Genomic DNA, 144179 nt, shown 5'->3' on the forward strand with positions numbered 1-144179 from the left:
CAGTTTTTGTTCTTTTGAATCATTCTAACATAATTGGGATGTCACACTGTTATTTTAATTTGCTTTTCTTTGATGACTACTGTTGCTGAATATTTTTCCATGGACTCTTTGGCCATTTGTATCTCTTCTTTTATGAAACGTCTCCACTTTTCTGCATTCCTTAATTCAATTTATCATTTTTTTTATATTTTGGTATCATTAATCTACAATTACATGGAGGACATTATGTTTACTAGGCTCCCCCCTTCACCAAGATCTCCCCACATACCCCTTCACAGTCACTGTCCATCAGCATAGTAAGATGCTGTAAGATCACTACTTGTCTTCTCTGTGATGTACAGGCCTCTCTGGGACCCCCCTCCCACATTATACGTGCTAATCGCAATGCACGCTTTCTTTCCCTCTCCCCTTATCCGTCCAGTCCCAGCTATCCACACCGGTCTCTTTCCCTTTGGTACATGTTAGTCCATTCTTGGCTTCTATGAATCTGGTGCTGCTTTGCTCACTCAGTTTCTCTTGCTTCTCCTTCTGAGAGGTTAGTGATATCATTTGATACCTGTCTTTCTGCGCCTGGGTTATTTCTCTGTGCATATTACCCTCTAGCTCCATCCATGTTGTTGTAAATGGTAGGATTTCTTGTTTTGTTTTGGCTGAATAAAATTGCACTTTTCATCTTCTGTTGGACACTTAGCTTGGTTATTATAAATAGTGGTGTGTTAAACATAGGGGTGCACATGTCTGTTTTAAACTGGACTGCTGCATTTTATTATTTATTTTTTTATGTATGTATGTATGTATTCATTTATATTCTTGCTTATTTATTATTTACTCATTTGTCATTAGTCAACAACTACATGAGTAACATTATGTTTAGTAGACACCATCCATCACCAATTTACCAAAGCTTCAGGGACTAGAAAGACTGGTTGTGAAGGGAGGGAGAAGGGTGAACAGGGGGCATTATGATTAGCTCACATAGTGTGTGGGTACCTCCCGTGCGGAAGTCTGTCTAGTACAGAGAGTTCAAATAGTAATTCTATAGCATCTTACTATGCTGACGGACAGTGACTGTAATGTGGTATGTTTGGTGGACTTTATCTGGGGCATGTAGTAACCTTAATGTAGCTCCTGTTATTGTGGATTGGCTGTTGTTAATAGTGCTGTGGTAAACACAGGGGTTTGTGTGTCTTTTTTCAGCTGGGCTTCTGCTTTCTTTCTTTATGTATGTGTTCATGTACATATATATTTATTTATTCATGCATTAATTCATTTCTTCTCTATCTATATCTATTAATCTATCTTCCTGTCTATCTTTCTGTCATTAATACACAATTACATGAGTAACATTATGTTTATTAGACTCCCCCCATCATGAAGATTTCCCCCACATGCCCCTTTGCAGTCACTGTCCATGAGCATAGTAAGACACTGTAGAAACACTACTTGTCTTCTCTGTGTTGTACAGCCCTCCCTGTGACCCCCCCTCCCACATTATACATGCTAATCGTAAAGCACACTTTCTTTCCCTCTCCCTTTATCCCTTCTTTCCCAACTATCCACCCCGGTCTCTTTCCCTTTGGTAACTTGTAGTCCATTCCTGGTTTCTGTGAGACTGCTCATGTTTTCTCCTTCAGTTTTTTCTTTGTTCTGATACTCCCATCACGAGTGAAATCATTATTTATATGGTGAATAATATTCCCTGTTCAAATTGTGATGCAGCTCCCCACGGCTGGGCAGTGCCCGCCATGGGGGTGGAGTTTGCAAGAGCAGCACTGTTGTCTGGAAATTCCATGATGTCACAGTGGTGCCTCTTTCCTAGAGACAGAATGTGTATGCTTAGAGGAGCAGCTGTGATTCTGGTGAGGTGGACACTGACCAACTTGACAGCATCAGGTAAAATTGGAATCCAGACCCAAGGTACTGTGTGTTTCCTTTTATTTTGGTGTCAGTACTAAACAGTTCCATGAGCAGCATTATGGTTGTTAGACTACCCCCATTACCAAGTCCCCCCCACACATAGCCCTTAAGAGTCAATGTCCATCAGCCCAGGAATATGCTGTAGAAGTGCTACTGATCTTTGCTGTGTTATACTCCCTTGACCATACCTGCCGCCTGCCCACATTATGTGTGCTACTCGTAATGCCCCATTTTCCCTCTCTTCTCTCCTTTCCAAACCATCCTCCTCAGTCACATTCCCGTTCGTAACCGTGAGTCCCTTCCTGGGTTCGGTGAGGCTACTACTGTCTTGTTCTTTCACTCTCTTTCTTGTTTTTATACTCCATAGGTGAGTGAAATCATTTGACATTTTTTGTTTTCTGCGTGGCTTATTTCACTGAGCATAATACCCTCTAGCTCCATCCATGTTGTTGTAAATGGTAGGATTGGTTTCCTTCCTCTGGCTGAATAATATTCCACTGTTCATCTACTGATGGACACTTACCTTGGCTATTGTGTATAGTGCTGTGATAAACATAGGGGTGCAAATGTCTCTTCTAAACTGGTCTGCTGTATTCTATTATTTATTTTATATGTATGTATTCATGTATGTACTTCCTTACTTATTGTTTATTTATCATTAGTCTACAACTACATGAGTAACATTATGTTTACTTGACCCTCCCCATCACTAATTTATGAAAGTAAGGGACTAGGAAGGCTGGTTGGGAAGGGAGGCAGAAGGGTGTACAGGGGGCATTACGACCAGCTCACGTTATGTGTGGGGAGGTCCCACGGGAAAGTCAGTATAGTACAGAGAGTTTAAGTAGTGATTCTGTAGCATCTTGCTAAGCTGATGGACACTGACTGTAATGGAGTATGTTGCGTGGACTTGATCTGGGGAGTGTAGTAACCATCATGTAGCTCATATAATTGTAGATTTTTAAAACTGGGCTGGTGCTTTACTCCTTCCTTCCTTCCTTCCTTCCTTCCTTCCTCCCTCCATCCCTCCTTCCTTCCTTCCTTCCTTCCTTCCCTCTCATGTATGTATTTATTTAGTCATGTATTCATTCATCTGTCTTTCTATCTATGTATCTATCTATTTATCCATCTATCTATCTATCCATCTACTTTTTAGTCTCTCTATCATTCTATCTAACTTTCTTTCTGTCTTCCTTTATATGTATTTATTTATTTATTTATGCATTCATTCATTTATCTGTCTTTCCATCTATCTAACTACCTATCTATCTGTCATTATTATACAATTGCATGAGTAACATTATATTTACTTGACTCCCCCGATCACGAAGATTCCCGGAAGATACCCCATTGCAGTCACTGTCCATGAGCATAAAAAGATACTGTGGAATCACTAGTTGTCTTCTCTGTGTTGTACAGCCCTCCCTGTGACCCCGCTCCCACATTATACGTGCTAATCGTAATGCACGCTTTCTTTCCCTCTCCCATTATCCCTCCATTCTCAACTATCCACCACATTCCCTTGCCCTTTGGTAACTGTCAGTGTCTTCTTGGGTTCTGTGAATCTAGTGCCGTTTTGTTCATGCAGTTTCTCTTGGATTTCCTTTTCCAAAGGTTGTTGAAATCATTTCATACTTGTCTTTCTCCACTGGGTTTATTTCACTGTGCATAATACCCTCTAGCTCCATCCATGTTGTTGCAAGTGATGGGATTTCTGTTCTTCATAGGGCCTAATAATATTCCACTGCTCATCTTCTGATGGACAGTTAGCTTGGCTATTGTGAATAGTGCTGTGATAGACATAGGGGCGCACATGTCTTTTGAAAACTGGGCTGCTGCATTCTATCATTTATTTATTTATTTACTTGTCATTAATCTCCAATTACATGGGTAACATTATGTTTACTAGACTCCCCCCATCACCAATTTTCCAAAGGTAAGCGTCTAGGAAGGCTGGTTGGGAAGGGAAGCAGAAGGGTGGAAAGGGGGACTTAAGATTAGCTGCCATAATGTGGGAGGGGTTCCACGTGGAAGTCAGTGTAATACAGAGAAGTCAAGTAGTGATTCTATAGAATCGTACTATGCTGACGGATAGTGACTCTAATAGGGTATGCGGTAGGGAGGGAACTTGATGATCTGGGGAGTCTACTAACTCTAATATTGCTCATATAATTGTTGATTAATGAGAGTGAAAAGAAACCCGCGGATTCCTGACTAGATAACGATGAAAGCCAGGAAAAATAAAAAAGGGAGGCGAGGGTTGCAGCAGGGTGAGCTCCCAGCGGGCGTCCCGCCTGTCCCTGCAAGCTGCTGAGCTCTCTCGGTTGGTCCGCAGGGGCTCCCCGGCCTCCCCCATCAGGCACCGCGCCGCGGTGACCCCGGGGTCATTTTGCCAAGGCACCTGCGCGGCGGCCCCGGCGGCGCCCGGTACCCTGAGGCCGCTTGTCTGCTGAGCCGCTTCCGCCAGGGCCCGCCTCCGAGGCGACCTCGAGGAACCTCCGGGCTGGGGACCAGCGGGTGCGGGTGTGGGCGCGGGCACGGGCTCGGGAGGCGCTCGAGTGTAGGCCTCCTGCCTGGCCTCGCTCACACGAACGCTCCTCCCTCCCCAGGAAGCAGCGAACCGCCGCCGCCGCCCAAGTTCCCTGAAGGCCTCCTCCTGGCGGAAGGGTGCAGCCAGCGAGGCGGCCCTGTGAGAGCGGCCGCTGACAGCTCCCCGCGCCCGGCGCGCCCGCCCCTCGCCACCTCCTGGCTCCGCCCCGCGGCGCCTTCGGCCCCGCCCATGCCCAACGCCCCTGCCCACCGCCCGACCGGCGCGCCTGCAATTGTCGGTTTGTTTTTGCATAAGGTTTTTTACACAACATGTCTGTGAGATTCTATCATCTTGTATTGGTGATTCAGTCCTTTCTATTGATGAGTAGTACTTCTTCCTATGAATAAACCACAGATGTTTTAAGAAGCCTGTTTTTAGTTTGGCCTACTATGAATATAGTCTCTGAGAAGGTTTGTGTATAGGTCTTTTTGTAAGCATAAGCACCCATTTTCATTTGAGTAAAAGCCTACAAGTGGAATTGCAGGGCCATAAGGTCAGTATGTTTTTAAGTTTATCCAAACTGCCAGATCTTTTCCCCAAAATGGTATACCATTTTACATGCCCACCAGATTGATCAACAGTTGAGGTCTGGCAGTGTCAGTTTTTGTTCTTTTGAATCATTCTAACATAATTGGGATGTCACACTGTTATTTTAATTTGCTTTTCTTTGATGACTACTGTTGCTGAATATTTTTCCATGGACTCTTTGGCCATTTGTATCTCTTCTTTTATGAAACGTCTCCACTTTTCTGCATTCCTTAATTCAATTTATCATTTTTTTTATATTTTGGTATCATTAATCTACAATTACATGGAGGACATTATGTTTACTAGGCTCCCCCCTTCACCAAGATCTCCCCACATACCCCTTCACAGTCACTGTCCATCAGCATAGTAAGATGCTGTAAGATCACTACTTGTCTTCTCTGTGATGTACAGGCCTCTCTGGGACCCCCCTCCCACATTATACGTGCTAATCGCAATGCACGCTTTCTTTCCCTCTCCCCTTATCCGTCCAGTCCCAGCTATCCACACCGGTCTCTTTCCGTTTGGTAAATGTTAGTCCATTCTTGGCTTCTATGAATCTGGTGCTGCTTTGCTCACTCAGTTTCTCTTGCTTCTCCTTCTGAGAGGTTAGTGATATCATTTGATACCTGTCTTTCTGCGCCTGGGTTATTTCACTGTGCATATTACCCTCTAGCTCCATCCATGTTGTTGTAAATGGTAGGATTTCTTGTTTTGTTTTGGCCGAATAAAATTGCACTTTTCATCTTCTGTTGGACACTTAGCTTGGTTATTATAAATAGTGGTGTGTTAAACATACGGGTGCACATGTCTGTTTTAAACTGGACTGGTGCATTTTATTATTTATTTTTTTATGTATGTATGTATGTATTCATTTATGTTCTTGCTTATTTATTATTTACTCATTTGTCATTAGTCAACAACTACATGAGTAACATTATGTTTAGTAGACACCATCCATCACCAATTTACCAAAGCTTAAGGGACTAGAAAGACTGGTTGTGAAGGGAGGGAGAAGGGTGAACAGGGGGCATTATGATTAGCTCACATAGTGTGTGGGTACCTCCCGTGCGGAAGTCTGTCTAGTACAGAGAGTTCAAATAGTAATTCTATAGCATCTTACTATGCTGACGGACAGTGACTGTAATGTGGTATGTTTGGTGGACTTTATCTGGGGCATGTAGTAACCTTAATGTAGCTCCTGTTATTGTGGATTGGCTGTTGTTAATAGTGCTGTGGTAAACACAGGGGTTTGTGTGTCTTTTTTCAGCTGGGCTTCTGCTTTCTTTCTTTATGTATGTGTTCATGTACATATATATTTATTTATTCATGCATTAATTCATTTCTTCTCTATCTATATCTATTAATCTATCTTCCTGTCTATCTTTCTGTCATTAATACACAATTACATGAGTAACATTATGTTTATTAGACTCCCCCCATCATGAAGATTTCCCCCACATGTCCCTTTGCAGTCACTGTCCATGAGCATAGTAAGACACTGTAGAAACACTACTTGTCTTCTCTGTGTTGTACAGCCCTCCCTGTGACCCCCCCTCCCACATTATACATGCTAATCGTAAAGCACACTTTCTTTCCCTCTCCCTTTATCCCTTCTTTCCCAACTATCCACCCCGGTCTCTTTCCCTTTGGTAACTTGTAGTCCATTCCTGGTTTCTGTGAGACTGCTCATGTTTTCTCCTTCAGTTTTTTCTTTGTTCTGATACTCCCATCACGAGTGAAATCATTATTTATATGGTGAATAATATTCCCTGTTCAAATTGTGATGCAGCTCCCCACGGCTGGGCAGTGCCCGCCATGGGGGTGGAGTTTGCAAGAGCAGCACTGTTGTCTGGAAATTCCATGATGTCACAGTGGTGCCTCTTTCCTAGAGACAGAATGTGTATGCTTAGAGGAGCAGCTGTGATTCTGGTGAGGTGGACACTGACCAACTTGACAGCATCAGGTAAAATTGGAATCCAGACCCAAGGTACTGTGTGTTTCCTTTTATTTTGGTGTCAGTACTAAACAGTTCCATGAGCAGCATTATGGTTGTTAGACTACCCCCATTACCAAGTCCCCCCCACACATAGCCCTTAAGAGTCAATGTCCATCAGCCCAGGAATATGCTGTAGAAGTGCTACTGATCTTTGCTGTGTTATACTCCCTTGACCATACCTGCCGCCTGCCCACATTATGTGTGCTACTCGTAATGCCCCATTTTCCCTCTCTTCTCTCCTTTCCAAACCATCCTCCTCAGTCACATTCCCGTTCGTAACCGTGAGTCCCTTCCTGGGTTCGGTGAGGCTACTACTGTCTTGTTCTTTCACTCTCTTTCTTGTTTTTATACTCCATAGGTGAGTGAAATCATTTGACATTTTTTGTTTTCTGCGTGGCTTATTTCACTGAGCATAATACCCTCTAGCTCCATCCATGTTGTTGTAAATGGTAGGATTGGTTTCCTTCCTCTGGCTGAATAATATTCCACTGTTCATCTACTGATGGACACTTACCTTGGCTATTGTGTATAGTGCTGTGATAAACATAGGGGTGCAAATGTCTCTTCTAAACTGGTCTGCTGTATTCTATTATTTATTTTTTATGTATGTATTCATGTATGTACTTCCTTACTTATTGTTTATTTATCATTAGTCTACAACTACATGAGTAACATTATGTTTACTTGACCCTCCCCATCACTAATTTATGAAAGTAAGGGACTAGGAAGGCTGGTTGGGAAGGGAGGCAGAAGGGTGTACAGGGGGCATTACGACCAGCTCACGTTATGTGTGGGGAGGTCCCACGGGAAAGTCAGTATAGTACAGAGAGTTTAAGTAGTGATTCTGTAGCATCTTGCTAAGCTGATGGACACTGACTGTAATGGAGTATGTTGCGTGGACTTGATCTGGGGAGTGTAGTAACCATCATGTAGCTCATATAATTGTAGATTTTTAAAACTGGGCTGGTGCTTTACTCCTTCCTTCCTTCCTTCCTTCCTTCCTTCCTTCTTCCCTCCATCCCTCCTTCCTTCCTTCCTTCCTTCCTTCCCTCTCATGTATGTATTTATTTAGTCATGTATTCATTCATCTGTCTTTCTATCTATGTATCTATCTATTTATCCATCTATCTATCTATCCATCTACTTTTTAGTCTCTCTATCATTCTATCTAACTTTCTTTCTGTCTTCCTTTATATGTATTTATTTATTTATTTATGCATTCATTCATTTATCTGTCTTTCCATCTATCTAACTACCTATCTATCTGTCATTATTATACAATTGCATGAGTAACATTATATTTACTTGACTCCCCCGATCACGAAGATTCCCGGAAGATACCCCATTGCAGTCACTGTCCATGAGCATAAAAAGATACTGTGGAATCACTAGTTGTCTTCTCTGTGTTGTACAGCCCTCCCTGTGACCCCGCTCCCACATTATACGTGCTAATCGTAATGCACGCTTTCTTTCCCTCTCCCATTATCCCTCCATTCTCAACTATCCACCACATTCCCTTGCCCTTTGGTAACTGTCAGTGTCTTCTTGGGTTCTGTGAATCTAGTGCCGTTTTGTTCATGCAGTTTCTCTTGGATTTCCTTTTCCAAAGGTTGTTGAAATCATTTCATACTTGTCTTTCTCCACTGGGTTTATTTCACTGTGCATAATACCCTCTAGCTCCATCCATGTTGTTGCAAGTGATGGGATTTCTGTTCTTCATAGGGCCTAATAATATTCCACTGCTCATCTTCTGATGGACAGTTAGCTTGGCTATTGTGAATAGTGCTGTGATAGACATAGGGGCGCACATGTCTTTTGAAAACTGCGCTGCTGCATTCTATCATTTATTTATTTATTTACTTGTCATTAATCTCCAATTACATGGGTAACATTATGTTTACTAGACTCCCCCCATCACCAATTTTCCAAAGGTAAGCGTCTAGGAAGGCTGGTTGGGAAGGGAAGCAGAAGGGTGGAAAGGGGGACTTAAGATTAGCTGCCATAATGTGGGAGGGGTTCCACGTGGAAGTCAGTGTAATACAGAGAAGTCAAGTAGTGATTCTATAGAATCGTACTATGCTGACGGATAGTGACTCTAATAGGGTATGCGGTAGGGAGGGAACTTGATGATCTGGGGAGTCTACTAACTCTAATATTGCTCATATAATTGTTGATTAATGAGAGTGAAAAGAAACCCGCGGATTCCTGACTAGATAACGATGAAAGCCAGGAAAAATAAAAAAGGGAGGCGAGGGTTGCAGCAGGGTGAGCTCCCAGCGGGCGTCCCGCCTGTCCCTGCAAGCTGCTGAGCTCTCTCGGTTGGTCCGCAGGGGCTCCCCGGCCTCCCCCATCAGGCACCGCGCCGCGGTGACCCCGGGGTCATTTTGCCAAGGCACCTGCGCGGCGGCCCCGGCGGCGCCCGGTACCCTGAGGCCGCTTGTCTGCTGAGCCGCTTCCGCCAGGGCCCGCCTCCGAGGCGACCTCGAGGAACCTCCGGGCTGGGGACCAGCGGGTGCGGGTGTGGGCGCGGGCACGGGCTCGGGAGGCGCTCGAGTGTAGGCCTCCTGCCTGGCCTCGCTCACACGAACGCTCCTCCCTCCCCAGGAAGCAGCGAACCGCCGCCGCCGCCCAAGTTCCCTGAAGGCCTCCTCCTGGCGGAAGGGTGCAGCCAGCGAGGCGGCCCTGTGAGAGCGGCCGCTGACAGCTCCCCGCGCCCGGCGCGCCCGCCCCTCGCCACCTCCTGGCTCCGCCCCGCGGCGCCTTCGGCCCCGCCCATGCCCAACGCCCCTGCCCACCGCCCGACCGGCGCGCCTGCAATTGTCGGTTTGTTTTTGCATAAGGTTTTTTACACAACATGTCTGTGAGATTCTATCATCTTGTATTGGTGATTCAGTCCTTTCTATTGATGAGTAGTACTTCTTCCTATGAATAAACCACAGATGTTTTAAGAAGCCTGTTTTTAGTTTGGCCTACTATGAATATAGTCTCTGAGAAGGTTTGTGTATAGGTCTTTTTGTAAGCATAAGCACCCATTTTCATTTGAGTAAAAGCCTACAAGTGGAATTGCAGGGCCATAAGGTCAGTATGTTTTTAAGTTTATCCAAACTGCCAGATCTTTTCCCCAAAATGGTATACCATTTTACATGCCCACCATATTGATCAACAGTTGAGGTCTGGCAGTGTCAGTTTTTGTTCTTTTGAATCATTCTAACATAATTGGGATGTCACACTGTTATTTTAATTTGCTTTTCTTTGATGACTACTGTTGCTGAATATTTTTCCATGGACTCTTTGGCCATTTGTATCTCTTCTTTTATGAAACGTCTCCACTTTTCTGCATTCCTTAATTCAATTTATCATTTTTTTTATATTTTGGTATCATTAATCTACAATTACATGGAGGACATTATGTTTACTAGGCTCCCCCCTTCACCAAGATCTCCCCACATACCCCTTCACAGTCACTGTCCATCAGCATAGTAAGATGCTGTAAGATCACTACTTGTCTTCTCTGTGATGTACAGGCCTCTCTGGGACCCCCCTCCCACATTATACGTGCTAATCGCAATGCACGCTTTCTTTCCCTCTCCCCTTATCCGTCCAGTCCCAGCTATCCACACCGGTCTCTTTCCGTTTGGTAAATGTTAGTCCATTCTTGGCTTCTATGAATCTGGTGCTGCTTTGCTCACTCAGTTTCTCTTGCTTCTCCTTCTGAGAGGTTAGTGATATCATTTGATACCTGTCTTTCTGCGCCTGGGTTATTTCACTGTGCATATTACCCTCTAGCTCCATCCATGTTGTTGTAAATGGTAGGATTTCTTGTTTTGTTTTGGCCGAATAAAATTGCACTTTTCATCTTCTGTTGGACACTTAGCTTGGTTATTATAAATAGTGGTGTGTTAAACATACGGGTGCACATGTCTGTTTTAAACTGGACTGGTGCATTTTATTATTTATTTTTTTATGTATGTATGTATGTATTCATTTATGTTCTTGCTTATTTATTATTTACTCATTTGTCATTAGTCAACAACTACATGAGTAACATTATGTTTAGTAGACACCATCCATCACCAATTTACCAAAGCTTAAGGGACTAGAAAGACTGGTTGTGAAGGGAGGGAGAAGGGTGAACAGGGGGCATTATGATTAGCTCACATAGTGTGTGGGTACCTCGCGTGCAGAAGTCTGTATAGTACAGAGAGTTCAAATAGTAATTCTATAGCATCTTACTATGCTGACGGACAGTGACTGTAATGTGGTATGTTTGGTGGACTTTATCTGGGGCATGTAGTAACCTTAATGTAGCTCCTGTTATTGTGGATTGGCTGTTGTTAATAGTGCTGTGGTAAACACAGGGGTTTGTGTGTCTTTTTTCAGCTGGGCTTCTGCTTTCTTTCTTTATGTATGTGTTCATGTACATATATATTTATTTATTCATGCATTAATTCATTTCTTCTCTATCTATATCTATTAATCTATCTTCCTGTCTATCTTTCTGTCATTAATACACAATTACATGAGTAACATTATGTTTATTAGACTCCCCCCATCATGAAGATTTCCCCCACATGCCCCTTTGCAGTCACTGTCCATGAGCATAGTAAGACACTGTAGAAACACTACTTGTCTTCTCTGTGTTGTACAGCCCTCCCTGTGACCCCCCCTCCCACATTATACATGCTAATCGTAAAGCACACTTTCTTTCCCTCTCCCTTTATCCCTTCTTTCCCAACTATCCACCCCGGTCTCTTTCCCTTTGGTAACTTGTAGTCCATTCCTGGTTTCTGTGAGACTGCTCATGTTTTCTCCTTCAGTTTTTTCTTTGTTCTGATACTCCCATCACGAGTGAAATCATTATTTATATGGTGAATAATATTCCCTGTTCAAATTGTGATGCAGCTCCCCACGGCTGGGCAGTGCCCGCCATGGGGGTGGAGTTTGCAAGAGCAGCACTGTTGTCTGGAAATTCCATGATGTCACAGTGGTGCCTCTTTCCTAGAGACAGAATGTGTATGCTTAGAGGAGCAGCTGTGATTCTGGTGAGGTGGACACTGACCAACTTGACAGCATCAGGTAAAATTGGAATCCAGACCCAAGGTACTGTGTGTTTCCTTTTATTTTGGTGTCAGTACTAAACAGTTCCATGAGCAGCATTATGGTTGTTAGACTACCCCCATTACCAAGTCCCCCCCACACATAGCCCTTAAGAGTCAATGTCCATCAGCCCAGGAATATGCTGTAGAAGTGCTACTGATCTTTGCTGTGTTATACTCCCTTGACCATACCTGCCGCCTGCCCACATTATGTGTGCTACTCGTAATGCCCCATTTTCCCTCTCTTCTCTCCTTTCCAAACCATCCTCCTCAGTCACATTCCCGTTCGTAACCGTGAGTCCCTTCCTGGGTTCGGTGAGGCTACTACTGTCTTGTTCTTTCACTCTCTTTCTTGTTTTTATACTCCATAGGTGAGTGAAATCATTTGACATTTTTTGTTTTCTGCGTGGCTTATTTCACTGAGCATAATACCCTCTAGCTCCATCCATGTTGTTGTAAATGGTAGGATTGGTTTCCTTCCTCTGGCTGAATAATATTCCACTGTTCATCTACTGATGGACACTTACCTTGGCTATTGTGTATAGTGCTGTGATAAACATAGGGGTGCAAATGTCTCTTCTAAACTGGTCTGCTGTATTCTATTATTTATTTTATATGTATGTATTCATGTATGTACTTCCTTACTTATTGTTTATTTATCATTAGTCTACAACTACATGAGTAACATTATGTTTACTTGACCCTCCCCATCACTAATTTATGAAAGTAAGGGACTAGGAAGGCTGGTTGGGAAGGGACGCAGAAGGGTGTACAGGGGGCATTACGACCAGCTCACGTTATGTGTGGGGAGGTCCCACGGGAAAGTCAGTATAGTACAGAGAGTTTAAGTAGTGATTCTGTAGCATCTTGCTAAGCTGATGGACACTGACTGTAATGGAGTATGTTGCGTGGACTTGATCTGGGGAGTGTAGTAACCATCATGTAGCTCATATAATTGTAGATTTTTAAAACTGGGCTGGTGCTTTACTCCTTCCTTCCTTCTTTCTTTCCTTCCTTCCTTCCTCCCTCCATCCCTCCTTCCTTCCTTCCTTCCTTCCTTCCCTCTCATGTATGTATTTATTTAGTCATGTATTCATTCATCTGTCTTTCTATCTATGTATCTATCTATTTATCCATCTATCTATCTATCCATCTACTTTTTAGTCTCTCTATCATTCTATCTAACTTTCTTTCTTCCTTTATATGTATTTATTTATTTATTTATGCATTCATTCATTTATCTGTCTTTCCATCTATCTAACTACCTATCTATCTGTCATTATTATACAATTGCATGAGTAACATTATATTTACTTGACTCCCCCGATCACGAAGATTCCCAGAAGATACCCCATTGCAGTCACTGTCCATGAGCATAAAAGGATACTGTGGAATCACTAGTTGTCTTCTCTGTGTTGTACAGCCCTCCCTGTGACCCCGCTCCCACATTATACGTGCTAATCGTAATGCACGCTTTCTTTCCCTCTCCCATTATCCCTCCATTCTCAACTATCCACCACATTCCCTTGCCCTTTGGTAACTGTCAGTGTCTTCTTGGGTTCTGTGAATCTAGTGCCGTTTTGTTCATGCAGTTTCTCTTGGATTTCCTTTTCCAAAGGTTGTTGAAATCATTTCATACTTGTCTTTCTCCACTGGGTTTATTTCACTGTGCATAATACCCTCTAGCTCCATCCATGTTGTTGCAAGTGATGGGATTTCTGTTCTTCATAGGGCCTAATAATATTCCACTGCTCATCTTCTGATGGACAGTTAGCTTGGCTATTGTGAATAGTGCTGTGATAGACATAGGGGCGCACATGTCTTTTGAAAACTGGGCTGCTGCATTCTATCATTTATTTATTTATTTACTTGTCATTAATCTCCAATTACATGGGTAACATTATGTTTACTAGACTCCCCCCATCACCAATTTTCCAAAGGTAAGCGTCTAGGAAGGCTGGTTGGGAAGGGAAGCAGAAGGGTGGAAAGGGGGACTTAAGATTAGCTGCCATAATGTGGGAGGGGTTCCACGTGGAAGTCAGTGTAATACAGAGAAGTCAAGTAGTGATTCTATAGAATCGTACTATGCTGACGGATAGTGACTCTAATAGGGTATGCAGTAGGGAGGGAACTTGATGATCTGGGGAGTCTACTAACTCTAATATTGCTCATATAATTGTTGATTAATGAGAGTGAAAAGAAACCCGCGGATTCCTGACTAGATAACGATGAAAGCCAGGAAAAATAAAAAAGGGAGGCGAGGGTTGCAGCAGGGTGAGCTCCCAGCGGGCGTCCCGCCTGTCCCTGCAAGCTGCTGAGCTCTCTCGGTTGGTCCGCAGGGGCTCCCCGGCCTCCCCCATCAGGCACCGCGCCGCGGTGACCCCGGGGTCATTTTGCCAAGGCACCTGCGCGGCGGCCCCGGCGGCGCCCGGTACCCTGAGGCCGCTTGTCTGCTGAGCCGCTTCCGCCAGGGCCCGCCTCCGAGGCGACCTCGAGGAACCTCCGGGCTGGGGACCAGCGGGTGCGGGTGTGGGCGCGGGCACGGGCTCGGGAGGCGCTCGAGTGTAGGCCTCCTGCCTGGCCTCGCTCACACGAACGCTCCTCCCTCCCCAGGAAGCAGCGAACCGCCGCCGCCGCCCAAGTTCCCTGAAGGCCTCCTCCTGGCGGAAGGGTGCAGCCAGCGAGGCGGCCCTGTGAGAGCGGCCGCTGACAGCTCCCCGCGCCCGGCGCGCCCGCCCCTCGCCACCTCCTGGCTCCGCCCCGCGGCGCCTTCGGCCCCGCCCATGCCCAACGCCCCTGCCCACCGCCCGACCGGCGCGCCTGCAATTGTCGGTTTGTTTTTGCATAAGGTTTTTTACACAACATGTCTGTGAGATTCTATCATCTTGTATTGGTGATTCAGTCCTTTCTATTGATGAGTAGTACTTCTTCCTATGAATAAACCACAGATGTTTTAAGAAGCCTGTTTTTAGTTTGGCCTACTATGAATATAGTCTCTGAGAAGGTTTGTGTATAGGTCTTTTTGTAAGCATAAGCACCCATTTTCATTTGAGTAAAAGCCTACAAGTGGAATTGCAGGGCCATAAGGTCAGTATGTTTTTAAGTTTATCCAAACTGCCAGATCTTTTCCCCAAAATGGTATACCATTTTACATGCCCACCAGATTGATCAACAGTTGAGGTCTGGCAGTGTCAGTTTTTGTTCTTTTGAATCATTCTAACATAATTGGGATGTCACACTGTTATTTTAATTTGCTTTTCTTTGATGACTACTGTTGCTGAATATTTTTCCATGGACTCTTTGGCCATTTGTATCTCTTCTTTTATGAAACGTCTCCACTTTTCTGCATTCCTTAATTCAATTTATCATTTTTTTTATATTTTGGTATCATTAATCTACAATTACATGGAGGACATTATGTTTACTAGGCTCCCCCCTTCACCAAGATCTCCCCACATACCCCTTCACAGTCACTGTCCATCAGCATAGTAAGATGCTGTAAGGTCACTACTTGTCTTCTCTGTGATGTACAGGCCTCTCTGGGACCCCCCTCCCACATTATACGTGCTAATCGCAATGCACGCTTTCTTTCCCTCTCCCCTTATCCGTCCAGTCCCAGCTATCCACACCGGTCTCTTTCCGTTTGGTAAATGTTAGTCCATTCTTGGCTTCTATGAATCTGGTGCTGCTTTGCTCACTCAGTTTCTCTTGCTTCTCCTTCTGAGAGGTTAGTGATATCATTTGATACCTGTCTTTCTGCGCCTGGGTTATTTCACTGTGCATATTACCGTCTAGCTCCATCCATGTTGTTGTAAATGGTAGGATTTCTTGTTTTGTTTTGGCTGAATAAAATTGCACTTTTCATCTTCTGTTGGACACTTAGCTTGGTTATTATAAATAGTGGTGTGTTAAACATAGGGGTGCACATGTCTGTTTTAAACTGGACTGCTGCATTTTATTATTTATTTTTTTATGTATGTATGTATGTATTCATTTATGTTCTTGCTTATTTATTATTTACTCATTTGTCATTAGTCAACAACTACATGAGTAACATTATGTTTAGTAGACACCATCCATCACCAATTTACCAAAGCTTAAGGGACTAGAAAGACTGGTTGTGAAGGGAGGGAGAAGGGTGAACAGGGGGCATTATGATTAGCTCACATAGTGTGTGGGTACCTCCCGTGCGGAAGTCTGTCTAGTACAGAGAGTTCAAATAGTAATTCTATAGCATCTTACTATGCTGACGGACAGTGACTGTAATGTGGTATGTTTGGTGGACTTTATCTGGGGCATGTAGTAACCTTAATGTAGCTCCTGTTATTGTGGATTGGCTGTTGTTAATAGTGCTGTGGTAAACACAGGGGTTTGTGTGTCTTTTTTCAGCTGGGCTTCTGCTTTCTTTCTTTATGTATGTGTTCATGTACATATATATTTATTTATTCATGCATTAATTCATTTCTTCTCTATCTATATCTATTAATCTATCTTCCTGTCTATCTTTCTGTCATTAATACACAATTACATGAGTAACATTATGTTTATTAGACTCCCCCCATCATGAAGATTTCCCCCACATGCCCCTTTGCAGTCACTGTCCATGAGCATAGTAAGACACTGTAGAAACACTACTTGTCTTCTCTGTGTTGTACAGCCCTCCCTGTGACCCCCCCTCCCACATTATACATGCTAATCGTAAAGCACACTTTCTTTCCCTCTCCCTTTATCCCTTCTTTCCCAACTATCCACCCCGGTCTCTTTCCCTTTGGTAACTTGTAGTCCATTCCTGGTTTCTGTGAGACTGCTCATGTTTTCTCCTTCAGTTTTTTCTTTGTTCTGATACTCCCATCACGAGTGAAATCATTATTTATATGGTGAATAATATTCCCTGTTCAAATTGTGATGCAGCTCCCCACGGCTGGGCAGTGCCCGCCATGGGGGTGGAGTTTGCAAGAGCAGCACTGTTGTCTGGAAATTCCATGATGTCACAGTGGTGCCTCTTTCCTAGAGACAGAATGTGTATGCTTAGAGGAGCAGCTGTGATTCTGGTGAGGTGGACACTGACCAACTTGACAGCATCAGGTAAAATTGGAATCCAGACCCAAGGTACTGTGTGTTTCCTTTTATTTTGGTGTCAGTACTAAACAGTTCCATGAGCAGCATTATGGTTGTTAGACTACCCCCATTACCAAGTCCCCCCCACACATAGCCCTTAAGAGTCAATGTCCATCAGCCCAGGAATATGCTGTAGAAGTGCTACTGATCTTTGCTGTGTTATACTCCCTTGACCATACCTGCCGCCTGCCCACATTATGTGTGCTACTCGTAATGCCCCATTTTCCCTCTCTTCTCTCCTTTCCAAACCATCCTCCTCAGTCACATTCCCGTTCGTAACCGTGAGTCCCTTCCTGGGTTCGGTGAGGCTACTACTGTCTTGTTCTTTCACTCTCTTTCTTGTTTTTATACTCCATAGGTGAGTGAAATCATTTGACATTTTTTGTTTTCTGCGTGGCTTATTTCACTGAGCATAATACCCTCTAGCTCCATCCATGTTGTTGTAAATGGTAGGATTGGTTTCCTTCCTCTGGCTGAATAATATTCCACTGTTCATCTACTGATGGACACTTACCTTGGCTATTGTGTATAGTGCTGTGATAAACATAGGGGTGCAAATGTCTCTTCTAAACTGGTCTGCTGTATTCTATTATTTATTTTATATGTATGTATTCATGTATGTACTTCCTTACTTATTGTTTATTTATCATTAGTCTACAACTACATGAGTAACATTATGTTTACTTGACCCTCCCCATCACTAATTTATGAAAGTAAGGGACTAGGAAGGCTGGTTGGGAAGGGAGGCAGAAGGGTGTACAGGGGGCATTACGACCAGCTCACGTTATGTGTGGGGAGGTCCCACGGGAAAGTCAGTATAGTACAGAGAGTTTAAGTAGTGATTCTGTAGCATCTTGCTAAGCTGATGGACACTGACTGTAATGGAGTATGTTGCGTGGACTTGATCTGGGGAGTGTAGTAACCATCATGTAGCTCATATAATTGTAGATTTTTAAAACTGGGCTGGTGCTTTACTCCTTCCTTCCTTCCTTCCTTCCTTCCTTCCTTCTTCCCTCCATCCCTCCTTCCTTCCTTCCTTCCTTCCTTCCCTCTCATGTATGTATTTATTTAGTCATGTATTCATTCATCTGTCTTTCTATCTATGTATCTATCTATTTATCCATCTATCTATCTATCCATCTACTTTTTAGTCTCTCTATCATTCTATCTAACTTTCTTTCTGTCTTCCCTTATATGTATTTATTTATTTATTTATGCATTCATTCATTTATCTGTCTTTCCATCTATCTAACTACCTATCTATCTGTCATTATTATACAATTGCATGAGTAACATTATATTTACTTGACTCCCCCGATCACGAAGATTCCCGGAAGATACCCCATTGCAGTCACTGTCCATGAGCATAAAAAGATACTGTGGAATCACTAGTTGTCTTCTCTGTGTTGTACAGCCCTCCCTGTGACCCCGCTCCCACATTATACGTGCTAATCGTAATGCACGCTTTCTTTCCCTCTCCCATTATCCCTCCATTCTCAACTATCCACCACATTCCCTTGCCCTTTGGTAACTGTCAGTGTCTTCTTGGGTTCTGTGAATCTAGTGCCGTTTTGTTCATGCAGTTTCTCTTGGATTTCCTTTTCCAAAGGTTGTTGAAATCATTTCATACTTGTCTTTCTCCACTGGGTTTATTTCACTGTGCATAATACCCTCTAGCTCCATCCATGTTGTTGCAAGTGATGGGATTTCTGTTCTTCATAGGGCCTAATAATATTCCACTGCTCATCTTCTGATGGACAGTTAGCTTGGCTATTGTGAATAGTGCTGTGATAGACATAGGGGCGCACATGTCTTTTGAAAACTGCGCTGCTGCATTCTATCATTTATTTATTTATTTACTTGTCATTAATCTCCAATTACATGGGTAACATTATGTTTACTAGACTCCCCCCATCACCAATTTTCCAAAGGTAAGCGTCTAGGAAGGCTGGTTGGGAAGGGAAGCAGAAGGGTGGAAAGGGGGACTTAAGATTAGCTGCCATAATGTGGGAGGGGTTCCACGTGGAAGTCAGTGTAATACAGAGAAGTCAAGTAGTGATTCTATAGAATCGTACTATGCTGACGGATAGTGACTCTAATAGGGTATGCGGTAGGGAGGGAACTTGATGATCTGGGGAGTCTACTAACTCTAATATTGCTCATATAATTGTTGATTAATGAGAGTGAAAAGAAACCCGCGGATTCCTGACTAGATAACGATGAAAGCCAGGAAAAATAAAAAAGGGAGGCGAGGGTTGCAGCAGGGTGAGCTCCCAGCGGGCGTCCCGCCTGTCCCTGCAAGCTGCTGAGCTCTCTCGGTTGGTCCGCAGGGGCTCCCCGGCCTCCCCCATCAGGCACCGCGCCGCGGTGACCCCGGGGTCATTTTGCCAAGGCACCTGCGCGGCGGCCCCGGCGGCGCCCGGTACCCTGAGGCCGCTTGTCTGCTGAGCCGCTTCCGCCAGGGCCCGCCTCCGAGGCGACCTCGAGGAACCTCCGGGCTGGGGACCAGCGGGTGCGGGTGTGGGCGCGGGCACGGGCTCGGGAGGCGCTCGAGTGTAGGCCTCCTGCCTGGCCTCGCTCACACGAACGCTCCTCCCTCCCCAGGAAGCAGCGAACCGCCGCCGCCGCCCAAGTTCCCTGAAGGCCTCCTCCTGGCGGAAGGGTGCAGCCAGCGAGGCGGCCCTGTGAGAGCGGCCGCTGACAGCTCCCCGCGCCCGGCGCGCCCGCCCCTCGCCACCTCCTGGCTCCGCCCCGCGGCGCCTTCGGCCCCGCCCATGCCCAACGCCCCTGCCCACCGCCCGACCGGCGCGCCTGCAATTGTCGGTTTGTTTTTGCATAAGGTTTTTTACACAACATGTCTGTGAGATTCTATCATCTTGTATTGGTGATTCAGTCCTTTCTATTGATGAGTAGTACTTCTTTCTATGAATAAACCACAGATGTTTTAAGAAGCCTGTTTTTAGTTTGGCCTACTATGAATATAGTCTCTGAGAAGGTTTGTGTATAGGTCTTTTTGTAAGCATAAGCACCCATTTTCATTTGAGTAAAAGCCTACAAGTGGAATTGCAGGGCCATAAGGTCAGTATGTTTTTAAGTTTATCCAAACTGCCAGATCTTTTCCCCAAAATGGTATACCATTTTACATGCCCACCAGATTGATCAACAGTTGAGGTCTGGCAGTGTCAGTTTTTGTTCTTTTGAATCATTCTAACATAATTGGGATGTCACACTGTTATTTTAATTTGCTTTTCTTTGATGACTACTGTTGCTGAATATTTTTCCATGGACTCTTTGGCCATTTGTATCTCTTCTTTTATGAAACGTCTCCACTTTTCTGCATTCCTTAATTCAATTTATCATTTTTTTTATATTTTGGTATCATTAATCTACAATTACATGGAGGACATTATGTTTACTAGGCTCCCCCCTTCACCAAGATCTCCCCACATACCCCTTCACAGTCACTGTCCATCAGCATAGTAAGATGCTGTAAGATCACTACTTGTCTTCTCTGTGATGTACAGGCCTCTCTGGGACCCCCCTCCCACATTATACGTGCTAATCGCAATGCACGCTTTCTTTCCCTCTCCCCTTATCCGTCCAGTCCCAGCTATCCACACCGGTCTCTTTCCGTTTGGTAAATGTTAGTCCATTCTTGGCTTCTATGAATCTGGTGCTGCTTTGCTCACTCAGTTTCTCTTGCTTCTCCTTCTGAGAGGTTAGTGATATCATTTGATACCTGTCTTTCTGCGCCTGGGTTATTTCACTGTGCATATTACCCTCTAGCTCCATCCATGTTGTTGTAAATGGTAGGATTTCTTGTTTTGTTTTGGCCGAATAAAATTGCACTTTTCATCTTCTGTTGGACACTTAGCTTGGTTATTATAAATAGTGGTGTGTTAAACATACGGGTGCACATGTCTGTTTTAAACTGGACTGGTGCATTTTATTATTTATTTTTTTATGTATGTATGTATGTATTCATTTATGTTCTTGCTTATTTATTATTTACTCATTTGTCATTAGTCAACAACTACATGAGTAACATTATGTTTAGTAGACACCATCCATCACCAATTTACCAAAGCTTAAGGGACTAGAAAGACTGGTTGTGAAGGGAGGGAGAAGGGTGAACAGGGGGCATTATGATTAGCTCACATAGTGTGTGGGTACCTCGCGTGCAGAAGTCTGTATAGTACAGAGAGTTCAAATAGTAATTCTATAGCATCTTACTATGCTGACGGACAGTGACTGTAATGTGGTATGTTTGGTGGACTTTATCTGGGACATGTAGTAACCTTAATGTAGCTCCTGTTATTGTGGATTGGCTGTTGTTAATAGTGCTGTGGTAAACACAGGGGTTTGTGTGTCTTTTTTCAGCTGGGCTTCTGCTTTCTTTCTTTATGTATGTGTTCATGTACATATATATTTATTTATTCATGCATTAATTCATTTCTTCTCTATCTATATCTATTAATCTATCTTCCTGTCTATCTTTCTGTCATTAATACACAATTACATGAGTAACATTATGTTTATTAGACTCCCCCCATCATGAAGATTTCCCCCACATGCCCCTTTGCAGTCACTGTCCATGAGCATAGTAAGACACTGTAGAAACACTACTTGTCTTCTCTGTGTTGTACAGCCCTCCCTGTGACCCCCCCTCCCACATTATACATGCTAATCGTAAAGCACACTTTCTTTCCCTCTCCCTTTATCCCTTCTTTCCCAACTATCCACCCCGGTCTCTTTCCCTTTGGTAACTTGTAGTCCATTCCTGGTTTCTGTGAGACTGCTCATGTTTTCTCCTTCAGTTTTTTCTTTGTTCTGATACTCCCATCACGAGTGAAATCATTATTTATATGGTGAATAATATTCCCTGTTCAAATTGTGATGCAGCTCCCCACGGCTGGGCAGTGCCCGCCATGGGGGTGGAGTTTGCAAGAGCAGCACTGTTGTCTGGAAATTCCATGATGTCACAGTGGTGCCTCTTTCCTAGAGACAGAATGTGTATGCTTAGAGGAGCAGCTGTGATTCTGGTGAGGTGGACACTGACCAACTTGACAGCATCAGGTAAAATTGGAATCCAGACCCAAGGTACTGTGTGTTTCCTTTTATTTTGGTGTCAGTACTAAACAGTTCCATGAGCAGCATTATGGTTGTTAGACTACCCCCATTACCAAGTCCCCCCCACACATAGCCCTTAAGAGTCAATGTCCATCAGCCCAGGAATATGCTGTAGAAGTGCTACTGATCTTTGCTGTGTTATACTCCCTTGACCATACCTGCCGCCTGCCCACATTATGTGTGCTACTCGTAATGCCCCATTTTCCCTCTCTTCTCTCCTTTCCAAACCATCCTCCTCAGTCACATTCCCGTTCGTAACCGTGAGTCCCTTCCTGGGTTCGGTGAGGCTACTACTGTCTTGTTCTTTCACTCTCTTTCTTGTTTTTATACTCCATAGGTGAGTGAAATCATTTGACATTTTTTGTTTTCTGCGTGGCTTATTTCACTGAGCATAATACCCTCTAGCTCCATCCATGTTGTTGTAAATGGTAGGATTGGTTTCCTTCCTCTGGCTGAATAATATTCCACTGTTCATCTACTGATGGACACTTACCTTGGCTATTGTGTATAGTGCTGTGATAAACATAGGGGTGCAAATGTCTCTTCTAAACTGGTCTGCTGTATTCTATTATTTATTTTATATGTATGTATTCATGTATGTACTTCCTTACTTATTGTTTATTTATCATTAGTCTACAACTACATGAGTAACATTATGTTTACTTGACCCTCCCCATCACTAATTTATGAAAGTAAGGGACTAGGAAGGCTGGTTGGGAAGGGACGCAGAAGGGTGTACAGGGGGCATTACGACCAGCTCACGTTATGTGTGGGGAGGTCCCACGGGAAAGTCAGTATAGTACAGAGAGTTTAAGTAGTGATTCTGTAGCATCTTGCTAAGCTGATGGACACTGACTGTAATGGAGTATGTTGCGTGGACTTGATCTGGGGAGTGTAGTAACCATCATGTAGCTCATATAATTGTAGATTTTTAAAACTGGGCTGGTGCTTTACTCCTTCCTTCCTTCCTTCCTTCCTTCCTTCCTTCTTCCCTCCATCCCTCCTTCCTTCCTTCCTTCCTTCCTTCCCTCTCATGTATGTATTTATTTAGTCATGTATTCATTCATCTGTCTTTCTATCTATGTATCTATCTATTTATCCATCTATCTATCTATCCATCTACTTTTTAGTCTCTCTATCATTCTATCTAACTTTCTTTCTGTCTTCCCTTATATGTATTTATTTATTTATTTATGCATTCATTCATTTATCTGTCTTTCCATCTATCTAACTACCTATCTATCTGTCATTATTATACAATTGCATGAGTAACATTATATTTACTTGACTCCCCCGATCACGAAGATTCCCGGAAGATACCCCATTGCAGTCACTGTCCATGAGCATAAAAAGATACTGTGGAATCACTAGTTGTCTTCTCTGTGTTGTACAGCCCTCCCTGTGACCCCGCTCCCACATTATACGTGCTAATCGTAATGCACGCTTTCTTTCCCTCTCCCATTATCCCTCCATTCTCAACTATCCACCACATTCCCTTGCCCTTTGGTAACTGTCAGTGTCTTCTTGGGTTCTGTGAATCTAGTGCCGTTTTGTTCATGCAGTTTCTCTTGGATTTCCTTTTCCAAAGGTTGTTGAAATCATTTCATACTTGTCTTTCTCCACTGGGTTTATTTCACTGTGCATAATACCCTCTAGCTCCATCCATGTTGTTGCAAGTGATGGGATTTCTGTTCTTCATAGGGCCTAATAATATTCCACTGCTCATCTTCTGATGGACAGTTAGCTTGGCTATTGTGAATAGTGCTGTGATAGACATAGGGGCGCACATGTCTTTTGAAAACTGCGCTGCTGCATTCTATCATTTATTTATTTATTTACTTGTCATTAATCTCCAATTACATGGGTAACATTATGTTTACTAGACTCCCCCCATCACCAATTTTCCAAAGGTAAGCGTCTAGGAAGGCTGGTTGGGAAGGGAAGCAGAAGGGTGGAAAGGGGGACTTAAGATTAGCTGCCATAATGTGGGAGGGGTTCCACGTGGAAGTCAGTGTAATACAGAGAAGTCAAGTAGTGATTCTATAGAATCGTACTATGCTGACGGATAGTGACTCTAATAGGGTATGCGGTAGGGAGGGAACTTGATGATCTGGGGAGTCTACTAACTCTAATATTGCTCATATAATTGTTGATTAATGAGAGTGAAAAGAAACCCGCGGATTCCTGACTAGATAACGATGAAAGCCAGGAAAAATAAAAAAGGGAGGCGAGGGTTGCAGCAGGGTGAGCTCCCAGCGGGCGTCCCGCCTGTCCCTGCAAGCTGCTGAGCTCTCTCGGTTGGTCCGCAGGGGCTCCCCGGCCTCCCCCATCAGGCACCGCGCCGCGGTGACCCCGGGGTCATTTTGCCAAGGCACCTGCGCGGCGGCCCCGGCGGCGCCCGGTACCCTGAGGCCGCTTGTCTGCTGAGCCGCTTCCGCCAGGGCCCGCCTCCGAGGCGACCTCGAGGAACCTCCGGGCTGGGGACCAGCGGGTGCGGGTGTGGGCGCGGGCACGGGCTCGGGAGGCGCTCGAGTGTAGGCCTCCTGCCTGGCCTCGCTCACACGAACGCTCCTCCCTCCCCAGGAAGCAGCGAACCGCCGCCGCCGCCCAAGTTCCCTGAAGGCCTCCTCCTGGCGGAAGGGTGCAGCCAGCGAGGCGGCCCTGTGAGAGCGGCCGCTGACAGCTCCCCGCGCCCGGCGCGCCCGCCCCTCGCCACCTCCTGGCTCCGCCCCGCGGCGCCTTCGGCCCCGCCCATGCCCAACGCCCCTGCCCACCGCCCGACCGGCGCGCCTGCAATTGTCGGTTTGTTTTTGCATAAGGTTTTTTACACAACATGTCTGTGAGATTCTATCATCTTGTATTGGTGATTCAGTCCTTTCTATTGATGAGTAGTACTTCTTTCTATGAATAAACCACAGATGTTTTAAGAAGCCTGTTTTTAGTTTGGCCTACTATGAATATAGTCTCTGAGAAGGTTTGTGTATAGGTCTTTTTGTAAGCATAAGCACCCATTTTCATTTGAGTAAAAGCCTACAAGTGGAATTGCAGGGCCATAAGGTCAGTATGTTTTTAAGTTTATCCAAACTGCCAGATCTTTTCCCCAAAATGGTATACCATTTTACATGCCCACCAGATTGATCAACAGTTGAGGTCTGGCAGTGTCAGTTTTTGTTCTTTTGAATCATTCTAACATAATTGGGATGTCACACTGTTATTTTAATTTGCTTTTCTTTGATGACTACTGTTGCTGAATATTTTTCCATGGACTCTTTGGCCATTTGTATCTCTTCTTTTATGAAACGTCTCCACTTTTCTGCATTCCTTAATTCAATTTATCATTTTTTTTATATTTTGGTATCATTAATCTACAATTACATGGAGGACATTATGTTTACTAGGCTCCCCCCTTCACCAAGATCTCCCCACATACCCCTTCACAGTCACTGTCCATCAGCATAGTAAGATGCTGTAAGATCACTACTTGTCTTCTCTGTGATGTACAGGCCTCTCTGGGACCCCCCTCCCACATTATACGTGCTAATCGCAATGCACGCTTTCTTTCCCTCTCCCCTTATCCGTCCAGTCCCAGCTATCCACACCGGTCTCTTTCCGTTTGGTAAATGTTAGTCCATTCTTGGCTTCTATGAATCTGGTGCTGCTTTGCTCACTCAGTTTCTCTTGCTTCTCCTTCTGAGAGGTTAGTGATATCATTTGATACCTGTCTTTCTGCGCCTGGGTTATTTCACTGTGCATATTACCCTCTAGCTCCATCCATGTTGTTGTAAATGGTAGGATTTCTTGTTTTGTTTTGGCCGAATAAAATTGCACTTTTCATCTTCTGTTGGACACTTAGCTTGGTTATTATAAATAGTGGTGTGTTAAACATACGGGTGCACATGTCTGTTTTAAACTGGACTGGTGCATTTTATTATTTATTTTTTTATGTATGTATGTATGTATTCATTTATGTTCTTGCTTATTTATTATTTACTCATTTGTCATTAGTCAACAACTACATGAGTAACATTATGTTTAGTAGACACCATCCATCACCAATTTACCAAAGCTTAAGGGACTAGAAAGACTGGTTGTGAAGGGAGGGAGAAGGGTGAACAGGGGGCATTATGATTAGCTCACATAGTGTGTGGGTACCTCGCGTGCAGAAGTCTGTATAGTACAGAGAGTTCAAATAGTAATTCTATAGCATCTTACTATGCTGACGGACAGTGACTGTAATGTGGTATGTTTGGTGGACTTTATCTGGGACATGTAGTAACCTTAATGTAGCTCCTGTTATTGTGGATTGGCTGTTGTTAATAGTGCTGTGGTAAACACAGGGGTTTGTGTGTCTTTTTTCAGCTGGGCTTCTGCTTTCTTTCTTTATGTATGTGTTCATGTACATATATATTTATTTATTCATGCATTAATTCATTTCTTCTCTATCTATATCTATTAATCTATCTTCCTGTCTATCTTTCTGTCATTAATACACAATTACATGAGTAACATTATGTTTATTAGACTCCCCCCATCATGAAGATTTCCCCCACATGCCCCTTTGCAGTCACTGTCCATGAGCATAGTAAGACACTGTAGAAACACTACTTGTCTTCTCTGTGTTGTACAGCCCTCCCTGTGACCCCCCCTCCCACATTATACATGCTAATCGTAAAGCACACTTTCTTTCCCTCTCCCTTTATCCCTTCTTTCCCAACTATCCACCCCGGTCTCTTTCCCTTTGGTAACTTGTAGTCCATTCCTGGTTTCTGTGAGACTGCTCATGTTTTCTCCTTCAGTTTTTTCTTTGTTCTGATACTCCCATCACGAGTGAAATCATTATTTATATGGTGAATAATATTCCCTGTTCAAATTGTGATGCAGCTCCCCACGGCTGGGCAGTGCCCGCCATGGGGGTGGAGTTTGCAAGAGCAGCACTGTTGTCTGGAAATTCCATGATGTCACAGTGGTGCCTCTTTCCTAGAGACAGAATGTGTATGCTTAGAGGAGCAGCTGTGATTCTGGTGAGGTGGACACTGACCAACTTGACAGCATCAGGTAAAATTGGAATCCAGACCCAAGGTACTGTGTGTTTCCTTTTATTTTGGTGTCAGTACTAAACAGTTCCATGAGCAGCATTATGGTTGTTAGACTACCCCCATTACCAAGTCCCCCCCACACATAGCCCTTAAGAGTCAATGTCCATCAGCCCAGGAATATGCTGTAGAAGTGCTACTGATCTTTGCTGTGTTATACTCCCTTGACCATACCTGCCGCCTGCCCACATTATGTGTGCTACTCGTAATGCCCCATTTTCCCTCTCTTCTCTCCTTTCCAAACCATCCTCCTCAGTCACATTCCCGTTCGTAACCGTGAGTCCCTTCCTGGGTTCGGTGAGGCTACTACTGTCTTGTTCTTTCACTCTCTTTCTTGTTTTTATACTCCATAGGTGAGTGAAATCATTTGACATTTTTTGTTTTCTGCGTGGCTTATTTCACTGAGCATAATACCCTCTAGCTCCATCCATGTTGTTGTAAATGGTAGGATTGGTTTCCTTCCTCTGGCTGAATAATATTCCACTGTTCATCTACTGATGGACACTTACCTTGGCTATTGTGTATAGTGCTGTGATAAACATAGGGGTGCAAATGTCTCTTCTAAACTGGTCTGCTGTATTCTATTATTTATTTTATATGTATGTATTCATGTATGTACTTCCTTACTTATTGTTTATTTATCATTAGTCTACAACTACATGAGTAACATTATGTTTACTTGACCCTCCCCATCACTAATTTATGAAAGTAAGGGACTAGGAAGGCTGGTTGGGAAGGGACGCAGAAGGGTGTACAGGGGGCATTACGACCAGCTCACGTTATGTGTGGGGAGGTCCCACGGGAAAGTCAGTATAGTACAGAGAGTTTAAGTAGTGATTCTGTAGCATCTTGCTAAGCTGATGGACACTGACTGTAATGGAGTATGTTGCGTGGACTTGATCTGGGGAGTGTAGTAACCATCATGTAGCTCATATAATTGTAGATTTTTAAAACTGGGCTGGTGCTTTACTCCTTCCTTCCTTCTTTCTTTCCTTCCTTCCTTCCTCCCTCCATCCCTCCTTCCTTCCTTCCTTCCTTCCTTCCCTCTCATGTATGTATTTATTTAGTCATGTATTCATTCATCTGTCTTTCTATCTATGTATCTATCTATTTATCCATCTATCTATCTATCCATCTACTTTTTAGTCTCTCTATCATTCTATCTAACTTTCTTTCTTCCTTTATATGTATTTATTTATTTATTTATGCATTCATTCATTTATCTGTCTTTCCATCTATCTAACTACCTATCTATCTGTCATTATTATACAATTGCATGAGTAACATTATATTTACTTGACTCCCCCGATCACGAAGATTCCCAGAAGATACCCCATTGCAGTCACTGTCCATGAGCATAAAAGGATACTGTGGAATCACTAGTTGTCTTCTCTGTGTTGTACAGCCCTCCCTGTGACCCCGCTCCCACATTATACGTGCTAATCGTAATGCACGCTTTCTTTCCCTCTCCCATTATCCCTCCATTCTCAACTATCCACCACATTCCCTTGCCCTTTGGTAACTGTCAGTGTCTTCTTGGGTTCTGTGAATCTAGTGCCGTTTTGTTCATGCAGTTTCTCTTGGATTTCCTTTTCCAAAGGTTGTTGAAATCATTTCATACTTGTCTTTCTCCACTGGGTTTATTTCACTGTGCATAATACCCTCTAGCTCCATCCATGTTGTTGCAAGTGATGGGATTTCTGTTCTTCATAGGGCCTAATAATATTCCACTGCTCATCTTCTGATGGACAGTTAGCTTGGCTATTGTGAATAGTGCTGTGATAGACATAGGGGCGCACATGTCTTTTGAAAACTGGGCTGCTGCATTCTATCATTTATTTATTTATTTACTTGTCATTAATCTCCAATTACATGGGTAACATTATGTTTACTAGACTCCCCCCATCACCAATTTTCCAAAGGTAAGCGTCTAGGAAGGCTGGTTGGGAAGGGAAGCAGAAGGGTGGAAAGGGGGACTTAAGATTAGCTGCCATAATGTGGGAGGGGTTCCACGTGGAAGTCAGTGTAATACAGAGAAGTCAAGTAGTGATTCTATAGAATCGTACTATGCTGACGGATAGTGACTCTAATAGGGTATGCAGTAGGGAGGGAACTTGATGATCTGGGGAGTCTACTAACTCTAATATTGCTCATATAATTGTTGATTAATGAGAGTGAAAAGAAACCCGCGGATTCCTGACTAGATAACGATGAAAGCCAGGAAAAATAAAAAAGGGAGGCGAGGGTTGCAGCAGGGTGAGCTCCCAGCGGGCGTCCCGCCTGTCCCTGCAAGCTGCTGAGCTCTCTCGGTTGGTCCGCAGGGGCTCCCCGGCCTCCCCCATCAGGCACCGCGCCGCGGTGACCCCGGGGTCATTTTGCCAAGGCACCTGCGCGGCGGCCCCGGCGGCGCCCGGTACCCTGAGGCCGCTTGTCTGCTGAGCCGCTTCCGCCAGGGCCCGCCTCCGAGGCGACCTCGAGGAACCTCCGGGCTGGGGACCAGCGGGTGCGGGTGTGGGCGCGGGCACGGGCTCGGGAGGCGCTCGAGTGTAGGCCTCCTGCCTGGCCTCGCTCACACGAACGCTCCTCCCTCCCCAGGAAGCAGCGAACCGCCGCCGCCGCCCAAGTTCCCTGAAGGCCTCCTCCTGGCGGAAGGGTGCAGCCAGCGAGGCGGCCCTGTGAGAGCGGCCGCTGACAGCTCCCCGCGCCCGGCGCGCCCGCCCCTCGCCACCTCCTGGCTCCGCCCCGCGGCGCCTTCGGCCCCGCCCATGCCCAACGCCCCTGCCCACCGCCCGACCGGCGCGCCTGCAATTGTCGGTTTGTTTTTGCATAAGGTTTTTTACACAACATGTCTGTGAGATTCTATCATCTTGTATTGGTGATTCAGTCCTTTCTATTGATGAGTAGTACTTCTTCCTATGAATAAACCACAGATGTTTTAAGAAGCCTGTTTTTAGTTTGGCCTACTATGAATATAGTCTCTGAGAAGGTTTGTGTATAGGTCTTTTTGTAAGCATAAGCACCCATTTTCATTTGAGTAAAAGCCTACAAGTGGAATTGCAGGGCCATAAGGTCAGTATGTTTTTAAGTTTATCCAAACTGCCAGATCTTTTCCCCAAAATGGTATACCATTTTACATGCCCACCAGATTGATCAACAGTTGAGGTCTGGCAGTGTCAGTTTTTGTTCTTTTGAATCATTCTAACATAATTGGGATGTCACACTGTTATTTTAATTTGCTTTTCTTTGATGACTACTGTTGCTGAATATTTTTCCATGGACTCTTTGGCCATTTGTATCTCTTCTTTTATGAAACGTCTCCACTTTTCTGCATTCCTTAATTCAATTTATCATTTTTTTTATATTTTGGTATCATTAATCTACAATTACATGGAGGACATTATGTTTACTAGGCTCCCCCCTTCACCAAGATCTCCCCACATACCCCTTCACAGTCACTGTCCATCAGCATAGTAAGATGCTGTAAGGTCACTACTTGTCTTCTCTGTGATGTACAGGCCTCTCTGGGACCCCCCTCCCACATTATACGTGCTAATCGCAATGCACGCTTTCTTTCCCTCTCCCCTTATCCGTCCAGTCCCAGCTATCCACACCGGTCTCTTTCCGTTTGGTAAATGTTAGTCCATTCTTGGCTTCTATGAATCTGGTGCTGCTTTGCTCACTCAGTTTCTCTTGCTTCTCCTTCTGAGAGGTTAGTGATATCATTTGATACCTGTCTTTCTGCGCCTGGGTTATTTCACTGTGCATATTACCGTCTAGCTCCATCCATGTTGTTGTAAATGGTAGGATTTCTTGTTTTGTTTTGGCTGAATAAAATTGCACTTTTCATCTTCTGTTGGACACTTAGCTTGGTTATTATAAATAGTGGTGTGTTAAACATAGGGGTGCACATGTCTGTTTTAAACTGGACTGCTGCATTTTATTATTTATTTTTTTATGTATGTATGTATGTATTCATTTATGTTCTTGCTTATTTATTATTTACTCATTTGTCATTAGTCAACAACTACATGAGTAACATTATGTTTAGTAGACACCATCCATCACCAATTTACCAAAGCTTAAGGGACTAGAAAGACTGGTTGTGAAGGGAGGGAGAAGGGTGAACAGGGGGCATTATGATTAGCTCACATAGTGTGTGGGTACCTCCCGTGCGGAAGTCTGTCTAGTACAGAGAGTTCAAATAGTAATTCTATAGCATCTTACTATGCTGACGGACAGTGACTGTAATGTGGTATGTTTGGTGGACTTTATCTGGGGCATGTAGTAACCTTAATGTAGCTCCTGTTATTGTGGATTGGCTGTTGTTAATAGTGCTGTGGTAAACACAGGGGTTTGTGTGTCTTTTTTCAGCTGGGCTTCTGCTTTCTTTCTTTATGTATGTGTTCATGTACATATATATTTATTTATTCATGCATTAATTCATTTCTTCTCTATCTATATCTATTAATCTATCTTCCTGTCTATCTTTCTGTCATTAATACACAATTACATGAGTAACATTATGTTTATTAGACTCCCCCCATCATGAAGATTTCCCCCACATGCCCCTTTGCAGTCACTGTCCATGAGCATAGTAAGACACTGTAGAAACACTACTTGTCTTCTCTGTGTTGTACAGCCCTCCCTGTGACCCCCCCTCCCACATTATACATGCTAATCGTAAAGCACACTTTCTTTCCCTCTCCCTTTATCCCTTCTTTCCCAACTATCCACCCCGGTCTCTTTCCCTTTGGTAACTTGTAGTCCATTCCTGGTTTCTGTGAGACTGCTCATGTTTTCTCCTTCAGTTTTTTCTTTGTTCTGATACTCCCATCACGAGTGAAATCATTATTTATATGGTGAATAATATTCCCTGTTCAAATTGTGATGCAGCTCCCCACGGCTGGGCAGTGCCCGCCATGGGGGTGGAGTTTGCAAGAGCAGCACTGTTGTCTGGAAATTCCATGATGTCACAGTGGTGCCTCTTTCCTAGAGACAGAATGTGTATGCTTAGAGGAGCAGCTGTGATTCTGGTGAGGTGGACACTGACCAACTTGACAGCATCAGGTAAAATTGGAATCCAGACCCAAGGTACTGTGTGTTTCCTTTTATTTTGGTGTCAGTACTAAACAGTTCCATGAGCAGCATTATGGTTGTTAGACTACCCCCATTACCAAGTCCCCCCCACACATAGCCCTTAAGAGTCAATGTCCATCAGCCCAGGAATATGCTGTAGAAGTGCTACTGATCTTTGCTGTGTTATACTCCCTTGACCATACCTGCCGCCTGCCCACATTATGTGTGCTACTCGTAATGCCCCATTTTCCCTCTCTTCTCTCCTTTCCAAACCATCCTCCTCAGTCACATTCCCGTTCGTAACCGTGAGTCCCTTCCTGGGTTCGGTGAGGCTACTACTGTCTTGTTCTTTCACTCTCTTTCTTGTTTTTATACTCCATAGGTGAGTGAAATCATTTGACATTTTTTGTTTTCTGCGTGGCTTATTTCACTGAGCATAATACCCTCTAGCTCCATCCATGTTGTTGTAAATGGTAGGATTGGTTTCCTTCCTCTGGCTGAATAATATTCCACTGTTCATCTACTGATGGACACTTACCTTGGCTATTGTGTATAGTGCTGTGATAAACATAGGGGTGCAAATGTCTCTTCTAAACTGGTCTGCTGTATTCTATTATTTATTTTATATGTATGTATTCATGTATGTACTTCCTTACTTATTGTTTATTTATCATTAGTCTACAACTACATGAGTAACATTATGTTTACTTGACCCTCCCCATCACTAATTTATGAAAGTAAGGGACTAGGAAGGCTGGTTGGGAAGGGAGGCAGAAGGGTGTACAGGGGGCATTACGACCAGCTCACGTTATGTGTGGGGAGGTCCCACGGGAAAGTCAGTATAGTACAGAGAGTTTAAGTAGTGATTCTGTAGCATCTTGCTAAGCTGATGGACACTGACTGTAATGGAGTATGTTGCGTGGACTTGATCTGGGGAGTGTAGTAACCATCATGTAGCTCATATAATTGTAGATTTTTAAAACTGGGCTGGTGCTTTACTCCTTCCTTCCTTCCTTCCTTCCTTCCTTCCTTCTTCCCTCCATCCCTCCTTCCTTCCTTCCTTCCTTCCTTCCCTCTCATGTATGTATTTATTTAGTCATGTATTCATTCATCTGTCTTTCTATCTATGTATCTATCTATTTATCCATCTATCTATCTATCCATCTACTTTTTAGTCTCTCTATCATTCTATCTAACTTTCTTTCTGTCTTCCCTTATATGTATTTATTTATTTATTTATGCATTCATTCATTTATCTGTCTTTCCATCTATCTAACTACCTATCTATCTGTCATTATTATACAATTGCATGAGTAACATTATATTTACTTGACTCCCCCGATCACGAAGATTCCCGGAAGATACCCCATTGCAGTCACTGTCCATGAGCATAAAAAGATACTGTGGAATCACTAGTTGTCTTCTCTGTGTTGTACAGCCCTCCCTGTGACCCCGCTCCCACATTATACGTGCTAATCGTAATGCACGCTTTCTTTCCCTCTCCCATTATCCCTCCATTCTCAACTATCCACCACATTCCCTTGCCCTTTGGTAACTGTCAGTGTCTTCTTGGGTTCTGTGAATCTAGTGCCGTTTTGTTCATGCAGTTTCTCTTGGATTTCCTTTTCCAAAGGTTGTTGAAATCATTTCATACTTGTCTTTCTCCACTGGGTTTATTTCACTGTGCATAATACCCTCTAGCTCCATCCATGTTGTTGCAAGTGATGGGATTTCTGTTCTTCATAGGGCCTAATAATATTCCACTGCTCATCTTCTGATGGACAGTTAGCTTGGCTATTGTGAATAGTGCTGTGATAGACATAGGGGCGCACATGTCTTTTGAAAACTGCGCTGCTGCATTCTATCATTTATTTATTTATTTACTTGTCATTAATCTCCAATTACATGGGTAACATTATGTTTACTAGACTCCCCCCATCACCAATTTTCCAAAGGTAAGCGTCTAGGAAGGCTGGTTGGGAAGGGAAGCAGAAGGGTGGAAAGGGGGACTTAAGATTAGCTGCCATAATGTGGGAGGGGTTCCACGTGGAAGTCAGTGTAATACAGAGAAGTCAAGTAGTGATTCTATAGAATCGTACTATGCTGACGGATAGTGACTCTAATAGGGTATGCGGTAGGGAGGGAACTTGATGATCTGGGGAGTCTACTAACTCTAATATTGCTCATATAATTGTTGATTAATGAGAGTGAAAAGAAACCCGCGGATTCCTGACTAGATAACGATGAAAGCCAGGAAAAATAAAAAAGGGAGGCGAGGGTTGCAGCAGGGTGAGCTCCCAGCGGGCGTCCCGCCTGTCCCTGCAAGCTGCTGAGCTCTCTCGGTTGGTCCGCAGGGGCTCCCCGGCCTCCCCCATCAGGCACCGCGCCGCGGTGACCCCGGGGTCATTTTGCCAAGGCACCTGCGCGGCGGCCCCGGCGGCGCCCGGTACCCTGAGGCCGCTTGTCTGCTGAGCCGCTTCCGCCAGGGCCCGCCGCCGCCACCGGGGCCCGCCTCCGAGGCGACCTCGAGGAACCTCCGGGCTGGGGACCAGCGGGTGCGGGTGTGGGCGCGGGCACGGGCTCGGGAGGCGCTCGAGTGTAGGCCTCCTGCCTGGCCTCGCTCACACGAACGCTCCTCCCTCCCCAGGAAGCAGCGAACCGCCGCCGCCGCCCAAGTTCCCTGAAGGCCTCCTCCTGGCGGAAGGGTGCAGCCAGCGAGGCGGCCCTGTGAGAGCGGCCGCTGACAGCTCCCCGCGCCCGGCGCGCCCGCCCCTCGCCACCTCCTGGCTCCGCCCCGCGGCGCCTTCGGCCCCGCCCATGCCCAACGCCCCTGCCCACCGCCCGACCGGCGCGCCTGCAATTGTCGGTTTGTTTTTGCATAAGGTTTTTTACACAACATGTCTGTGAGATTCTATCATCTTGTATTGGTGATTCAGTCCTTTCTATTGATGAGTAGTACTTCTTCCTATGAATAAACCACAGATGTTTTAAGAAGCCTGTTTTTAGTTTGGCCTACTATGAATATAGTCTCTGAGAAGGTTTGTGTATAGGTCTTTTTGTAAGCATAAGCACCCATTTTCATTTGAGTAAAAGCCTACAAGTGGAATTGCAGGGCCATAAGGTCAGTATGTTTTTAAGTTTATCCAAACTGCCAGATCTTTTCCCCAAAATGGTATACCATTTTACATGCCCACCAGATTGATCAACAGTTGAGGTCTGGCAGTGTCAGTTTTTGTTCTTTTGAATCATTCTAACATAATTGGGATGTCACACTGTTATTTTAATTTGCTTTTCTTTGATGACTACTGTTGCTGAATATTTTTCCATGGACTCTTTGGCCATTTGTATCTCTTCTTTTATGAAACGTCTCCACTTTTCTGCATTCCTTAATTCAATTTATCATTTTTTTAATATTTTGGTATCATTAATCTACAATTACATGGAGGACATTATGTTTACTAGGCTCCCCCCTTCACCAAGATCTCCCCACATACCCCTTCACAGTCACTGTCCATCAGCATAGTAAGATGCTGTAAGATCACTACTTGTCTTCTCTGTGATGTACAGGCCTCTCTGGGACCCCCCTCCCACATTATACGTGCTAATCGCAATGCACGCTTTCTTTCCCTCTCCCCTTATCCGTCCAGTCCCAGCTATCCACACCGGTCTCTTTCCCTTTGGTACATGTTAGTCCATTCTTGGCTTCTATGAATCTGGTGCTGCTTTGCTCACTCAGTTTCTCTTGCTTCTCCTTCTGAGAGGTTAGTGATATCATTTGATACCTGTCTTTCTGCGCCTGGGTTATTTCTCTGTGCATATTACCCTCTAGCTCCATCCATGTTGTTGTAAATGGTAGGATTTCTTGTTTTGTTTTGGCTGAATAAAATTGCACTTTTCATCTTCTGTTGGACACTTAGCTTGGTTATTATAAATAGTGGTGTGTTAAACATAGGGGTGCACATGTCTGTTTTAAACTGGACTGCTGCATTTTATTATTTATTTTTTTATGTATGTATGTATGTATTCATTTATATTCTTGCTTATTTATTATTTACTCATTTGTCATTAGTCAACAACTACATGAGTAACATTATGTTTAGTAGACACCATCCATCACCAATTTACCAAAGCTTCAGGGACTAGAAAGACTGGTTGTGAAGGGAGGGAGAAGGGTGAACAGGGGGCATTATGATTAGCTCACATAGTGTGTGGGTACCTCCCGTGCGGAAGTCTGTCTAGTACAGAGAGTTCAAATAGTAATTCTATAGCATCTTACTATGCTGACGGACAGTGACTGTAATGTGGTATGTTTGGTGGACTTTATCTGGGGCATGTAGTAACCTTAATGTAGCTCCTGTTATTGTGGATTGGCTGTTGTTAATAGTGCTGTGGTAAACACAGGGGTTTGTGTGTCTTTTTTCAGCTGGGCTTCTGCTTTCTTTCTTTATGTATGTGTTCATGTACATATATATTTATTTATTCATGCATTAATTCATTTCTTCTCTATCTATATCTATTAATCTATCTTCCTGTCTATCTTTCTGTCATTAATACACAATTACATGAGTAACATTATGTTTATTAGACTCCCCCCATCATGAAGATTTCCCCCACATGCCCCTTTGCAGTCACTGTCCATGAGCATAGTAAGACACTGTAGAAACACTACTTGTCTTCTCTGTGTTGTACAGCCCTCCCTGTGACCCCCCCTCCCACATTATACATGCTAATCGTAAAGCACACTTTCTTTCCCTCTCCCTTTATCCCTTCTTTCCCAACTATCCACCCCGGTCTCTTTCCCTTTGGTAACTTGTAGTCCATTCCTGGTTTCTGTGAGACTGCTCATGTTTTCTCCTTCAGTTTTTTCTTTGTTCTGATACTCCCATCACGAGTGAAATCATTATTTATATGGTGAATAATATTCCCTGTTCAAATTGTGATGCAGCTCCCCACGGCTGGGCAGTGCCCGCCATGGGGGTGGAGTTTGCAAGAGCAGCACTGTTGTCTGGAAATTCCATGATGTCACAGTGGTGCCTCTTTCCTAGAGACAGAATGTGTATGCTTAGAGGAGCAGCTGTGATTCTGGTGAGGTGGACACTGACCAACTTGACAGCATCAGGTAAAATTGGAATCCAGACCCAAGGTACTGTGTGTTTCCTTTTATTTTGGTGTCAGTACTAAACAGTTCCATGAGCAGCATTATGGTTGTTAGACTACCCCCATTACCAAGTCCCCCCCACACATAGCCCTTAAGAGTCAATGTCCATCAGCCCAGGAATATGCTGTAGAAGTGCTACTGATCTTTGCTGTGTTATACTCCCTTGACCATACCTGCTGCCTGCCCACATTATGTGTGCTACTCGTAATGCCCCATTTTCCCTCTCTTCTCTCCTTTCCAAACCATCCTCCTCAGTCACATTCCCGTTCGTAACCGTGAGTCCCTTCCTGGGTTCGGTGAGGCTACTACTGTCTTGTTCTTTCACTCTCTTTCTTGTTTTTATACTCCATAGGTGAGTGAAATCATTTGACATTTTTTGTTTTCTGCGTGGCTTATTTCACTGAGCATAATACCCTCTAGCTCCATCCATGTTGTTGTAAATGGTAGGATTGGTTTCCTTCCTCTGGCTGAATAATATTCCACTGTTCATCTACTGATGGACACTTACCTTGGCTATTGTGTATAGTGCTGTGATAAACATAGGGGTGCAAATGTCTCTTCTAAACTGGTCTGCTGTATTCTATTATTTATTTTATATGTATGTATTCATGTATGTACTTCCTTACTTATTGTTTATTTATCATTAGTCTACAACTACATGAGTAACATTATGTTTACTTGACCCTCTCCATCACTAATTTATGAAAGTAAGGGACTAGGAAGGCTGGTTGGGAAGGGAGGCAGAAGGGTGTACAGGGGGCATTACGACCAGCTCACGTTATGTGTGGGGAGGTCCCACGGGAAAGTCAGTATAGTACAGAGAGTTTAAGTAGTGATTCTGTAGCATCTTGCTAAGCTGATGGACACTGACTGTAATGGAGTATGTTGCGTGGACTTGATCTGGGGAGTGTAGTAACCATCATGTAGCTCATATAATTGTAGATTTTTAAAACTGGGCTGGTGCTTTACTCCTTCCTTCCTTCTTTCTTTCCTTCCTTCCTTCCTCCCTCCATCCCTCCTTCCTTCCTTCCTTCCTTTCTTCCCTCTCATGTATGTATTTATTTAGTCATGTATTCATTCATCTGTCTTTCTATCTATGTATCTATCTATTTATCCATCTATCTATCTATCCATCTACTTTTTAGTCTCTCTATCATTCTATCTAACTTTCTTTCTGTCTTCCTTTATATGTATTTATTTATTTATTTATGCATTCATTCATTTATCTGTCTTTCCATCTATCTAACTACCTATCTATCTGTCATTATTATACAATTGCATGAGTAACATTATATTTACTTGACTCCCCCGATCACGAAGATTCCCGGAAGATACCCCATTGCAGTCACTGTCCATGAGCATAAAAAGATACTGTGGAATCACTAGTTGTCTTCTCTGTGTTGTACAGCCCTCCCTGTGACCCCGCTCCCACATTATACGTGCTATTCGTAATGCACGCTTTCTTTCCCTCTCCCATTATCCCTCCATTCTCAACTATCCACCACATTCCCTTGCCCTTTGGTAACTGTCAGTGTCTTCTTGGGTTCTGTGAATCTAGTGCCGTTTTGTTCATGCAGTTTCTCTTGGATTTCCTTTTCCAAAGGTTGTTGAAATCATTTCATACTTGTCTTTCTCCACTGGGTTTATTTCACTGTGCATAATACCCTCTAGCTCCATCCATGTTGTTGCAAGTGATGGGATTTCTGTTCTTCATAGGGCCTAATAATATTCCACTGCTCATCTTCTGATGGACAGTTAGCTTGGCTATTGTGAATAGTGCTGTGATAGACATAGGGGCGCACATGTCTTTTGAAAACTGCGCTGCTGCATTCTATCATTTATTTATTTATTTACTTGTCATTAATCTCCAATTACATGGGTAACATTATGTTTACTAGACTCCCCCCATCACCAATTTTCCAAAGGTAAGCGTCTAGGAAGGCTGGTTGGGAAGGGAAGCAGAAGGGTGGAAAGGGGGACTTAAGATTAGCTGCCATAATGTGGGAGGGGTTCCACGTGGAAGTCAGTGTAATACAGAGAAGTCAAGTAGTGATTCTATAGAATCGTACTATGCTGACGGATAGTGACTCTAATAGGGTATGCGGTAGGGAGGGAACTTGATGATCTGGGGAGTCTACTAACTCTAATATTGCTCATATAATTGTTGATTAATGAGAGTGAAAAGAAACCCGCGGATTCCTGACTAGATAACGATGAAAGCCAGGAAAAATAAAAAAGGGAGGCGAGGGTTGCAGCAGGGTGAGCTCCCAGCGGGCGTCCCGCCTGTCCCTGCAAGCTGCTGAGCTCTCTCGGTTGGTCCGCAGGGGCTCCCCGGCCTCCCCCATCAGGCACCGCGCCGCGGTGACCCCGGGGTCATTTTGCCAAGGCACCTGCGCGGCGGCCCCGGCGGCGCCCGGTACCCTGAGGCCGCTTGTCTGCTGAGCCGCTTCCGCCAGGGCCCGCCGCCGCCACCGGGGCCCGCCTCCGAGGCGACCTCGAGGAACCTCCGGGCTGGGGACCAGCGGGTGCGGGTGTGGGCGCGGGCACGGGCTCGGGAGGCGCTCGAGTGTAGGCCTCCTGCCTGGCCTCGCTCACACGAACGCTCCTCCCTCCCCAGGAAGCAGCGAACCGCCGCCGCCGCCCAAGTTCCCTGAAGGCCTCCTCCTGGCGGAAGGGTGCAGCCAGCGAGGCGGCCCTGTGAGAGCGGCCGCTGACAGCTCCCCGCGCCCGGCGCGCCCGCCCCTCGCCACCTCCTGGCTCCGCCCCGCGGCGCCTTCGGCCCCGCCCATGCCCAACGCCCCTGCCCACCGCCCGACCGGCGCGCCTGCAATTGTCGGTTTGTTTTTGCATAAGGTTTTTTACACAACATGTCTGTGAGATTCTATCATCTTGTATTGGTGATTCAGTCCTTTCTATTGATGAGTAGTACTTCTTCCTATGAATAAACCACAGATGTTTTAAGAAGCCTGTTTTTAGTTTGGCCTACTATGAATATAGTCTCTGAGAAGGTTTGTGTATAGGTCTTTTTGTAAGCATAAGCACCCATTTTCATTTGAGTAAAAGCCTACAAGTGGAATTGCAGGGCCATAAGGTCAGTATGTTTTTAAGTTTATCCAAACTGCCAGATCTTTTCCCCAAAATGGTATACCATTTTACATGCCCACCAGATTGATCAACAGTTGAGGTCTGGCAGTGTCAGTTTTTGTTCTTTTGAATCATTCTAACATAATTGGGATGTCACACTGTTATTTTAATTTGCTTTTCTTTGATGACTACTGTTGCTGAATATTTTTCCATGGACTCTTTGGCCATTTGTATCTCTTCTTTTATGAAACGTCTCCACTTTTCTGCATTCCTTAATTCAATTTATCATTTTTTTTATATTTTGGTATCATTAATCTACAATTACATGGAGGACATTATGTTTACTAGGCTCCCCCCTTCACCAAGATCTCCCCACATACCCCTTCACAGTCACTGTCCATCAGCATAGTAAGATGCTGTAAGATCACTACTTGTCTTCTCTGTGATGTACAGGCCTCTCTGGGACCCCCCTCCCACATTATACGTGCTAATCGCAATGCACGCTTTCTTTCCCTCTCCCCTTATCCGTCCAGTCCCAGCTATCCACACCGGTCTCTTTCCCTTTGGTACATGTTAGTCCATTCTTGGCTTCTATGAATCTGGTGCTGCTTTGCTCACTCAGTTTCTCTTGCTTCTCCTTCTGAGAGGTTAGTGATATCATTTGATACCTGTCTTTCTGCGCCTGGGTTATTTCACTGTGCATATTACCCTCTAGCTCCATCCATGTTGTTGTAAATGGTAGGATTTCTTGTTTTGTTTTGGCCGAATAAAATTGCACTTTTCATCTTCTGTTGGACACTTAGCTTGGTTATTATAAATAGTGGTGTGTTAAACATACGGGTGCACATGTCTGTTTTAAACTGGACTGGTGCATTTTATTATTTATTTTTTTATGTATGTATGTATGTATTCATTTATGTTCTTGCTTATTTATTATTTACTCATTTGTCATTAGTCAACAACTACATGAGTAACATTATGTTTAGTAGACACCATCCATCACCAATTTACCAAAGCTTAAGGGACTAGAAAGACTGGTTGTGAAGGGAGGGAGAAGGGTGAACAGGGGGCATTATGATTAGCTCACATAGTGTGTGGGTACCTCGCGTGCAGAAGTCTGTATAGTACAGAGAGTTCAAATAGTAATTCTATAGCATCTTACTATGCTGACGGACAGTGACTGTAATGTGGTATGTTTGGTGGACTTTATCTGGGGCATGTAGTAACCTTAATGTAGCTCCTGTTATTGTGGATTGGCTGTTGTTAATAGTGCTGTGGTAAACACAGGGGTTTGTGTGTCTTTTTTCAGCTGGGCTTCTGCTTTCTTTCTTTATGTATGTGTTCATGTACATATATATTTATTTATTCATGCATTAATTCATTTCTTCTCTATCTATATCTATTAATCTATCTTCCTGTCTATCTTTCTGTCATTAATACACAATTACATGAGTAACATTATGTTTATTAGACTCCCCCCATCATGAAGATTTCCCCCACATGCTCCTTTGCAGTCACTGTCCATGAGCATAGTAAGACACTGTAGAAACACTACTTGTCTTCTCTGTGTTGTACAGCCCTCCCTGTGACCCCCCCTCCCACATTATACATGCTAATCGTAAAGCACACTTTCTTTCCCTCTCCCTTTATCCCTTCTTTCCCAACTATCCACCCCGGTCTCTTTCCCTTTGGTAACTTGTAGTCCATTCCTGGTTTCTGTGAGACTGCTCATGTTTTCTCCTTCAGTTTTTTCTTTGTTCTGATACTCCCATCACGAGTGAAATCATTATTTATATGGTGAATAATATTCCCTGTTCAAATTGTGATGCAGCTCCCCACGGCTGGGCAGTGCCCGCCATGGGGGTGGAGTTTGCAAGAGCAGCACTGTTGTCTGGAAATTCCATGATGTCACAGTGGTGCCTCTTTCCTAGAGACAGAATGTGTATGCTTAGAGGAGCAGCTGTGATTCTGGTGAGGTGGACACTGACCAACTTGACAGCATCAGGTAAAATTGGAATCCAGACCCAAGGTACTGTGTGTTTCCTTTTATTTTGGTGTCAGTACTAAACAGTTCCATGAGCAGCATTATGGTTGTTAGACTACCCCCATTACCAAGTCCCCCCCACACATAGCCCTTAAGAGTCAATGTCCATCAGCCCAGGAATATGCTGTAGAAGTGCTACTGATCTTTGCTGTGTTATACTCCCTTGACCATACCTGCCGCCTGCCCACATTATGTGTGCTACTCGTAATGCCCCATTTTCCCTCTCTTCTCTCCTTTCCAAACCATCCTCCTCAGTCACATTCCCGTTCGTAACCGTGAGTCCCTTCCTGGGTTCGGTGAGGCTACTACTGTCTTGTTCTTTCACTCTCTTTCTTGTTTTTATACTCCATAGGTGAGTGAAATCATTTGACATTTTTTGTTTTCTGCGTGGCTTATTTCACTGAGCATAATACCCTCTAGCTCCATCCATGTTGTTGTAAATGGTAGGATTGGTTTCCTTCCTCTGGCTGAATAATATTCCACTGTTCATCTACTGATGGACACTTACCTTGGCTATTGTGTATAGTGCTGTGATAAACATAGGGGTGCAAATGTCTCTTCTAAACTGGTCTGCTGTATTCTATTATTTATTTTATACGTATGTATTCATGTATGTACTTCCTTACTTATTGTTTATTTATCATTAGTCTACAACTACATGAGTAACATTATGTTTACTTGACCCTCCCCATCACTAATTTATGAAAGTAAGGGACTAGGAAGGCTGGTTGGGAAGGGACGCAGAAGGGTGTACAGGGGGCATTACGACCAGCTCACGTTATGTGTGGGGAGGTCCCACGGGAAAGTCAGTATAGTACAGAGAGTTTAAGTAGTGATTCTGTAGCATCTTGCTAAGCTGATGGACACTGACTGTAATGGAGTATGTTGCGTGGACTTGATCTGGGGAGTGTAGTAACCATCATGTAGCTCATATAATTGTAGATTTTTAAAACTGGGCTGGTGCTTTACTCCTTCCTTCCTTCTTTCTTTCCTTCCTTCCTTCCTCCCTCCATCCCTCCTTCCTTCCTTCCTTCCTTCCTTCCCTCTCATGTATGTATTTATTTAGTCATGTATTCATTCATCTGTCTTTCTATCTATGTATCTATCTATTTATCCATCTATCTATCTATCCATCTACTTTTTAGTCTCTCTATCATTCTATCTAACTTTCTTTCTTCCTTTATATGTATTTATTTATTTATTTATGCATTCATTCATTTATCTGTCTTTCCATCTATCTAACTACCTATCTATCTGTCATTATTATACAATTGCATGAGTAACATTATATTTACTTGACTCCCCCGATCACGAAGATTCCCAGAAGATACCCCATTGCAGTCACTGTCCATGAGCATAAAAGGATACTGTGGAATCACTAGTTGTCTTCTCTGTGTTGTACAGCCCTCCCTGTGACCCCGCTCCCACATTATACGTGCTAATCGTAATGCACGCTTTCTTTCCCTCTCCCATTATCCCTCCATTCTCAACTATCCACCACATTCCCTTGCCCTTTGGTAACTGTCAGTGTCTTCTTGGGTTCTGTGAATCTAGTGCCGTTTTGTTCATGCAGTTTCTCTTGGATTTCCTTTTCCAAAGGTTGTTGAAATCATTTCATACTTGTCTTTCTCCACTGGGTTTATTTCACTGTGCATAATACCCTCTAGCTCCATCCATGTTGTTGCAAGTGATGGGATTTCTGTTCTTCATAGGGCCTAATAATATTCCACTGCTCATCTTCTGATGGACAGTTAGCTTGGCTATTGTGAATAGTGCTGTGATAGACATAGGGGCGCACATGTCTTTTGAAAACTGGGCTGCTGCATTCTATCATTTATTTATTTATTTACTTGTCATTAATCTCCAATTACATGGGTAACATTATGTTTACTAGACTCCCCCCATCACCAATTTTCCAAAGGTAAGCGTCTAGGAAGGCTGGTTGGGAAGGGAAGCAGAAGGGTGGAAAGGGGGACTTAAGATTAGCTGCCATAATGTGGGAGGGGTTCCACGTGGAAGTCAGTGTAATACAGAGAAGTCAAGTAGTGATTCTATAGAATCGTACTATGCTGACGGATAGTGACTCTAATAGGGTATGCAGTAGGGAGGGAACTTGATGATCTGGGGAGTCTACTAACTCTAATATTGCTCATATAATTGTTGATTAATGAGAGTGAAAAGAAACCCGCGGATTCCTGACTAGATAACGATGAAAGCCAGGAAAAATAAAAAAGGGAGGCGAGGGTTGCAGCAGGGTGAGCTCCCAGCGGGCGTCCCGCCTGTCCCTGCAAGCTGCTGAGCTCTCTCGGTTGGTCCGCAGGGGCTCCCCGGCCTCCCCCATCAGGCACCGCGCCGCGGTGACCCCGGGGTCATTTTGCCAAGGCACCTGCGCGGCGGCCCCGGCGGCGCCCGGTACCCTGAGGCCGCTTGTCTGCTGAGCCGCTTCCGCCAGGGCCCGCCTCCGAGGCGACCTCGAGGAACCTCCGGGCTGGGGACCAGCGGGTGCGGGTGTGGGCGCGGGCACGGGCTCGGGAGGCGCTCGAGTGTAGGCCTCCTGCCTGGCCTCGCTCACACGAACGCTCCTCCCTCCCCAGGAAGCAGCGAACCGCCGCCGCCGCCCAAGTTCCCTGAAGGCCTCCTCCTGGCGGAAGGGTGCAGCCAGCGAGGCGGCCCTGTGAGAGCGGCCGCTGACAGCTCCCCGCGCCCGGCGCGCCCGCCCCTCGCCACCTCCTGGCTCCGCCCCGCGGCGCCTTCGGCCCCGCCCATGCCCAACGCCCCTGCCCACCGCCCGACCGGCGCGCCTGCAATTGTCGGTTTGTTTTTGCATAAGGTTTTTTACACAACATGTCTGTGAGATTCTATCATCTTGTATTGGTGATTCAGTCCTTTCTATTGATGAGTAGTACTTCTTCCTATGAATAAACCACAGATGTTTTAAGAAGCCTGTTTTTAGTTTGGCCTACTATGAATATAGTCTCTGAGAAGGTTTGTGTATAGGTCTTTTTGTAAGCATAAGCACCCATTTTCATTTGAGTAAAAGCCTACAAGTGGAATTGCAGGGCCATAAGGTCAGTATGTTTTTAAGTTTATCCAAACTGCCAGATCTTTTCCCCAAAATGGTATACCATTTTACATGCCCACCAGATTGATCAACAGTTGAGGTCTGGCAGTGTCAGTTTTTGTTCTTTTGAATCATTCTAACATAATTGGGATGTCACACTGTTATTTTAATTTGCTTTTCTTTGATGACTACTGTTGCTGAATATTTTTCCATGGACTCTTTGGCCATTTGTATCTCTTCTTTTATGAAACGTCTCCACTTTTCTGCATTCCTTAATTCAATTTATCATTTTTTTTATATTTTGGTATCATTAATCTACAATTACATGGAGGACATTATGTTTACTAGGCTCCCCCCTTCACCAAGATCTCCCCACATACCCCTTCACAGTCACTGTCCATCAGCATAGTAAGATGCTGTAAGGTCACTACTTGTCTTCTCTGTGATGTACAGGCCTCTCTGGGACCCCCCTCCCACATTATACGTGCTAATCGCAATGCACGCTTTCTTTCCCTCTCCCCTTATCCGTCCAGTCCCAGCTATCCACACCGGTCTCTTTCCGTTTGGTAAATGTTAGTCCATTCTTGGCTTCTATGAATCTGGTGCTGCTTTGCTCACTCAGTTTCTCTTGCTTCTCCTTCTGAGAGGTTAGTGATATCATTTGATACCTGTCTTTCTGCGCCTGGGTTATTTCACTGTGCATATTACCGTCTAGCTCCATCCATGTTGTTGTAAATGGTAGGATTTCTTGTTTTGTTTTGGCTGAATAAAATTGCACTTTTCATCTTCTGTTGGACACTTAGCTTGGTTATTATAAATAGTGGTGTGTTAAACATAGGGGTGCACATGTCTGTTTTAAACTGGACTGCTGCATTTTATTATTTATTTTTTTATGTATGTATGTATGTATTCATTTATGTTCTTGCTTATTTATTATTTACTCATTTGTCATTAGTCAACAACTACATGAGTAACATTATGTTTAGTAGACACCATCCATCACCAATTTACCAAAGCTTAAGGGACTAGAAAGACTGGTTGTGAAGGGAGGGAGAAGGGTGAACAGGGGGCATTATGATTAGCTCACATAGTGTGTGGGTACCTCCCGTGCGGAAGTCTGTCTAGTACAGAGAGTTCAAATAGTAATTCTATAGCATCTTACTATGCTGACGGACAGTGACTGTAATGTGGTATGTTTGGTGGACTTTATCTGGGGCATGTAGTAACCTTAATGTAGCTCCTGTTATTGTGGATTGGCTGTTGTTAATAGTGCTGTGGTAAACACAGGGGTTTGTGTGTCTTTTTTCAGCTGGGCTTCTGCTTTCTTTCTTTATGTATGTGTTCATGTACATATATATTTATTTATTCATGCATTAATTCATTTCTTCTCTATCTATATCTATTAATCTATCTTCCTGTCTATCTTTCTGTCATTAATACACAATTACATGAGTAACATTATGTTTATTAGACTCCCCCCATCATGAAGATTTCCCCCACATGCCCCTTTGCAGTCACTGTCCATGAGCATAGTAAGACACTGTAGAAACACTACTTGTCTTCTCTGTGTTGTACAGCCCTCCCTGTGACCCCCCCTCCCACATTATACATGCTAATCGTAAAGCACACTTTCTTTCCCTCTCCCTTTATCCCTTCTTTCCCAACTATCCACCCCGGTCTCTTTCCCTTTGGTAACTTGTAGTCCATTCCTGGTTTCTGTGAGACTGCTCATGTTTTCTCCTTCAGTTTTTTCTTTGTTCTGATACTCCCATCACGAGTGAAATCATTATTTATATGGTGAATAATATTCCCTGTTCAAATTGTGATGCAGCTCCCCACGGCTGGGCAGTGCCCGCCATGGGGGTGGAGTTTGCAAGAGCAGCACTGTTGTCTGGAAATTCCATGATGTCACAGTGGTGCCTCTTTCCTAGAGACAGAATGTGTATGCTTAGAGGAGCAGCTGTGATTCTGGTGAGGTGGACACTGACCAACTTGACAGCATCAGGTAAAATTGGAATCCAGACCCAAGGTACTGTGTGTTTCCTTTTATTTTGGTGTCAGTACTAAACAGTTCCATGAGCAGCATTATGGTTGTTAGACTACCCCCATTACCAAGTCCCCCCCACACATAGCCCTTAAGAGTCAATGTCCATCAGCCCAGGAATATGCTGTAGAAGTGCTACTGATCTTTGCTGTGTTATACTCCCTTGACCATACCTGCCGCCTGCCCACATTATGTGTGCTACTCGTAATGCCCCATTTTCCCTCTCTTCTCTCCTTTCCAAACCATCCTCCTCAGTCACATTCCCGTTCGTAACCGTGAGTCCCTTCCTGGGTTCGGTGAGGCTACTACTGTCTTGTTCTTTCACTCTCTTTCTTGTTTTTATACTCCATAGGTGAGTGAAATCATTTGACATTTTTTGTTTTCTGCGTGGCTTATTTCACTGAGCATAATACCCTCTAGCTCCATCCATGTTGTTGTAAATGGTAGGATTGGTTTCCTTCCTCTGGCTGAATAATATTCCACTGTTCATCTACTGATGGACACTTACCTTGGCTATTGTGTATAGTGCTGTGATAAACATAGGGGTGCAAATGTCTCTTCTAAACTGGTCTGCTGTATTCTATTATTTATTTTATATGTATGTATTCATGTATGTACTTCCTTACTTATTGTTTATTTATCATTAGTCTACAACTACATGAGTAACATTATGTTTACTTGACCCTCCCCATCACTAATTTATGAAAGTAAGGGACTAGGAAGGCTGGTTGGGAAGGGAGGCAGAAGGGTGTACAGGGGGCATTACGACCAGCTCACGTTATGTGTGGGGAGGTCCCACGGGAAAGTCAGTATAGTACAGAGAGTTTAAGTAGTGATTCTGTAGCATCTTGCTAAGCTGATGGACACTGACTGTAATGGAGTATGTTGCGTGGACTTGATCTGGGGAGTGTAGTAACCATCATGTAGCTCATATAATTGTAGATTTTTAAAACTGGGCTGGTGCTTTACTCCTTCCTTCCTTCCTTCCTTCCTTCCTTCCTTCTTCCCTCCATCCCTCCTTCCTTCCTTCCTTCCTTCCTTCCCTCTCATGTATGTATTTATTTAGTCATGTATTCATTCATCTGTCTTTCTATCTATGTATCTATCTATTTATCCATCTATCTATCTATCCATCTACTTTTTAGTCTCTCTATCATTCTATCTAACTTTCTTTCTGTCTTCCCTTATATGTATTTATTTATTTATTTATGCATTCATTCATTTATCTGTCTTTCCATCTATCTAACTACCTATCTATCTGTCATTATTATACAATTGCATGAGTAACATTATATTTACTTGACTCCCCCGATCACGAAGATTCCCGGAAGATACCCCATTGCAGTCACTGTCCATGAGCATAAAAAGATACTGTGGAATCACTAGTTGTCTTCTCTGTGTTGTACAGCCCTCCCTGTGACCCCGCTCCCACATTATACGTGCTAATCGTAATGCACGCTTTCTTTCCCTCTCCCATTATCCCTCCATTCTCAACTATCCACCACATTCCCTTGCCCTTTGGTAACTGTCAGTGTCTTCTTGGGTTCTGTGAATCTAGTGCCGTTTTGTTCATGCAGTTTCTCTTGGATTTCCTTTTCCAAAGGTTGTTGAAATCATTTCATACTTGTCTTTCTCCACTGGGTTTATTTCACTGTGCATAATACCCTCTAGCTCCATCCATGTTGTTGCAAGTGATGGGATTTCTGTTCTTCATAGGGCCTAATAATATTCCACTGCTCATCTTCTGATGGACAGTTAGCTTGGCTATTGTGAATAGTGCTGTGATAGACATAGGGGCGCACATGTCTTTTGAAAACTGCGCTGCTGCATTCTATCATTTATTTATTTATTTACTTGTCATTAATCTCCAATTACATGGGTAACATTATGTTTACTAGACTCCCCCCATCACCAATTTTCCAAAGGTAAGCGTCTAGGAAGGCTGGTTGGGAAGGGAAGCAGAAGGGTGGAAAGGGGGACTTAAGATTAGCTGCCATAATGTGGGAGGGGTTCCACGTGGAAGTCAGTGTAATACAGAGAAGTCAAGTAGTGATTCTATAGAATCGTACTATGCTGACGGATAGTGACTCTAATAGGGTATGCGGTAGGGAGGGAACTTGATGATCTGGGGAGTCTACTAACTCTAATATTGCTCATATAATTGTTGATTAATGAGAGTGAAAAGAAACCCGCGGATTCCTGACTAGATAACGATGAAAGCCAGGAAAAATAAAAAAGGGAGGCGAGGGTTGCAGCAGGGTGAGCTCCCAGCGGGCGTCCCGCCTGTCCCTGCAAGCTGCTGAGCTCTCTCGGTTGGTCCGCAGGGGCTCCCCGGCCTCCCCCATCAGGCACCGCGCCGCGGTGACCCCGGGGTCATTTTGCCAAGGCACCTGCGCGGCGGCCCCGGCGGCGCCCGGTACCCTGAGGCCGCTTGTCTGCTGAGCCGCTTCCGCCAGGGCCCGCCGCCGCCACCGGGGCCCGCCTCCGAGGCGACCTCGAGGAACCTCCGGGCTGGGGACCAGCGGGTGCGGGTGTGGGCGCGGGCACGGGCTCGGGAGGCGCTCGAGTGTAGGCCTCCTGCCTGGCCTCGCTCACACGAACGCTCCTCCCTCCCCAGGAAGCAGCGAACCGCCGCCGCCGCCCAAGTTCCCTGAAGGCCTCCTCCTGGCGGAAGGGTGCAGCCAGCGAGGCGGCCCTGTGAGAGCGGCCGCTGACAGCTCCCCGCGCCCGGCGCGCCCGCCCCTCGCCACCTCCTGGCTCCGCCCCGCGGCGCCTTCGGCCCCGCCCATGCCCAACGCCCCTGCCCACCGCCCGACCGGCGCGCCTGCAATTGTCGGTTTGTTTTTGCATAAGGTTTTTTACACAACATGTCTGTGAGATTCTATCATCTTGTATTGGTGATTCAGTCCTTTCTATTGATGAGTAGTACTTCTTTCTATGAATAAACCACAGATGTTTTAAGAAGCCTGTTTTTAGTTTGGCCTACTATGAATATAGTCTCTGAGAAGGTTTGTGTATAGGTCTTTTTGTAAGCATAAGCACCCATTTTCATTTGAGTAAAAGCCTACAAGTGGAATTGCAGGGCCATAAGGTCAGTATGTTTTTAAGTTTATCCAAACTGCCAGATCTTTTCCCCAAAATGGTATACCATTTTACATGCCCACCAGATTGATCAACAGTTGAGGTCTGGCAGTGTCAGTTTTTGTTCTTTTGAATCATTCTAACATAATTGGGATGTCACACTGTTATTTTAATTTGCTTTTCTTTGATGACTACTGTTGCTGAATATTTTTCCATGGACTCTTTGGCCATTTGTATCTCTTCTTTTATGAAACGTCTCCACTTTTCTGCATTCCTTAATTCAATTTATCATTTTTTTTATATTTTGGTATCATTAATCTACAATTACATGGAGGACATTATGTTTACTAGGCTCCCCCCTTCACCAAGATCTCCCCACATACCCCTTCACAGTCACTGTCCATCAGCATAGTAAGATGCTGTAAGATCACTACTTGTCTTCTCTGTGATGTACAGGCCTCTCTGGGACCCCCCTCCCACATTATACGTGCTAATCGCAATGCACGCTTTCTTTCCCTCTCCCCTTATCCGTCCAGTCCCAGCTATCCACACCGGTCTCTTTCCCTTTGGTACATGTTAGTCCATTCTTGGCTTCTATGAATCTGGTGCTGCTTTGCTCACTCAGTTTCTCTTGCTTCTCCTTCTGAGAGGTTAGTGATATCATTTGATACCTGTCTTTCTGCGCCTGGGTTATTTCTCTGTGCATATTACCCTCTAGCTCCATCCATGTTGTTGTAAATGGTAGGATTTCTTGTTTTGTTTTGGCTGAATAAAATTGCACTTTTCATCTTCTGTTGGACACTTAGCTTGGTTATTATAAATAGTGGTGTGTTAAACATAGGGGTGCACATGTCTGTTTTAAACTGGACTGCTGCATTTTATTATTTATTTTTTTATGTATGTATGTATGTATTCATTTATATTCTTGCTTATTTATTATTTACTCATTTGTCATTAGTCAACAACTACATGAGTAACATTATGTTTAGTAGACACCATCCATCACCAATTTACCAAAGCTTCAGGGACTAGAAAGACTGGTTGTGAAGGGAGGGAGAAGGGTGAACAGGGGGCATTATGATTAGCTCACATAGTGTGTGGGTACCTCCCGTGCGGAAGTCTGTCTAGTACAGAGAGTTCAAATAGTAATTCTATAGCATCTTACTATGCTGACGGACAGTGACTGTAATGTGGTATGTTTGGTGGACTTTATCTGGGGCATGTAGTAACCTTAATGTAGCTCCTGTTATTGTGGATTGGCTGTTGTTAATAGTGCTGTGGTAAACACAGGGGTTTGTGTGTCTTTTTTCAGCTGGGCTTCTGCTTTCTTTCTTTATGTATGTGTTCATGTACATATATATTTATTTATTCATGCATTAATTCATTTCTTCTCTATCTATATCTATTAATCTATCTTCCTGTCTATCTTTCTGTCATTAATACACAATTACATGAGTAACATTATGTTTATTAGACTCCCCCCATCATGAAGATTTCCCCCACATGCCCCTTTGCAGTCACTGTCCATGAGCATAGTAAGACACTGTAGAAACACTACTTGTCTTCTCTGTGTTGTACAGCCCTCCCTGTGACCCCCCCTCCCACATTATACATGCTAATCGTAAAGCACACTTTCTTTCCCTCTCCCTTTATCCCTTCTTTCCCAACTATCCACCCCGGTCTCTTTCCCTTTGGTAACTTGTAGTCCATTCCTGGTTTCTGTGAGACTGCTCATGTTTTCTCCTTCAGTTTTTTCTTTGTTCTGATACTCCCATCACGAGTGAAATCATTATTTATATGGTGAATAATATTCCCTGTTCAAATTGTGATGCAGCTCCCCACGGCTGGGCAGTGCCCGCCATGGGGGTGGAGTTTGCAAGAGCAGCACTGTTGTCTGGAAATTCCATGATGTCACAGTGGTGCCTCTTTCCTAGAGACAGAATGTGTATGCTTAGAGGAGCAGCTGTGATTCTGGTGAGGTGGACACTGACCAACTTGACAGCATCAGGTAAAATTGGAATCCAGACCCAAGGTACTGTGTGTTTCCTTTTATTTTGGTGTCAGTACTAAACAGTTCCATGAGCAGCATTATGGTTGTTAGACTACCCCCATTACCAAGTCCCCCCCACACATAGCCCTTAAGAGTCAATGTCCATCAGCCCAGGAATATGCTGTAGAAGTGCTACTGATCTTTGCTGTGTTATACTCCCTTGACCATACCTGCCGCCTGCCCACATTATGTGTGCTACTCGTAATGCCCCATTTTCCCTCTCTTCTCTCCTTTCCAAACCATCCTCCTCAGTCACATTCCCGTTCGTAACCGTGAGTCCCTTCCTGGGTTCGGTGAGGCTACTACTGTCTTGTTCTTTCACTCTCTTTCTTGTTTTTATACTCCATAGGTGAGTGAAATCATTTGACATTTTTTGTTTTCTGCGTGGCTTATTTCACTGAGCATAATACCCTCTAGCTCCATCCATGTTGTTGTAAATGGTAGGATTGGTTTCCTTCCTCTGGCTGAATAATATTCCACTGTTCATCTACTGATGGACACTTACCTTGGCTATTGTGTATAGTGCTGTGATAAACATAGGGGTGCAAATGTCTCTTCTAAACTGGTCTGCTGTATTCTATTATTTATTTTATATGTATGTATTCATGTATGTACTTCCTTACTTATTGTTTATTTATCATTAGTCTACAACTACATGAGTAACATTATGTTTACTTGACCCTCCCCATCACTAATTTATGAAAGTAAGGGACTAGGAAGGCTGGTTGGGAAGGGAGGCAGAAGGGTGTACAGGGGGCATTACGACCAGCTCACGTTATGTGTGGGGAGGTCCCACGGGAAAGTCAGTATAGTACAGAGAGTTTAAGTAGTGATTCTGTAGCATCTTGCTAAGCTGATGGACACTGACTGTAATGGAGTATGTTGCGTGGACTTGATCTGGGGAGTGTAGTAACCATCATGTAGCTCATATAATTGTAGATTTTTAAAACTGGGCTGGTGCTTTACTCCTTCCTTCCTTCTTTCTTTCCTTCCTTCCTTCCTCCCTCCATCCCTCCTTCCTTCCTTCCTTCCTTTCTTCCCTCTCATGTATGTATTTATTTAGTCATGTATTCATTCATCTGTCTTTCTATCTATGTATCTATCTATTTATCCATCTATCTATCTATCCATCTACTTTTTAGTCTCTCTATCATTCTATCTAACTTTCTTTCTGTCTTCCTTTATATGTATTTATTTATTTATTTATGCATTCATTCATTTATCTGTCTTTCCATCTATCTAACTACCTATCTATCTGTCATTATTATACAATTGCATGAGTAACATTATATTTACTTGACTCCCCCGATCACGAAGATTCCCGGAAGATACCCCATTGCAGTCACTGTCCATGAGCATAAAAAGATACTGTGGAATCACTAGTTGTCTTCTCTGTGTTGTACAGCCCTCCCTGTGACCCCGCTCCCACATTATACGTGCTAATCGTAATGCACGCTTTCTTTCCCTCTCCCATTATCCCTCCATTCTCAACTATCCACCACATTCCCTTGCCCTTTGGTAACTGTCAGTGTCTTCTTGGGTTCTGTGAATCTAGTGCCGTTTTGTTCATGCAGTTTCTCTTGGATTTCCTTTTCCAAAGGTTGTTGAAATCATTTCATACTTGTCTTTCTCCACTGGGTTTATTTCACTGTGCATAATACCCTCTAGCTCCATCCATGTTGTTGCAAGTGATGGGATTTCTGTTCTTCATAGGGCCTAATAATATTCCACTGCTCATCTTCTGATGGACAGTTAGCTTGGCTATTGTGAATAGTGCTGTGATAGACATAGGGGCGCACATGTCTTTTGAAAACTGCGCTGCTGCATTCTATCATTTATTTATTTATTTACTTGTCATTAATCTCCAATTACATGGGTAACATTATGTTTACTAGACTCCCCCCATCACCAATTTTCCAAAGGTAAGCGTCTAGGAAGGCTGGTTGGGAAGGGAAGCAGAAGGGTGGAAAGGGGGACTTAAGATTAGCTGCCATAATGTGGGAGGGGTTCCACGTGGAAGTCAGTGTAATACAGAGAAGTCAAGTAGTGATTCTATAGAATCGTACTATGCTGACGGATAGTGACTCTAATAGGGTATGCGGTAGGGAGGGAACTTGATGATCTGGGGAGTCTACTAACTCTAATATTGCTCATATAATTGTTGATTAATGAGAGTGAAAAGAAACCCGCGGATTCCTGACTAGATAACGATGAAAGCCAGGAAAAATAAAAAAGGGAGGCGAGGGTTGCAGCAGGGTGAGCTCCCAGCGGGCGTCCCGCCTGTCCCTGCAAGCTGCTGAGCTCTCTCGGTTGGTCCGCAGGGGCTCCCCGGCCTCCCCCATCAGGCACCGCGCCGCGGTGACCCCGGGGTCATTTTGCCAAGGCACCTGCGCGGCGGCCCCGGCGGCGCCCGGTACCCTGAGGCCGCTTGTCTGCTGAGCCGCTTCCGCCAGGGCCCGCCGCCGCCACCGGGGCCCGCCTCCGAGGCGACCTCGAGGAACCTCCGGGCTGGGGACCAGCGGGTGCGGGTGTGGGCGCGGGCACGGGCTCGGGAGGCGCTCGAGTGTAGGCCTCCTGCCTGGCCTCGCTCACACGAACGCTCCTCCCTCCCCAGGAAGCAGCGAACCGCCGCCGCCGCCCAAGTTCCCTGAAGGCCTCCTCCTGGCGGAAGGGTGCAGCCAGCGAGGCGGCCCTGTGAGAGCGGCCGCTGACAGCTCCCCGCGCCCGGCGCGCCCGCCCCTCGCCACCTCCTGGCTCCGCCCCGCGGCGCCTTCGGCCCCGCCCATGCCCAACGCCCCTGCCCACCGCCCGACCGGCGCGCCTGCAATTGTCGGTTTGTTTTTGCATAAGGTTTTTTACACAACATGTCTGTGAGATTCTATCATCTTGTATTGGTGATTCAGTCCTTTCTATTGATGAGTAGTACTTCTTCCTATGAATAAACCACAGATGTTTTAAGAAGCCTGTTTTTAGTTTGGCCTACTATGAATATAGTCTCTGAGAAGGTTTGTGTATAGGTCTTTTTGTAAGCATAAGCACCCATTTTCATTTGAGTAAAAGCCTACAAGTGGAATTGCAGGGCCATAAGGTCAGTATGTTTTTAAGTTTATCCAAACTGCCAGATCTTTTCCCCAAAATGGTATACCATTTTACATGCCCACCAGATTGATCAACAGTTGAGGTCTGGCAGTGTCAGTTTTTGTTCTTTTGAATCATTCTAACATAATTGGGATGTCACACTGTTATTTTAATTTGCTTTTCTTTGATGACTACTGTTGCTGAATATTTTTCCATGGACTCTTTGGCCATTTGTATCTCTTCTTTTATGAAACGTCTCCACTTTTCTGCATTCCTTAATTCAATTTATCATTTTTTTTATATTTTGGTATCATTAATCTACAATTACATGGAGGACATTATGTTTACTAGGCTCCCCCCTTCACCAAGATCTCCCCACATACCCCTTCACAGTCACTGTCCATCAGCATAGTAAGATGCTGTAAGGTCACTACTTGTCTTCTCTGTGATGTACAGGCCTCTCTGGGACCCCCCTCCCACATTATACGTGCTAATCGCAATGCACGCTTTCTTTCCCTCTCCCCTTATCCGTCCAGTCCCAGCTATCCACACCGGTCTCTTTCCGTTTGGTAAATGTTAGTCCATTCTTGGCTTCTATGAATCTGGTGCTGCTTTGCTCACTCAGTTTCTCTTGCTTCTCCTTCTGAGAGGTTAGTGATATCATTTGATACCTGTCTTTCTGCGCCTGGGTTATTTCACTGTGCATATTACCGTCTAGCTCCATCCATGTTGTTGTAAATGGTAGGATTTCTTGTTTTGTTTTGGCTGAATAAAATTGCACTTTTCATCTTCTGTTGGACACTTAGCTTGGTTATTATAAATAGTGGTGTGTTAAACATAGGGGTGCACATGTCTGTTTTAAACTGGACTGCTGCATTTTATTATTTATTTTTTTATGTATGTATGTATGTATTCATTTATGTTCTTGCTTATTTATTATTTACTCATTTGTCATTAGTCAACAACTACATGAGTAACATTATGTTTAGTAGACACCATCCATCACCAATTTACCAAAGCTTAAGGGACTAGAAAGACTGGTTGTGAAGGGAGGGAGAAGGGTGAACAGGGGGCATTATGATTAGCTCACATAGTGTGTGGGTACCTCCCGTGCGGAAGTCTGTCTAGTACAGAGAGTTCAAATAGTAATTCTATAGCATCTTACTATGCTGACGGACAGTGACTGTAATGTGGTATGTTTGGTGGACTTTATCTGGGGCATGTAGTAACCTTAATGTAGCTCCTGTTATTGTGGATTGGCTGTTGTTAATAGTGCTGTGGTAAACACAGGGGTTTGTGTGTCTTTTTTCAGCTGGGCTTCTGCTTTCTTTCTTTATGTATGTGTTCATGTACATATATATTTATTTATTCATGCATTAATTCATTTCTTCTCTATCTATATCTATTAATCTATCTTCCTGTCTATCTTTCTGTCATTAATACACAATTACATGAGTAACATTATGTTTATTAGACTCCCCCCATCATGAAGATTTCCCCCACATGCCCCTTTGCAGTCACTGTCCATGAGCATAGTAAGACACTGTAGAAACACTACTTGTCTTCTCTGTGTTGTACAGCCCTCCCTGTGACCCCCCCTCCCACATTATACATGCTAATCGTAAAGCACACTTTCTTTCCCTCTCCCTTTATCCCTTCTTTCCCAACTATCCACCCCGGTCTCTTTCCCTTTGGTAACTTGTAGTCCATTCCTGGTTTCTGTGAGACTGCTCATGTTTTCTCCTTCAGTTTTTTCTTTGTTCTGATACTCCCATCACGAGTGAAATCATTATTTATATGGTGAATAATATTCCCTGTTCAAATTGTGATGCAGCTCCCCACGGCTGGGCAGTGCCCGCCATGGGGGTGGAGTTTGCAAGAGCAGCACTGTTGTCTGGAAATTCCATGATGTCACAGTGGTGCCTCTTTCCTAGAGACAGAATGTGTATGCTTAGAGGAGCAGCTGTGATTCTGGTGAGGTGGACACTGACCAACTTGACAGCATCAGGTAAAATTGGAATCCAGACCCAAGGTACTGTGTGTTTCCTTTTATTTTGGTGTCAGTACTAAACAGTTCCATGAGCAGCATTATGGTTGTTAGACTACCCCCATTACCAAGTCCCCCCCACACATAGCCCTTAAGAGTCAATGTCCATCAGCCCAGGAATATGCTGTAGAAGTGCTACTGATCTTTGCTGTGTTATACTCCCTTGACCATACCTGCCGCCTGCCCACATTATGTGTGCTACTCGTAATGCCCCATTTTCCCTCTCTTCTCTCCTTTCCAAACCATCCTCCTCAGTCACATTCCCGTTCGTAACCGTGAGTCCCTTCCTGGGTTCGGTGAGGCTACTACTGTCTTGTTCTTTCACTCTCTTTCTTGTTTTTATACTCCATAGGTGAGTGAAATCATTTGACATTTTTTGTTTTCTGCGTGGCTTATTTCACTGAGCATAATACCCTCTAGCTCCATCCATGTTGTTGTAAATGGTAGGATTGGTTTCCTTCCTCTGGCTGAATAATATTCCACTGTTCATCTACTGATGGACACTTACCTTGGCTATTGTGTATAGTGCTGTGATAAACATAGGGGTGCAAATGTCTCTTCTAAACTGGTCTGCTGTATTCTATTATTTATTTTATATGTATGTATTCATGTATGTACTTCCTTACTTATTGTTTATTTATCATTAGTCTACAACTACATGAGTAACATTATGTTTACTTGACCCTCCCCATCACTAATTTATGAAAGTAAGGGACTAGGAAGGCTGGTTGGGAAGGGAGGCAGAAGGGTGTACAGGGGGCATTACGACCAGCTCACGTTATGTGTGGGGAGGTCCCACGGGAAAGTCAGTATAGTACAGAGAGTTTAAGTAGTGATTCTGTAGCATCTTGCTAAGCTGATGGACACTGACTGTAATGGAGTATGTTGCGTGGACTTGATCTGGGGAGTGTAGTAACCATCATGTAGCTCATATAATTGTAGATTTTTAAAACTGGGCTGGTGCTTTACTCCTTCCTTCCTTCCTTCCTTCCTTCCTTCCTTCTTCCCTCCATCCCTCCTTCCTTCCTTCCTTCCTTCCTTCCCTCTCATGTATGTATTTATTTAGTCATGTATTCATTCATCTGTCTTTCTATCTATGTATCTATCTATTTATCCATCTATCTATCTATCCATCTACTTTTTAGTCTCTCTATCATTCTATCTAACTTTCTTTCTGTCTTCCCTTATATGTATTTATTTATTTATTTATGCATTCATTCATTTATCTGTCTTTCCATCTATCTAACTACCTATCTATCTGTCATTATTATACAATTGCATGAGTAACATTATATTTACTTGACTCCCCCGATCACGAAGATTCCCGGAAGATACCCCATTGCAGTCACTGTCCATGAGCATAAAAAGATACTGTGGAATCACTAGTTGTCTTCTCTGTGTTGTACAGCCCTCCCTGTGACCCCGCTCCCACATTATACGTGCTAATCGTAATGCACGCTTTCTTTCCCTCTCCCATTATCCCTCCATTCTCAACTATCCACCACATTCCCTTGCCCTTTGGTAACTGTCAGTGTCTTCTTGGGTTCTGTGAATCTAGTGCCGTTTTGTTCATGCAGTTTCTCTTGGATTTCCTTTTCCAAAGGTTGTTGAAATCATTTCATACTTGTCTTTCTCCACTGGGTTTATTTCACTGTGCATAATACCCTCTAGCTCCATCCATGTTGTTGCAAGTGATGGGATTTCTGTTCTTCATAGGGCCTAATAATATTCCACTGCTCATCTTCTGATGGACAGTTAGCTTGGCTATTGTGAATAGTGCTGTGATAGACATAGGGGCGCACATGTCTTTTGAAAACTGCGCTGCTGCATTCTATCATTTATTTATTTATTTACTTGTCATTAATCTCCAATTACATGGGTAACATTATGTTTACTAGACTCCCCCCATCACCAATTTTCCAAAGGTAAGCGTCTAGGAAGGCTGGTTGGGAAGGGAAGCAGAAGGGTGGAAAGGGGGACTTAAGATTAGCTGCCATAATGTGGGAGGGGTTCCACGTGGAAGTCAGTGTAATACAGAGAAGTCAAGTAGTGATTCTATAGAATCGTACTATGCTGACGGATAGTGACTCTAATAGGGTATGCGGTAGGGAGGGAACTTGATGATCTGGGGAGTCTACTAACTCTAATATTGCTCATATAATTGTTGATTAATGAGAGTGAAAAGAAACCCGCGGATTCCTGACTAGATAACGATGAAAGCCAGGAAAAATAAAAAAGGGAGGCGAGGGTTGCAGCAGGGTGAGCTCCCAGCGGGCGTCCCGCCTGTCCCTGCAAGCTGCTGAGCTCTCTCGGTTGGTCCGCAGGGGCTCCCCGGCCTCCCCCATCAGGCACCGCGCCGCGGTGACCCCGGGGTCATTTTGCCAAGGCACCTGCGCGGCGGCCCCGGCGGCGCCCGGTACCCTGAGGCCGCTTGTCTGCTGAGCCGCTTCCGCCAGGGCCCGCCGCCGCCACCGGGGCCCGCCTCCGAGGCGACCTCGAGGAACCTCCGGGCTGGGGACCAGCGGGTGCGGGTGTGGGCGCGGGCACGGGCTCGGGAGGCGCTCGAGTGTAGGCCTCCTGCCTGGCCTCGCTCACACGAACGCTCCTCCCTCCCCAGGAAGCAGCGAACCGCCGCCGCCGCCCAAGTTCCCTGAAGGCCTCCTCCTGGCGGAAGGGTGCAGCCAGCGAGGCGGCCCTGTGAGAGCGGCCGCTGACAGCTCCCCGCGCCCGGCGCGCCCGCCCCTCGCCACCTCCTGGCTCCGCCCCGCGGCGCCTTCGGCCCCGCCCATGCCCAACGCCCCTGCCCACCGCCCGACCGGCGCGCCTGCAATTGTCGGTTTGTTTTTGCATAAGGTTTTTTACACAACATGTCTGTGAGATTCTATCATCTTGTATTGGTGATTCAGTCCTTTCTATTGATGAGTAGTACTTCTTCCTATGAATAAACCACAGATGTTTTAAGAAGCCTGTTTTTAGTTTGGCCTACTATGAATATAGTCTCTGAGAAGGTTTGTGTATAGGTCTTTTTGTAAGCATAAGCACCCATTTTCATTTGAGTAAAAGCCTACAAGTGGAATTGCAGGGCCATAAGGTCAGTATGTTTTTAAGTTTATCCAAACTGCCAGATCTTTTCCCCAAAATGGTATACCATTTTACATGCCCACCAGATTGATCAACAGTTGAGGTCTGGCAGTGTCAGTTTTTGTTCTTTTGAATCATTCTAACATAATTGGGATGTCACACTGTTATTTTAATTTGCTTTTCTTTGATGACTACTGTTGCTGAATATTTTTCCATGGACTCTTTGGCCATTTGTATCTCTTCTTTTATGAAACGTCTCCACTTTTCTGCATTCCTTAATTCAATTTATCATTTTTTTTATATTTTGGTATCATTAATCTACAATTACATGGAGGACATTATGTTTACTAGGCTCCCCCCTTCACCAAGATCTCCCCACATACCCCTTCACAGTCACTGTCCATCAGCATAGTAAGATGCTGTAAGATCACTACTTGTCTTCTCTGTGATGTACAGGCCTCTCTGGGACCCCCCTCCCACATTATACGTGCTAATCGCAATGCACGCTTTCTTTCCCTCTCCCCTTATCCGTCCAGTCCCAGCTATCCACACCGGTCTCTTTCCCTTTGGTACATGTTAGTCCATTCTTGGCTTCTATGAATCTGGTGCTGCTTTGCTCACTCAGTTTCTCTTGCTTCTCCTTCTGAGAGGTTAGTGATATCATTTGATACCTGTCTTTCTGCGCCTGGGTTATTTCTCTGTGCATATTACCCTCTAGCTCCATCCATGTTGTTGTAAATGGTAGGATTTCTTGTTTTGTTTTGGCTGAATAAAATTGCACTTTTCATCTTCTGTTGGACACTTAGCTTGGTTATTATAAATAGTGGTGTGTTAAACATAGGGGTGCACATGTCTGTTTTAAACTGGACTGCTGCATTTTATTATTTATTTTTTTATGTATGTATGTATGTATTCATTTATATTCTTGCTTATTTATTATTTACTCATTTGTCATTAGTCAACAACTACATGAGTAACATTATGTTTAGTAGACACCATCCATCACCAATTTACCAAAGCTTCAGGGACTAGAAAGACTGGTTGTGAAGGGAGGGAGAAGGGTGAACAGGGGGCATTATGATTAGCTCACATAGTGTGTGGGTACCTCCCGTGCGGAAGTCTGTCTAGTACAGAGAGTTCAAATAGTAATTCTATAGCATCTTACTATGCTGACGGACAGTGACTGTAATGTGGTATGTTTGGTGGACTTTATCTGGGGCATGTAGTAACCTTAATGTAGCTCCTGTTATTGTGGATTGGCTGTTGTTAATAGTGCTGTGGTAAACACAGGGGTTTGTGTGTCTTTTTTCAGCTGGGCTTCTGCTTTCTTTCTTTATGTATGTGTTCATGTACATATATATTTATTTATTCATGCATTAATTCATTTCTTCTCTATCTATATCTATTAATCTATCTTCCTGTCTATCTTTCTGTCATTAATACACAATTACATGAGTAACATTATGTTTATTAGACTCCCCCCATCATGAAGATTTCCCCCACATGCCCCTTTGCAGTCACTGTCCATGAGCATAGTAAGACACTGTAGAAACACTACTTGTCTTCTCTGTGTTGTACAGCCCTCCCTGTGACCCCCCCTCCCACATTATACATGCTAATCGTAAAGCACACTTTCTTTCCCTCTCCCTTTATCCCTTCTTTCCCAACTATCCACCCCGGTCTCTTTCCCTTTGGTAACTTGTAGTCCATTCCTGGTTTCTGTGAGACTGCTCATGTTTTCTCCTTCAGTTTTTTCTTTGTTCTGATACTCCCATCACGAGTGAAATCATTATTTATATGGTGAATAATATTCCCTGTTCAAATTGTGATGCAGCTCCCCACGGCTGGGCAGTGCCCGCCATGGGGGTGGAGTTTGCAAGAGCAGCACTGTTGTCTGGAAATTCCATGATGTCACAGTGGTGCCTCTTTCCTAGAGACAGAATGTGTATGCTTAGAGGAGCAGCTGTGATTCTGGTGAGGTGGACACTGACCAACTTGACAGCATCAGGTAAAATTGGAATCCAGACCCAAGGTACTGTGTGTTTCCTTTTATTTTGGTGTCAGTACTAAACAGTTCCATGAGCAGCATTATGGTTGTTAGACTACCCCCATTACCAAGTCCCCCCCACACATAGCCCTTAAGAGTCAATGTCCATCAGCCCAGGAATATGCTGTAGAAGTGCTACTGATCTTTGCTGTGTTATACTCCCTTGACCATACCTGCCGCCTGCCCACATTATGTGTGCTACTCGTAATGCCCCATTTTCCCTCTCTTCTCTCCTTTCCAAACCATCCTCCTCAGTCACATTCCCGTTCGTAACCGTGAGTCCCTTCCTGGGTTCGGTGAGGCTACTACTGTCTTGTTCTTTCACTCTCTTTCTTGTTTTTATACTCCATAGGTGAGTGAAATCATTTGACATTTTTTGTTTTCTGCGTGGCTTATTTCACTGAGCATAATACCCTCTAGCTCCATCCATGTTGTTGTAAATGGTAGGATTGGTTTCCTTCCTCTGGCTGAATAATATTCCACTGTTCATCTACTGATGGACACTTACCTTGGCTATTGTGTATAGTGCTGTGATAAACATAGGGGTGCAAATGTCTCTTCTAAACTGGTCTGCTGTATTCTATTATTTATTTTATATGTATGTATTCATGTATGTACTTCCTTACTTATTGTTTATTTATCATTAGTCTACAACTACATGAGTAACATTATGTTTACTTGACCCTCCCCATCACTAATTTATGAAAGTAAGGGACTAGGAAGGCTGGTTGGGAAGGGAGGCAGAAGGGTGTACAGGGGGCATTACGACCAGCTCACGTTATGTGTGGGGAGGTCCCACGGGAAAGTCAGTATAGTACAGAGAGTTTAAGTAGTGATTCTGTAGCATCTTGCTAAGCTGATGGACACTGACTGTAATGGAGTATGTTGCGTGGACTTGATCTGGGGAGTGTAGTAACCATCATGTAGCTCATATAATTGTAGATTTTTAAAACTGGGCTGGTGCTTTACTCCTTCCTTCCTTCTTTCTTTCCTTCCTTCCTTCCTCCCTCCATCCCTCCTTCCTTCCTTCCTTCCTTTCTTCCCTCTCATGTATGTATTTATTTAGTCATGTATTCATTCATCTGTCTTTCTATCTATGTATCTATCTATTTATCCATCTATCTATCTATCCATCTACTTTTTAGTCTCTCTATCATTCTATCTAACTTTCTTTCTGTCTTCCTTTATATGTATTTATTTATTTATTTATGCATTCATTCATTTATCTGTCTTTCCATCTATCTAACTACCTATCTATCTGTCATTATTATACAATTGCATGAGTAACATTATATTTACTTGACTCCCCCGATCACGAAGATTCCCGGAAGATACCCCATTGCAGTCACTGTCCATGAGCATAAAAAGATACTGTGGAATCACTAGTTGTCTTCTCTGTGTTGTACAGCCCTCCCTGTGACCCCGCTCCCACATTATACGTGCTAATCGTAATGCACGCTTTCTTTCCCTCTCCCATTATCCCTCCATTCTCAACTATCCACCACATTCCCTTGCCCTTTGGTAACTGTCAGTGTCTTCTTGGGTTCTGTGAATCTAGTGCCGTTTTGTTCATGCAGTTTCTCTTGGATTTCCTTTTCCAAAGGTTGTTGAAATCATTTCATACTTGTCTTTCTCCACTGGGTTTATTTCACTGTGCATAATACCCTCTAGCTCCATCCATGTTGTTGCAAGTGATGGGATTTCTGTTCTTCATAGGGCCTAATAATATTCCACTGCTCATCATCTGATGGACAGTTAGCTTGGCTATTGTGAATAGTGCTGTGATAGACATAGGGGCGCACATGTCTTTTGAAAACTGCGCTGCTGCATTCTATCATTTATTTATTTATTTACTTGTCATTAATCTCCAATTACATGGGTAACATTATGTTTACTAGACTCCCCCCATCACCAATTTTCCAAAGGTAAGCGTCTAGGAAGGCTGGTTGGGAAGGGAAGCAGAAGGGTGGAAAGGGGGACTTAAGATTAGCTGCCATAATGTGGGAGGGGTTCCACGTGGAAGTCAGTGTAATACAGAGAAGTCAAGTAGTGATTCTATAGAATCGTACTATGCTGACGGATAGTGACTCTAATAGGGTATGCGGTAGGGAGGGAACTTGATGATCTGGGGAGTCTACTAACTCTAATATTGCTCATATAATTGTTGATTAATGAGAGTGAAAAGAAACCCGCGGATTCCTGACTAGATAACGATGAAAGCCAGGAAAAATAAAAAAGGGAGGCGAGGGTTGCAGCAGGGTGAGCTCCCAGCGGGCGTCCCGCCTGTCCCTGCAAGCTGCTGAGCTCTCTCGGTTGGTCCGCAGGGGCTCCCCGGCCTCCCCCATCAGGCACCGCGCCGCGGTGACCCCGGGGTCATTTTGCCAAGGCACCTGCGCGGCGGCCCCGGCGGCGCCCGGTACCCTGAGGCCGCTTGTCTGCTGAGCCGCTTCCGCCAGGGCCCGCCGCCGCCACCGGGGCCCGCCTCCGAGGCGACCTCGAGGAACCTCCGGGCTGGGGACCAGCGGGTGCGGGTGTGGGCGCGGGCACGGGCTCGGGAGGCGCTCGAGTGTAGGCCTCCTGCCTGGCCTCGCTCACACGAACGCTCCTCCCTCCCCAGGAAGCAGCGAACCGCCGCCGCCGCCCAAGTTCCCTGAAGGCCTCCTCCTGGCGGAAGGGTGCAGCCAGCGAGGCGGCCCTGTGAGAGCGGCCGCTGACAGCTCCCCGCGCCCGGCGCGCCCGCCCCTCGCCACCTCCTGGCTCCGCCCCGCGGCGCCGTCGGCCCCGCCCATGCCCAACGCCCCTGCCCACCGCCCGACCGGCGCGCCTGCAATTGTCGGTTTGTTTTTGCATAAGGTTTTTTACACAACATGTCTGTGAGATTCTATCATCTTGTATTGGTGATTCAGTCCTTTCTATTGATGAGTAGTACTTCTTCCTATGAATAAACCACAGATGTTTTAAGAAGCCTGTTTTTAGTTTGGCCTACTATGAATATAGTCTCTGAGAAGGTTTGTGTATAGGTCTTTTTGTAAGCATAAGCACCCATTTTCATTTGAGTAAAAGCCTACAAGTGGAATTGCAGGGCCATAAGGTCAGTATGTTTTTAAGTTTATCCAAACTGCCAGATCTTTTCCCCAAAATGGTATACCATTTTACATGCCCACCAGATTGATCAACAGTTGAGGTCTGGCAGTGTCAGTTTTTGTTCTTTTGAATCATTCTAACATAATTGGGATGTCACACTGTTATTTTAATTTGCTTTTCTTTGATGACTACTGTTGCTGAATATTTTTCCATGGACTCTTTGGCCATTTGTATCTCTTCTTTTATGAAACGTCTCCACTTTTCTGCATTCCTTAATTCAATTTATCATTTTTTTTATATTTTGGTATCATTAATCTACAATTACATGGAGGACATTATGTTTACTAGGCTCCCCCCTTCACCAAGATCTCCCCACATACCCCTTCACAGTCACTGTCCATCAGCATAGTAAGATGCTGTAAGATCACTACTTGTCTTCTCTGTGATGTACAGGCCTCTCTGGGACCCCCCTCCCACATTATACGTGCTAATCGCAATGCACGCTTTCTTTCCCTCTCCCCTTATCCGTCCAGTCCCAGCTATCCACACCGGTCTCTTTCCCTTTGGTACATGTTAGTCCATTCTTGGCTTCTATGAATCTGGTGCTGCTTTGCTCACTCAGTTTCTCTTGCTTCTCCTTCTGAGAGGTTAGTGATATCATTTGATACCTGTCTTTCTGCGCCTGGGTTATTTCTCTGTGCATATTACCCTCTAGCTCCATCCATGTTGTTGTAAATGGTAGGATTTCTTGTTTTGTTTTGGCTGAATAAAATTGCACTTTTCATCTTCTGTTGGACACTTAGCTTGGTTATTATAAATAGTGGTGTGTTAAACATAGGGGTGCACATGTCTGTTTTAAACTGGACTGCTGCATTTTATTATTTATTTTTTTATGTATGTATGTATGTATTCATTTATATTCTTGCTTATTTATTATTTACTCATTTGTCATTAGTCAACAACTACATGAGTAACATTATGTTTAGTAGACACCATCCATCACCAATTTACCAAAGCTTCAGGGACTAGAAAGACTGGTTGTGAAGGGAGGGAGAAGGGTGAACAGGGGGCATTATGATTAGCTCACATAGTGTGTGGGTACCTCCCGTGCGGAAGTCTGTCTAGTACAGAGAGTTCAAATAGTAATTCTATAGCATCTTACTATGCTGACGGACAGTGACTGTAATGTGGTATGTTTGGTGGACTTTATCTGGGGCATGTAGTAACCTTAATGTAGCTCCTGTTATTGTGGATTGGCTGTTGTTAATAGTGCTGTGGTAAACACAGGGGTTTGTGTGTCTTTTTTCAGCTGGGCTTCTGCTTTCTTTCTTTATGTATGTGTTCATGTACATATATATTTATTTATTCATGCATTAATTCATTTCTTCTCTATCTATATCTATTAATCTATCTTCCTGTCTATCTTTCTGTCATTAATACACAATTACATGAGTAACATTATGTTTATTAGACTCCCCCCATCATGAAGATTTCCCCCACATGCCCCTTTGCAGTCACTGTCCATGAGCATAGTAAGACACTGTAGAAACACTACTTGTCTTCTCTGTGTTGTACAGCCCTCCCTGTGACCCCCCCTCCCACATTATACATGCTAATCGTAAAGCACACTTTCTTTCCCTCTCCCTTTATCCCTTCTTTCCCAACTATCCACCCCGGTCTCTTTCCCTTTGGTAACTTGTAGTCCATTCCTGGTTTCTGTGAGACTGCTCATGTTTTCTCCTTCAGTTTTTTCTTTGTTCTGATACTCCCATCACGAGTGAAATCATTATTTATATGGTGAATAATATTCCCTGTTCAAATTGTGATGCAGCTCCCCACGGCTGGGCAGTGCCCGCCATGGGGGTGGAGTTTGCAAGAGCAGCACTGTTGTCTGGAAATTCCATGATGTCACAGTGGTGCCTCTTTCCTAGAGACAGAATGTGTATGCTTAGAGGAGCAGCTGTGATTCTGGTGAGGTGGACACTGACCAACTTGACAGCATCAGGTAAAATTGGAATCCAGACCCAAGGTACTGTGTGTTTCCTTTTATTTTGGTGTCAGTACTAAACAGTTCCATGAGCAGCATTATGGTTGTTAGACTACCCCCATTACCAAGTCCCCCCCACACATAGCCCTTAAGAGTCAATGTCCATCAGCCCAGGAATATGCTGTAGAAGTGCTACTGATCTTTGCTGTGTTATACTCCCTTGACCATACCTGCCGCCTGCCCACATTATGTGTGCTACTCGTAATGCCCCATTTTCCCTCTCTTCTCTCCTTTCCAAACCATCCTCCTCAGTCACATTCCCGTTCGTAACCGTGAGTCCCTTCCTGGGTTCGGTGAGGCTACTACTGTCTTGTTCTTTCACTCTCTTTCTTGTTTTTATACTCCATAGGTGAGTGAAATCATTTGACATTTTTTGTTTTCTGCGTGGCTTATTTCACTGAGCATAATACCCTCTAGCTCCATCCATGTTGTTGTAAATGGTAGGATTGGTTTCCTTCCTCTGGCTGAATAATATTCCACTGTTCATCTACTGATGGACACTTACCTTGGCTATTGTGTATAGTGCTGTGATAAACATAGGGGTGCAAATGTCTCTTCTAAACTGGTCTGCTGTATTCTATTATTTATTTTATATGTATGTATTCATGTATGTACTTCCTTACTTATTGTTTATTTATCATTAGTCTACAACTACATGAGTAACATTATGTTTACTTGACCCTCCCCATCACTAATTTATGAAAGTAAGGGACTAGGAAGGCTGGTTGGGAAGGGAGGCAGAAGGGTGTACAGGGGGCATTACGACCAGCTCACGTTATGTGTGGGGAGGTCCCACGGGAAAGTCAGTATAGTACAGAGAGTTTAAGTAGTGATTCTGTAGCATCTTGCTAAGCTGATGGACACTGACTGTAATGGAGTATGTTGCGTGGACTTGATCTGGGGAGTGTAGTAACCATCATGTAGCTCATATAATTGTAGATTTTTAAAACTGGGCTGGTGCTTTACTCCTTCCTTCCTTCTTTCTTTCCTTCCTTCCTTCCTCCCTCCATCCCTCCTTCCTTCCTTCCTTCCTTTCTTCCCTCTCATGTATGTATTTATTTAGTCATGTATTCATTCATCTGTCTTTCTATCTATGTATCTATCTATTTATCCATCTATCTATCTATCCATCTACTTTTTAGTCTCTCTATCATTCTATCTAACTTTCTTTCTGTCTTCCTTTATATGTATTTATTTATTTATTTATGCATTCATTCATTTATCTGTCTTTCCATCTATCTAACTACCTATCTATCTGTCATTATTATACAATTGCATGAGTAACATTATATTTACTTGACTCCCCCGATCACGAAGATTCCCGGAAGATACCCCATTGCAGTCACTGTCCATGAGCATAAAAAGATACTGTGGAATCACTAGTTGTCTTCTCTGTGTTGTACAGCCCTCCCTGTGACCCCGCTCCCACATTATACGTGCTAATCGTAATGCACGCTTTCTTTCCCTCTCCCATTATCCCTCCATTCTCAACTATCCACCACATTCCCTTGCCCTTTGGTAACTGTCAGTGTCTTCTTGGGTTCTGTGAATCTAGTGCCGTTTTGTTCATGCAGTTTCTCTTGGATTTCCTTTTCCAAAGGTTGTTGAAATCATTTCATACTTGTCTTTCTCCACTGGGTTTATTTCACTGTGCATAATACCCTCTAGCTCCATCCATGTTGTTGCAAGTGATGGGATTTCTGTTCTTCATAGGGCCTAATAATATTCCACTGCTCATCTTCTGATGGACAGTTAGCTTGGCTATTGTGAATAGTGCTGTGATAGACATAGGGGCGCACATGTCTTTTGAAAACTGCGCTGCTGCATTCTATCATTTATTTATTTATTTACTTGTCATTAATCTCCAATTACATGGGTAACATTATGTTTACTAGACTCCCCCCATCACCAATTTTCCAAAGGTAAGCGTCTAGGAAGGCTGGTTGGGAAGGGAAGCAGAAGGGTGGAAAGGGGGACTTAAGATTAGCTGCCATAATGTGGGAGGGGTTCCACGTGGAAGTCAGTGTAATACAGAGAAGTCAAGTAGTGATTCTATAGAATCGTACTATGCTGACGGATAGTGACTCTAATAGGGTATGCGGTAGGGAGGGAACTTGATGATCTGGGGAGTCTACTAACTCTAATATTGCTCATATAATTGTTGATTAATGAGAGTGAAAAGAAACCCGCGGATTCCTGACTAGATAACGATGAAAGCCAGGAAAAATAAAAAAGGGAGGCGAGGGTTGCAGCAGGGTGAGCTCCCAGCGGGCGTCCCGCCTGTCCCTGCAAGCTGCTGAGCTCTCTCGGTTGGTCCGCAGGGGCTCCCCGGCCTCCCCCATCAGGCACCGCGCCGCGGTGACCCCGGGGTCATTTTGCCAAGGCACCTGCGCGGCGGCCCCGGCGGCGCCCGGTACCCTGAGGCCGCTTGTCTGCTGAGCCGCTTCCGCCAGGGCCCGCCGCCGCCACCGGGGCCCGCCTCCGAGGCGACCTCGAGGAACCTCCGGGCTGGGGACCAGCGGGTGCGGGTGTGGGCGCGGGCACGGGCTCGGGAGGCGCTCGAGTGTAGGCCTCCTGCCTGGCCTCGCTCACACGAACGCTCCTCCCTCCCCAGGAAGCAGCGAACCGCCGCCGCCGCCCAAGTTCCCTGAAGGCCTCCTCCTGGCGGAAGGGTGCAGCCAGCGAGGCGGCCCTGTGAGAGCGGCCGCTGACAGCTCCCCGCGCCCGGCGCGCCCGCCCCTCGCCACCTCCTGGCTCCGCCCCGCGGCGCCTTCGGCCCCGCCCATGCCCAACGCCCCTGCCCACCGCCCGACCGGCGCGCCTGCAATTGTCGGTTTGTTTTTGCATAAGGTTTTTTACACAACATGTCTGTGAGATTCTATCATCTTGTATTGGTGATTCAGTCCTTTCTATTGATGAGTAGTACTTCTTCCTATGAATAAACCACAGATGTTTTAAGAAGCCTGTTTTTAGTTTGGCCTACTATGAATATAGTCTCTGAGAAGGTTTGTGTATAGGTCTTTTTGTAAGCATAAGCACCCATTTTCATTTGAGTAAAAGCCTACAAGTGGAATTGCAGGGCCATAAGGTCAGTATGTTTTTAAGTTTATCCAAACTGCCAGATCTTTTCCCCAAAATGGTATACCATTTTACATGCCCACCAGATTGATCAACAGTTGAGGTCTGGCAGTGTCAGTTTTTGTTCTTTTGAATCATTCTAACATAATTGGGATGTCACACTGTTATTTTAATTTGCTTTTCTTTGATGACTACTGTTGCTGAATATTTTTCCATGGACTCTTTGGCCATTTGTATCTCTTCTTTTATGAAACGTCTCCACTTTTCTGCATTCCTTAATTCAATTTATCATTTTTTTTATATTTTGGTATCATTAATCTACAATTACATGGAGGACATTATGTTTACTAGGCTCCCCCCTTCACCAAGATCTCCCCACATACCCCTTCACAGTCACTGTCCATCAGCATAGTAAGATGCTGTAAGATCACTACTTGTCTTCTCTGTGATGTACAGGCCTCTCTGGGACCCCCCTCCCACATTATACGTGCTAATCGCAATGCACGCTTTCTTTCCCTCTCCCCTTATCCGTCCAGTCCCAGCTATCCACACCGGTCTCTTTCCCTTTGGTACATGTTAGTCCATTCTTGGCTTCTATGAATCTGGTGCTGCTTTGCTCACTCAGTTTCTCTTGCTTCTCCTTCTGAGAGGTTAGTGATATCATTTGATACCTGTCTTTCTGCGCCTGGGTTATTTCTCTGTGCATATTACCCTCTAGCTCCATCCATGTTGTTGTAAATGGTAGGATTTCTTGTTTTGTTTTGGCTGAATAAAATTGCACTTTTCATCTTCTGTTGGACACTTAGCTTGGTTATTATAAATAGTGGTGTGTTAAACATAGGGGTGCACATGTCTGTTTTAAACTGGACTGCTGCATTTTATTATTTATTTTTTTATGTATGTATGTATGTATTCATTTATATTCTTGCTTATTTATTATTTACTCATTTGTCATTAGTCAACAACTACATGAGTAACATTATGTTTAGTAGACACCATCCATCACCAATTTACCAAAGCTTAAGGGACTAGAAAGACTGGTTGTGAAGGGAGGGAGAAGGGTGAACAGGGGGCATTATGATTAGCTCACATAGTGTGTGGGTACCTCCCGTGCGGAAGTCTGTCTAGTACAGAGAGTTCAAATAGTAATTCTATAGCATCTTACTATGCTGACGGACAGTGACTGTAATGTGGTATGTTTGGTGGACTTTATCTGGGGCATGTAGTAACCTTAATGTAGCTCCTGTTATTGTGGATTGGCTGTTGTTAATAGTGCTGTGGTAAACACAGGGGTTTGTGTGTCTTTTTTCAGCTGGGCTTCTGCTTTCTTTCTTTATGTATGTGTTCATGTACATATATATTTATTTATTCATGCATTAATTCATTTCTTCTCTATCTATATCTATTAATCTATCTTCCTGTCTATCTTTCTGTCATTAATACACAATTACATGAGTAACATTATGTTTATTAGACTCCCCCCATCATGAAGATTTCCCCCACATGCCCCTTTGCAGTCACTGTCCATGAGCATAGTAAGACACTGTAGAAACACTACTTGTCTTCTCTGTGTTGTACAGCCCTCCCTGTGACCCCCCCTCCCACATTATACATGCTAATCGTAAAGCACACTTTCTTTCCCTCTCCCTTTATCCCTTCTTTCCCAACTATCCACCCCGGTCTCTTTCCCTTTGGTAACTTGTAGTCCATTCCTGGTTTCTGTGAGACTGCTCATGTTTTCTCCTTCAGTTTTTTCTTTGTTCTGATACTCCCATCACGAGTGAAATCATTATTTATATGGTGAATAATATTCCCTGTTCAAATTGTGATGCAGCTCCCCACGGCTGGGCAGTGCCCGCCATGGGGGTGGAGTTTGCAAGAGCAGCACTGTTGTCTGGAAATTCCATGATGTCACAGTGGTGCCTCTTTCCTAGAGACAGAATGTGTATGCTTAGAGGAGCAGCTGTGATTCTGGTGAGGTGGACACTGACCAACTTGACAGCATCAGGTAAAATTGGAATCCAGACCCAAGGTACTGTGTGTTTCCTTTTATTTTGGTGTCAGTACTAAACAGTTCCATGAGCAGCATTATGGTTGTTAGACTACCCCCATTACCAAGTCCCCCCCACACATAGCCCTTAAGAGTCAATGTCCATCAGCCCAGGAATATGCTGTAGAAGTGCTACTGATCTTTGCTGTGTTATACTCCCTTGACCATACCTGCCGCCTGCCCACATTATGTGTGCTACTCGTAATGCCCCATTTTCCCTCTCTTCTCTCCTTTCCAAACCATCCTCCTCAGTCACATTCCCGTTCGTAACCGTGAGTCCCTTCCTGGGTTCGGTGAGGCTACTACTGTCTTGTTCTTTCACTCTCTTTCTTGTTTTTATACTCCATAGGTGAGTGAAATCATTTGACATTTTTTGTTTTCTGCGTGGCTTATTTCACTGAGCATAATACCCTCTAGCTCCATCCATGTTGTTGTAAATGGTAGGATTGGTTTCCTTCCTCTGGCTGAATAATATTCCACTGTTCATCTACTGATGGACACTTACCTTGGCTATTGTGTATAGTGCTGTGATAAACATAGGGGTGCAAATGTCTCTTCTAAACTGGTCTGCTGTATTCTATTATTTATTTTATATGTATGTATTCATGTATGTACTTCCTTACTTATTGTTTATTTATCATTAGTCTACAACTACATGAGTAACATTATGTTTACTTGACCCTCCCCATCACTAATTTATGAAAGTAAGGGACTAGGAAGGCTGGTTGGGAAGGGAGGCAGAAGGGTGTACAGGGGGCATTACGACCAGCTCACGTTATGTGTGGGGAGGTCCCACGGGAAAGTCAGTATAGTACAGAGAGTTTAAGTAGTGATTCTGTAGCATCTTGCTAAGCTGATGGACACTGACTGTAATGGAGTATGTTGCGTGGACTTGATCTGGGGAGTGTAGTAACCATCATGTAGCTCATATAATTGTAGATTTTTAAAACTGGGCTGGTGCTTTACTCCTTCCTTCCTTCTTTCTTTCCTTCCTTCCTTCCTCCCTCCATCCCTCCTTCCTTCCTTCCTTCCTTTCTTCCCTCTCATGTATGTATTTATTTAGTCATGTATTCATTCATCTGTCTTTCTATCTATGTATCTATCTATTTATCCATCTATCTATCTATCCATCTACTTTTTAGTCTCTCTATCATTCTATCTAACTTTCTTTCTGTCTTCCTTTATATGTATTTATTTATTTATTTATGCATTCATTCATTTATCTGTCTTTCCATCTATCTAACTACCTATCTATCTGTCATTATTATACAATTGCATGAGTAACATTATATTTACTTGACTCCCCCGATCACGAAGATTCCCGGAAGATACCCCATTGCAGTCACTGTCCATGAGCATAAAAAGATACTGTGGAATCACTAGTTGTCTTCTCTGTGTTGTACAGCCCTCCCTGTGACCCCGCTCCCACATTATACGTGCTAATCGTAATGCACGCTTTCTTTCCCTCTCCCATTATCCCTCCATTCTCAACTATCCACCACATTCCCTTGCCCTTTGGTAACTGTCAGTGTCTTCTTGGGTTCTGTGAATCTAGTGCCGTTTTGTTCATGCAGTTTCTCTTGGATTTCCTTTTCCAAAGGTTGTTGAAATCATTTCATACTTGTCTTTCTCCACTGGGTTTATTTCACTGTGCATAATACCCTCTAGCTCCATCCATGTTGTTGCAAGTGATGGGATTTCTGTTCTTCATAGGGCCTAATAATATTCCACTGCTCATCATCTGATGGACAGTTAGCTTGGCTATTGTGAATAGTGCTGTGATAGACATAGGGGCGCACATGTCTTTTGAAAACTGCGCTGCTGCATTCTATCATTTATTTATTTATTTACTTGTCATTAATCTCCAATTACATGGGTAACATTATGTTTACTAGACTCCCCCCATCACCAATTTTCCAAAGGTAAGCGTCTAGGAAGGCTGGTTGGGAAGGGAAGCAGAAGGGTGGAAAGGGGGACTTAAGATTAGCTGCCATAATGTGGGAGGGGTTCCACGTGGAAGTCAGTGTAATACAGAGAAGTCAAGTAGTGATTCTATAGAATCGTACTATGCTGACGGATAGTGACTCTAATAGGGTATGCGGTAGGGAGGGAACTTGATGATCTGGGGAGTCTACTAACTCTAATATTGCTCATATAATTGTTGATTAATGAGAGTGAAAAGAAACCCGCGGATTCCTGACTAGATAACGATGAAAGCCAGGAAAAATAAAAAAGGGAGGCGAGGGTTGCAGCAGGGTGAGCTCCCAGCGGGCGTCCCGCCTGTCCCTGCAAGCTGCTGAGCTCTCTCGGTTGGTCCGCAGGGGCTCCCCGGCCTCCCCCATCAGGCACCGCGCCGCGGTGACCCCGGGGTCATTTTGCCAAGGCACCTGCGCGGCGGCCCCGGCGGCGCCCGGTACCCTGAGGCCGCTTGTCTGCTGAGCCGCTTCCGCCAGGGCCCGCCGCCGCCACCGGGGCCCGCCTCCGAGGCGACCTCGAGGAACCTCCGGGCTGGGGACCAGCGGGTGCGGGTGTGGGCGCGGGCACGGGCTCGGGAGGCGCTCGAGTGTAGGCCTCCTGCCTGGCCTCGCTCACACGAACGCTCCTCCCTCCCCAGGAAGCAGCGAACCGCCGCCGCCGCCCAAGTTCCCTGAAGGCCTCCTCCTGGCGGAAGGGTGCAGCCAGCGAGGCGGCCCTGTGAGAGCGGCCGCTGACAGCTCCCCGCGCCCGGCGCGCCCGCCCCTCGCCACCTCCTGGCTCCGCCCCGCGGCGCCGTCGGCCCCGCCCATGCCCAACGCCCCTGCCCACCGCCCGACCGGCGCGCCTGCAATTGTCGGTTTGTTTTTGCATAAGGTTTTTTACACAACATGTCTGTGAGATTCTATCATCTTGTATTGGTGATTCAGTCCTTTCTATTGATGAGTAGTACTTCTTCCTATGAATAAACCACAGATGTTTTAAGAAGCCTGTTTTTAGTTTGGCCTACTATGAATATAGTCTCTGAGAAGGTTTGTGTATAGGTCTTTTTGTAAGCATAAGCACCCATTTTCATTTGAGTAAAAGCCTACAAGTGGAATTGCAGGGCCATAAGGTCAGTATGTTTTTAAGTTTATCCAAACTGCCAGATCTTTTCCCCAAAATGGTATACCATTTTACATGCCCACCAGATTGATCAACAGTTGAGGTCTGGCAGTGTCAGTTTTTGTTCTTTTGAATCATTCTAACATAATTGGGATTTCACACTGTTATTTTAATTTGCTTTTCTTTGATGACTACTGTTGCTGAATATTTTTCCATGGACTCTTTGGCCATTTGTATCTCTTCTTTTATGAAACGTCTCCACTTTTCTGCATTCCTTAATTCAATTTATCATTTTTTTTATATTTTGGTATCATTAATCTACAATTACATGGAGGACATTATGTTTACTAGGCTCCCCCCTTCACCAAGATCTCCCCACATACCCCTTCACAGTCACTGTCCATCAGCATAGTAAGATGCTGTAAGATCACTACTTGTCTTCTCTGTGATGTACAGGCCTCTCTGGGACCCCCCTCCCACATTATACGTGCTAATCGCAATGCACGCTTTCTTTCCCTCTCCCCTTATCCGTCCAGTCCCAGCTATCCACACCGGTCTCTTTCCCTTTGGTACATGTTAGTCCATTCTTGGCTTCTATGAATCTGGTGCTGCTTTGCTCACTCAGTTTCTCTTGCTTCTCCTTCTGAGAGGTTAGTGATATCATTTGATACCTGTCTTTCTGCGCCTGGGTTATTTCTCTGTGCATATTACCCTCTAGCTCCATCCATGTTGTTGTAAATGGTAGGATTTCTTGTTTTGTTTTGGCTGAATAAAATTGCACTTTTCATCTTCTGTTGGACACTTAGCTTGGTTATTATAAATAGTGGTGTGTTAAACATAGGGGTGCACATGTCTGTTTTAAACTGGACTGCTGCATTTTATTATTTATTTTTTTATGTATGTATGTATGTATTCATTTATATTCTTGCTTATTTATTATTTACTCATTTGTCATTAGTCAACAACTACATGAGTAACATTATGTTTAGTAGACACCATCCATCACCAATTTACCAAAGCTTAAGGGACTAGAAAGACTGGTTGTGAAGGGAGGGAGAAGGGTGAACAGGGGGCATTATGATTAGCTCACATAGTGTGTGGGTACCTCCCGTGCGGAAGTCTGTCTAGTACAGAGAGTTCAAATAGTAATTCTATAGCATCTTACTATGCTGACGGACAGTGACTGTAATGTGGTATGTTTGGTGGACTTTATCTGGGGCATGTAGTAACCTTAATGTAGCTCCTGTTATTGTGGATTGGCTGTTGTTAATAGTGCTGTGGTAAACACAGGGGTTTGTGTGTCTTTTTTCAGCTGGGCTTCTGCTTTCTTTCTTTATGTATGTGTTCATGTACATATATATTTATTTATTCATGCATTAATTCATTTCTTCTCTATCTATATCTATTAATCTATCTTCCTGTCTATCTTTCTGTCATTAATACACAATTACATGAGTAACATTATGTTTATTAGACTCCCCCCATCATGAAGATTTCCCCCACATGCCCCTTTGCAGTCACTGTCCATGAGCATAGTAAGACACTGTAGAAACACTACTTGTCTTCTCTGTGTTGTACAGCCCTCCCTGTGACCCCCCCTCCCACATTATACATGCTAATCGTAAAGCACACTTTCTTTCCCTCTCCCTTTATCCCTTCTTTCCCAACTATCCACCCCGGTCTCTTTCCCTTTGGTAACTTGTAGTCCATTCCTGGTTTCTGTGAGACTGCTCATGTTTTCTCCTTCAGTTTTTTCTTTGTTCTGATACTCCCATCACGAGTGAAATCATTATTTATATGGTGAATAATATTCCCTGTTCAAATTGTGATGCAGCTCCCCACGGCTGGGCAGTGCCCGCCATGGGGGTGGAGTTTGCAAGAGCAGCACTGTTGTCTGGAAATTCCATGATGTCACAGTGGTGCCTCTTTCCTAGAGACAGAATGTGTATGCTTAGAGGAGCAGCTGTGATTCTGGTGAGGTGGACACTGACCAACTTGACAGCATCAGGTAAAATTGGAATCCAGACCCAAGGTACTGTGTGTTTCCTTTTATTTTGGTGTCAGTACTAAACAGTTCCATGAGCAGCATTATGGTTGTTAGACTACCCCCATTACCAAGTCCCCCCCACACATAGCCCTTAAGAGTCAATGTCCATCAGCCCAGGAATATGCTGTAGAAGTGCTACTGATCTTTGCTGTGTTATACTCCCTTGACCATACCTGCCGCCTGCCCACATTATGTGTGCTACTCGTAATGCCCCATTTTCCCTCTCTTCTCTCCTTTCCAAACCATCCTCCTCAGTCACATTCCCGTTCGTAACCGTGAGTCCCTTCCTGGGTTCGGTGAGGCTACTACTGTCTTGTTCTTTCACTCTCTTTCTTGTTTTTATACTCCATAGGTGAGTGAAATCATTTGACATTTTTTGTTTTCTGCGTGGCTTATTTCACTGAGCATAATACCCTCTAGCTCCATCCATGTTGTTGTAAATGGTAGGATTGGTTTCCTTCCTCTGGCTGAATAATATTCCACTGTTCATCTACTGATGGACACTTACCTTGGCTATTGTGTATAGTGCTGTGATAAACATAGGGGTGCAAATGTCTCTTCTAAACTGGTCTGCTGTATTCTATTATTTATTTTATATGTATGTATTCATGTATGTACTTCCTTACTTATTGTTTATTTATCATTAGTCTACAACTACATGAGTAACATTATGTTTACTTGACCCTCCCCATCACTAATTTATGAAAGTAAGGGACTAGGAAGGCTGGTTGGGAAGGGAGGCAGAAGGGTGTACAGGGGGCATTACGACCAGCTCACGTTATGTGTGGGGAGGTCCCACGGGAAAGTCAGTATAGTACAGAGAGTTTAAGTAGTGATTCTGTAGCATCTTGCTAAGCTGATGGACACTGACTGTAATGGAGTATGTTGCGTGGACTTGATCTGGGGAGTGTAGTAACCATCATGTAGCTCATATAATTGTAGATTTTTAAAACTGGGCTGGTGCTTTACTCCTTCCTTCCTTCTTTCTTTCCTTCCTTCCTTCCTCCCTCCATCCCTCCTTCCTTCCTTCCTTCCTTTCTTCCCTCTCATGTATGTATTTATTTAGTCATGTATTCATTCATCTGTCTTTCTATCTATGTATCTATCTATTTATCCATCTATCTATCTATCCATCTACTTTTTAGTCTCTCTATCATTCTATCTAACTTTCTTTCTGTCTTCCTTTATATGTATTTATTTATTTATTTATGCATTCATTCATTTATCTGTCTTTCCATCTATCTAACTACCTATCTATCTGTCATTATTATACAATTGCATGAGTAACATTATATTTACTTGACTCCCCCGATCACGAAGATTCCCGGAAGATACCCCATTGCAGTCACTGTCCATGAGCATAAAAAGATACTGTGGAATCACTAGTTGTCTTCTCTGTGTTGTACAGCCCTCCCTGTGACCCCGCTCCCACATTATACGTGCTAATCGTAATGCACGCTTTCTTTCCCTCTCCCATTATCCCTCCATTCTCAACTATCCACCACATTCCCTTGCCCTTTGGTAACTGTCAGTGTCTTCTTGGGTTCTGTGAATCTAGTGCCGTTTTGTTCATGCAGTTTCTCTTGGATTTCCTTTTCCAAAGGTTGTTGAAATCATTTCATACTTGTCTTTCTCCACTGGGTTTATTTCACTGTGCATAATACCCTCTAGCTCCATCCATGTTGTTGCAAGTGATGGGATTTCTGTTCTTCATAGGGCCTAATAATATTCCACTGCTCATCATCTGATGGACAGTTAGCTTGGCTATTGTGAATAGTGCTGTGATAGACATAGGGGCGCACATGTCTTTTGAAAACTGCGCTGCTGCATTCTATCATTTATTTATTTATTTACTTGTCATTAATCTCCAATTACATGGGTAACATTATGTTTACTAGACTCCCCCCATCACCAATTTTCCAAAGGTAAGCGTCTAGGAAGGCTGGTTGGGAAGGGAAGCAGAAGGGTGGAAAGGGGGACTTAAGATTAGCTGCCATAATGTGGGAGGGGTTCCACGTGGAAGTCAGTGTAATACAGAGAAGTCAAGTAGTGATTCTATAGAATCGTACTATGCTGACGGATAGTGACTCTAATAGGGTATGCGGTAGGGAGGGAACTTGATGATCTGGGGAGTCTACTAACTCTAATATTGCTCATATAATTGTTGATTAATGAGAGTGAAAAGAAACCCGCGGATTCCTGACTAGATAACGATGAAAGCCAGGAAAAATAAAAAAGGGAGGCGAGGGTTGCAGCAGGGTGAGCTCCCAGCGGGCGTCCCGCCTGTCCCTGCAAGCTGCTGAGCTCTCTCGGTTGGTCCGCAGGGGCTCCCCGGCCTCCCCCATCAGGCACCGCGCCGCGGTGACCCCGGGGTCATTTTGCCAAGGCACCTGCGCGGCGGCCCCGGCGGCGCCCGGTACCCTGAGGCCGCTTGTCTGCTGAGCCGCTTCCGCCAGGGCCCGCCGCCGCCACCGGGGCCCGCCTCCGAGGCGACCTCGAGGAACCTCCGGGCTGGGGACCAGCGGGTGCGGGTGTGGGCGCGGGCACGGGCTCGGGAGGCGCTCGAGTGTAGGCCTCCTGCCTGGCCTCGCTCACACGAACGCTCCTCCCTCCCCAGGAAGCAGCGAACCGCCGCCGCCGCCCAAGTTCCCTGAAGGCCTCCTCCTGGCGGAAGGGTGCAGCCAGCGAGGCGGCCCTGTGAGAGCGGCCGCTGACAGCTCCCCGCGCCCGGCGCGCCCGCCCCTCGCCACCTCCTGGCTCCGCCCCGCGGCGCCTTCGGCCCCGCCCATGCCCAACGCCCCTGCCCACCGCCCGACCGGCGCGCCTGCAATTGTCGGTTTGTTTTTGCATAAGGTTTTTTACACAACATGTCTGTGAGATTCTATCATCTTGTATTGGTGATTCAGTCCTTTCTATTGATGAGTAGTACTTCTTCCTATGAATAAACCACAGATGTTTTAAGAAGCCTGTTTTTAGTTTGGCCTACTATGAATATAGTCTCTGAGAAGGTTTGTGTATAGGTCTTTTTGTAAGCATAAGCACCCATTTTCATTTGAGTAAAAGCCTACAAGTGGAATTGCAGGGCCATAAGGTCAGTATGTTTTTAAGTTTATCCAAACTGCCAGATCTTTTCCCCAAAATGGTATACCATTTTACATGCCCACCAGATTGATCAACAGTTGAGGTCTGGCAGTGTCAGTTTTTGTTCTTTTGAATCATTCTAACATAATTGGGATGTCACACTGTTATTTTAATTTGCTTTTCTTTGATGACTACTGTTGCTGAATATTTTTCCATGGACTCTTTGGCCATTTGTATCTCTTCTTTTATGAAACGTCTCCACTTTTCTGCATTCCTTAATTCAATTTATCATTTTTTTTATATTTTGGTATCATTAATCTACAATTACATGGAGGACATTATGTTTACTAGGCTCCCCCCTTCACCAAGATCTCCCCACATAACCCTTCACAGTCACTGTCCATCAGCATAGTAAGATGCTGTAAGATCACTACTTGTCTTCTCTGTGATGTACAGGCCTCTCTGGGACCCCCCTCCCACATTATACGTGCTAACCGTAATGCACGCTTTCTTTCCCTCTCCCCTTATCCGTCCAGTCCCAGCTATCCACACCGGTCTCTTTCCCTTTGGTACATGTTAGTCCATTCTTGGCTTCTATGAATCTGGTGCTGCTTTGCTCACTCAGTTTCTCTTGCTTCTCCTTCTGAGAGGTTAGTGATATCATTTGATACCTGTCTTTCTGCGCCTGGGTTATTTCTCTGTGCATATTACCCTCTAGCTCCATCCATGTTGTTGTAAATGGTAGGATTTCTTGTTTTGTTTTGGCTGAATAAAATTGCACTTTTCATCTTCTGTTGGACACTTAGCTTGGTTATTATAAATAGTGGTGTGTTAAACATAGGGGTGCACATGTCTGTTTTAAACTGGACTGCTGCATTTTATTATTTATTTTTTTATGTATGTATGTATGTATTCATTTATATTCTTGCTTATTTATTATTTACTCATTTGTCATTAGTCAACAACTACATGAGTAACATTATGTTTAGTAGACACCATCCATCACCAATTTACCAAAGCTTAAGGGACTAGAAAGACTGGTTGTGAAGGGAGGGAGAAGGGTGAACAGGGGGCATTATGATTAGCTCACATAGTGTGTGGGTACCTCCCGTGCGGAAGTCTGTCTAGTACAGAGAGTTCAAATAGTAATTCTATAGCATCTTACTATGCTGACGGACAGTGACTGTAATGTGGTATGTTTGGTGGACTTTATCTGGGGCATGTAGTAACCTTAATGTAGCTCCTGTTATTGTGGATTGGCTGTTGTTAATAGTGCTGTGGTAAACACAGGGGTTTGTGTGTCTTTTTTCAGCTGGGCTTCTGCTTTCTTTCTTTATGTATGTGTTCATGTACATATATATTTATTTATTCATGCATTAATTCATTTCTTCTCTATCTATATCTATTAATCTATCTTCCTGTCTATCTTTCTGTCATTAATACACAATTACATGAGTAACATTATGTTTATTAGACTCCCCCCATCATGAAGATTTCCCCCACATGCCCCTTTGCAGTCACTGTCCATGAGCATAGTAAGACACTGTAGAAACACTACTTGTCTTCTCTGTGTTGTACAGCCCTCCCTGTGACCCCCCCTCCCACATTATACATGCTAATCGTAAAGCACACTTTCTTTCCCTCTCCCTTTATCCCTTCTTTCCCAACTATCCACCCCGGTCTCTTTCCCTTTGGTAACTTGTAGTCCATTCCTGGTTTCTGTGAGACTGCTCATGTTTTCTCCTTCAGTTTTTTCTTTGTTCTGATACTCCCATCACGAGTGAAATCATTATTTATATGGTGAATAATATTCCCTGTTCAAATTGTGATGCAGCTCCCCACGGCTGGGCAGTGCCCGCCATGGGGGTGGAGTTTGCAAGAGCAGCACTGTTGTCTGGAAATTCCATGATGTCACAGTGGTGCCTCTTTCCTAGAGACAGAATGTGTATGCTTAGAGGAGCAGCTGTGATTCTGGTGAGGTGGACACTGACCAACTTGACAGCATCAGGTAAAATTGGAATCCAGACCCAAGGTGCTGTGTGTTTCCTTTTATTTTGGTGTCAGTACTAAACAGTTCCATGAGCAGCATTATGGTTGTTAGACTACCCCCATTACCAAGTCCCCCCCACACATAGCCCTTAAGAGTCAATGTCCATCAGCCCAGGAATATGCTGTAGAAGTGCTACTGATCTTTGCTGTGTTATACTCCCTTGACCATACCTGCCGCCTGCCCACATTATGTGTGCTACTCGTAATGCCCCATTTTCCCTCTCTTCTCTCCTTTCCAAACCATCCTCCTCAGTCACATTCCCGTTCGTAACCGTGAGTCCCTTCCTGGGTTCGGTGAGGCTACTACTGTCTTGTTCTTTCACTCTCTTTCTTGTTTTTATACTCCATAGGTGAGTGAAATCATTTGACATTTTTTGTTTTCTGCGTGGCTTATTTCACTGAGCATAATACCCTCTAGCTCCATCCATGTTGTTGTAAATGGTAGGATTGGTTTCCTTCCTCTGGCTGAATAATATTCCACTGTTCATCTACTGATGGACACTTACCTTGGCTATTGTGTATAGTGCTGTGATAAACATAGGGGTGCAAATGTCTCTTCTAAACTGGTCTGCTGTATTCTATTATTTATTTTATATGTATGTATTCATGTATGTACTTCCTTACTTATTGTTTATTTATCATTAGTCTACAACTACATGAGTAACATTATGTTTACTTGACCCTCCCCATCACTAATTTATGAAAGTAAGGGACTAGGAAGGCTGGTTGGGAAGGGAGGCAGAAGGGTGTACAGGGGGCATTACGACCAGCTCACGTTATGTGTGGGGAGGTCCCACGGGAAAGTCAGTATAGTACAGAGAGTTTAAGTAGTGATTCTGTAGCATCTTGCTAAGCTGATGGACACTGACTGTAATGGAGTATGTTGCGTGGACTTGATCTGGGGAGTGTAGTAACCATCATGTAGCTCATATAATTGTAGATTTTTAAAACTGGGCTGGTGCTTTACTCCTTCCTTCCTTCTTTCTTTCCTTCCTTCCTTCCTCCCTCCATCCCTCCTTCCTTCCTTCCTTCCTTCCTTCCCTCTCATGTATGTATTTATTTAGTCATGTATTCATTCATCTGTCTTTCTATCTATGTATCTATCTATTTATCCATCTATCTATCTATCCATCTACTTTTTAGTCTCTCTATCATTCTATCTAACTTTCTTTCTGTCTTCCTTTATATTTATTTATTTATTTATTTATGCATTCATTCATTTATCTGTCTTTCCATCTATCTAACTACCTATCTATCTGTCATTATTATACAATTGCATGAGTAACATTATATTTACTTGACTCCCCCGATCACGAAGATTCCCGGAAGATACCACATTGCAGTCACTGTCCATGAGCATAAAAAGATACTGTGGAATCACTAGTTGTCTTCTCTGTGTTGTACAGCCCTCCCTGTGACCCCGCTCCCACATTATACGTGCTAATCGTAATGCACGCTTTCTTTCCCTCTCCCATTATCCCTCCATTCTCAACTATCCACCACATTCCCTTGCCCTTTGGTAACTGTCAGTGTCTTCTTGGGTTCTGTGAATCTAGTGCCGTTTTGTTCATGCAGTTTCTCTTGGATTTCCTTTTCCAAAGGTTGTTGAAATCATTTCATACTTGTCTTTCTCCACTGGGTTTATTTCACTGTGCATAATACCCTCTAGCTCCATCCATGTTGTTGCAAGTGATTGGATTTCTGTTCTTCATAGGGCCTAATAATATTCCACTGCTCATCTTCTGATGGACAGTTAGCTTGGCTATTGTGAATAGTGCTGTGATAGACATAGGGGCGCACATGTCTTTTGAAAACTGGGCTGCTGCATTCTATCATTTATTTATTTATTTACTTGTCATTAATCTCCAATTACATGGGTAACATTATGTTTACTAGACTCCCCCCATCACCAATTTTCCAAAGGTAAGCGTCTAGGAAGGCTGGTTGGGAAGGGAAGCAGAAGGGTGGAAAGGGGGACTTAAGATTAGCTGCCATAATGTGGGAGGGGTTCCACGTGGAAGTCAGTGTAATACAGAGAAGTCAAGTAGTGATTCTATAGAATCGTACTATGCTGACGGATAGTGACTCTAATAGGGTATGCGGTAGGGAGGGAACTTGATGATCTGGGGAGTCTACTAACTCTAATATTGCTCATATAATTGTTGATTAATGAGAGTGTAAAGAAACCCGCGGATTCCTGACTAGATAACGATGAAAGCCAGGAAAAATAAAAAAGGGAGGCGAGGGTTGCAGCAGGGTGAGCTCCCAGCGGGCGTCCCGCCTGTCCCTGCAAGCTGCTGAGCTCTCTCGGTTGGTCCGCAGGGGCTCCCCGGCCTCCCCCATCAGGCACCGCGCCGCGGTGACCCCGGGGTCATTTTGCCAAGGCACCTGCGCGGCGGCCCCGGCGGCGCCCGGTACCCTGAGGCCGCTTGTCTGCTGAGCCGCTTCCGCCAGGGCCCGCCGCCGCCACCGGGGCCCGCCTCCGAGGCGACCTCGAGGAACCTCCGGGCTGGGGACCAGCGGGTGCGGGTGTGGGCGCGGGCACGGGCTCGGGAGGCGCTCGAGTGTAGGCCTCCTGCCTGGCCTCGCTCACACGAACGCTCCTCCCTCCCCAGGAAGCAGCGAACCGCCGCCGCCGCCCAAGTTCCCTGAAGGCCTCCTCCTGGCGGAAGGGTGCAGCCAGCGAGGCGGCCCTGTGAGAGCGGCCGCTGACAGCTCCCCGCGCCCGGCGCGCCCGCCCCTCGCCACCTCCTGGCTCCGCCCCGCGGCGCCTTCGGCCCCGCCCATGCCCAACGCCCCTGCCCACCGCCCGACCGGCGCGCCTGCAATTGTCGGTTTGTTTTTGCATAAGGTTTTTTACACAACATGTCTGTGAGATTCTATCATCTTGTATTGGTGATTCAGTCCTTTCTATTGATGAGTAGTACTTCTTTCTATGAATAAACCACAGATGTTTTAAGAAGCCTGTTTTTAGTTTGGCCTACTATGAATATAGTCTCTGAGAAGGTTTGTGTATAGGTCTTTTTGTAAGCATAAGCACCCATTTTCATTTGAGTAAAAGCCTACAAGTGGAATTGCAGGGCCATAAGGTCAGTATGTTTTTAAGTTTATCCAAACTGCCAGATCTTTTCCCCAAAATGGTATACCATTTTACATGCCCACCAGATTGATCAACAGTTGAGGTCTGGCAGTGTCAGTTTTTGTTCTTTTGAATCATTCTAACATAATTGGGATGTCACACTGTTATTTTAATTTGCTTTTCTTTGATGACTACTGTTGCTGAATATTTTTCCATGGACTCTTTGGCCATTTGTATCTCTTCTTTTATGAAACGTCTCCACTTTTCTGCATTCCTTAATTCAATTTATCATTTTTTTTATATTTTGGTATCATTAATCTACAATTACATGGAGGACATTATGTTTACTAGGCTCCCCCCTTCACCAAGATCTCCCCACATACCCCTTCACAGTCACTGTCCATCAGCATAGTAAGATGCTGTAAGATCACTACTTGTCTTCTCTGTGATGTACAGGCCTCTCTGGGACCCCCCTCCCACATTATACGTGCTAATCGCAATGCACGCTTTCTTTCCCTCTCCCCTTATCCGTCCAGTCCCAGCTATCCACACCGGTCTCTTTCCCTTTGGTACATGTTAGTCCATTCTTGGCTTCTATGAATCTGGTGCTGCTTTGCTCACTCAGTTTCTCTTGCTTCTCCTTCTGAGAGGTTAGTGATATCATTTGATACCTGTCTTTCTGCGCCTGGGTTATTTCTCTGTGCATATTACCCTCTAGCTCCATCCATGTTGTTGTAAATGGTAGGATTTCTTGTTTTGTTTTGGCTGAATAAAATTGCACTTTTCATCTTCTGTTGGACACTTAGCTTGGTTATTATAAATAGTGGTGTGTTAAACATAGGGGTGCACATGTCTGTTTTAAACTGGACTGCTGCATTTTATTATTTATTTTTTTATGTATGTATGTATGTATTCATTTATATTCTTGCTTATTTATTATTTACTCATTTGTCATTAGTCAACAACTACATGAGTAACATTATGTTTAGTAGACACCATCCATCACCAATTTACCAAAGCTTAAGGGACTAGAAAGACTGGTTGTGAAGGGAGGGAGAAGGGTGAACAGGGGGCATTATGATTAGCTCACATAGTGTGTGGGTACCTCCCGTGCGGAAGTCTGTCTAGTACAGAGAGTTCAAATAGTAATTCTATAGCATCTTACTATGCTGACGGACAGTGACTGTAATGTGGTATGTTTGGTGGACTTTATCTGGGGCATGTAGTAACCTTAATGTAGCTCCTGTTATTGTGGATTGGCTGTTGTTAATAGTGCTGTGGTAAACACAGGGGTTTGTGTGTCTTTTTTCAGCTGGGCTTCTGCTTTCTTTCTTTATGTATGTGTTCATGTACATATATATTTATTTATTCATGCATTAGTTCATTTCTTCTCTATCTATATCTATTAATCTATCTTCCTGTCTATCTTTCTGTCATTAATACACAATTACATGAGTAACATTATGTTTATTAGACTCCCCCCATCATGAAGATTTCCCCCACATGCCCCTTTGCAGTCACTGTCCATGAGCATAGTAAGACACTGTAGAAACACTACTTGTCTTCTCTGTGTTGTACAGCCCTCCCTGTGACCCCCCCTCCCACATTATACATGCTAATCGTAAAGCACACTTTCTTTCCCTCTCCCTTTATCCCTTCTTTCCCAACTATCCACCCCGGTCTCTTTCCCTTTGGTAACTTGTAGTCCATTCCTGGTTTCTGTGAGACTGCTCATGTTTTCTCCTTCAGTTTTTTCTTTGTTCTGATACTCCCATCACGAGTGAAATCATTATTTATATGGTGAATAATATTCCCTGTTCAAATTGTGATGCAGCTCCCCACGGCTGGGCAGTGCCCGCCATGGGGGTGGAGTTTGCAAGAGCAGCACTGTTGTCTGGAAATTCCATGATGTCACAGTGGTGCCTCTTTCCTAGAGACAGAATGTGTATGCTTAGAGGAGCAGCTGTGATTCTGGTGAGGTGGACACTGACCAACTTGACAGCATCAGGTAAAATTGGAATCCAGACCCAAGGTGCTGTGTGTTTCCTTTTATTTTGGTGTCAGTACTAAACAGTTCCATGAGCAGCATTATGGTTGTTAGACTACCCCCATTACCAAGTCCCCCCCACACATAGCCCTTAAGAGTCAATGTCCATCAGCCCAGGAATATGCTGTAGAAGTGCTACTGATCTTTGCTGTGTTATACTCCCTTGACCATACCTGCCGCCTGCCCACATTATGTGTGCTACTCGTAATGCCCCATTTTCCCTCTCTTCTCTCCTTTCCAAACCATCCTCCTCAGTCACATTCCCGTTCGTAACCGTGAGTCCCTTCCTGGGTTCGGTGAGGCTACTACTGTCTTGTTCTTTCACTCTCTTTCTTGTTTTTATACTCCATAGGTGAGTGAAATCATTTGACATTTTTTGTTTTCTGCGTGGCTTATTTCACTGAGCATAATACCCTCTAGCTCCATCCATGTTGTTGTAAATGGTAGGATTGGTTTCCTTCCTCTGGCTGAATAATATTCCACTGTTCATCTACTGATGGACACTTACCTTGGCTATTGTGTATAGTGCTGTGATAAACATAGGGGTGCAAATGTCTCTTCTAAACTGGTCTGCTGTATTCTATTATTTATTTTATATGTATGTATTCATGTATGTACTTCCTTACTTATTGTTTATTTATCATTAGTCTACAACTACATGAGTAACATTATGTTTACTTGACCCTCCCCATCACTAATTTATGAAAGTAAGGGACTAGGAAGGCTGGTTGGGAAGGGAGGCAGAAGGGTGTACAGGGGGCATTACGACCAGCTCACGTTATGTGTGGGGAGGTCCCACGGGAAAGTCAGTATAGTACAGAGAGTTTAAGTAGTGATTCTGTAGCATCTTGCTAAGCTGATGGACACTGACTGTAATGGAGTATGTTGCGTGGACTTGATCTGGGGAGTGTAGTAACCATCATGTAGCTCATATAATTGTAGATTTTTAAAACTGGGCTGGTGCTTTACTCCTTCCTTCCTTCTTTCTTTCCTTCCTTCCTTCCTCCCTCCATCCCTCCTTCCTTCCTTCCTTCCTTCCTTCCCTCTCATGTATGTATTTATTTAGTCATGTATTCATTCATCTGTCTTTCTATCTATGTATCTATCTATTTATCCATCTATCTATCTATCCATCTACTTTTTAGTCTCTCTATCATTCTATCTAACTTTCTTTCTGTCTTCCTTTATATGTATTTATTTATTTATTTATGCATTCATTCATTTATCTGTCTTTCCATCTATCTAACTACCTATCTATCTGTCATTATTATACAATTGCATGAGTAACATTATATTTACTTGACTCCCCCGATCACGAAGATTCCCGGAAGATACCCCATTGCAGTCACTGTCCATGAGCATAAAAAGATACTGTGGAATCACTAGTTGTCTTCTCTGTGTTGTACAGCCCTCCCTGTGACCCCGCTCCCACATTATACGTGCTAATCGTAATGCACGCTTTCTTTCCCTCTCCCATTATCCCTCCATTCTCAACTATCCACCACATTCCCTTGCCCTTTGGTAACTGTCAGTGTCTTCTTGGGTTCTGTGAATCTAGTGCCGTTTTGTTCATGCAGTTTCTCTTGGATTTCCTTTTCCAAAGGTTGTTGAAATCATTTCATACTTGTCTTTCTCCACTGGGTTTATTTCACTGTGCATAATACCCTCTAGCTCCATCCATGTTGTTGCAAGTGATGGGATTTCCGTTCTTCATAGGGCCTAATAATATTCCACTGCTCATCTTCTGATGGACAGTTAGCTTGGCTATTGTGAATAGTGCTGTGATAGACATAGGGGCGCACATGTCTTTTGAAAACTGGGCTGCTGCATTCTATCATTTATTTATTTATTTACTTGTCATTAATCTCCAATTACATGGGTAACATTATGTTTACTAGACTCCCCCCATCACCAATTTTCCAAAGGTAAGCGTCTAGGAAGGCTGGTTGGGAAGGGAAGCAGAAGGGTGGAAAGGGGGACTTAAGATTAGCTGCCATAATGTGGGAGGGGTTCCACGTGGAAGTCAGTGTAATACAGAGAAGTCAAGTAGTGATTCTATAGAATCGTACTATGCTGACGGATAGTGACTCTAATAGGGTATGCGGTAGGGAGGGAACTTGATGATCTGGGGAGTCTACTAACTCTAATATTGCTCATATAATTGTTGATTAATGAGAGTGAAAAGAAACCCGCGGATTCCTGACTAGATAACGATGAAAGCCAGGAAAAATAAAAAAGGGAGGCGAGGGTTGCAGCAGGGTGAGCTCCCAGCGGGCGTCCCGCCTGTCCCTGCAAGCTGCTGAGCTCTCTCGGTTGGTCCGCAGGGGCTCCCCGGCCTCCCCCATCAGGCACCGCGCCGCTGTGACCCCGGGGTCATTTTGCCAAGGCACCTGCGCGGCGGCCCCGGCGGCGCCCGGTACCCTGAGGCCGCTTGTCTGCTGAGCCGCTTCCGCCAGGGCCCGCCGCCGCCACCGGGGCCCGCCTCCGAGGCGACCTCGAGGAACCTCCGGGCTGGGGACCAGCGGGTGCGGGTGTGGGCGCGGGCACGGGCTCGGGAGGCGCTCGAGTGTAGGCCTCCTGCCTGGCCTCGCTCACACGAACGCTCCTCCCTCCCCAGGAAGCAGCGAACCGCCGCCGCCGCCCAAGTTCCCTGAAGGCCTCCTCCTGGCGGAAGGGTGCAGCCAGCGAGGCGGCCCTGTGAGAGCGGCCGCTGACAGCTCCCCGCGCCCGGCGCGCCCGCCCCTCGCCACCTCCTGGCTCCGCCCCGCGGCGCCTTCGGCCCCGCCCATGCCCAACGCCCCTGCCCACCGCCCGACCGGCGCGCCTGCAATTGTCGGTTTGTTTTTGCATAAGGTTTTTTACACAACATGTCTGTGAGATTCTATCATCTTGTATTGGTGATTCAGTCCTTTCTATTGATGAGTAGTACTTCTTTCTATGAATAAACCACAGATGTTTTAAGAAGCCTGTTTTTAGTTTGGCCTACTATGAATATAGTCTCTGAGAAGGTTTGTGTATAGGTCTTTTTGTAAGCATAAGCACCCATTTTCATTTGAGTAAAAGCCTACAAGTGGAATTGCAGGGCCATAAGGTCAGTATGTTTTTAAGTTTATCCAAACTGCCAGATCTTTTCCCCAAAATGGTATACCATTTTACATGCCCACCAGATTGATCAACAGTTGAGGTCTGGCAGTGTCAGTTTTTGTTCTTTTGAATCATTCTAACATAATTGGGATGTCACACTGTTATTTTAATTTGCTTTTCTTTGATGACTACTGTTGCTGAATTTTTTTCCATGGACTCTTTGGCCATTTGTATCTCTTCTTTTATGAAACGTCTCCACTTTTCTGCATTCCTTAATTCAATTTATCATTTTTTTAATATTTTGGTATCATTAATCTACAATTACATGGAGGACATTATGTTTACTAGGCTCCCCCCTTCACCAAGATCTCCCCACATACCCCTTCACAGTCACTGTCCATCAGCATAGTAAGATGCTGTAAGATCACTACTTGTCTTCTCTGTGATGTACAGGCCTCTCTGGGACCCCCCTCCCACATTATACGTGCTAATCGCAATGCACGCTTTCTTTCCCTCTCCCCTTATCCGTCCAGTCCCAGCTATCCACACCGGTCTCTTTCCCTTTGGTACATGTTAGTCCATTCTTGGCTTCTATGAATCTGGTGCTGCTTTGCTCACTCAGTTTCTCTTGCTTCTCCTTCTGAGAGGTTAGTGATATCATTTGATACCTGTCTTTCTGCGCCTGGGTTATTTCTCTGTGCATATTACCCTCTAGCTCCATCCATGTTGTTGTAAATGGTAGGATTTCTTGTTTTGTTTTGGCTGAATAAAATTGCACTTTTCATCTTCTGTTGGACACTTAGCTTGGTTATTATAAATAGTGGTGTGTTAAACATAGGGGTGCACATGTCTGTTTTAAACTGGACTGCTGCATTTTATTATTTATTTTTTTATGTATGTATGTATGTATTCATTTATATTCTTGCTTATTTATTATTTACTCATTTGTCATTAGTCAACAACTACATGAGTAACATTATGTTTAGTAGACACCATCCATCACCAATTTACCAAAGCTTAAGGGACTAGAAAGACTGGTTGTGAAGGGAGGGAGAAGGGTGAACAGGGGGCATTATGATTAGCTCACATAGTGTGTGGGTACCTCCCGTGCGGAAGTCTGTCTAGTACAGAGAGTTCAAATAGTAATTCTATAGCATCTTACTATGCTGACGGACAGTGACTGTAATGTGGTATGTTTGGTGGACTTTATCTGGGGCATGTAGTAACCTTAATGTAGCTCCTGTTATTGTGGATTGGCTGTTGTTAATAGTGCTGTGGTAAACACAGGGGTTTGTGTGTCTTTTTTCAGCTGGGCTTCTGCTTTCTTTCTTTATGTATGTGTTCATGTACATATATATTTATTTATTCATGCATTAGTTCATTTCTTCTCTATCTATATCTATTAATCTATCTTCCTGTCTATCTTTCTGTCATTAATACACAATTACATGAGTAACATTATGTTTATTAGACTCCCCCCATCATGAAGATTTCCCCCACATGCCCCTTTGCAGTCACTGTCCATGAGCATAGTAAGACACTGTAGAAACACTACTTGTCTTCTCTGTGTTGTACAGCCCTCCCTGTGACCCCCCCTCCCACATTATACATGCTAATCGTAAAGCACACTTTCTTTCCCTCTCCCTTTATCCCTTCTTTCCCAACTATCCACCCCGGTCTCTTTCCCTTTGGTAACTTGTAGTCCATTCCTGGTTTCTGTGAGACTGCTCATGTTTTCTCCTTCAGTTTTTTCTTTGTTCTGATACTCCCATCACGAGTGAAATCATTATTTATATGGTGAATAATATTCCCTGTTCAAATTGTGATGCAGCTCCCCACGGCTGGGCAGTGCCCGCCATGGGGGTGGAGTTTGCAAGAGCAGCACTGTTGTCTGGAAATTCCATGATGTCACAGTGGTGCCTCTTTCCTAGAGACAGAATGTGTATGCTTAGAGGAGCAGCTGTGATTCTGGTGAGGTGGACACTGACCAACTTGACAGCATCAGGTAAAATTGGAATCCAGACCCAAGGTGCTGTGTGTTTCCTTTTATTTTGGTGTCAGTACTAAACAGTTCCATGAGCAGCATTATGGTTGTTAGACTACCCCCATTACCAAGTCCCCCCCACACATAGCCCTTAAGAGTCAATGTCCATCAGCCCAGGAATATGCTGTAGAAGTGCTACTGATCTTTGCTGTGTTATACTCCCTTGACCATACCTGCCGCCTGCCCACATTATGTGTGCTACTCGTAATGCCCCATTTTCCCTCTCTTCTCTCCTTTCCAAACCATCCTCCTCAGTCACATTCCCGTTCGTAACCGTGAGTCCCTTCCTGGGTTCGGTGAGGCTACTACTGTCTTGTTCTTTCACTCTCTTTCTTGTTTTTATACTCCATAGGTGAGTGAAATCATTTGACATTTTTTGTTTTCTGCGTGGCTTATTTCACTGAGCATAATACCCTCTAGCTCCATCCATGTTGTTGTAAATGGTAGGATTGGTTTCCTTCCTCTGGCTGAATAATATTCCACTGTTCATCTACTGATGGACACTTACCTTGGCTATTGTGTATAGTGCTGTGATAAACATAGGGGTGCAAATGTCTCTTCTAAACTGGTCTGCTGTATTCTATTATTTATTTTATATGTATGTATTCATGTATGTACTTCCTTACTTATTGTTTATTTATCATTAGTCTACAACTACATGAGTAACATTATGTTTACTTGACCCTCCCCATCACTAATTTATGAAAGTAAGGGACTAGGAAGGCTGGTTGGGAAGGGAGGCAGAAGGGTGTACAGGGGGCATTACGACCAGCTCACGTTATGTGTGGGGAGGTCCCACGGGAAAGTCAGTATAGTACAGAGAGTTTAAGTAGTGATTCTGTAGCATCTTGCTAAGCTGATGGACACTGACTGTAATGGAGTATGTTGCGTGGACTTGATCTGGGGAGTGTAGTAACCATCATGTAGCTCATATAATTGTAGATTTTTAAAACTGGGCTGGTGCTTTACTCCTTCCTTCCTTCTTTCTTTCCTTCCTTCCTTCCTCCCTCCATCCCTCCTTCCTTCCTTCCTTCCTTCCTTCCCTCTCATGTATGTATTTATTTAGTCATGTATTCATTCATCTGTCTTTCTATCTATGTATCTATCTATTTATCCATCTATCTATCTATCCATCTACTTTTTAGTCTCTCTATCATTCTATCTAACTTTCTTTCTGTCTTCCTTTATATGTATTTATTTATTTATTTATGCATTCATTCATTTATCTGTCTTTCCATCTATCTAACTACCTATCTATCTGTCATTATTATACAATTGCATGAGTAACATTATATTTACTTGACTCCCCCGATCACGAAGATTCCCAGAAGATAGCCCATTGCAGTCACTGTCCATGAGCATAAAAGGATACTGTGGAATCACTAGTTGTCTTCTCTGTGTTGTACAGCCCTCCCTGTGACCCCGCTCCCACATTATACGTGCTAATCGTAATGCACGCTTTCTTTCCCTCTCCCATTATCCCTCCATTCTCAACTATCCACCACATTCCCTTGCCCTTTGGTAACTGTCAGTGTCTTCTTGGGTTCTGTGAATCTAGTGCCGTTTTGTTCATGCAGTTTCTCTTGGATTTCCTTTTCCAAAGGTTGTTGAAATCATTTCATACTTGTCTTTCTCCACTGGGTTTATTTCACTGTGCATAATACCCTCTAGCTCCATCCATGTTGTTGCAAGTGATGGGATTTCTGTTCTTCATAGGGCCTAATAATATTCCACTGCTCATCTTCTGATGGACAGTTAGCTTGGCTATTGTGAATAGTGCTGTGATAGACATAGGGGCGCACATGTCTTTTGAAAACTGGGCTGCTGCATTCTATCATTTATTTATTTATTTACTTGTCATTAATCTCCAATTACATGGGTAACATTATGTTTACTAGACTCCCCCCATCACCAATTTTCCAAAGGTAAGCGTCTAGGAAGGCTGGTTGGGAAGGGAAGCAGAAGGGTGGAAAGGGGGACTTAAGATTAGCTGCCATAATGTGGGAGGGGTTCCACGTGGAAGTCAGTGTAATACAGAGAAGTCAAGTAGTGATTCTATAGAATCGTACTATGCTGACGGATAGTGACTCTAATAGGGTATGCGGTAGGGAGGGAACTTGATGATCTGGGGAGTCTACTAACTCTAATATTGCTCATATAATTGTTGATTAATGAGAGTGAAAAGAAACCCGCGGATTCCTGACTAGATAACGATGAAAGCCAGGAAAAATAAAAAAGGGAGGCGAGGGTTGCAGCAGGGTGAGCTCCCAGCGGGCGTCCCGCCTGTCCCTGCAAGCTGCTGAGCTCTCTCGGTTGGTCCGCAGGGGCTCCCCGGCCTCCCCCATCAGGCACCGCGCCGCGGTGACCCCGGGGTCATTTTGCCAAGGCACCTGCGCGGCGGCCCCGGCGGCGCCCGGTACCCTGAGGCCGCTTGTCTGCTGAGCCGCTTCCGCCAGGGCCCGCCTCCGAGGCGACCTCGAGGAACCTCCGGGCTGGGGACCAGCGGGTGCGGGTGTGGGCGCGGGCACGGGCTCGGGAGGCGCTCGAGTGTAGGCCTCCTGCCTGGCCTCGCTCACACGAACGCTCCTCCCTCCCCAGGAAGCAGCGAACCGCCGCCGCCGCCCAAGTTCCCTGAAGGCCTCCTCCTGGCGGAAGGGTGCAGCCAGCGAGGCGGCCCTGTGAGAGCGGCCGCTGACAGCTCCCCGCGCCCGGCGCGCCCGCCCCTCGCCACCTCCTGGCTCCGCCCCGCGGCGCCTTCGGCCCCGCCCATGCCCAACGCCCCTGCCCACCGCCCGACCGGCGCGCCTGCAATTGTCGGTTTGTTTTTGCATAAGGTTTTTTACACAACATGTCTGTGAGATTCTATCATCTTGTATTGGTGATTCAGTCCTTTCTATTGATGAGTAGTACTTCTTCCTATGAATAAACCACAGATGTTTTAAGAAGCCTGTTTTTAGTTTGGCCTACTATGAATATAGTCTCTGAGAAGGTTTGTGTATAGGTCTTTTTGTAAGCATAAGCACCCATTTTCATTTGAGTAAAAGCCTACAAGTGGAATTGCAGGGCCATAAGGTCAGTATGTTTTTAAGTTTATCCAAACTGCCAGATCTTTTCCCCAAAATGGTATACCATTTTACATGCCCACCAGATTGATCAACAGTTGAGGTCTGGCAGTGTCAGTTTTTGTTCTTTTGAATCATTCTAACATAATTGGGATGTCACACTGTTATTTTAATTTGCTTTTCTTTGATGACTACTGTTGCTGAATATTTTTCCATGGACTCTTTGGCCATTTGTATCTCTTCTTTTATGAAACGTCTCCACTTTTCTGCATTCCTTAATTCAATTTATCATTTTTTTTATATTTTGGTATCATTAATCTACAATTACATGGAGGACATTATGTTTACTAGGCTCCCCCCTTCACCAAGATCTCCCCACATACCCCTTCACAGTCACTGTCCATCAGCATAGTAAGATGCTGTAAGGTCACTACTTGTCTTCTCTGTGATGTACAGGCCTCTCTGGGACCCCCCTCCCACATTATACGTGCTAATCGCAATGCACGCTTTCTTTCCCTCTCCCCTTATCCGTCCAGTCCCAGCTATCCACACCGGTCTCTTTCCCTTTGGTACATGTTAGTCCATTCTTGGCTTCTATGAATCTGGTGCTGCTTTGCTCACTCAGTTTCTCTTGCTTCTCCTTCTGAGAGGTTAGTGATATCATTTGATACCTGTCTTTCTGCGCCTGGGTTATTTCTCTGTGCATATTACCCTCTAGCTCCATCCATGTTGTTGTAAATGGTAGGATTTCTTGTTTTGTTTTGGCTGAATAAAATTGCACTTTTCATCTTCTGTTGGACACTTAGCTTGGTTATTATAAATAGTGGTGTGTTAAACATAGGGGTGCACATGTCTGTTTTAAACTGGACTGCTGCATTTTATTATTTATTTTTTTATGTATGTATGTATGTATTCATTTATATTCTTGCTTATTTATTATTTACTCATTTGTCATTAGTCAACAACTACATGAGTAACATTATGTTTAGTAGACACCATCCATCACCAATTTACCAAAGCTTAAGGGACTAGAAAGACTGGTTGTGAAGGGAGGGAGAAGGGTGAACAGGGGGCATTATGATTAGCTCACATAGTGTGTGGGTACCTCCCGTGCGGAAGTCTGTCTAGTACAGAGAGTTCAAATAGTAATTCTATAGCATCTTACTATGCTGACGGACAGTGACTGTAATGTGGTATGTTTGGTGGACTTTATCTGGGGCATGTAGTAACCTTAATGTAGCTCCTGTTATTGTGGATTGGCTGTTGTTAATAGTGCTGTGGTAAACACAGGGGTTTGTGTGTCTTTTTTCAGCTGGGCTTCTGCTTTCTTTCTTTATGTATGTGTTCATGTACATATATATTTATTTATTCATGCATTAGTTCATTTCTTCTCTATCTATATCTATTAATCTATCTTCCTGTCTATCTTTCTGTCATTAATACACAATTACATGAGTAACATTATGTTTATTAGACTCCCCCCATCATGAAGATTTCCCCCACATGCCCCTTTGCAGTCACTGTCCATGAGCATAGTAAGACACTGTAGAAACACTACTTGTCTTCTCTGTGTTGTACAGCCCTCCCTGTGACCCCCCCTCCCACATTATACATGCTAATCGTAAAGCACACTTTCTTTCCCTCTCCCTTTATCCCTTCTTTCCCAACTATCCACCCCGGTCTCTTTCCCTTTGGTAACTTGTAGTCCATTCCTGGTTTCTGTGAGACTGCTCATGTTTTCTCCTTCAGTTTTTTCTTTGTTCTGATACTCCCATCACGAGTGAAATCATTATTTATATGGTGAATAATATTCCCTGTTCAAATTGTGATGCAGCTCCCCACGGCTGGGCAGTGCCCGCCATGGGGGTGGAGTTTGCAAGAGCAGCACTGTTGTCTGGAAATTCCATGATGTCACAGTGGTGCCTCTTTCCTAGAGACAGAATGTGTATGCTTAGAGGAGCAGCTGTGATTCTGGTGAGGTGGACACTGACCAACTTGACAGCATCAGGTAAAATTGGAATCCAGACCCAAGGTGCTGTGTGTTTCCTTTTATTTTGGTGTCAGTACTAAACAGTTCCATGAGCAGCATTATGGTTGTTAGACTACCCCCATTACCAAGTCCCCCCCACACATAGCCCTTAAGAGTCAATGTCCATCAGCCCAGGAATATGCTGTAGAAGTGCTACTGATCTTTGCTGTGTTATACTCCCTTGACCATACCTGCCGCCTGCCCACATTATGTGTGCTACTCGTAATGCCCCATTTTCCCTCTCTTCTCTCCTTTCCAAACCATCCTCCTCAGTCACATTCCCGTTCGTAACCGTGAGTCCCTTCCTGGGTTCGGTGAGGCTACTACTGTCTTGTTCTTTCACTCTCTTTCTTGTTTTTATACTCCATAGGTGAGTGAAATCATTTGACATTTTTTGTTTTCTGCGTGGCTTATTTCACTGAGCATAATACCCTCTAGCTCCATCCATGTTGTTGTAAATGGTAGGATTGGTTTCCTTCCTCTGGCTGAATAATATTCCACTGTTCATCTACTGATGGACACTTACCTTGGCTATTGTGTATAGTGCGGTGATAAACATAGGGGTGCAAATGTCTCTTCTAAACTGGTCTGCTGTATTCTATTATTTATTTTATATGTATGTATTCATGTATGTACTTCCTTACTTATTGTTTATTTATCATTAGTCTACAACTACATGAGTAACATTATGTTTACTTGACCCTCCCCATCACTAATTTATGAAAGTAAGGGACTAGGAAGGCTGGTTGGGAAGGGAGGCAGAAGGGTGTACAGGGGGCATTACGACCAGCTCACGTTATGTGTGGGGAGGTCCCACGGGAAAGTCAGTATAGTACAGAGAGTTTAAGTAGTGATTCTGTAGCATCTTGCTAAGCTGATGGACACTGACTGTAATGGAGTATGTTGCGTGGACTTGATCTGGGGAGTGTAGTAACCATCATGTAGCTCATATAATTGTAGATTTTCAAAACTGGGCTGGTGCTTTACTCCTTCCTTCCTTCTTTCTTTCCTTCCTTCCTTCCTCCCTCCATCCCTCCTTCCTTCCTTCCTTCCTTCCTTCCCTCTCATGTATGTATTTATTTAGTCATGTATTCATTCATCTGTCTTTCTATCTATGTATCTATCTATTTATCCATCTATCTATCTATCCATCTACTTTTTAGTCTCTCTATCATTCTATCTAACTTTCTTTCTGTCTTCCTTTATATGTATTTATTTATTTATTTATGCATTCATTCATTTATCTGTCTTTCCATCTATCTAACTACCTATCTATCTGTCATTATTATACAATTGCATGAGTAACATTATATTTACTTGACTCCCCCGATCACGAAGATTCCCGGAAGATACCCCATTGCAGTCACTGTCCATGAGCATAAAAAGATACTGTGGAATCACTAGTTGTCTTCTCTGTGTTGTACAGCCCTCCCTGTGACCCCGCTCCCACATTATACGTGCTAATCGTAATGCACGCTTTCTTTCCCTCTCCCATTATCCCTCCATTCTCAACTATCCACCACATTCCCTTGCCCTTTGGTAACTGTCAGTGTCTTCTTGGGTTCTGTGAATCTAGTGCCGTTTTGTTCATGCAGTTTCTCTTGGATTTCCTTTTCCAAAGGTTGTTGAAATCATTTCATACTTGTCTTTCTCCACTGGGTTTATTTCACTGTGCATAATACCCTCTAGCTCCATCCATGTTGTTGCAAGTGATGGGATTTCCGTTCTTCATAGGGCCTAATAATATTCCACTGCTCATCTTCTGATGGACAGTTAGCTTGGCTATTGTGAATAGTGCTGTGATAGACATAGGGGCGCACATGTCTTTTGAAAACTGGGCTGCTGCATTCTATCATTTATTTATTTATTTACTTGTCATTAATCTCCAATTACATGGGTAACATTATGTTTACTAGACTCCCCCCATCACCAATTTTCCAAAGGTAAGCGTCTAGGAAGGCTGGTTGGGAAGGGAAGCAGAAGGGTGGAAAGGGGGACTTAAGATTAGCTGCCATAATGTGGGAGGGGTTCCACGTGGAAGTCAGTGTAATACAGAGAAGTCAAGTAGTGATTCTATAGAATCGTACTATGCTGACGGATAGTGACTCTAATAGGGTATGCGGTAGGGAGGGAACTTGATGATCTGGGGAGTCTACTAACTCTAATATTGCTCATATAATTGTTGATTAATGAGAGTGAAAAGAAACCCGCGGATTCCTGACTAGATAACGATGAAAGCCAGGAAAAATAAAAAAGGGAGGCGAGGGTTGCAGCAGGGTGAGCTCCCAGCGGGCGTCCCGCCTGTCCCTGCAAGCTGCTGAGCTCTCTCGGTTGGTCCGCAGGGGCTCCCCGGCCTCCCCCATCAGGCACCGCGCCGCGGTGACCCCGGGGTCATTTTGCCAAGGCACCTGCGCGGCGGCCCCGGCGGCGCCCGGTACCCTGAGGCCGCTTGTCTGCTGAGCCGCTTCCGCCAGGGCCCGCCGCCGCCACCGGGGCCCGCCTCCGAGGCGACCTCGAGGAACCTCCGGGCTGGGGACCAGCGGGTGCGGGTGTGGGCGCGGGCACGGGCTCGGGAGGCGCTCGAGTGTAGGCCTCCTGCCTGGCCTCGCTCACACGAACGCTCCTCCCTCCCCAGGAAGCAGCGAACCGCCGCCGCCGCCCAAGTTCCCTGAAGGCCTCCTCCTGGCGGAAGGGTGCAGCCAGCGAGGCGGCCCTGTGAGAGCGGCCGCTGACAGCTCCCCGCGCCCGGCGCGCCCGCCCCTCGCCACCTCCTGGCTCCGCCCCGCGGCGCCTTCGGCCCCGCCCATGCCCAACGCCCCTGCCCACCGCCCGACCGGCGCGCCTGCAATTGTCGGTTTGTTTTTGCATAAGGTTTTTTACACAACATGTCTGTGAGATTCTATCATCTTGTATTGGTGATTCAGTCCTTTCTATTGATGAGTAGTACTTCTTTCTATGAATAAACCACAGATGTTTTAAGAAGCCTGTTTTTAGTTTGGCCTACTATGAATATAGTCTCTGAGAAGGTTTGTGTATAGGTCTTTTTGTAAGCATAAGCACCCATTTTCATTTGAGTAAAAGCCTACAAGTGGAATTGCAGGGCCATAAGGTCAGTATGTTTTTAAGTTTATCCAAACTGCCAGATCTTTTCCCCAAAATGGTATACCATTTTACATGCCCACCAGATTGATCAACAGTTGAGGTCTGGCAGTGTCAGTTTTTGTTCTTTTGAATCATTCTAACATAATTGGGATGTCACACTGTTATTTTAATTTGCTTTTCTTTGATGACTACTGTTGCTGAATATTTTTCCATGGACTCTTTGGCCATTTGTATCTCTTCTTTTATGAAACGTCTCCACTTTTCTGCATTCCTTAATTCAATTTATCATTTTTTTAATATTTTGGTATCATTAATCTACAATTACATGGAGGACATTATGTTTACTAGGCTCCCCCCTTCACCAAGATCTCCCCACATACCCCTTCACAGTCACTGTCCATCAGCATAGTAAGATGCTGTAAGATCACTACTTGTCTTCTCTGTGATGTACAGGCCTCTCTGGGACCCCCCTCCCACATTATACGTGCTAATCGCAATGCACGCTTTCTTTCCCTCTCCCCTTATCCGTCCAGTCCCAGCTATCCACACCGGTCTCTTTCCCTTTGGTACATGTTAGTCCATTCTTGGCTTCTATGAATCTGGTGCTGCTTTGCTCACTCAGTTTCTCTTGCTTCTCCTTCTGAGAGGTTAGTGATATCATTTGATACCTGTCTTTCTGCGCCTGGGTTATTTCTCTGTGCATATTACCCTCTAGCTCCATCCATGTTGTTGTAAATGGTAGGATTTCTTGTTTTGTTTTGGCTGAATAAAATTGCACTTTTCATCTTCTGTTGGACACTTAGCTTGGTTATTATAAATAGTGGTGTGTTAAACATAGGGGTGCACATGTCTGTTTTAAACTGGACTGCTGCATTTTATTATTTATTTTTTTATGTATGTATGTATGTATTCATTTATATTCTTGCTTATTTATTATTTACTCATTTGTCATTAGTCAACAACTACATGAGTAACATTATGTTTAGTAGACACCATCCATCACCAATTTACCAAAGCTTAAGGGACTAGAAAGACTGGTTGTGAAGGGAGGGAGAAGGGTGAACAGGGGGCATTATGATTAGCTCACATAGTGTGTGGGTACCTCCCGTGCGGAAGTCTGTCTAGTACAGAGAGTTCAAATAGTAATTCTATAGCATCTTACTATGCTGACGGACAGTGACTGTAATGTGGTATGTTTGGTGGACTTTATCTGGGGCATGTAGTAACCTTAATGTAGCTCCTGTTATTGTGGATTGGCTGTTGTTAATAGTGCTGTGGTAAACACAGGGGTTTGTGTGTCTTTTTTCAGCTGGGCTTCTGCTTTCTTTCTTTATGTATGTGTTCATGTACATATATATTTATTTATTCATGCATTAGTTCATTTCTTCTCTATCTATATCTATTAATCTATCTTCCTGTCTATCTTTCTGTCATTAATACACAATTACATGAGTAACATTATGTTTATTAGACTCCCCCCATCATGAAGATTTCCCCCACATGCCCCTTTGCAGTCACTGTCCATGAGCATAGTAAGACACTGTAGAAACACTACTTGTCTTCTCTGTGTTGTACAGCCCTCCCTGTGACCCCCCCTCCCACATTATACATGCTAATCGTAAAGCACACTTTCTTTCCCTCTCCCTTTATCCCTTCTTTCCCAACTATCCACCCCGGTCTCTTTCCCTTTGGTAACTTGTAGTCCATTCCTGGTTTCTGTGAGACTGCTCATGTTTTCTCCTTCAGTTTTTTCTTTGTTCTGATACTCCCATCACGAGTGAAATCATTATTTATATGGTGAATAATATTCCCTGTTCAAATTGTGATGCAGCTCCCCACGGCTGGGCAGTGCCCGCCATGGGGGTGGAGTTTGCAAGAGCAGCACTGTTGTCTGGAAATTCCATGATGTCACAGTGGTGCCTCTTTCCTAGAGACAGAATGTGTATGCTTAGAGGAGCAGCTGTGATTCTGGTGAGGTGGACACTGACCAACTTGACAGCATCAGGTAAAATTGGAATCCAGACCCAAGGTACTGTGTGTTTCCTTTTATTTTGGTGTCAGTACTAAACAGTTCCATGAGCAGCATTATGGTTGTTAGACTACCCCCATTACCAAGTCCCCCCCACACATAGCCCTTAAGAGTCAATGTCCATCAGCCCAGGAATATGCTGTAGAAGTGCTACTGATCTTTGCTGTGTTATACTCCCTTGACCATACCTGCCGCCTGCCCACATTATGTGTGCTACTCGTAATGCCCCATTTTCCCTCTCTTCTCTCCTTTCCAAACCATCCTCCTCAGTCACATTCCCGTTCGTAACCGTGAGTCCCTTCCTGGGTTCGGTGAGGCTACTACTGTCTTGTTCTTTCACTCTCTTTCTTGTTTTTATACTCCATAGGTGAGTGAAATCATTTGACATTTTTTGTTTTCTGCGTGGCTTATTTCACTGAGCATAATACCCTCTAGCTCCATCCATGTTGTTGTAAATGGTAGGATTGGTTTCCTTCCTCTGGCTGAATAATATTCCACTGTTCATCTACTGATGGACACTTACCTTGGCTATTGTGTATAGTGCTGTGATAAACATAGGGGTGCAAATGTCTCTTCTAAACTGGTCTGCTGTATTCTATTATTTATTTTATATGTATGTATTCATGTATGTACTTCCTTACTTATTGTTTATTTATCATTAGTCTACAACTACATGAGTAACATTATGTTTACTTGACCCTCCCCATCACTAATTTATGAAAGTAAGGGACTAGGAAGGCTGGTTGGGAAGGGACGCAGAAGGGTGTACAGGGGGCATTACGACCAGCTCACGTTATGTGTGGGGAGGTCCCACGGGAAAGTCAGTATAGTACAGAGAGTTTAAGTAGTGATTCTGTAGCATCTTGCTAAGCTGATGGACACTGACTGTAATGGAGTATGTTGCGTGGACTTGATCTGGGGAGTGTAGTAACCATCATGTAGCTCATATAATTGTAGATTTTTAAAACTGGGCTGGTGCTTTACTCCTTCCTTCCTTCTTTCTTTCCTTCCTTCCTTCCTCCCTCCATCCCTCCTTCCTTCCTTCCTTCCTTCCTTCCCTCTCATGTATGTATTTATTTAGTCATGTATTCATTCATCTGTCTTTCTATCTATGTATCTATCTATTTATCCATCTATCTATCTATCCATCTACTTTTTAGTCTCTCTATCATTCTATCTAACTTTCTTTCTGTCTTCCTTTATATGTATTTATTTATTTATTTATGCATTCATTCATTTATCTGTCTTTCCATCTATCTAACTACCTATCTATCTGTCATTATTATACAATTGCATGAGTAACATTATATTTACTTGACTCCCCCGATCACGAAGATTCCCAGAAGATAGCCCATTGCAGTCACTGTCCATGAGCATAAAAGGATACTGTGGAATCACTAGTTGTCTTCTCTGTGTTGTACAGCCCTCCCTGTGACCCCGCTCCCACATTATACGTGCTAATCGTAATGCACGCTTTCTTTCCCTCTCCCATTATCCCTCCATTCTCAACTATCCACCACATTCCCTTGCCCTTTGGTAACTGTCAGTGTCTTCTTGGGTTCTGTGAATCTAGTGCCGTTTTGTTCATGCAGTTTCTCTTGGATTTCCTTTTCCAAAGGTTGTTGAAATCATTTCATACTTGTCTTTCTCCACTGGGTTTATTTCACTGTGCATAATACCCTCTAGCTCCATCCATGTTGTTGCAAGTGATGGGATTTCTGTTCTTCATAGGGCCTAATAATATTCCACTGCTCATCTTCTGATGGACAGTTAGCTTGGCTATTGTGAATAGTGCTGTGATAGACATAGGGGCGCACATGTCTTTTGAAAACTGGGCTGCTGCATTCTATCATTTATTTATTTATTTACTTGTCATTAATCTCCAATTACATGGGTAACATTATGTTTACTAGACTCCCCCCATCACCAATTTTCCAAAGGTAAGCGTCTAGGAAGGCTGGTTGGGAAGGGAAGCAGAAGGGTGGAAAGGGGGACTTAAGATTAGCTGCCATAATGTGGGAGGGGTTCCACGTGGAAGTCAGTGTAATACAGAGAAGTCAAGTAGTGATTCTATAGAATCGTACTATGCTGACGGATAGTGACTCTAATAGGGTATGCAGTAGGGAGGGAACTTGATGATCTGGGGAGTCTACTAACTCTAATATTGCTCATATAATTGTTGATTAATGAGAGTGAAAAGAAACCCGCGGATTCCTGACTAGATAACGATGAAAGCCAGGAAAAATAAAAAAGGGAGGCGAGGGTTGCAGCAGGGTGAGCTCCCAGCGGGCGTCCCGCCTGTCCCTGCAAGCTGCTGAGCTCTCTCGGTTGGTCCGCAGGGGCTCCCCGGCCTCCCCCATCAGGCACCGCGCCGCGGTGACCCCGGGGTCATTTTGCCAAGGCACCTGCGCGGCGGCCCCGGCGGCGCCCGGTACCCTGAGGCCGCTTGTCTGCTGAGCCGCTTCCGCCAGGGCCCGCCGCCGCCACCGGGGCCCGCCTCCGAGGCGACCTCGAGGAACCTCCGGGCTGGGGACCAGCGGGTGCGGGTGTGGGCGCGGGCACGGGCTCGGGAGGCGCTCGAGTGTAGGCCTCCTGCCTGGCCTCGCTCACACGAACGCTCCTCCCTCCCCAGGAAGCAGCGAACCGCCGCCGCCGCCCAAGTTCCCTGAAGGCCTCCTCCTGGCGGAAGGGTGCAGCCAGCGAGGCGGCCCTGTGAGAGCGGCCGCTGACAGCTCCCCGCGCCCGGCGCGCCCGCCCCTCGCCACCTCCTGGCTCCGCCCCGCGGCGCCTTCGGCCCCGCCCATGCCCAACGCCCCTGCCCACCGCCCGACCGGCGCGCCTGCAATTGTCGGTTTGTTTTTGCATAAGGTTTTTTACACAACATGTCTGTGAGATTCTATCATCTTGTATTGGTGATTCAGTCCTTTCTATTGATGAGTAGTACTTCTTCCTATGAATAAACCACAGATGTTTTAAGAAGCCTGTTTTTAGTTTGGCCTACTATGAATATAGTCTCTGAGAAGGTTTGTGTATAGGTCTTTTTGTAAGCATAAGCACCCATTTTCATTTGAGTAAAAGCCTACAAGTGGAATTGCAGGGCCATAAGGTCAGTATGTTTTTAAGTTTATCCAAACTGCCAGATCTTTTCCCCAAAATGGTATACCATTTTACATGCCCACCAGATTGATCAACAGTTGAGGTCTGGCAGTGTCAGTTTTTGTTCTTTTGAATCATTCTAACATAATTGGGATGTCACACTGTTATTTTAATTTGCTTTTCTTTGATGACTACTGTTGCTGAATATTTTTCCATGGACTCTTTGGCCATTTGTATCTCTTCTTTTATGAAACGTCTCCACTTTTCTGCATTCCTTAATTCAATTTATCATTTTTTTTATATTTTGGTATCATTAATCTACAATTACATGGAGGACATTATGTTTACTAGGCTCCCCCCTTCACCAAGATCTCCCCACATACCCCTTCACAGTCACTGTCCATCAGCATAGTAAGATGCTGTAAGGTCACTACTTGTCTTCTCTGTGATGTACAGGCCTCTCTGGGACCCCCCTCCCACATTATACGTGCTAATCGCAATGCACGCTTTCTTTCCCTCTCCCCTTATCCGTCCAGTCCCAGCTATCCACACCGGTCTCTTTCCCTTTGGTACATGTTAGTCCATTCTTGGCTTCTATGAATCTGGTGCTGCTTTGCTCACTCAGTTTCTCTTGCTTCTCCTTCTGAGAGGTTAGTGATATCATTTGATACCTGTCTTTCTGCGCCTGGGTTATTTCTCTGTGCATATTACCCTCTAGCTCCATCCATGTTGTTGTAAATGGTAGGATTTCTTGTTTTGTTTTGGCTGAATAAAATTGCACTTTTCATCTTCTGTTGGACACTTAGCTTGGTTATTATAAATAGTGGTGTGTTAAACATAGGGGTGCACATGTCTGTTTTAAACTGGACTGCTGCATTTTATTATTTATTTTTTTATGTATGTATGTATGTATTCATTTATATTCTTGCTTATTTATTATTTACTCATTTGTCATTAGTCAACAACTACATGAGTAACATTATGTTTAGTAGACACCATCCATCACCAATTTACCAAAGCTTAAGGGACTAGAAAGACTGGTTGTGAAGGGAGGGAGAAGGGTGAACAGGGGGCATTATGATTAGCTCACATAGTGTGTGGGTACCTCCCGTGCGGAAGTCTGTCTAGTACAGAGAGTTCAAATAGTAATTCTATAGCATCTTACTATGCTGACGGACAGTGACTGTAATGTGGTATGTTTGGTGGACTTTATCTGGGGCATGTAGTAACCTTAATGTAGCTCCTGTTATTGTGGATTGGCTGTTGTTAATAGTGCTGTGGTAAACACAGGGGTTTGTGTGTCTTTTTTCAGCTGGGCTTCTGCTTTCTTTCTTTATGTATGTGTTCATGTACATATATATTTATTTATTCATGCATTAGTTCATTTCTTCTCTATCTATATCTATTAATCTATCTTCCTGTCTATCTTTCTGTCATTAATACACAATTACATGAGTAACATTATGTTTATTAGACTCCCCCCATCATGAAGATTTCCCCCACATGCCCCTTTGCAGTCACTGTCCATGAGCATAGTAAGACACTGTAGAAACACTACTTGTCTTCTCTGTGTTGTACAGCCCTCCCTGTGACCCCCCCTCCCACATTATACATGCTAATCGTAAAGCACACTTTCTTTCCCTCTCCCTTTATCCCTTCTTTCCCAACTATCCACCCCGGTCTCTTTCCCTTTGGTAACTTGTAGTCCATTCCTGGTTTCTGTGAGACTGCTCATGTTTTCTCCTTCAGTTTTTTCTTTGTTCTGATACTCCCATCACGAGTGAAATCATTATTTATATGGTGAATAATATTCCCTGTTCAAATTGTGATGCAGCTCCCCACGGCTGGGCAGTGCCCGCCATGGGGGTGGAGTTTGCAAGAGCAGCACTGTTGTCTGGAAATTCCATGATGTCACAGTGGTGCCTCTTTCCTAGAGACAGAATGTGTATGCTTAGAGGAGCAGCTGTGATTCTGGTGAGGTGGACACTGACCAACTTGACAGCATCAGGTAAAATTGGAATCCAGACCCAAGGTGCTGTGTGTTTCCTTTTATTTTGGTGTCAGTACTAAACAGTTCCATGAGCAGCATTATGGTTGTTAGACTACCCCCATTACCAAGTCCCCCCCACACATAGCCCTTAAGAGTCAATGTCCATCAGCCCAGGAATATGCTGTAGAAGTGCTACTGATCTTTGCTGTGTTATACTCCCTTGACCATACCTGCCGCCTGCCCACATTATGTGTGCTACTCGTAATGCCCCATTTTCCCTCTCTTCTCTCCTTTCCAAACCATCCTCCTCAGTCACATTCCCGTTCGTAACCGTGAGTCCCTTCCTGGGTTCGGTGAGGCTACTACTGTCTTGTTCTTTCACTCTCTTTCTTGTTTTTATACTCCATAGGTGAGTGAAATCATTTGACATTTTTTGTTTTCTGCGTGGCTTATTTCACTGAGCATAATACCCTCTAGCTCCATCCATGTTGTTGTAAATGGTAGGATTGGTTTCCTTCCTCTGGCTGAATAATATTCCACTGTTCATCTACTGATGGACACTTACCTTGGCTATTGTGTATAGTGCGGTGATAAACATAGGGGTGCAAATGTCTCTTCTAAACTGGTCTGCTGTATTCTATTATTTATTTTATATGTATGTATTCATGTATGTACTTCCTTACTTATTGTTTATTTATCATTAGTCTACAACTACATGAGTAACATTATGTTTACTTGACCCTCCCCATCACTAATTTATGAAAGTAAGGGACTAGGAAGGCTGGTTGGGAAGGGAGGCAGAAGGGTGTACAGGGGGCATTACGACCAGCTCACGTTATGTGTGGGGAGGTCCCACGGGAAAGTCAGTATAGTACAGAGAGTTTAAGTAGTGATTCTGTAGCATCTTGCTAAGCTGATGGACACTGACTGTAATGGAGTATGTTGCGTGGACTTGATCTGGGGAGTGTAGTAACCATCATGTAGCTCATATAATTGTAGATTTTTAAAACTGGGCTGGTGCTTTACTCCTTCCTTCCTTCTTTCTTTCCTTCCTTCCTTCCTCCCTCCATCCCTCCTTCCTTCCTTCCTTCCTTCCTTCCCTCTCATGTATGTATTTATTTAGTCATGTATTCATTCATCTGTCTTTCTATCTATGTATCTATCTATTTATCCATCTATCTATCTATCCATCTACTTTTTAGTCTCTCTATCATTCTATCTAACTTTCTTTCTGTCTTCCTTTATATGTATTTATTTATTTATTTATGCATTCATTCATTTATCTGTCTTTCCATCTATCTAACTACCTATCTATCTGTCATTATTATACAATTGCATGAGTAACATTATATTTACTTGACTCCCCCGATCACGAAGATTCCCGGAAGATACCCCATTGCAGTCACTGTCCATGAGCATAAAAAGATACTGTGGAATCACTAGTTGTCTTCTCTGTGTTGTACAGCCCTCCCTGTGACCCCGCTCCCACATTATACGTGCTAATCGTAATGCACGCTTTCTTTCCCTCTCCCATTATCCCTCCATTCTCAACTATCCACCACATTCCCTTGCCCTTTGGTAACTGTCAGTGTCTTCTTGGGTTCTGTGAATCTAGTGCCGTTTTGTTCATGCAGTTTCTCTTGGATTTCCTTTTCCAAAGGTTGTTGAAATCATTTCATACTTGTCTTTCTCCACTGGGTTTATTTCACTGTGCATAATACCCTCTAGCTCCATCCATGTTGTTGCAAGTGATGGGATTTCCGTTCTTCATAGGGCCTAATAATATTCCACTGCTCATCTTCTGATGGACAGTTAGCTTGGCTATTGTGAATAGTGCTGTGATAGACATAGGGGCGCACATGTCTTTTGAAAACTGGGCTGCTGCATTCTATCATTTATTTATTTATTTACTTGTCATTAATCTCCAATTACATGGGTAACATTATGTTTACTAGACTCCCCCCATCACCAATTTTCCAAAGGTAAGCGTCTAGGAAGGCTGGTTGGGAAGGGAAGCAGAAGGGTGGAAAGGGGGACTTAAGATTAGCTGCCATAATGTGGGAGGGGTTCCACGTGGAAGTCAGTGTAATACAGAGAAGTCAAGTAGTGATTCTATAGAATCGTACTATGCTGACGGATAGTGACTCTAATAGGGTATGCGGTAGGGAGGGAACTTGATGATCTGGGGAGTCTACTAACTCTAATATTGCTCATATAATTGTTGATTAATGAGAGTGAAAAGAAACCCGCGGATTCCTGACTAGATAACGATGAAAGCCAGGAAAAATAAAAAAGGGAGGCGAGGGTTGCAGCAGGGTGAGCTCCCAGCGGGCGTCCCGCCTGTCCCTGCAAGCTGCTGAGCTCTCTCGGTTGGTCCGCAGGGGCTCCCCGGCCTCCCCCATCAGGCACCGCGCCGCGGTGACCCCGGGGTCATTTTGCCAAGGCACCTGCGCGGCGGCCCCGGCGGCGCCCGGTACCCTGAGGCCGCTTGTCTGCTGAGCCGCTTCCGCCAGGGCCCGCCGCCGCCACCGGGGCCCGCCTCCGAGGCGACCTCGAGGAACCTCCGGGCTGGGGACCAGCGGGTGCGGGTGTGGGCGCGGGCACGGGCTCGGGAGGCGCTCGAGTGTAGGCCTCCTGCCTGGCCTCGCTCACACGAACGCTCCTCCCTCCCCAGGAAGCAGCGAACCGCCGCCGCCGCCCAAGTTCCCTGAAGGCCTCCTCCTGGCGGAAGGGTGCAGCCAGCGAGGCGGCCCTGTGAGAGCGGCCGCTGACAGCTCCCCGCGCCCGGCGCGCCCGCCCCTCGCCACCTCCTGGCTCCGCCCCGCGGCGCCTTCGGCCCCGCCCATGCCCAACGCCCCTGCCCACCGCCCGACCGGCGCGCCTGCAATTGTCGGTTTGTTTTTGCATAAGGTTTTTTACACAACATGTCTGTGAGATTCTATCATCTTGTATTGGTGATTCAGTCCTTTCTATTGATGAGTAGTACTTCTTTCTATGAATAAACCACAGATGTTTTAAGAAGCCTGTTTTTAGTTTGGCCTACTATGAATATAGTCTCTGAGAAGGTTTGTGTATAGGTCTTTTTGTAAGCATAAGCACCCATTTTCATTTGAGTAAAAGCCTACAAGTGGAATTGCAGGGCCATAAGGTCAGTATGTTTTTAAGTTTATCCAAACTGCCAGATCTTTTCCCCAAAATGGTATACCATTTTACATGCCCACCAGATTGATCAACAGTTGAGGTCTGGCAGTGTCAGTTTTTGTTCTTTTGAATCATTCTAACATAATTGGGATGTCACACTGTTATTTTAATTTGCTTTTCTTTGATGACTACTGTTGCTGAATATTTTTCCATGGACTCTTTGGCCATTTGTATCTCTTCTTTTATGAAACGTCTCCACTTTTCTGCATTCCTTAATTCAATTTATCATTTTTTTAATATTTTGGTATCATTAATCTACAATTACATGGAGGACATTATGTTTACTAGGCTCCCCCCTTCACCAAGATCTCCCCACATACCCCTTCACAGTCACTGTCCATCAGCATAGTAAGATGCTGTAAGATCACTACTTGTCTTCTCTGTGATGTACAGGCCTCTCTGGGACCCCCCTCCCACATTATACGTGCTAATCGCAATGCACGCTTTCTTTCCCTCTCCCCTTATCCGTCCAGTCCCAGCTATCCACACCGGTCTCTTTCCCTTTGGTACATGTTAGTCCATTCTTGGCTTCTATGAATCTGGTGCTGCTTTGCTCACTCAGTTTCTCTTGCTTCTCCTTCTGAGAGGTTAGTGATATCATTTGATACCTGTCTTTCTGCGCCTGGGTTATTTCTCTGTGCATATTACCCTCTAGCTCCATCCATGTTGTTGTAAATGGTAGGATTTCTTGTTTTGTTTTGGCTGAATAAAATTGCACTTTTCATCTTCTGTTGGACACTTAGCTTGGTTATTATAAATAGTGGTGTGTTAAACATAGGGGTGCACATGTCTGTTTTAAACTGGACTGCTGCATTTTATTATTTATTTTTTTATGTATGTATGTATGTATTCATTTATATTCTTGCTTATTTATTATTTACTCATTTGTCATTAGTCAACAACTACATGAGTAACATTATGTTTAGTAGACACCATCCATCACCAATTTACCAAAGCTTAAGGGACTAGAAAGACTGGTTGTGAAGGGAGGGAGAAGGGTGAACAGGGGGCATTATGATTAGCTCACATAGTGTGTGGGTACCTCCCGTGCGGAAGTCTGTCTAGTACAGAGAGTTCAAATAGTAATTCTATAGCATCTTACTATGCTGACGGACAGTGACTGTAATGTGGTATGTTTGGTGGACTTTATCTGGGGCATGTAGTAACCTTAATGTAGCTCCTGTTATTGTGGATTGGCTGTTGTTAATAGTGCTGTGGTAAACACAGGGGTTTGTGTGTCTTTTTTCAGCTGGGCTTCTGCTTTCTTTCTTTATGTATGTGTTCATGTACATATATATTTATTTATTCATGCATTAGTTCATTTCTTCTCTATCTATATCTATTAATCTATCTTCCTGTCTATCTTTCTGTCATTAATACACAATTACATGAGTAACATTATGTTTATTAGACTCCCCCCATCATGAAGATTTCCCCCACATGCCCCTTTGCAGTCACTGTCCATGAGCATAGTAAGACACTGTAGAAACACTACTTGTCTTCTCTGTGTTGTACAGCCCTCCCTGTGACCCCCCCTCCCACATTATACATGCTAATCGTAAAGCACACTTTCTTTCCCTCTCCCTTTATCCCTTCTTTCCCAACTATCCACCCCGGTCTCTTTCCCTTTGGTAACTTGTAGTCCATTCCTGGTTTCTGTGAGACTGCTCATGTTTTCTCCTTCAGTTTTTTCTTTGTTCTGATACTCCCATCACGAGTGAAATCATTATTTATATGGTGAATAATATTCCCTGTTCAAATTGTGATGCAGCTCCCCACGGCTGGGCAGTGCCCGCCATGGGGGTGGAGTTTGCAAGAGCAGCACTGTTGTCTGGAAATTCCATGATGTCACAGTGGTGCCTCTTTCCTAGAGACAGAATGTGTATGCTTAGAGGAGCAGCTGTGATTCTGGTGAGGTGGACACTGACCAACTTGACAGCATCAGGTAAAATTGGAATCCAGACCCAAGGTACTGTGTGTTTCCTTTTATTTTGGTGTCAGTACTAAACAGTTCCATGAGCAGCATTATGGTTGTTAGACTACCCCCATTACCAAGTCCCCCCCACACATAGCCCTTAAGAGTCAATGTCCATCAGCCCAGGAATATGCTGTAGAAGTGCTACTGATCTTTGCTGTGTTATACTCCCTTGACCATACCTGCCGCCTGCCCACATTATGTGTGCTACTCGTAATGCCCCATTTTCCCTCTCTTCTCTCCTTTCCAAACCATCCTCCTCAGTCACATTCCCGTTCGTAACCGTGAGTCCCTTCCTGGGTTCGGTGAGGCTACTACTGTCTTGTTCTTTCACTCTCTTTCTTGTTTTTATACTCCATAGGTGAGTGAAATCATTTGACATTTTTTGTTTTCTGCGTGGCTTATTTCACTGAGCATAATACCCTCTAGCTCCATCCATGTTGTTGTAAATGGTAGGATTGGTTTCCTTCCTCTGGCTGAATAATATTCCACTGTTCATCTACTGATGGACACTTACCTTGGCTATTGTGTATAGTGCTGTGATAAACATAGGGGTGCAAATGTCTCTTCTAAACTGGTCTGCTGTATTCTATTATTTATTTTATATGTATGTATTCATGTATGTACTTCCTTACTTATTGTTTATTTATCATTAGTCTACAACTACATGAGTAACATTATGTTTACTTGACCCTCCCCATCACTAATTTATGAAAGTAAGGGACTAGGAAGGCTGGTTGGGAAGGGACGCAGAAGGGTGTACAGGGGGCATTACGACCAGCTCACGTTATGTGTGGGGAGGTCCCACGGGAAAGTCAGTATAGTACAGAGAGTTTAAGTAGTGATTCTGTAGCATCTTGCTAAGCTGATGGACACTGACTGTAATGGAGTATGTTGCGTGGACTTGATCTGGGGAGTGTAGTAACCATCATGTAGCTCATATAATTGTAGATTTTTAAAACTGGGCTGGTGCTTTACTCCTTCCTTCCTTCTTTCTTTCCTTCCTTCCTTCCTCCCTCCATCCCTCCTTCCTTCCTTCCTTCCTTCCTTCCCTCTCATGTATGTATTTATTTAGTCATGTATTCATTCATCTGTCTTTCTATCTATGTATCTATCTATTTATCCATCTATCTATCTATCCATCTACTTTTTAGTCTCTCTATCATTCTATCTAACTTTCTTTCTGTCTTCCTTTATATGTATTTATTTATTTATTTATGCATTCATTCATTTATCTGTCTTTCCATCTATCTAACTACCTATCTATCTGTCATTATTATACAATTGCATGAGTAACATTATATTTACTTGACTCCCCCGATCACGAAGATTCCCAGAAGATAGCCCATTGCAGTCACTGTCCATGAGCATAAAAGGATACTGTGGAATCACTAGTTGTCTTCTCTGTGTTGTACAGCCCTCCCTGTGACCCCGCTCCCACATTATACGTGCTAATCGTAATGCACGCTTTCTTTCCCTCTCCCATTATCCCTCCATTCTCAACTATCCACCACATTCCCTTGCCCTTTGGTAACTGTCAGTGTCTTCTTGGGTTCTGTGAATCTAGTGCCGTTTTGTTCATGCAGTTTCTCTTGGATTTCCTTTTCCAAAGGTTGTTGAAATCATTTCATACTTGTCTTTCTCCACTGGGTTTATTTCACTGTGCATAATACCCTCTAGCTCCATCCATGTTGTTGCAAGTGATGGGATTTCTGTTCTTCATAGGGCCTAATAATATTCCACTGCTCATCTTCTGATGGACAGTTAGCTTGGCTATTGTGAATAGTGCTGTGATAGACATAGGGGCGCACATGTCTTTTGAAAACTGGGCTGCTGCATTCTATCATTTATTTATTTATTTACTTGTCATTAATCTCCAATTACATGGGTAACATTATGTTTACTAGACTCCCCCCATCACCAATTTTCCAAAGGTAAGCGTCTAGGAAGGCTGGTTGGGAAGGGAAGCAGAAGGGTGGAAAGGGGGACTTAAGATTAGCTGCCATAATGTGGGAGGGGTTCCACGTGGAAGTCAGTGTAATACAGAGAAGTCAAGTAGTGATTCTATAGAATCGTACTATGCTGACGGATAGTGACTCTAATAGGGTATGCAGTAGGGAGGGAACTTGATGATCTGGGGAGTCTACTAACTCTAATATTGCTCATATAATTGTTGATTAATGAGAGTGAAAAGAAACCCGCGGATTCCTGACTAGATAACGATGAAAGCCAGGAAAAATAAAAAAGGGAGGCGAGGGTTGCAGCAGGGTGAGCTCCCAGCGGGCGTCCCGCCTGTCCCTGCAAGCTGCTGAGCTCTCTCGGTTGGTCCGCAGGGGCTCCCCGGCCTCCCCCATCAGGCACCGCGCCGCGGTGACCCCGGGGTCATTTTGCCAAGGCACCTGCGCGGCGGCCCCGGCGGCGCCCGGTACCCTGAGGCCGCTTGTCTGCTGAGCCGCTTCCGCCAGGGCCCGCCTCCGAGGCGACCTCGAGGAACCTCCGGGCTGGGGACCAGCGGGTGCGGGTGTGGGCGCGGGCACGGGCTCGGGAGGCGCTCGAGTGTAGGCCTCCTGCCTGGCCTCGCTCACACGAACGCTCCTCCCTCCCCAGGAAGCAGCGAACCGCCGCCGCCGCCCAAGTTCCCTGAAGGCCTCCTCCTGGCGGAAGGGTGCAGCCAGCGAGGCGGCCCTGTGAGAGCGGCCGCTGACAGCTCCCCGCGCCCGGCGCGCCCGCCCCTCGCCACCTCCTGGCTCCGCCCCGCGGCGCCTTCGGCCCCGCCCATGCCCAACGCCCCTGCCCACCGCCCGACCGGCGCGCCTGCAATTGTCGGTTTGTTTTTGCATAAGGTTTTTTACACAACATGTCTGTGAGATTCTATCATCTTGTATTGGTGATTCAGTCCTTTCTATTGATGAGTAGTACTTCTTCCTATGAATAAACCACAGATGTTTTAAGAAGCCTGTTTTTAGTTTGGCCTACTATGAATATAGTCTCTGAGAAGGTTTGTGTATAGGTCTTTTTGTAAGCATAAGCACCCATTTTCATTTGAGTAAAAGCCTACAAGTGGAATTGCAGGGCCATAAGGTCAGTATGTTTTTAAGTTTATCCAAACTGCCAGATCTTTTCCCCAAAATGGTATACCATTTTACATGCCCACCAGATTGATCAACAGTTGAGGTCTGGCAGTGTCAGTTTTTGTTCTTTTGAATCATTCTAACATAATTGGGATGTCACACTGTTATTTTAATTTGCTTTTCTTTGATGACTACTGTTGCTGAATATTTTTCCATGGACTCTTTGGCCATTTGTATCTCTTCTTTTATGAAACGTCTCCACTTTTCTGCATTCCTTAATTCAATTTATCATTTTTTTTATATTTTGGTATCATTAATCTACAATTACATGGAGGACATTATGTTTACTAGGCTCCCCCCTTCACCAAGATCTCCCCACATACCCCTTCACAGTCACTGTCCATCAGCATAGTAAGATGCTGTAAGGTCACTACTTGTCTTCTCTGTGATGTACAGGCCTCTCTGGGACCCCCCTCCCACATTATACGTGCTAATCGCAATGCACGCTTTCTTTCCCTCTCCCCTTATCCGTCCAGTCCCAGCTATCCACACCGGTCTCTTTCCGTTTGGTAAATGTTAGTCCATTCTTGGCTTCTATGAATCTGGTGCTGCTTTGCTCACTCAGTTTCTCTTGCTTCTCCTTCTGAGAGGTTAGTGATATCATTTGATACCTGTCTTTCTGCGCCTGGGTTATTTCACTGTGCATATTACCCTCTAGCTCCATCCATGTTGTTGTAAATGGTAGGATTTCTTGTTTTGTTTTGGCCGAATAAAATTGCACTTTTCATCTTCTGTTGGACACTTAGCTTGGTTATTATAAATAGTGGTGTGTTAAACATACGGGTGCACATGTCTGTTTTAAACTGGACTGGTGCATTTTATTATTTATTTTTTTATGTATGTATGTATGTATTCATTTATGTTCTTGCTTATTTATTATTTACTCATTTGTCATTAGTCAACAACTACATGAGTAACATTATGTTTAGTAGACACCATCCATCACCAATTTACCAAAGCTTAAGGGACTAGAAAGACTGGTTGTGAAGGGAGGGAGAAGGGTGAACAGGGGGCATTATGATTAGCTCACATAGTGTGTGGGTACCTCGCGTGCAGAAGTCTGTCTAGTACAGAGAGTTCAAATAGTAATTCTATAGCATCTTACTATGCTGACGGACAGTGACTGTAATGTGGTATGTTTGGTGGACTTTATCTGGGGCATGTAGTAACCTTAATGTAGCTCCTGTTATTGTGGATTGGCTGTTGTTAATAGTGCTGTGGTAAACACAGGGGTTTGTGTGTCTTTTTTCAGCTGGGCTTCTGCTTTCTTTCTTTATGTATGTGTTCATGTACATATATATTTATTTATTCATGCATTAATTCATTTCTTCTCTATCTATATCTATTAATCTATCTTCCTGTCTATCTTTCTGTCATTAATACACAATTACATGAGTAACATTATGTTTATTAGACTCCCCCCATCATGAAGATTTCCCCCACATGCCCCTTTGCAGTCACTGTCCATGAGCATAGTAAGACACTGTAGAAACACTACTTGTCTTCTCTGTGTTGTACAGCCCTCCCTGTGACCCCCCCTCCCACATTATACATGCTAATCGTAAAGCACACTTTCTTTCCCTCTCCCTTTATCCCTTCTTTCCCAACTATCCACCCCGGTCTCTTTCCCTTTGGTAACTTGTAGTCCATTCCTGGTTTCTGTGAGACTGCTCATGTTTTCTCCTTCAGTTTTTTCTTTGTTCTGATACTCCCATCACGAGTGAAATCATTATTTATATGGTGAATAATATTCCCTGTTCAAATTGTGATGCAGCTCCCCACGGCTGGGCAGTGCCCGCCATGGGGGTGGAGTTTGCAAGAGCAGCACTGTTGTCTGGAAATTCCATGATGTCACAGTGGTGCCTCTTTCCTAGAGACAGAATGTGTATGCTTAGAGGAGCAGCTGTGATTCTGGTGAGGTGGACACTGACCAACTTGACAGCATCAGGTAAAATTGGAATCCAGACCCAAGGTACTGTGTGTTTCCTTTTATTTTGGTGTCAGTACTAAACAGTTCCATGAGCAGCATTATGGTTGTTAGACTACCCCCATTACCAAGTCCCCCCCACACATAGCCCTTAAGAGTCAATGTCCATCAGCCCAGGAATATGCTGTAGAAGTGCTACTGATCTTTGCTGTGTTATACTCCCTTGACCATACCTGCCGCCTGCCCACATTATGTGTGCTACTCGTAATGCCCCATTTTCCCTCTCTTCTCTCCTTTCCAAACCATCCTCCTCAGTCACATTCCCGTTCGTAACCGTGAGTCCCTTCCTGGGTTCGGTGAGGCTACTACTGTCTTGTTCTTTCACTCTCTTTCTTGTTTTTATACTCCATAGGTGAGTGAAATCATTTGACATTTTTTGTTTTCTGCGTGGCTTATTTCACTGAGCATAATACCCTCTAGCTCCATCCATGTTGTTGTAAATGGTAGGATTGGTTTCCTTCCTCTGGCTGAATAATATTCCACTGTTCATCTACTGATGGACACTTACCTTGGCTATTGTGTATAGTGCTGTGATAAACATAGGGGTGCAAATGTCTCTTCTAAACTGGTCTGCTGTATTCTATTATTTATTTTATATGTATGTATTCATGTATGTACTTCCTTACTTATTGTTTATTTATCATTAGTCTACAACTACATGAGTAACATTATGTTTACTTGACCCTCCCCATCACTAATTTATGAAAGTAAGGGACTAGGAAGGCTGGTTGGGAAGGGACGCAGAAGGGTGTACAGGGGGCATTACGACCAGCTCACGTTATGTGTGGGGAGGTCCCACGGGAAAGTCAGTATAGTACAGAGAGTTTAAGTAGTGATTCTGTAGCATCTTGCTAAGCTGATGGACACTGACTGTAATGGAGTATGTTGCGTGGACTTGATCTGGGGAGTGTAGTAACCATCATGTAGCTCATATAATTGTAGATTTTTAAAACTGGGCTGGTGCTTTACTCCTTCCTTCCTTCTTTCTTTCCTTCCTTCCTTCCTCCCTCCATCCCTCCTTCCTTCCTTCCTTCCTTCCTTCCCTCTCATGTATGTATTTATTTAGTCATGTATTCATTCATCTGTCTTTCTATCTATGTATCTATCTATTTATCCATCTATCTATCTATCCATCTACTTTTTAGTCTCTCTATCATTCTATCTAACTTTCTTTCTGTCTTCCTTTATATGTATTTATTTATTTATTTATGCATTCATTCATTTATCTGTCTTTCCATCTATCTAACTACCTATCTATCTGTCATTATTATACAATTGCATGAGTAACATTATATTTACTTGACTCCCCCGATCACGAAGATTCCCGGAAGATACCCCATTGCAGTCACTGTCCATGAGCATAAAAAGATACTGTGGAATCACTAGTTGTCTTCTCTGTGTTGTACAGCCCTCCCTGTGACCCCGCTCCCACATTATACGTGCTAATCGTAATGCACGCTTTCTTTCCCTCTCCCATTATCCCTCCATTCTCAACTATCCACCACATTCCCTTGCCCTTTGGTAACTGTCAGTGTCTTCTTGGGTTCTGTGAATCTAGTGCCGTTTTGTTCATGCAGTTTCTCTTGGATTTCCTTTTCCAAAGGTTGTTGAAATCATTTCATACTTGTCTTTCTCCACTGGGTTTATTTCACTGTGCATAATACCCTCTAGCTCCATCCATGTTGTTGCAAGTGATGGGATTTCTGTTCTTCATAGGGCCTAATAATATTCCACTGCTCATCTTCTGATGGACAGTTAGCTTGGCTATTGTGAATAGTGCTGTGATAGACATAGGGGCGCACATGTCTTTTGAAAACTGCGCTGCTGCATTCTATCATTTATTTATTTATTTACTTGTCATTAATCTCCAATTACATGGGTAACATTATGTTTACTAGACTCCCCCCATCACCAATTTTCCAAAGGTAAGCGTCTAGGAAGGCTGGTTGGGAAGGGAAGCAGAAGGGTGGAAAGGGGGACTTAAGATTAGCTGCCATAATGTGGGAGGGGTTCCACGTGGAAGTCAGTGTAATACAGAGAAGTCAAGTAGTGATTCTATAGAATCGTACTATGCTGACGGATAGTGACTCTAATAGGGTATGCGGTAGGGAGGGAACTTGATGATCTGGGGAGTCTACTAACTCTAATATTGCTCATATAATTGTTGATTAATGAGAGTGAAAAGAAACCCGCGGATTCCTGACTAGATAACGATGAAAGCCAGGAAAAATAAAAAAGGGAGGCGAGGGTTGCAGCAGGGTGAGCTCCCAGCGGGCGTCGCGCCTGTCCCTGCAAGCTGCTGAGCTCTCTCGGTTGGTCCGCAGGGGCTCCCCGGCCTCCCCCATCAGGCACCGCGCCGCGGTGACCCCGGGGTCATTTTGCCAAGGCACCTGCGCGGCGGCCCCGGCGGCGCCCGGTACCCTGAGGCCGCTTGTCTGCTGAGCCGCTTCCGCCAGGGCCCGCCTCCGAGGCGACCTCGAGGAACCTCCGGGCTGGGGACCAGCGGGTGCGGGTGTGGGCGCGGGCACGGGCTCGGGAGGCGCTCGAGTGTAGGCCTCCTGCCTGGCCTCGCTCACACGAACGCTCCTCCCTCCCCAGGAAGCAGCGAACCGCCGCCGCCGCCCAAGTTCCCTGAAGGCCTCCTCCTGGCGGAAGGGTGCAGCCAGCGAGGCGGCCCTGTGAGAGCGGCCGCTGACAGCTCCCCGCGCCCGGCGCGCCCGCCCCTCGCCACCTCCTGGCTCCGCCCCGCGGCGCCTTCGGCCCCGCCCATGCCCAACGCCCCTGCCCACCGCCCGACCGGCGCGCCTGCAATTGTCGGTTTGTTTTTGCATAAGGTTTTTTACACAACATGTCTGTGAGATTCTATCATCTTGTATTGGTGATTCAGTCCTTTCTATTGATGAGTAGTACTTCTTTCTATGAATAAACCACAGATGTTTTAAGAAGCCTGTTTTTAGTTTGGCCTACTATGAATATAGTCTCTGAGAAGGTTTGTGTATAGGTCTTTTTGTAAGCATAAGCACCCATTTTCATTTGAGTAAAAGCCTACAAGTGGAATTGCAGGGCCATAAGGTCAGTATGTTTTTAAGTTTATCCAAACTGCCAGATCTTTTCCCCAAAATGGTATACCATTTTACATGCCCACCAGATTGATCAACAGTTGAGGTCTGGCAGTGTCAGTTTTTGTTCTTTTGAATCATTCTAACATAATTGGGATGTCACACTGTTATTTTAATTTGCTTTTCTTTGATGACTACTGTTGCTGAATATTTTTCCATGGACTCTTTGGCCATTTGTATCTCTTCTTTTATGAAACGTCTCCACTTCTCTGCATTCCTTAATTCAATTTATCATTTTTTTTATATTTTGGTATCATTAATCTACAATTACATGGAGGACATTATGTTTACTAGGCTCCCCCCTTCACCAAGATCTCCCCACATACCCCTTCACAGTCACTGTCCATCAGCATAGTAAGATGCTGTAAGATCACTACTTGTCTTCTCTGTGATGTACAGGCCTCTCTGGGACCCCCCTCCCACATTATACGTGCTAATCGCAATGCACGCTTTCTTTCCCTCTCCCCTTATCCGTCCAGTCCCAGCTATCCACACCGGTCTCTTTCCGTTTGGTAAATGTTAGTCCATTCTTGGCTTCTATGAATCTGGTGCTGCTTTGCTCACTCAGTTTCTCTTGCTTCTCCTTCTGAGAGGTTAGTGATATCATTTGATACCTGTCTTTCTGCGCCTGGGTTATTTCACTGTGCATATTACCCTCTAGCTCCATCCATGTTGTTGTAAATGGTAGGATTTCTTGTTTTGTTTTGGCCGAATAAAATTGCACTTTTCATCTTCTGTTGGACACTTAGCTTGGTTATTATAAATAGTGGTGTGTTAAACATAGGGGTGCACATGTCTGTTTTAAACTGGACTGGTGCATTTTATTATTTATTTTTTTATGTATGTATGTATGTATTCATTTATGTTCTTGCTTATTTATTATTTACTCATTTGTCATTAGTCAACAACTACATGAGTAACATTATGTTTAGTAGACACCATCCATCACCAATTTACCAAAGCTTAAGGGACTAGAAAGACTGGTTGTGAAGGGAGGGAGAAGGGTGAACAGGGGGCATTATGATTAGCTCACATAGTGTGTGGGTACCTCGCGTGCAGAAGTCTGTATAGTACAGAGAGTTCAAATAGTAATTCTATAGCATCTTACTATGCTGACGGACAGTGACTGTAATGTGGTATGTTTGGTGGACTTTATCTGGGGCATGTAGTAACCTTAATGTAGCTCCTGTTATTGTGGATTGGCTGTTGTTAATAGTGCTGTGGTAAACACAGGGGTTTGTGTGTCTTTTTTCAGCTGGGCTTCTGCTTTCTTTCTTTATGTATGTGTTCATGTACATATATATTTATTTATTCATGCATTAATTCATTTCTTCTCTATCTATATCTATTAATCTATCTTCCTGTCTATCTTTCTGTCATTAATACACAATTACATGAGTAACATTATGTTTATTAGACTCCCCCCATCATGAAGATTTCCCCCACATGCCCCTTTGCAGTCACTGTCCATGAGCATAGTAAGACACTGTAGAAACACTACTTGTCTTCTCTGTGTTGTACAGCCCTCCCTGTGACCCCCCCTCCCACATTATACATGCTAATCGTAAAGCACACTTTCTTTCCCTCTCCCTTTATCCCTTCTTTCCCAACTATCCACCCCGGTCTCTTTCCCTTTGGTAACTTGTAGTCCATTCCTGGTTTCTGTGAGACTGCTCATGTTTTCTCCTTCAGTTTTTTCTTTGTTCTGATACTCCCATCACGAGTGAAATCATTATTTATATGGTGAATAATATTCCCTGTTCAAATTGTGATGCAGCTCCCCACGGCTGGGCAGTGCCCGCCATGGGGGTGGAGTTTGCAAGAGCAGCACTGTTGTCTGGAAATTCCATGATGTCACAGTGGTGCCTCTTTCCTAGAGACAGAATGTGTATGCTTAGAGGAGCAGCTGTGATTCTGGTGAGGTGGACACTGACCAACTTGACAGCATCAGGTAAAATTGGAATCCAGACCCAAGGTACTGTGTGTTTCCTTTTATTTTGGTGTCAGTACTAAACAGTTCCATGAGCAGCATTATGGTTGTTAGACTACCCCCATTACCAAGTCCCCCCCACACATAGCCCTTAAGAGTCAATGTCCATCAGCCCAGGAATATGCTGTAGAAGTGCTACTGATCTTTGCTGTGTTATACTCCCTTGACCATACCTGCCGCCTGCCCACATTATGTGTGCTACTCGTAATGCCCCATTTTCCCTCTCTTCTCTCCTTTCCAAACCATCCTCCTCAGTCACATTCCCGTTCGTAACCGTGAGTCCCTTCCTGGGTTCGGTGAGGCTACTACTGTCTTGTTCTTTCACTCTCTTTCTTGTTTTTATACTCCATAGGTGAGTGAAATCATTTGACATTTTTTGTTTTCTGCGTGGCTTATTTCACTGAGCATAATACCCTCTAGCTCCATCCATGTTGTTGTAAATGGTAGGATTGGTTTCCTTCCTCTGGCTGAATAATATTCCACTGTTCATCTACTGATGGACACTTACCTTGGCTATTGTGTATAGTGCTGTGATAAACATAGGGGTGCAAATGTCTCTTCTAAACTGGTCTGCTGTATTCTATTATTTATTTTATATGTATGTATTCATGTATGTACTTCCTTACTTATTGTTTATTTATCATTAGTCTACAACTACATGAGTAACATTATGTTTACTTGACCCTCCCCATCACTAATTTATGAAAGTAAGGGACTAGGAAGGCTGGTTGGGAAGGGACGCAGAAGGGTGTACAGGGGGCATTACGACCAGCTCACGTTATGTGTGGGGAGGTCCCACGGGAAAGTCAGTATAGTACAGAGAGTTTAAGTAGTGATTCTGTAGCATCTTGCTAAGCTGATGGACACTGACTGTAATGGAGTATGTTGCGTGGACTTGATCTGGGGAGTGTAGTAACCATCATGTAGCTCATATAATTGTAGATTTTTAAAACTGGGCTGGTGCTTTACTCCTTCCTTCCTTCTTTCTTTCCTTCCTTCCTTCCTCCCTCCATCCCTCCTTCCTTCCTTCCTTCCTTCCTTCCCTCTCATGTATGTATTTATTTAGTCATGTATTCATTCATCTGTCTTTCTATCTATGTATCTATCTATTTATCCATCTATCTATCTATCCATCTACTTTTTAGTCTCTCTATCATTCTATCTAACTTTCTTTTTGTCTTCCTTTATATGTATTTATTTATTTATTTATGCATTCATTCATTTATCTGTCTTTCCATCTATCTAACTACCTATCTATCTGTCATTATTATACAATTGCATGAGTAACATTATATTGACTTGACTCCCCCGATCACGAAGATTCCCAGAAGATACCCCATTGCAGTCACTGTCCATGAGCATAAAAGGATACTGTGGAATCACTAGTTGTCTTCTCTGTGTTGTACAGCCCTCCCTGTGACCCCGCTCCCACATTATACGTGCTAATCGTAATGCACGCTTTCTTTCCCTCTCCCATTATCCCTCCATTCTCAACTATCCACCACATTCCCTTGCCCTTTGGTAACTGTCAGTGTCTTCTTGGGTTCTGTGAATCTAGTGCCGTTTTGTTCATGCAGTTTCTCTTGGATTTCCTTTTCCAAAGGTTGTTGAAATCATTTCATACTTGTCTTTCTCCACTGGGTTTATTTCACTGTGCATAATACCCTCTAGCTCCATCCATGTTGTTGCAAGTGATGGGATTTCTGTTCTTCATAGGGCCTAATAATATTCCACTGCTCATCTTCTGATGGACAGTTAGCTTGGCTATTGTGAATAGTGCTGTGATAGACATAGGGGCGCACATGTCTTTTGAAAACTGGGCTGCTGCATTCTATCATTTATTTATTTATTTACTTGTCATTAATCTCCAATTACATGGGTAACATTATGTTTACTAGACTCCCCCCATCACCAATTTTCCAAAGGTAAGCGTCTAGGAAGGCTGGTTGGGAAGGGAAGCAGAAGGGTGGAAAGGGGGACTTAAGATTAGCTGCCATAATGTGGGAGGGGTTCCACGTGGAAGTCAGTGTAATACAGAGAAGTCAAGTAGTGATTCTATAGAATCGTACTATGCTGACGGATAGTGACTCTAATAGGGTATGCAGTAGGGAGGGAACTTGATGATCTGGGGAGTCTACTAACTCTAATATTGCTCATATAATTGTTGATTAATGAGAGTGAAAAGAAACCCGCGGATTCCTGACTAGATAACGATGAAAGCCAGGAAAAATAAAAAAGGGAGGCGAGGGTTGCAGCAGGGTGAGCTCCCAGCGGGCGTCCCGCCTGTCCCTGCAAGCTGCTGAGCTCTCTCGGTTGGTCCGCAGGGGCTCCCCGGCCTCCCCCATCAGGCACCGCGCCGCGGTGACCCCGGGGTCATTTTGCCAAGGCACCTGCGCGGCGGCCCCGGCGGCGCCCGGTACCCTGAGGCCGCTTGTCTGCTGAGCCGCTTCCGCCAGGGCCCGCCTCCGAGGCGACCTCGAGGAACCTCCGGGCTGGGGACCAGCGGGTGCGGGTGTGGGCGCGGGCACGGGCTCGGGAGGCGCTCGAGTGTAGGCCTCCTGCCTGGCCTCGCTCACACGAACGCTCCTCCCTCCCCAGGAAGCAGCGAACCGCCGCCGCCGCCCAAGTTCCCTGAAGGCCTCCTCCTGGCGGAAGGGTGCAGCCAGCGAGGCGGCCCTGTGAGAGCGGCCGCTGACAGCTCCCCGCGCCCGGCGCGCCCGCCCCTCGCCACCTCCTGGCTCCACCCCGCGGCGCCTTCGGCCCCGCCCATGCCCAACGCCCCTGCCCACCGCCCGACCGGCGCGCCTGCAATTGTCGGTTTGTTTTTGCATAAGGTTTTTTACACAACATGTCTGTGAGATTCTATCATCTTGTATTGGTGATTCAGTCCTTTCTATTGATGAGTAGTACTTCTTCCTATGAATAAACCACAGATGTTTTAAGAAGCCTGTTTTTAGTTTGGCCTACTATGAATATAGTCTCTGAGAAGGTTTGTGTATAGGTCTTTTTGTAAGCATAAGCACCCATTTTCATTTGAGTAAAAGCCTACAAGTGGAATTTCAGGGCCATAAGGTCAGTATGTTTTTAAGTTTATCCAAACTGCCAGATCTTTTCCCCAAAATGGTATACCATTTTACATGCCCACCAGATTGATCAACAGTTGAGGTCTGGCAGTGTCAGTTTTTGTTCTTTTGAATCATTCTAACATAATTGGGATGTCACACTGTTACTTTAATTTGCTTTTCTTTGATGACTACTGTTGCTGAATATTTTTCCATGGACTCTTTGGCCATTTGTATCTCTTCTTTTATGAAACGTCTCCACTTTTCTGCATTCCTTAATTCAATTTATCATTTTTTTTATATTTTGGTATCATTAATCTACAATTACATGGAGGACATTATGTTTACTAGGCTCCCCCCTTCACCAAGATCTCCCCACATACCCCTTCACAGTCACTGTCCATCAGCATAGTAAGATGCTGTAAGGTCACTACTTGTCTTCTCTGTGATGTACAGGCCTCTCTGGGACCCCCCTCCCACATTATACGTGCTAATCGCAATGCACGCTTTCTTTCCCTCTCCCCTTATCCGTCCAGTCCCAGCTATCCACACCGGTCTCTTTCCGTTTGGTAAATGTTAGTCCATTCTTGGCTTCTATGAATCTGGTGCTGCTTTGCTCACTCAGTTTCTCTTGCTTCTCCTTCTGAGAGGTTAGTGATATCATTTGATACCTGTCTTTCTGCGCCTGGGTTATTTCACTGTGCATATTACCCTCTAGCTCCATCCATGTTGTTGTAAATGGTAGGATTTCTTGTTTTGTTTTGGCTGAATAAAATTGCACTTTTCATCTTCTGTTGGACACTTAGCTTGGTTATTATAAATAGTGGTGTGTTAAACATAGGGGTGCACATGTCTGTTTTAAACTGGACTGCTGCATTTTATTATTTATTTTTTTATGTATGTATGTATGTATTCATTTATGTTCTTGCTTATTTATTATTTACTCATTTGTCATTAGTCAACAACTACATGAGTAACATTATGTTTAGTAGACACCATCCATCACCAATTTACCAAAGCTTAAGGGACTAGAAAGACTGGTTGTGAAGGGAGGGAGAAGGGTGAACAGGGGGCATTATGATTAGCTCACATAGTGTGTGGGTACCTCCCGTGCGGAAGTCTGTCTAGTACAGAGAGTTCAAATAGTAATTCTATAGCATCTTACTATGCTGACGGACAGTGACTGTAATGTGGTATGTTTGGTGGACTTTATCTGGGGCATGTAGTAACCTTAATGTAGCTCCTGTTATTGTGGATTGGCTGTTGTTAATAGTGCTGTGGTAAACACAGGGGTTTGTGTGTCTTTTTTCAGCTGGGCTTCTGCTTTCTTTCTTTATGTATGTGTTCATGTACATATATATTTATTTATTCATGCATTAGTTCATTTCTTCTCTATCTATATCTATTAATCTATCTTCCTGTCTATCTTTCTGTCATTAATACACAATTACATGAGTAACATTATGTTTATTAGACTCCCCCCATCATGAAGATTTCCCCCACATGCCCCTTTGCAGTCACTGTCCATGAGCATAGTAAGACACTGTAGAAACACTACTTGTCTTCTCTGTGTTGTACAGCCCTCCCTGTGACCCCCCCTCCCACATTATACATGCTAATCGTAAAGCACACTTTCTTTCCCTCTCCCTTTATCCCTTCTTTCCCAACTATCCACCCCGGTCTCTTTCCCTTTGGTAACTTGTAGTCCATTCCTGGTTTCTGTGAGACTGCTCATGTTTTCTCCTTCAGTTTTTTCTTTGTTCTGATACTCCCATCACGAGTGAAATCATTATTTATATGGTGAATAATATTCCCTGTTCAAATTGTGATGCAGCTCCCCACGGCTGGGCAGTGCCCGCCATGGGGGTGGAGTTTGCAAGAGCAGCACTGTTGTCTGGAAATTCCATGATGTCACAGTGGTGCCTCTTTCCTAGAGACAGAATGTGTATGCTTAGAGGAGCAGCTGTGATTCTGGTGAGGTGGACACTGACCAACTTGACAGCATCAGGTAAAATTGGAATCCAGACCCAAGGTACTGTGTGTTTCCTTTTATTTTGGTGTCAGTACTAAACAGTTCCATGAGCAGCATTATGGTTGTTAGACTACCCCCATTACCAAGTCCCCCCCACACATAGCCCTTAAGAGTCAATGTCCATCAGCCCAGGAATATGCTGTAGAAGTGCTACTGATCTTTGCTGTGTTATACTCCCTTGACCATACCTGCCGCCTGCCCACATTATGTGTGCTACTCGTAATGCCCCATTTTCCCTCTCTTCTCTCCTTTCCAAACCATCCTCCTCAGTCACATTCCCGTTCGTAACCGTGAGTCCCTTCCTGGGTTCGGTGAGGCTACTACTGTCTTGTTCTTTCACTCTCTTTCTTGTTTTTATACTCCATAGGTGAGTGAAATCATTTGACATTTTTTGTTTTCTGCGTGGCTTATTTCACTGAGCATAATACCCTCTAGCTCCATCCATGTTGTTGTAAATGGTAGGATTGGTTTCCTTCCTCTGGCTGAATAATATTCCACTGTTCATCTACTGATGGACACTTACCTTGGCTATTGTGTATAGTGCTGTGATAAACATAGGGGTGCAAATGTCTCTTCTAAACTGGTCTGCTGTATTCTATTATTTATTTTATATGTATGTATTCATGTATGTACTTCCTTACTTATTGTTTATTTATCATTAGTCTACAACTACATGAGTAACATTATGTTTACTTGACCCTCCCCATCACTAATTTATGAAAGTAAGGGACTAGGAAGGCTGGTTGGGAAGGGAGGCAGAAGGGTGTACAGGGGGCATTACGACCAGCTCACGTTATGTGTGGGGAGGTCCCACGGGAAAGTCAGTATAGTACAGAGAGTTTAAGTAGTGATTCTGTAGCATCTTGCTAAGCTGATGGACACTGACTGTAATGGAGTATGTTGCGTGGACTTGATCTGGGGAGTGTAGTAACCATCATGTAGCTCATATAATTGTAGATTTTTAAAACTGGGCTGGTGCTTTACTCCTTCCTTCCTTCTTTCTTTCCTTCCTTCCTTCCTCCCTCCATCCCTCCTTCCTTCCTTCCTTCCTTTCTTCCCTCTCATGTATGTATTTATTTAGTCATGTATTCATTCATCTGTCTTTCTATCTATGTATCTATCTATTTATCCATCTATCTATCTATCCATCTACTTTTTAGTCTCTCTATCATTCTATCTAACTTTCTTTCTGTCTTCCTTTATATTTATTTATTTATTTATTTATGCATTCATTCATTTATCTGTCTTTCCATCTATCTAACTACCTATCTATCTGTCATTATTATACAATTGCATGAGTAACATTATATTTACTTGACTCCCCCGATCACGAAGATTCCCGGAAGATACCCCATTGCAGTCACTGTCCATGAGCATAAAAAGATACTGTGGAATCACTAGTTGTCTTCTCTGTGTTGTACAGCCCTCCCTGTGACCCCGCTCCCACATTATACGTGCTAATCGTAATGCACGCTTTCTTTCCCTCTCCCATTATCCCTCCATTCTCAACTATCCACCACATTCCCTTGCCCTTTGGTAACTGTCAGTGTCTTCTTGGGTTCTGTGAATCTAGTGCCGTTTTGTTCATGCAGTTTCTCTTGGATTTCCTTTTCCAAAGGTTGTTGAAATCATTTCATACTTGTCTTTCTCCACTGGGTTTATTTCACTGTGCATAATACCCTCTAGCTCCATCCATGTTGTTGCAAGTGATGGGATTTCTGTTCTTCATAGGGCCTAATAATATTCCACTGCTCATCTTCTGATGGACAGTTAGCTTGGCTATTGTGAATAGTGCTGTGATAGACATAGGGGCGCACATGTCTTTTGAAAACTGGGCTGCTGCATTCTATCATTTATTTATTTATTTACTTGTCATTAATCTCCAATTACATGGGTAACATTATGTTTACTAGACTCCCCCCATCACCAATTTTCCAAAGGTAAGCGTCTAGGAAGGCTGGTTGGGAAGGGAAGCAGAAGGGTGGAAAGGGGGACTTAAGATTAGCTGCCATAATGTGGGAGGGGTTCCACGTGGAAGTCAGTGTAATACAGAGAAGTCAAGTAGTGATTCTATAGAATCGTACTATGCTGACGGATAGTGACTCTAATAGGGTATGCGGTAGGGAGGGAACTTGATGATCTGGGGAGTCTACTAACTCTAATATTGCTCATATAATTGTTGATTAATGAGAGTGAAAAGAAACCCGCGGATTCCTGACTAGATAACGATGAAAGCCAGGAAAAATAAAAAAGGGAGGCGAGGGTTGCAGCAGGGTGAGCTCCCAGCGGGCGTCGCGCCTGTCCCTGCAAGCTGCTGAGCTCTCTCGGTTGGTCCGCAGGGGCTCCCCGGCCTCCCCCATCAGGCACCGCGCCGCGGTGACCCCGGGGTCATTTTGCCAAGGCACCTGCGCGGCGGCCCCGGCGGCGCCCGGTACCCTGAGGCCGCTTGTCTGCTGAGCCGCTTCCGCCAGGGCCCGCCGCCGCCACCGGGGCCCGCCTCCGAGGCGACCTCGAGGAACCTCCGGGCTGGGGACCAGCGGGTGCGGGTGTGGGCGCGGGCACGGGCTCGGGAGGCGCTCGAGTGTAGGCCTCCTGCCTGGCCTCGCTCACACGAACGCTCCTCCCTCCCCAGGAAGCAGCGAACCGCCGCCGCCGCCCAAGTTCCCTGAAGGCCTCCTCCTGGCGGAAGGGTGCAGCCAGCGAGGCGGCCCTGTGAGAGCGGCCGCTGACAGCTCCCCGCGCCCGGCGCGCCCGCCCCTCGCCACCTCCTGGCTCCGCCCCGCGGCGCCTTCGGCCCCGCCCATGCCCAACGCCCCTGCCCACCGCCCGACCGGCGCGCCTGCAATTGTCGGTTTGTTTTTGCATAAGGTTTTTTACACAACATGTCTGTGAGATTCTATCATCTTGTATTGGTGATTCAGTCCTTTCTATTGATGAGTAGTACTTCTTTCTATGAATAAACCACAGATGTTTTAAGAAGCCTGTTTTTAGTTTGGCCTACTATGAATATAGTCTCTGAGAAGGTTTGTGTATAGGTCTTTTTGTAAGCATAAGCACCCATTTTCATTTGAGTAAAAGCCTACAAGTGGAATTGCAGGGCCATAAGGTCAGTATGTTTTTAAGTTTATCCAAACTGCCAGATCTTTTCCCCAAAATGGTATACCATTTTACATGCCCACCAGATTGATCAACAGTTGAGGTCTGGCAGTGTCAGTTTTTGTTCTTTTGAATCATTCTAACATAATTGGGATGTCACACTGTTATTTTAATTTGCTTTTCTTTGATGACTACTGTTGCTGAATATTTTTCCATGGACTCTTTGGCCATTTGTATCTCTTCTTTTATGAAACGTCTCCACTTTTCTGCATTCCTTAATTCAATTTATCATTTTTTTTATATTTTGGTATCATTAATCTACAATTACATGGAGGACATTATGTTTACTAGGCTCCCCCCTTCACCAAGATCTCCAAACATAACCCTTCACAGTCACTGTCCATCAGCATAGTAAGATGCTGTAAGATCACTACTTGTCTTCTCTGTGATGTACAGGCCTCTCTGGGACCCCCCTCCCACATTATACGTGCTAATCGCAATGCACGCTTTCTTTCCCTCTCCCCTTATCCGTCCAGTCCCAGCTATCCACACTGGTCTCTTTCCCTTTGGTACATGTTAGTCCATTCTTGGCTTCTATGAATCTGGTGCTGCTTTGCTCACTCAGTTTCTCTTGCTTCTCCTTCTGAGAGGTTAGTGATATCATTTGATACCTGTCTTTCTGCGCCTGGGTTATTTCTCTGTGCATATTACCCTCTAGCTCCATCCATGTTGTTGTAAATGGTAGGATTTCTTGTTTTGTTTTGGCTGAATAAAATTGCACTTTTCATCTTCTGTTGGACACTTAGCTTGGTTATTATAAATAGTGGTGTGTTAAACATAGGGGTGCACATGTCTGTTTTAAACTGGACTGCTGCATTTTATTATTTATTTTTTTATGTATGTATGTATGTATTCATTTATGTTCTTGCTTATTTATTATTTACTCATTTGTCATTAGTCAACAACTACATGAGTAACATTATGTTTAGTAGACACCATCCATCACCAATTTACCAAAGCTTAAGGGACTAGAAAGACTGGTTGTGAAGGGAGGGAGAAGGGTGAACAGGGGGCATTATGATTAGCTCACATAGTGTGTGGGTACCTCCCGTGCGGAAGTCTGTCTAGTACAGAGAGTTCAAATAGTAATTCTATAGCATCTTACTATGCTGACGGACAGTGACTGTAATGTGGTATGTTTGGTGGACTTTATCTGGGGCATGTAGTAACCTTAATGTAGCTCCTGTTATTGTGGATTGGCTGTTGTTAATAGTGCTGTGGTAAACACAGGGGTTTGTGTGTCTTTTTTCAGCTGGGCTTCTGCTTTCTTTCTTTATGTATGTGTTCATGTACATATATATTTATTTATTCATGCATTAATTCATTTCTTCTCTATCTATATCTATTAATCTATCTTCCTGTCTATCTTTCTGTCATTAATACACAATTACATGAGTAACATTATGTTTATTAGACTCCCCCCATCATGAAGATTTCCCCCACATGCCCCTTTGCAGTCACTGTCCATGAGCATAGTAAGACACTGTAGAAACACTACTTGTCTTCTCTGTGTTGTACAGCCCTCCCTGTGACCCCCCCTCCCACATTATACATGCTAATCGTAAAGCACACTTTCTTTCCCTCTCCCTTTATCCCTTCTTTCCCAACTATCCACCCCGGTCTCTTTCCCTTTGGTAACTTGTAGTCCATTCCTGGTTTCTGTGAGACTGCTCATGTTTTCTCCTTCAGTTTTTTCTTTGTTCTGATACTCCCATCACGAGTGAAATCATTATTTATATGGTGAATAATATTCCCTGTTCAAATTGTGATGCAGCTCCCCACGGCTGGGCAGTGCCCGCCATGGGGGTGGAGTTTGCAAGAGCAGCACTGTTGTCTGGAAATTCCATGATGTCACAGTGGTGCCTCTTTCCTAGAGACAGAATGTGTATGCTTAGAGGAGCAGCTGTGATTCTGGTGAGGTGGACACTGACCAACTTGACAGCATCAGGTAAAATTGGAATCCAGACCCAAGGTACTGTGTGTTTCCTTTTATTTTGGTGTCAGTACTAAACAGTTCCATGAGCAGCATTATGGTTGTTAGACTACCCCCATTACCAAGTCCCCCCCACACATAGCCCTTAAGAGTCAATGTCCATCAGCCCAGGAATATGCTGTAGAAGTGCTACTGATCTTTGCTGTGTTATACTCCCTTGACCATACCTGCCGCCTGCCCACATTATGTGTGCTACTCGTAATGCCCCATTTTCCCTCTCTTCTCTCCTTTCCAAACCATCCTCCTCAGTCACATTCCCGTTCGTAACCGTGAGTCCCTTCCTGGGTTCGGTGAGGCTACTACTGTCTTGTTCTTTCACTCTCTTTCTTGTTTTTATACTCCATAGGTGAGTGAAATCATTTGACATTTTTTGTTTTCTGCGTGGCTTATTTCACTGAGCATAATACCCTCTAGCTCCATCCATGTTGTTGTAAATGGTAGGATTGGTTTCCTTCCTCTGGCTGAATAATATTCCACTGTTCATCTACTGATGGACACTTACCTTGGCTATTGTGTATAGTGCTGTGATAAACATAGGGGTGCAAATGTCTCTTCTAAACTGGTCTGCTGTATTCTATTATTTATTTTATATGTATGTATTCATGTATGTACTTCCTTACTTATTGTTTATTTATCATTAGTCTACAACTACATGAGTAACATTATGTTTACTTGACCCTCCCCATCACTAATTTATGAAAGTAAGGGACTAGGAAGGCTGGTTGGGAAGGGAGGCAGAAGGGTGTACAGGGGGCATTACGACCAGCTCACGTTATGTGTGGGGAGGTCCCACGGGAAAGTCAGTATAGTACAGAGAGTTTAAGTAGTGATTCTGTAGCATCTTGCTAAGCTGATGGACACTGACTGTAATGGAGTATGTTGCGTGGACTTGATCTGGGGAGTGTAGTAACCATCATGTAGCTCATATAATTGTAGATTTTTAAAACTGGGCTGGTGCTTTACTCCTTCCTTCCTTCTTTCTTTCCTTCCTTCCTTCCTCCCTCCATCCCTCCTTCCTTCCTTCCTTCCTTTCTTCCCTCTCATGTATGTATTTATTTAGTCATGTATTCATTCATCTGTCTTTCTATCTATGTATCTATCTATTTATCCATCTATCTATCTATCCATCTACTTTTTAGTCTCTCTATCATTCTATCTAACTTTCTTTCTGTCTTCCTTTATATTTATTTATTTATTTATTTATGCATTCATTCATTTATCTGTCTTTCCATCTATCTAACTACCTATCTATCTGTCATTATTATACAATTGCATGAGTAACATTATATTTACTTGACTCCCCCGATCACGAAGATTCCCGGAAGATACCCCATTGCAGTCACTGTCCATGAGCATAAAAAGATACTGTGGAATCACTAGTTGTCTTCTCTGTGTTGTACAGCCCTCCCTGTGACCCCGCTCCCACATTATACGTGCTAATCGTAATGCACGCTTTCTTTCCCTCTCCCATTATCCCTCCATTCTCAACTATCCACCACATTCCCTTGCCCTTTGGTAACTGTCAGTGTCTTCTTGGGTTCTGTGAATCTAGTGCCGTTTTGTTCATGCAGTTTCTCTTGGATTTCCTTTTCCAAAGGTTGTTGAAATCATTTCATACTTGTCTTTCTCCACTGGGTTTATTTCACTGTGCATAATACCCTCTAGCTCCATCCATGTTGTTGCAAGTGATGGGATTTCTGTTCTTCATAGGGCCTAATAATATTCCACTGCTCATCTTCTGATGGACAGTTAGCTTGGCTATTGTGAATAGTGCTGTGATAGACATAGGGGCGCACATGTCTTTTGAAAACTGGGCTGCTGCATTCTATCATTTATTTATTTATTTACTTGTCATTAATCTCCAATTACATGGGTAACATTATGTTTACTAGACTCCCCCCATCACCAATTTTCCAAAGGTAAGCGTCTAGGAAGGCTGGTTGGGAAGGGAAGCAGAAGGGTGGAAAGGGGGACTTAAGATTAGCTGCCATAATGTGGGAGGGGTTCCACGTGGAAGTCAGTGTAATACAGAGAAGTCAAGTAGTGATTCTATAGAATCGTACTATGCTGACGGATAGTGACTCTAATAGGGTATGCGGTAGGGAGGGAACTTGATGATCTGGGGAGTCTACTAACTCTAATATTGCTCATATAATTGTTGATTAATGAGAGTGAAAAGAAACCCGCGGATTCCTGACTAGATAACGATGAAAGCCAGGAAAAATAAAAAAGGGAGGCGAGGGTTGCAGCAGGGTGAGCTCCCAGCGGGCGTCCCGCCTGTCCCTGCAAGCTGCTGAGCTCTCTCGGTTGGTCCGCAGGGGCTCCCCGGCCTCCCCCATCAGGCACCGCGCCGCGGTGACCCCGGGGTCATTTTGCCAAGGCACCTGCGCGGCGGCCCCGGCGGCGCCCGGTACCCTGAGGCCGCTTGTCTGCTGAGCCGCTTCCGCCAGGGCCCGCCGCCGCCACCGGGGCCCGCCTCCGAGGCGACCTCGAGGAACCTCCGGGCTGGGGACCAGCGGGTGCGGGTGTGGGCGCGGGCACGGGCTCGGGAGGCGCTCGAGTGTAGGCCTCCTGCCTGGCCTCGCTCACACGAACGCTCCTCCCTCCCCAGGAAGCAGCGAACCGCCGCCGCCGCCCAAGTTCCCTGAAGGCCTCCTCCTGGCGGAAGGGTGCAGCCAGCGAGGCGGCCCTGTGAGAGCGGCCGCTGACAGCTCCCCGCGCCCGGCGCGCCCGCCCCTCGCCACCTCCTGGCTCCGCCCCGCGGCGCCTTCGGCCCCGCCCATGCCCAACGCCCCTGCCCACCGCCCGACCGGCGCGCCTGCAATTGTCGGTTTGTTTTTGCATAAGGTTTTTTACACAACATGTCTGTGAGATTCTATCATCTTGTATTGGTGATTCAGTCCTTTCTATTGATGAGTAGTACTTCTTTCTATGAATAAACCACAGATGTTTTAAGAAGCCTGTTTTTAGTTTGGCCTACTATGAATATAGTCTCTGAGAAGGTTTGTGTATAGGTCTTTTTGTAAGCATAAGCACCCATTTTCATTTGAGTAAAAGCCTACAAGTGGAATTGCAGGGCCATAAGGTCAGTATGTTTTTAAGTTTATCCAAACTGCCAGATCTTTTCCCCAAAATGGTATACCATTTTACATGCCCACCAGATTGATCAACAGTTGAGGTCTGGCAGTGTCAGTTTTTGTTCTTTTGAATCATTCTAACATAATTGGGATGTCACACTGTTATTTTAATTTGCTTTTCTTTGATGACTACTGTTGCTGAATATTTTTCCATGGACTCTTTGGCCATTTGTATCTCTTCTTTTATGAAACGTCTCCACTTTTCTGCATTCCTTAATTCAATTTATCATTTTTTTTATATTTTGGTATCATTAATCTACAATTACATGGAGGACATTATGTTTACTAGGCTCCCCCCTTCACCAAGATCTCCCCACATAACCCTTCACAGTCACTGTCCATCAGCATAGTAAGATGCTGTAAGATCACTACTTGTCTTCTCTGTGATGTACAGGCCTCTCTGGGACCCCCCTCCCACATTATACGTGCTAATCGTAATGCACGCTTTCTTTCCCTCTCCCCTTATCCGTCCAGTCCCAGCTATCCACACCGGTCTCTTTCCCTTTGGTACATGTTAGTCCATTCTTGGCTTCTATGAATCTGGTGCTGCTTTGCTCACTCAGTTTCTCTTGCTTCTCCTTCTGAGAGGTTAGTGATATCATTTGATACCTGTCTTTCTGCGCCTGGGTTATTTCTCTGTGCATATTACCCTCTAGCTCCATCCATGTTGTTGTAAATGGTAGGATTTCTTGTTTTGTTTTGGCTGAATAAAATTGCACTTTTCATCTTCTGTTGGACACTTAGCTTGGTTATTATAAATAGTGGTGTGTTAAACATAGGGGTGCACATGTCTGTTTTAAACTGGACTGCTGCATTTTATTATTTATTTTTTTATGTATGTATGTATGTATTCATTTATATTCTTGCTTATTTATTATTTACTCATTTGTCATTAGTCAACAACTACATGAGTAACATTATGTTTAGTAGACACCATCCATCACCAATTTACCAAAGCTTAAGGGACTAGAAAGACTGGTTGTGAAGGGAGGGAGAAGGGTGAACAGGGGGCATTATGATTAGCTCACATAGTGTGTGGGTACCTCCCGTGCGGAAGTCTGTCTAGTACAGAGAGTTCAAATAGTAATTCTATAGCATCTTACTATGCTGACGGACAGTGACTGTAATGTGGTATGTTTGGTGGACTTTATCTGGGGCATGTAGTAACCTTAATGTAGCTCCTGTTATTGTGGATTGGCTGTTGTTAATAGTGCTGTGGTAAACACAGGGGTTTGTGTGTCTTTTTTCAGCTGGGCTTCTGCTTTCTTTCTTTATGTATGTGTTCATGTACATATATATTTATTTATTCATGCATTAGTTCATTTCTTCTCTATCTATATCTATTAATCTATCTTCCTGTCTATCTTTCTGTCATTAATACACAATTACATGAGTAACATTATGTTTATTAGACTCCCCCCATCATGAAGATTTCCCCCACATGCCCCTTTGCAGTCACTGTCCATGAGCATAGTAAGACACTGTAGAAACACTACTTGTCTTCTCTGTGTTGTACAGCCCTCCCTGTGACCCCCCCTCCCACATTATACATGCTAATCGTAAAGCACACTTTCTTTCCCTCTCCCTTTATCCCTTCTTTCCCAACTATCCACCCCGGTCTCTTTCCCTTTGGTAACTTGTAGTCCATTCCTGGTTTCTGTGAGACTGCTCATGTTTTCTCCTTCAGTTTTTTCTTTGTTCTGATACTCCCATCACGAGTGAAATCATTATTTATATGGTGAATAATATTCCCTGTTCAAATTGTGATGCAGCTCCCCACGGCTGGGCAGTGCCCGCCATGGGGGTGGAGTTTGCAAGAGCAGCACTGTTGTCTGGAAATTCCATGATGTCACAGTGGTGCCTCTTTCCTAGAGACAGAATGTGTATGCTTAGAGGAGCAGCTGTGATTCTGGTGAGGTGGACACTGACCAACTTGACAGCATCAGGTAAAATTGGAATCCAGACCCAAGGTACTGTGTGTTTCCTTTTATTTTGGTGTCAGTACTAAACAGTTCCATGAGCAGCATTATGGTTGTTAGACTACCCCCATTACCAAGTCCCCCCCACACATAGCCCTTAAGAGTCAATGTCCATCAGCCCAGGAATATGCTGTAGAAGTGCTACTGATCTTTGCTGTGTTATACTCCCTTGACCATACCTGCCGCCTGCCCACATTATGTGTGCTACTCGTAATGCCCCATTTTCCCTCTCTTCTCTCCTTTCCAAACCATCCTCCTCAGTCACATTCCCGTTCGTAACCGTGAGTCCCTTCCTGGGTTCGGTGAGGCTACTACTGTCTTGTTCTTTCACTCTCTTTCTTGTTTTTATACTCCATAGGTGAGTGAAATCATTTGACATTTTTTGTTTTCTGCGTGGCTTATTTCACTGAGCATAATACCCTCTAGCTCCATCCATGTTGTTGTAAATGGTAGGATTGGTTTCCTTCCTCTGGCTGAATAATATTCCACTGTTCATCTACTGATGGACACTTACCTTGGCTATTGTGTATAGTGCTGTGATAAACATAGGGGTGCAAATGTCTCTTCTAAACTGGTCTGCTGTATTCTATTATTTATTTTATATGTATGTATTCATGTATGTACTTCCTTACTTATTGTTTATTTATCATTAGTCTACAACTACATGAGTAACATTATGTTTACTTGACCCTCCCCATCACTAATTTATGAAAGTAAGGGACTAGGAAGGCTGGTTGGGAAGGGACGCAGAAGGGTGTACAGGGGGCATTACGACCAGCTCACGTTATGTGTGGGGAGGTCCCACGGGAAAGTCAGTATAGTACAGAGAGTTTAAGTAGTGATTCTGTAGCATCTTGCTAAGCTGATGGACACTGACTGTAATGGAGTATGTTGCGTGGACTTGATCTGGGGAGTGTAGTAACCATCATGTAGCTCATATAATTGTAGATTTTTAAAACTGGGCTGGTGCTTTACTCCTTCCTTCCTTCTTTCTTTCCTTCCTTCCTTCCTCCCTCCATCCCTCCTTCCTTCCTTCCTTCCTTCCTTCCCTCTCATGTATGTATTTATTTAGTCATGTATTCATTCATCTGTCTTTCTATCTATGTATCTATCTATTTATCCATCTATCTATCTATCCATCTACTTTTTAGTCTCTCTATCATTCTATCTAACTTTCTTTCTGTCTTCCTTTATATTTATTTATTTATTTATTTATGCATTCATTCATTTATCTGTCTTTCCATCTATCTAACTACCTATCTATCTGTCATTATTATACAATTGCATGAGTAACATTATATTTACTTGACTCCCCCGATCACGAAGATTCCCGGAAGATACCACATTGCAGTCACTGTCCATGAGCATAAAAAGATACTGTGGAATCACTAGTTGTCTTCTCTGTGTTGTACAGCCCTCCCTGTGACCCCGCTCCCACATTATACGTGCTAATCGTAATGCACGCTTTCTTTCCCTCTCCCATTATCCCTCCATTCTCAACTATCCACCACATTCCCTTGCCCTTTGGTAACTGTCAGTGTCTTCTTGGGTTCTGTGAATCTAGTGCCGTTTTGTTCATGCAGTTTCTCTTGGATTTCCTTTTCCAAAGGTTGTTGAAATCATTTCATACTTGTCTTTCTCCACTGGGTTTATTTCACTGTGCATAATACCCTCTAGCTCCATCCATGTTGTTGCAAGTGATGGGATTTCTGTTCTTCATAGGGCCTAATAATATTCCACTGCTCATCTTCTGATGGACAGTTAGCTTGGCTATTGTGAATAGTGCTGTGATAGACATAGGGGCGCACATGTCTTTTGAAAACTGGGCTGCTGCATTCTATCATTTATTTATTTATTTACTTGTCATTAATCTCCAATTACATGGGTAACATTATGTTTACTAGACTCCCCCCATCACCAATTTTCCAAAGGTAAGCGTCTAGGAAGGCTGGTTGGGAAGGGAAGCAGAAGGGTGGAAAGGGGGACTTAAGATTAGCTGCCATAATGTGGGAGGGGTTCCACGTGGAAGTCAGTGTAATACAGAGAAGTCAAGTAGTGATTCTATAGAATCGTACTATGCTGACGGATAGTGACTCTAATAGGGTATGCGGTAGGGAGGGAACTTGATGATCTGGGGAGTCTACTAACTCTAATATTGCTCATATAATTGTTGATTAATGAGAGTGTAAAGAAACCCGCGGATTCCTGACTAGATAACGATGAAAGCCAGGAAAAATAAAAAAGGGAGGCGAGGGTTGCAGCAGGGTGAGCTCCCAGCGGGCGTCCCGCCTGTCCCTGCAAGCTGCTGAGCTCTCTCGGTTGGTCCGCAGGGGCTCCCCGGCCTCCCCCATCAGGCACCGCGCCGCGGTGACCCCGGGGTCATTTTGCCAAGGCACCTGCGCGGCGGCCCCGGCGGCGCCCGGTACCCTGAGGCCGCTTGTCTGCTGAGCCGCTTCCGCCAGGGCCCGCCGCCGCCACCGGGGCCCGCCTCCGAGGCGACCTCGAGGAACCTCCGGGCTGGGGACCAGCGGGTGCGGGTGTGGGCGCGGGCACGGGCTCGGGAGGCGCTCGAGTGTAGGCCTCCTGCCTGGCCTCGCTCACACGAACGCTCCTCCCTCCCCAGGAAGCAGCGAACCGCCGCCGCCGCCCAAGTTCCCTGAAGGCCTCCTCCTGGCGGAAGGGTGCAGCCAGCGAGGCGGCCCTGTGAGAGCGGCCGCTGACAGCTCCCCGCGCCCGGCGCGCCCGCCCCTCGCCACCTCCTGGCTCCGCCCCGCGGCGCCTTCGGCCCCGCCCATGCCCAACGCCCCTGCCCACCGCCCGACCGGCGCGCCTGCAATTGTCGGTTTGTTTTTGCATAAGGTTTTTTACACAACATGTCTGTGAGATTCTATCATCTTGTATTGGTGATTCAGTCCTTTCTATTGATGAGTAGTACTTCTTTCTATGAATAAACCACAGATGTTTTAAGAAGCCTGTTTTTAGTTTGGCCTACTATGAATATAGTCTCTGAGAAGGTTTGTGTATAGGTCTTTTTGTAAGCATAAGCACCCATTTTCATTTGAGTAAAAGCCTACAAGTGGAATTGCAGGGCCATAAGGTCAGTATGTTTTTAAGTTTATCCAAACTGCCAGATCTTTTCCCCAAAATGGTATACCATTTTACATGCCCACCAGATTGATCAACAGTTGAGGTCTGGCAGTGTCAGTTTTTGTTCTTTTGAATCATTCTAACATAATTGGGATGTCACACTGTTATTTTAATTTGCTTTTCTTTGATGACTACTGTTGCTGAATATTTTTCCATGGACTCTTTGGCCATTTGTATCTCTTCTTTTATGAAACGTCTCCACTTTTCTGCATTCCTTAATTCAATTTATCATTTTTTTAATATTTTGGTATCATTAATCTACAATTACATGGAGGACATTATGTTTACTAGGCTCCCCCCTTCACCAAGATCTCCCCACATACCCCTTCACAGTCACTGTCCATCAGCATAGTAAGATGCTGTAAGATCACTACTTGTCTTCTCTGTGATGTACAGGCCTCTCTGGGACCCCCCTCCCACATTATACGTGCTAATCGCAATGCACGCTTTCTTTCCCTCTCCCCTTATCCGTCCAGTCCCAGCTATCCACACCGGTCTCTTTCCCTTTGGTACATGTTAGTCCATTCTTGGCTTCTATGAATCTGGTGCTGCTTTGCTCACTCAGTTTCTCTTGCTTCTCCTTCTGAGAGGTTAGTGATATCATTTGATACCTGTCTTTCTGCGCCTGGGTTATTTCTCTGTGCATATTACCCTCTAGCTCCATCCATGTTGTTGTAAATGGTAGGATTTCTTGTTTTGTTTTGGCTGAATAAAATTGCACTTTTCATCTTCTGTTGGACACTTAGCTTGGTTATTATAAATAGTGGTGTGTTAAACATAGGGGTGCACATGTCTGTTTTAAACTGGACTGCTGCATTTTATTATTTATTTTTTTATGTATGTATGTATGTATTCATTTATATTCTTGCTTATTT

The sequence above is a fragment of the Manis pentadactyla genome, chromosome 2 (assembly GCF_030020395.1).
Source record: "Manis pentadactyla isolate mManPen7 chromosome 2, mManPen7.hap1, whole genome shotgun sequence".
Classification (NCBI taxonomy): Eukaryota; Metazoa; Chordata; class Mammalia; order Pholidota; family Manidae; genus Manis; species Manis pentadactyla.